Source organism: Podarcis cretensis (assembly GCF_951804945.1).
Source record: "Podarcis cretensis genome assembly, chromosome: Z".
Taxonomy (NCBI): domain Eukaryota; kingdom Metazoa; phylum Chordata; class Lepidosauria; order Squamata; family Lacertidae; genus Podarcis; species Podarcis cretensis.
Genome location: NC_137184.1, coordinates 19,770,018 through 19,913,209, shown reverse-complemented (window position 1 = coordinate 19,913,209; position 143,192 = coordinate 19,770,018). Strand labels below are relative to the sequence as shown.

The following is a 143,192-nucleotide window of genomic DNA, read 5'->3' as shown; positions in this document are numbered from 1 at the left end:
CAGCCTGTCCTTCCCTCCGCTCCCGTTGACATGAAGATGTGTTCAGTAAGCTCAATGTCTTACTCTGCATTCTGTGACTCACAAATTCTTAATTAATACCTTGTTGTTGTTGTTTAGTCGTTTAGTCGTGTCCGACTCTTCGTGACCCCATGGACCAGAGAACGCCAGGCACTCCTGTCCTCCACTGCCCCCCGCAGCTTGGTCAGACTCATGCTGGTAACCTCGAAAACACTATCCAACCATCTCATCCTCTGTCGTCCCCTTCTCCTTGTGCCCTCCATCTTTCCCAACATTAGGGTCTTTTCCAGGGAGTCTTCTCTTCTCATGAGGTGGCCAAAGTATTGGAGACTCAGTTTCAGGATCTGTCCTTCCAGTGAGCACTCAGGGCTAATTTCCTTCAGAATGGAGAGGTTGGATCTTCTTGCAGTCCATGGGACTCTCAAGAGTCTCCTCCAGCACCATAATTCAAAAGCATCAATTCTTCCACGACCAGCCTTCTTTATGGTCCAGCTCTCACTTGCATACATCACTACGGGGAAAACCACAGCTTTAACTATACAGACCTTTGTCAGCAAGGTGATGGCTCTGCTTTTTAAGATGCTGTCTAGGTTTCTCCCAAGAAGCAGGCATCTTTTAATTTTGTGACAGCTGTCACTATCTGCAGTGATCAGGGAGCCCAAAAAAGTAAAATCTCTCACTGCCTCCATTTCTTCCCCTTCTATTTGCCAGGTGGTGATGGGACCAGTGGCCATGATCTTAGTTTTTTTGATGTTGAGCTTCAGATCATATTTTGCGCTCTCCTCTTTCACCCTCATTAAGAGGTTCTTTAATTCCTCCTCACTTTCTTCCATCAAAGTCGTGTCAGTTAATACCTTAGCTTCCTTCTTTTCACAATATTCTTGCTCGCAGTCTGTTTTAAACCACTTAGAAGGTGACCTCCTCCTCCTCTTTTTTTAGCTTCTGAATTGTTAGCCAAGCGCTGCACGTACCTTCTTTGAAGTTCTTTTTGTTTTGCTGTTTGACTGTCTTATTGTTTTAGTCTCAAATTGTGGAAAAAACTGTCACTTGGCTGTTCAGGGCTCAAGGCATCTCATAGAAAGGGAAGGCTCTGCTTTTTGCGCTGAGATTCTGCCTCTCTCTCCATCACCTTACAAAGTGTAGGAGCAGCCAGGAAACCCTTTTCTGCACCACTTGGTTCAGTCAAAGCTCAGAACCTCTTCCTGAACCGTTTTAGGGGGTTGTGTCACCTTTGCTCCCTCCTTATACCCTTTTCTATGATCGAGTCATCCTGCTGAGCGCACTGGACGAACTCACAACCTGATCGCAGCCATGACAAACCAGATGCCTGAGAAAAGTTACTTACTTACTTAGTTCATAAAACTTATACCTCGCTTGGTTGTTAAAAATAACCCCCCCATACAAAGCAGTTTATAAAATATAAAGTGACATTATAAAAAAAAAATATAAGAAAGGAAAGGCTGATGGACTATCAGCTTCTTATTACAGTGGTACCTCAGGTTAAGTACTTAATTCATTCCAGAGGTCCGTACTTAACCTGAAACTGTTCTTAACCTGAAGCACCACTTTAGCTAATGGGGCCTCCCATTGCTGCCGCGCCGCCGGAACACGATTTCTGTTCTCATCCTGAAACAAAGTTCTTAACCTGAAGCACTATTTCTGGGTTAGCAGAGTCTGTAACCTGAAGCGTCTGTAACCTGAAGCATATGTAACCCGGGGTACCACTGTGTAAGTCTTTTGAAGATGAACTTTTACAGCTCTTGCAACTGACAATGAATATTTTACAGACACCAGCTAGTTGGAGAAAGGCCAACATTAGATATATACCTAAAGAGGCTCCAAAAATTGACTTTAGAAAAAAAAATTATTGACCTTTTTTAAAAAATTGAATAATGGCTGTAAGTTATTTACAGAGTTTGAAAAGGATTCTACAGGATTTTATTTATCATTATCAAGGTAGATTCTTGCTTAAAAGACAGTTAAGAGATAATGTCAGAAATGTGATAGATATTTTGGAATATCTGAATTACCATAATGAGAAACAAGCTCCGTTGATTATTTTGCATGCAGAAAACGCATTTGACAATGTGAATTGGGTATTTCTGTTTGAAGTCTTGAAATAAATGAATTTTGGAGATAATTTTTATTGAATGGGTAAAATCAATTTATACAACACAGGCAGCCCAAATAATTGTTAATGGATAATTGACAAAAGGAGGATACAGAAGGAGACAAGGCATTGTCATTGTCCTTGCTCCTTTTTATTTTGGTCTTGGAAGTTTTGCTTAGAGACATTAGAAAAGATGAAATAATTCTGGGGGTAAAGAATAAAAAAGAAACTTAAAAGTTTTGGGCCTTGTCTGGTGATTTGATGATGGTTTTGGAAAATCTACTACAGGGAACATAGACTTATGGATAAATTAAATGAGTTTGATACAGTAGCAGGTTTTAATGTCAATCAATAGAAAATGAAAATGTTAACAAATGTTATGACATTAGCAGATCAAAAGCTTTGAAGACATGCTTTCAAATTGGAAAAAAAATTTTTTTTTTGAATGATCATGACAAATGTGAACTATATATTGTTTCAGAACATCTTAAGGCATAACGTGGAAGGACTTATTATTACCTAATATGGAAGAATGGTTGTTGAAATTAATGGATTTAGCTGAGATAGCAACGTTGATGTGTTTAATTAGAGAGAAATCATTGTTGATATTTATTAATGATTGGAAATTGCTTATGGACTTTATGTACAAAAAAGGAAAATGAGCTTGTGGTATTTGGGTTTGAAGACTGAAAATAGATTGGTTTGTGGAAAGTACAGTAGAAGAGTTGGATGCTATCAGTGGCAGAGCTTCATGCTCTGGCACTGGGGGACGGAGAGCAGGCGGGGTGGGGCTGGCGCACATCCTGGGGGCATGGTGCGCCGCCTGCAGGGGTGGGATGCCCAGCATGGGTGGGGGGGGGGCAGCCACGATGGCACCATGCTGGCATCATGCTGCTGGGGGCAGTGCGCTCCCCCCGCACTCCTCTTCCTCCGCCAGTGGATGCTATTATGGAGCAAGGATTTGCATGTCTCTAAAACTGATACATGGAAATTGGAAGTCTTTTCTTTTTTTCCCTTTTCTTTTAGTTGTTATCTTTAAAAAAAGTTTGGTATCTGATGTTAACTTTTGTATGTTGCTTTTTCTTTCTTTGTTTTGTTAAGCTTTAATAAAAATAGGTATCTAAAAAACAAAACCACACACACAAATTAACCTTGCCCAAGAAGAGGAGATTGGCAACTGGTTAGATTTTTTGAATCAAGAGAGGGTTTCTGGAGTGTGTGTGTGTGTGTGTGTGTGTGTTTGTTTGTGTTGTGTTCTATTGATTTTCAGTTACGAACAAATTGGATATAGAAAATGAGAGAAAAGATAATAACATCAGCAATAAAAACAAGTTAGAGTACAGACCCATCACAAAAAGGGGAGAAAATATAAAAGAAGCAATCCCAGTTGTGGTTCATTGAACATACAGTAGCCAGATGAAAGTGTCATTCCACAATGTTCTGTGTGTTGAGGGTGGAAGGAAACCATGCTCAACAGAGTGTGCATATTTAATAAAAATATACCATGTTGCATAAAGATTTGCACTTTTCTTTCCAGTATGATTATCTCATTGTAAGACCAGTAATTTGTCCATAAGTATGTCAAAGAATAATTTTAATAAAAAGGTAATATTAGGTCTGGCTAGCTTTCTGTAGAATTGAGCAACAAAGCCATCTGGGCCAGGTGCTTTGTGAATGACCGCTCTCCACATCAAACGGAGGGCGCCCTTTGCATGCCCACATGCAGCACCCCTGATCCTATGTGACTCCCGGCAGAGCACTCCTGGACCACCTCCCCAAGTCGTGAACCTTGAGGTTCTCGCCAAACCTCAGTTCAAATATCCAATCGCAACTGGGGAGGCGGGGCCAGGGGAGCGGACCAGGTTAGGGTAGGACTCTTTAAGCATAAAAGGGGGTGGAGCCTACCTAGGAGCTCTCAGTCGGCTGCGGGCTTACAATGGTTGCTGTTAAAGGACTGGGAAGGAATTTCCCCTGCATTGGCAGGTTTCGCCTTTCCCATCACAAAACGTCACAACTTTGGCAGTTTTAGGCCTTGGGTGGAATCCTTTAGTCTATCTTCCCTAAATGGGGAGGGGGGAGGTGTGAAGTGGCAAAACACGTGCCCCCTGCAGCGGTGATTCCAGGGTTCCCTGTTAAAGGGGTTGTGTTGAGAGGAGTCACTGGCCATATGCTGAAAGGTTGACAGTGCACTCCGCTGTGTTGCGGTGAAATGGGGGATGGATGGGTGGGTGGGCTCTCTGCTTAAATATATGTCTTCCAGACCCAGCCCAATCCCCAGACAGATGGGTTAACCCTGATGTACTCCAGATCCCTGGCTGGGGACTGGGAGGGATAAATGCCCAATGCCTAAGCCAAGGTCTTGCTACATCTGAAAGTTTAATAAAGTTGTGGCCAATTTTAATCCCATAACTCATTGTCAGGAGTCATTATTCCACCCGGGTGTCACCTGGGGTCTTGGGGTCTCCGCCTGGGCATGCAAATTTCATACATTTGATCCCAGCTTCTATTTCTTCTAAAGTGAAAGGCCAGTCTAGATATTCTTTATGACTTGGATTAAGTCTTTGGTATTTAAATATTTTAAAACTCTTTATTTTTTTATTTTTTATAAAATATTTATTAAAATTTTCAAAGAGTTATCTAAAATAGAAAAAACAAGAAAGAAGAGGGAAAAAAATACAAAACACATACAATAACAAGTATAATTTCAATCCCTTATATTCATAAAACTTACTTTCCCGACCTCCTCATACCTCCCCTTCCTGTATTCCAGTCTCTAATTGATTCAATTCAGCAAATCCTTCCCCTAATTTCTGTTTAATTTTTAATCTTTCTTTTCTTAATACCTAATTATTACAGCTGAAAACCCCTTAATTTCTAAATCAACATCGTTCTACCATTCAATGATTTTACAATATTTCTTAAGATAATCCTTAAATTTCTTCCAATCTTCTTACGCCATCTCTTTTCCCTGGTCTCGGATTCTGCCAGTCCCATATAGTCTATAACTTTCATCTGCCATTCTTCAACGGTGGGTAGATCTTCTGTCTTCCAATACTTTGCAATGAGTATTCTTGCTGCTGTTGTAGCGTACATAAAGAATGTTCTATCCTTCTTTGGCACCAATTGGCCGACCATGCCCAGGAGAAAGGCCTCTGGTTTCTTCAGGAAGGTATACTTAAATACCTTTTTCATTTCATTATAGATCATCTCCCAGAAAGCCTTAATCCTTGGGCACGTCCACCAAAGGTGAAAGAATGTACCTTCAGTTTCTTTACATTTCCAACATTTATTATCAGGCAAGTGGTAAATTTTTGCAAGCTTGACTGGGGTCATGTACCACCTAAAAATCATTTTCATAATATTCTCTCTTAGGGCATTACATACCGTAAATTTCATGCTGGTGGTCCACAACTGTTTCCAGTCAGCAAACATAATGTTGTGACCAATATCTTGAGCCCACTTGATCATAGCTGATTTAACCATTTCATCCTGCGTATTCCATTTCAACAGCAAGTTATACATTCTTGATAATATTTTAGCATTGGGTTCTAACAGTTCTGTTTCCAATTTTGATTTTTCCACCTGGAAACCAATTTTCCTGTCTAACTTATAAGCCTCCATTATTTGATAATAATGAAACCAGTCTCGCACTTTATCTTTCAGTTTCTCATAACTCTGCAATTTCAATTTATCCCCTTCTTGTTCCAGAATCTCCCCATATTTCGGCCATTTGGATTCCATATTAAGTTTTTTTACAGCCTTTGCCTCCTTTGGGGACAGCCACCTTGGAGTTTTATTTTCCAGCAAATCTTTGTACTTGACCCAAACATTATACAATGCTTTCCTGACAACATGGTTTTTAAAAGCTTTATGAGCTTTCACCTTGTCATACCACAAATATGCATGCCACCCAAAAGCATTATTAAAACCTTCTAAATCCAAAATGTCTGTATTCTCCAGAAGTAGCCAGTCTTTCAACCAGCAGAAAGCTGCTGCTTCATAATATAATTTAAAGTCTGGCAGGGCAAATTCCCCCCCCCCTCCTTTGCATCTATTAAAATCTTAAATTTTATTCTGGGCTTTTTGCCCTGCCAGACAAATTTAGAAATATCTTTCTGCCACTTCCTGAAACAGTCCATCTTGTCAACTATTTGCAATGTTTGGAATAAAAATAACATTCTAGGCAATACATTCATCTTTATAGCTGCAATTCGCCCCAACAAGGAAAGCTTCAAATTTGACCAAATTTCCAAATCTTTTTTCACTTCTGTCCAACATTTCTCATAATTATCTTTAAACAAATTCGCATTTTTAGCTGTCATGTTAATCCCCAAATATTTAACTTTCTTAACCACAGTTAAACCTGTCTCATTCTGAAACCTCTCCCTTTCAATAGGTGTTAAATTTTTCTCCAATACCTTAGTTTTAAACTTATTCAGTTTAAATCCTGCTACTTGACCAAATTCTTGAATTAATTCTAAAACCCTTTTAGTACTAGATTCTGGCTCTTGTAATGTAAGAACAAGATCATCTGCAAATGCTCTCAATTTGTACTGTTTGGCTCCGACCTGTATACCTTTAAACCAACTGGTCTCTTCTAATCATATTCAGCAAAACCTCCAGGACTGATATAAAGAGTAGTGGGGAGATTGGGCACCCCAATATTTTAAAACTCTTTAAGTCCTTTTTTCTAGATCTGGTGACTTTGCTTTATATAGTCTGGAATTAAAAAAAAACTGAAATTCACTGAGGATCTCAGGGTGTTTAAAGATCTTTTTATCCTTTTGCGTTTTAAGAGGTTTTATTGTTCTCTCCGGTTGTTTTTTATGCAATTGTCAAGCCAACAGAGACAAGTTCTTATTATTGAATTCAAAGAAATATTGTTGTACCTTGTGGAGAAATTGGAGGGATTTCTAAGGATTTTAATTCTGCTCTTTTCCTCAATAGTTTCTTATAGGTCATTTTATTTGTGTTTGTTTATGTTGCACCTCTAATTCCTGAATTTCTTGGAGCAAGGCGATATTTGTACTATACAGTGGTACCTCGGGTTAGGAACTTAATTCATTCTGGAGGTCCTTTCTTAAGCTGAAACTGTTTTTAACCTGAGGTACCACTTTAGCTAATGGGGCCTCCCGCTGCTGCCACGCCACCACTGCCCAATTTCTGTTCTTATCCTGAAGCAAAGTTCTTAACCCGGGGTACTACTAAGGTACTACTAAGTTAGCGGAGTCTGTAACCTGAAGCATCTGTAACCTGAAGCATCTGTAACCCAAGGTACCACTGTACTTCTCTTTTTAAATCCTACATCTTTCGCTTATAAAAAATACCTTGCATCATGGCTTTAAAACTGTCCAAAACCACAGAAATATCTTGCTCTCCTATGTCATTAAATTCAAAGAACTCTGGGCAAAAGATTTCTGCATTGTAGGGGGTTGGACTAGATTACCCTTATCGTTCCTTCCAACTCTACACTTCTATGCTTCTATGATTTCTTTAGAAAGTTTCTTTTTTTGTGAAAATATTTCTTAGAACCCATCTAGTTTCCAATAATACAGCTTAATGTATTGTTGCCGTCAGTGTAGTTTTGCCAGAACAGGGGCATGATCAAAGACATTTAGTTTTGTTCTCCTCTCCCTGTTTTCTTTATTTGGTGCCATCCTACCTCTTCAAAATCACTGTTTTTTTCTGCTGTCTCCTGCTCTTTTTTGGGTTTAGAACCCACTAAGCAATACCTCAACCCACGAGTCATTTCAGCGTCCTCATCTTTTGTAGCTGGAGTAAATTAGGGTCCTGTATAAAGGTTTTTAGCCACTCTGCTCTTGGTGGGGGGCCCTAAAAAAAATCCCCACAGGGGCTCAAACCTGCTCTCAGATGCCCAACTCTCCATATGCTCCTGAACTCTCTCCTTTTGCCTTTTGCCATATGTCCCATATGAGGAATGCTTTATCTCAGTGTTCTCCTGTCAGTTTCCCCCAGGTATTACCCATTACGCTAGAAACATGATGGCCACAACTGAAGACAGCATTCCAGCTGAATAACTGAGCCAACCTGCCTATTTCCACAAAGAGTCACTTGCGTCGATCCTGGAATGCTCCCATCTGCCATGCAGCTTCTTTGCAAGCAAACCAAAATTAGTTCTCGGAATCATTCTGTCTGTTGCCTTCTAAAGATAATCATATTAAATACCTGCCATATTGCACCATATGAATAAGAATTTGCCAGCCACTTCCTTGAAGAGGATGGAAAAAAAATAGAGAAGCACATTTAGGACTGCAGCCATAGGTGCATAAGAAGAGTCTGCTGGATCAGGCCAGTGGCCCACCTAATCCCGATTCCTCTTCTCACGGTGGGAAACTTGCAAGCAGGATCCAAGCACAAGAGCACTCTCCTGTGGTTCTCAGCACGAAGTATTCAGAAGCATTGTTGGTTCTGAGTGTGGGGGCAGAGCAATCAGTACGATAATCTATATTGTCATTGTCCCATACAGAACAACGAAATTAAAAAATCTACACCAGACATTCAAAAACCAAGAAGCCTGCTATCCCAGCCTGGTTAGCCCCCTAAAAACTCTGATACCCCATAATTAAATACAATATACTCCCATAGAGACTACCTTACACTGCGTTTAAAACCAAAATCGCATTTGAATAGAAACTGTTTCTCAGGCGGCTAGTCCTAGTCTTTATAACCCTGTACCTTCTTCCAGAAGGCAGAAGCTGAAAGAGATCGTTTCGAGGGTGCGTACTATCCTGCACTATCTCTGCAGCTTTCTTATGGCACCTGGAAGCATGGATTTGATCCAAGGTGGGAAGAGTGCACCCAATTATTCTCTCCGCAGTCTTTACATCGCTGAACAGCATTTCCCCCCCCCCCTCACCATGCTGCTCCCAAACCACACACACAGACCATAAGTTAATACACTCTCCACAGTACAATAGCTAATATCAGCTGATAGCCCTCTCCTCTTCTATGAATTGTTCAATCTTCTTTTAGAGCAGTCTAGGTCAGTGGCCATCACTGCCTCTTGTGGGAATGAGTTCCGTGGTCTAACTCTGTGCTGTGTGAAGGAGGATTCTCTTTTAGCTGTCCTGAATCTTCATTGGATGTCCATGAGTTATGAGAGAGGGAGAAAAACTTTTCCCTATCCACTTTCCTCATGCCACATATAATCTTATAAATTTCTATCATGTCACTACTCGCTAACCTTTGTTCTAAGGAATTGGGATGATATTACCATATGTGGTGGCACAAGATTTCTGGGCAAAAGGCCTTTTAAACTCTCTTCCATAGTGCAACAAATTATCCCTCCAGACCAGGGTCCAGAACTGCTTTTCCTCTTTCAAGAAATCATGCAGAGCCAAACTATCCACTTAGCAACAGTGGCTAGGTTGGAACTGGCCCAGAACTGGAGATCTTATTTCTACTTCACCTTAAAGGATGGTGAAATAGTATGTGACAGTTGGCTGTTGTAAAAAATAAAATAATAAAATTACAGAGCATAATAGACAAATTAGGGCTTATCCACAATTACATTTCATCTGCTCATTGCAGGCACAGTCCACCATTTCATAGAACTGTAGAGGTGTAAGGGACCCCGAGGGTCATCTAGTCCAACACCTTGCAATGTGGGAATCTGAACTAAAGCATCTTTGATAGATGGCTGTCCAACCTAGGCTTAGAAACCTCAAATGAAGGCAAGTCCACCACCTCTTGAGGGAATCTATTCCACTGTCTAACAGCTCTTACAGGCAGAAAGTTCTTACTGATGTTTAATCAAAATTTCCTTTCTTGTAATTTGGATCCATTGGTTTGAATCCTACCCTCTGGAGCAGGAGGAAACAAGCTTGCTCCATCTTCAATGTGACAGCCCTTTAGATAATTGAAGGTGGCTATCATATTTCCTCTCAGTCTCCTCTTTTCCAGGCTAAACATACCCGGCTCCCTCAACCATTCCTCATAAGGCTTGGTTTCCAGACACTGGATCATCTTAGCTGCCTTCCTCTGCACATTTTCCAGCTTGTCAGTATTCTTCTTAAATTGTGGTGCCCAGAATTGGACACAGCATTCCAGGTGTGGTCTAACCAAGGCAGGAAAAAGTGATACTATTACCTCCCTTGATCGGGACACTATACGTCTGTTGATGCAACCTAGAATAGCATTAGCCTTTTTTGCTGCTGCATTACACTGTTGACTCATTGTAAGCCTGTGGTCTACTAAGACCCCTAGATCCTTTACTAGATTTTCCTCATCTTCCATTTGTGCAGCTATTTTTTCCTGCCTAAGTGTAGAACCTTACATCTGTCCCTGCTGAATTTTATTCTTTTAGTGCCAAACTAAGTCCACAGTTAAGTTATGACACATGTGTCTTGCATGTAATATTTTTAACTTGAAAAATTAATGATGATGATGGTGATCATCTATTTTCTTCAACCAGCTTCACAGCCAGTGGTGGTTTTCTTTTTTTTTAAGACCTGCCTTAAAAGGACTACTTGGTTTGTCCCGGTAAGTTGCGTCCCGGTTCCTCTGAAGGGCAGAGAGGACTTGCAGTGGCTCATCAGAGGCCTTGGTCTCCCATGAACAACCTGAGCAAACTCTCTGACCCTGATGAAAGTTGTGTGCTTTGATCCTCTATTATGAGGCTTGTGCTTGCTCACTTGTGAAAAGAACAAAGGAGTCATTCTGTTTGCCTTTTCTTTTCTTTTCTTTCTTTTCTGCTCCAACAGAAGCATAACCTGGAATATACATGGCAGTTGAAATTAATTTCATACAGAAGCAAAAACAAACACTAAACTCAGCTTATTAAAGGTGAAGTTAACTGAGTTATGGGGTAGGGTGAAAACCTGCCTCTTGATGTCAGGCAGGCGCCTTTGCTGGATCAGGAAGTTTATATAGAGTTTTAATCTGTTTTTTGTTTATAGGAATTTCAACTTTTCAAACATGTTAAATTATTGTTGTTGGGGTTTTTTTGCTGACAGTATTACCTTTTTTGTAAATTGCTTTCTGGGTGTGTGAGTTGGTTTTCTTTTATCACTCTAGTAAATTTTATGAAGTAAATTAAATAAATATTCAACTGCTTGGCTCAGAATAAGGCAAACCCATTTGCTTCATTTTGCAAGTGAATAGAATTGCCCAGCCCAGATTCCTCCACCCAAGAAGTATGGAAAACACCACCTGCATCCATCTTCCCATTCATCTTCCTTGCAAATATTCCCAGTTTTCTTACCTGTCCTTTGAAAAAGGGATCCATCTCACCTTGCCCAGCATAACCTGGAATATACATGGCAGTTGAAATTAATTTCATACAGCATACCCAGGCAACATAATTTTATAGTGTGTGTGTGTGTGTGTGTGTGTGTGTGTGCACGCGCGCTGCAGTTGGGGACCTGCCCAGCCAGAGTTCAGTCCTGATTAATTACAGTAAGAAACTTGCCCATTCCTGTTCATTTGTTTAAGTTTTCTTTATTTTTTACTGGAACGAACAGGGACCACTCCAGAAAGAGCTCAGATTAGTTTGGCCAAGTTTGCCTTCAGAGATCCAAGATATTCAGCTTTTGACATTTGAAGCATCCAACTTCAGAAATTCTTCTTTTTCCAGACTATTGGGATACAAAAGAACAGGATATTGGAGAGGGCCAATTGTATCTTATTTATTTATTTATTTATTACATCTCTGGCCCAACATTTTTCTCCAAGGAGCTCAAGGTGGTATAATACATGGTTCTCCCCTTCCCCATTTAATCCCCACAACTACCCTGTGAGGTAGGCTAGGTTGAGAGTGAGTGACTGACCCAAGGTCACCCAGTGAGCTTCATGCCCATGTGGGATTTGAAACCTGGTCTCTCCCAGGTCCTAGTTCAACAATCTCACCACAACACTACACTGGCACTCAAGCAATTAAGAAAGGGCAATAGCATGGGTGGGTGGAGGTCACATCATGTGGATCTGGCCCACATACAGACATTTGGCCATAGCTCAGGAAATCTGTTCACCCTTGAACTATGCTTGGGCTTACAGATACTCTTGGCCAGCAGGGGTGTATGTGCAAGGAGGTGGGGGGAGAAGCAGCTTTTGCCAAGGAAATGCATCTTCCCTGCCCAAAATAAATCAAATAAATTAAGAGCGTTTGGACAGATATCCTTTTTTCTTTTTAAGTCTTTCCATTTTCAGATTGAAATGTTGACTTCTTCCCCTTCTCAGACTTCTTAGAATAACCAGGATTCCTTCTTTACTCCCCCACAAAAACAACAAACACAGATGTGGAGAGTCTTATTAAGTGGTCGTGGTGGGGAAGTCCAGAGCATCAGCTTCAAGGTGTGCACTGGTCATGTCAAGGGAAGGAACAGTCCCGCTTCTTCTGCCTTGACACACCACACCCAGAGTAGTGTTTCCAGTTCTGGGTGCCACAATTTAAGAAGGCTTAGAAGACGCCCCTTATTGTTCAAAATGAGAGATTCTTCACAAGCCTGGATAAGAAATATGCAAGAGAAAGATGAAGAGCAATTTAGCCTGGAAAAGAGGAAACTGAGAGGAGATATGATAGCCATCTTCAAATATCTAAAGGGCTGTCACATGGAAGAGGAAACTTGCTTGTTTTCTCCTGCTCTGGAAAGTAGGACTCGAACCAATGGCTTCAAGTTACAAGAAAGGAGGTTCTGACTAAGCATCAGGAATACCTTTCTGACAGTAATAGCTGTTCGGCAGTGGAACGGACTCCCACAAGAGGTGGTAGACTCCCCTTCTGTGGAGGTTTTTAAGCAGAGGTTGGATGGCCATCTGTCATGGATTCCTGCATTGCAGGGGGTGGTCTAGAAGACCCTTGGGTAGGGTTGCCATATTTCAAAAAGTAAAAAACAGGAGACCCTGAAAGTTGCCGAGCTTTTTAAAGTAAAATCTAGGCACTTTTGGCATTATTTAACCTCTGTTGCCGGTTTTCCAGCACATTTCCCAAAAAATAATCCAGGATGCCATTTTCAGAGGCGAATACCAGGACATGTCTAGGAAAATCAGGACATACGGCAGCCCTACCTTGGGTCTCTCTATGATTCTATGAATTTGGGATTTTTGAAAGAGTTGTGTCAGAAGTTCCAAGCTGTGCATTTAGTGACCATCTGTACTTTCTGCCACTAGAGGGGAAGAGGAGGAGGAGGAGTTTGGACTTGATATTCCACCTTTCACTCCCCTTAAGGAGTCTCAAAGCGGCTAACAATCTTCTTCCCCTTCATCCCCCACAACAAACTGTGAGGTGAGTGAGGCTGAGAGACTTCAGAGAAGCGTGACTAGCCCAAGGTCACCCAGCAGCTGCATGTGGAGGAGCAGGGAAATGAACCTGGTTCACCAGATTACGAGTCCACTGCTCTTAACCACAAGTTGCTGCTCTGAAGCCAACAATGGCCTAAAAACAAGTTGCAGGCATTTCATCCCTGTTCAGTTAAGTGGGCAGACACCATTCCTTGAACAGAGGCAGATTCTTACAAGGTTGATTGGCTCACTGTTCAGTAGTGTGCTTGAGTTTGAGGGTGTGCTTATGGTCCAAGCAGCTGTCGTCCTTTGCCCTCATCAGGCAGTACTGCAGGCAGTTGATTTGGGCAGAGGAAGCAAAACCCATGGAGTGGAGAGAGAGGAAAAAGAATCATACAATTGTGGGGATGGAAGGGACCCCCAATAGTCATCTAGTCCAGCCCTCTGCACTTCAGAAATCCCAGCTAAAGAATCCCAGACAGGTGGTGGAGGTGATTCTGGAGGAGTGGAATGAAGCCATGGAGAGATGGAGAGACATCTTAATTTGGGAGCATTAGAGCTGAGAGAGAAAGGGCTCTGTGTACAACTCAGAGTAAATTCAGAGGGAAAAGCTATCAAATCCCTGGCACTTTTTGTGGGGGAAAATGGAAGAAGCATAAATGGAAGCAGTAATTTTTAAAGACAAGGACAAAGGAAAAGCACAAGAGGAAATGGGAACAGAAGATATAGCACTGGATGCAAATTAATGGATACATAACAAGAAAAGAGCTATGGAATAATATCTCAATATATGATCACAGAGGAGAGACTCTTATATAGACAAAGTCAGAAAGACTTACTGTTGTTTAATATGGTGAGATGGTTGTTCAAGTTATTGGAGGCAAAGGTATTTGTTTGATTAAAAAAACACCATTGCTGACATTTATTCAGTACTATTTTTCTAGAAAATGAGGTGCCAGAACTCATCACGAATACCTCCCTCATTCTCTTAGAATGGCAATGGCTCCCACCTGATAGGTGCCAGAACCCACTTGAGAGGTGCTGGAACTGAGTTCCTGTGAGTTCCCCCTGAAAAAGCCCTGCATTTATTAATAACAATAATTAGAGAACCCTTTTGGACTTTTTGTGTGAAAAGGAAAATGAATGAATTTGAGACATTTGGCTTTGAAGATTGAGAAAATATCGCTTAAGAGAAAATTGAACAGTTGGATTCCATCCTAGAGTGAATGTTTTGTATGATTTCTTTTATGTAACTTACAGACAGAAAATCTAAATTCTTTCTTTCTTTCTTTCTTTCTTTCTTTTTTTCTTCTTTTCTTTCTTTTCTTTCTTTTCTTTCTTTTCTTTCTTTTCTTTCTTTTCCTTCTTGTTAGCTTCTTTTTCACCCCCTTTTCTTTTGTTTTCTGTTGTTGTTGTTGTTTTCTTTTAGTATCCTCTGCTTTGGGCCATTATTGGGGTTAAGGATTACACAGACATGAAGGTGGTTTGATGGTTGGTAGAAAGGCCCTGAATGAGAGGCAGGGAAAGGAAGGCTTCCCAAAGTGTGAGACCAGGAGAAGAAAGGGAAGCTCCCAGGTGAGTGCTGGGAGGTTTCACCACTTTCTGTGTGAGAAAAAGGTGAAAAGCTACCTTTGACAGAGGGCTGTGCATTTCCTTTTCTCCTATTCTCTCTACTTTTGTTTTTATTTAGATTAGTTTATTTTATTGCATTGTATTATGAAAAAGTTTTAATAAATCTTATTTTAGAAAAAGGAAGAGCGTTCTTAGAGTGAGAGGGCTTGAAAGGTGGTAAAAAGGTAAAGGTAAAGGTACCCCTGCCCGTATGAGCCAGTCTTGACAGACTCTGGGGTTGTGCGCCCATCTCACTTAAGAGGCCAGGGGCCAGCGCTGTCCGGAGACACTTCCGGGTCACGTGGCCAGCGTGACATCGCTGCTCTGGCGAGCCAGAGCCGCACACGGAAACGCCGTTTACCTTCCCGCTGGTATGCGGTCCCTATTTATCTACTTACACCCGGAGGTGCTTTCGAACTGCTAGGTTGGCAGGCGCTGGGACCGAGCAGCGGGAGCGCACCCCGCCGCAGGGATTCGAACCGCCGACCTTTCGATCGGCAAGCCCTAGGCGCTGAGGCTTTAATCCACAGCGCCACCTGCGTCCCGCTGAAAGGTGGTAGACTCTCCTTTTTTGGAGACTTTTATAGAGGGTGGATCTCTTACGGATTCTTTAGCTGTGATTCCTGCATTTCAAGGCATTGGACCAGATGATCCTTTGGGTTACCTTCCAACTCTACAGTTCTATGATTCTATATTTTAGGGTAAGTGGCTGCTTGGTATAGACAATAGGCAATTGACATTCATTCATTCCCCCCCAAATTCAAGGAGTTCAAGGCAGTATGCATGGTTCTCCTCCATCCCCATTATCTTCACTACACGCCTGTGAGATAGGATAGGCTGAGTACCTCGCAGGCAGCGACTGGTCCAAGGTCACCCAGTTAACTTGGTGACCGTGGGGATTTGAACCCTGGTCTCTCTGAGCTTCTAAGTCCCATGCTCTAGCCACCTTGCCACACTGGATTAGGAGTCAGCCTTGCTGTGGGGAAGGTAACTGGGGAGCTGCCCTGCCCCCTGTAAGGAAGGGTGATACAAGGGCTCCACTAGCAAAGTGCAGATTCACCTGCCAACAGGTAAATGACCAGTCCCCTTTGGCAGTTTCACATCAAGCAGGAATTAGCTCTAGAAGGTGGAATGCAAGGGATCTTAAGAACAAAAGAGAAGAGCCCTGCTGGATCCAATGGCCCATCCAGTCCAGCATCCTGTTCTTCCAATGGCCAACCACATGGCCAAGATGGGAAACCCTCAAGCAGGATCTGAGCATAAGAGTGCTCTCCCTTCCTGCAGTTCCCAGCATTGCTGCCTTCACTCTCAATGCAGAACATAGCCATCATGGCTAGTAGCCATCAATAACCCTACACTTGCTGAATTTGTCCCGTCCTCTTTTTAAATCATCCATATTGGTGGCCATCACTGCTTCCTGTGTGAGCAAATGCCACTCTACACATGTATTAGTCCTTTTAAAAAAACTAGCCCAAATTCCAATGTTCATCTTCATTGGATGCCCATGAGTTCTGAAGTTATGAGAGAGGGGGAGAAAACTTTTCTCTATCTGCTTTTCTCCATGCTGGGCATTATTTTATAATCATCTATCATTCCACCTCTTACTTACATTTTCTCTAAGCTTAAAAGTCACCTTTCCTCATGGGGGGGTCATTCCATCACTTTGATGATTTGCCCTTTTTCTGAACCTTTTCCAACTCTACAATATCCTATGCTACCTTCTTATCTCTACAGCTGCAAGATGACAAGCTATACTTGCTGAGAACTAAATCCACTCCTGCTTTGGATGTGGCTGACCCACTAGCAGCTTGAACAGGCAGAGACAATGTGCAAGGGGTGCAGGGCTGGTGGTGGTGGGGAAAGCTGCTCTGGGTCAGCCAACCTCCATAGTCCTTTTAGATCACAGAGATGAAAACAGATGTTAGCTCCAACTGGCTATTTTCTGGCTTTGGAACAAAATTCTGCATAATAGTTTTCTACTTGAAACAAGCCACTGCCTTCACTGCGTAGGGGTAAGGCTTTCAAAGTGAGCTGCCACCCTCTGCTGGCTTCATCCTCTTTCCTTCTTTCCTTCATCCAGGGGGAATTGGCATGGATCCTACAAATATTCCTGTTCTCCTTACTCCCTTGTGGGCCAAGAAAACAAAGAGAAGCACCCCTGCATCCAGAATGCTGCATTTCAGATTAAGTCTGAAGCCTTATTCACACCAGCTTCTTTGTGGTTCAGATCCTGCTTCCTTTTAAATGTTTATCCCAGCTGTAAAGCAAAGAGGGAGATTAACTTGCCTGCCTATTCAATGCCTCACAGCTCAGTCTCTGAGCTGCCAGAGACTCCAAGTGTTCCAGGTACTTATCCAGGTTCCGTTTTCTTGGAATGAAGGTTAGCAGAGGCTGTGGTGTCTTTAGGATATGTGGTTTTATTTGCACACATATACAACCTGAGCAGAGGTTCTCCACTAGTCACAGCTTTGGATCCAGCACAGAGCAAGCAGGTCTCTGTGTCTTCAGCTTCCAGCCTGCTTCCAGCTTGGCTCACACACACCACACTGGCTTGTGTTTTCTGACCTAGGAGCTAGGTGAGGGGGGTGGAGGAAAGACCCACCCATCAGCATAGAGGGCTCCATCTCATGCATCTCTTGCAGCCCAGATAATTCTTTTGGGATACTACGAGGACACGTCATTTTCTTACAAAGTTCTGACTAGTTCAGCAACCTTCTCTATTAGAGTCTAGCCCCCACTGGGTATAGGCCCCCAAGAAATGGAAGTGCCTCAGCACATCATCCAGACTGACACCCCCCCCCCACAAAACCTACGGCAGTATATTTCACCGAGCAATGTAAGATATTGTGGAAGGACATGTGGATCCAGAATTGGCCTCCACAGTCACTTACAGACTCCTTGTTAAAACTGTGTTTATGGAAGACAAACTTGCTCGGCTATGAGTGATCGAAGAAGAAGAAGAAGAAGAAGAAGAAGAAGAAGAAGAGTCTTCACAGAATGGGCTGTACACTGTTGCTGAACGGCTGCATAAAGAGATATAATTATTCTATTATAGTCTTGGCAGGCCTCTTCAATGCATAAGTGGGAAGAGATGATAAGTGGATAGTTGGCACCTTAGGGGTAGAGGAGGATGAATTGCTCTCCTATTGAGGGGCTGATAAATCAATCCAGCTGCAACACAGCTGTTCAAGGCTCCTTTTAATTCTGTTCCAAATCATAACCTGGCAAGGCGCCTGAAGACAGTGATGGTGGTTTCCCCCCTCTATTCTCTGGCCCCCCAATTCAAATCACTGCCACAGATTGTCACTTATCTGCCTGTTTTGGGTTGTCACTTATCCGCCTGTTTTGGGTTGGCAGGTTTTTTGAACTTTGATTGAAAAATGGCAAAACTTCAAAGGAGATCTTCAGACCTTTCAGCATCATTGCAACAAATACTTTTAACATTTTAAAATCTAAAGCTTGGGAAGTTAGGTTGAAAAGTTTACAATAGGACATTAGAAGAGTTCTGTTGAATTAGGCCAATGGCCCCACCTAGTCCAGCGTCCTGTTTTCACAGGAGCCAACCAGATGCCCCAATGGAAACCCACAAACAGGACCTGAGCACAGGAGCCCTCTCACCTTCTGTGGCTTCCAGCAACTGCTATTCAGAACTGTGGAGGATGGAGCATAACCATTGTGGCTAATAGCCATTGATATCCCTCTCCTCCATGAATTTCTCTATTATTATTATTTTTTAAAGCTATCTAGGTTGGTGACCATCACTGCCTACTGTGGGAGTGAGTTCCAGAGTTTAACTATGTGCTGCATGAAGAAAAACTTTATTTTACCTGATGGGTTTTGATTTGATCAGGTCATCCTTGAAGGACAAAAGGGACAGCAATAATACTGAATTAATAATTTAGTAATATGAATTAAGGGAGAGAGAGAGAAAGAGAGAGAGAGAGAGAGAGAGAGAGAGAGAGAGAGAGAGAGGGAGAGGGAGGGAGAGATACCCCATTAAAAACATCTGCGGTCCTTCTTTTTGGTCCCGCTAGAGTATACTGTTGCATCAAATGATACAACAATTCTCTGGGAGCTATCAAGTATATTCCAGCCCTTATTTGCAAACATTTCAGATTATGCTTGGCAGAAGTATTTCTATACCATTTTCTAGTTTTGACTCCAAATCCCAGAGTCTAACCAACAATTTCTTGCATCTTGGCCAAGAAGTGAAAGTTTACTCTCTTGTTTCAAAGTTCAGAGTTAGTGGCCAGATCATAAGAGCATAAGAACAGCCCTGCTGGATCAGACCAATGCTCAATCAAATTCAGCATCCTGTTCTCCAGCCGTGGCCACCTGGGTGGTGGGCATATGTGCAGGTTCAGATGAACACCCTGTAACAACTCTACTCACAAGGGCACAGGTGCTTAGTCTAGCCCTGAGAGATAGAGATGAGCTGCATTCATGGCGTGAGCCAGGCTGGGCTTGATCACAGGCATGGCTGTGAAGGAATAATGCAGCAAGTCCTTCATTGTAGGGGGTTGGAGTAGATGACTCCCAGGGTCCCTTCCAACTCTATAATTCTCTGATTCTCCAATAATAATGGTGATGATGCAGGTTGAGCTGTCTGTCCCCCCACAAACTCTCTCACATACACTCAAGCTAAGAGGTTGGATGGTCATTGATCACAGATTCTTTAGCTGTGATGATATGACCCTTGGGAGTCCCATCCAACCCTACAGTTTTATGATTCTAAGCCAGCTCACTGAATCACCACAGGGGGCCTTGACCTGGTTTTAAGAATCCTCAGCACAGATGCCTGGTGTCACTGGAGCAGCTTGTAAAGTCAAGCAGCTCGTGAGGCATGTCACGAGAGATTGGTCCTGTGGCAAGTATCTGTGCTTAGGACTGTGACATTTCTCCAGACAAACTTTCCACTTGATTTATCTCTCTGTTGAAGCCCAAGTGCAAACAATAGTCAATGCCAAATGTAAAAAGAAAATTTAGAGCAATCTTTAGTCACCCTCTGCTGGCAAAAGGGATGAAATGCATCTTGCCTGGAAAACAAGTTTGTTTAGATGGACTCATTTCCTTCAATTCTTCTCTCTCTCTCTCTCTCTCTCTCTCTCTCTCTCTCTTTTCTTCGTAAATATTTTATTAATTTTCAAGAAAACAATACAGAGTTGAAACGGAACATTATTGTTCATAAAACAACATCATTATGTAGTGTTGGTATGGTACAATATAAAGTTGAAACGTTCTCACTCTTTCCAAAAGCGTTCCAATTTTTCCAGAACAATCCAGTTAAATTTAAGCCATTTTCTTTTATGCAAAAAGCATATTTCATGCCATAGGAAGCAGAGTGTATAGATCATGATTTACAAGAACAAACGCATATATCTATGTTATGCATTAAATCTATGCAAATGAAGAAAAGAAGGCAAAAAGGTAAAAATTGCCTTAGTGATCTATGCTGTTTGCATAACTTATCTATGCTGTTTGCCCCCTTATTTCAGGCATTATGAAGGCACAGTACGACAAGAAAACAATGTGATGTTATACCACAATGAATTACAGATTTGTACATGGTGTAAGGGTGGATGTTGTCTCTGTTGCTAATTTATAAATGAATCCCAGACTGTACTAAATTTGTTCGTTTCAGAAATGCCATGTAGCACCCTCAGTTTCTGTGTTAGTTTTTTTATAAAAACTATAAACCATTCATTATTATAACAGTAAGCCACAGTTCCACTATTCAGAGCCTTACACTGTTTAGCAGCCATCGGTAGGTATCCTATTATTTGCTTATCTTTAAGATCTGTGTTCAAGTCAGCAAAGGTATTGAGAAGTGCCAGTTGATTGCCTGTGATGTTATATTCCTGATATCCCCAAAAACCAAGGTCTAAAACTATTGCACATGGGGGCAAGCCCACAATAGATGGTATTAAGTTCTTGAGTGGTAAGCAAACTGGTGTGAAGTACCAGCTCAAGCATGCATATTCGTTGGAGATGGTGGCCATGGGTGGTTTATGTCCACAGACAGCTTTCCGGGTCATGTGGTCAGCATGACTAAACTGCTTCTGGCGCAACGGAACACCGTGACAGAAATCAGAGCGAATGGAAATGCCATTCACATTCCCACTGCAGTGGTACCTATTTATCTACTTGCACTTTGTGCTTTTGAACTGCTAGGTTGGCAGGAGCTGGGACAAAGCAATGGGAGCTCACCCCGTTGTGCAGATTCGAACCACCGACCTTCTGATCGGGAAGCCCAAGAGGCTCAGTGGTTTAGACCACAGCACCACCCGCATACCTTTTACAAGTATATGATACTGAGTCCTCAGACACCAAATAAAGACACATACCCCTCTCAAACGTTCCTGAGAAGGCTTGTTTCCAGACCTTTGAACATCTTGGTTGCCTTCCTCTGCACACATTCCAGCTTGTCAATATCCTTCTTAAATTGTGGCACCCAGAAGTGGACATAGGACTCCAGCTGTGGTCTGACCAAGGCGGTACTATGACTTCCCTTGAACTGGACACTAGACTTCTGTTGATGCAGCCTAGAATAGCATTAGGGTTTTTTTTTTTTTTTTTTTTGCTGCTGCATCAGATTTTGGCTAATGTTCAGCTTGTGGTCTACCAAAGCACCTAGATCCTTTCCACATGTCCTACTGACAAGCCACGTGTCCCCTGTCCTATGTTTGTGCAGCTGGTTCTTCCTGCCTAAGTGCAGAATCATAGAATTATGCCTACTGAAATTGTTAATGATTTTCTAGTTTCCATCTGGGCTGAAATTACTTAAAAGCATCCTTCTTCTCTAGCTTACTTTAACATTTTATTCAGCTATGCAGCTTTAATTTAACAAAGAGATCAGTCTCAGGGTGTACCTGAGTAGACAATTCAGAAATGAAATATGACTGTTAATTTGCTTTGATAAACCCCCATATCTTAAATTACCCCTTTGGGAATTTTATTTTCAAGAGGATCTGTTTCTATGTGACGGCTAGCAGTTCAGCTTGTGCATTTATTTAAAACTGAACACCGAGTGCTTCATTTAAAAATGAATCCATGAAATTAATATTGATCCAACCAAAGCAAACACAAGCACTGTGTGACAAGTTCAAGAATCTGAGCTTCTGAGTTAATTTGCTTCAATAAAGATTGACTTGAAGGGATTCTCTCTTCCATTCAAGTCAATTAGGGTGACGAAATTAGTTTTAGTTGAATCTCTGGGGCCAGAAACTTCAAAAGTTTCAAAAGAAATAAAAGCACGGATTTCCTAATGAAGCCTTGTTGGAGCCTGCTGTAATTTCAAGGAGCAGGGCCTGATAGAATCATAGAATTGTAGAGTCAGAAGCGACACTCCAGGGTCATCTAATCCAATCCCCAGCCATGCTGGGGTATCCTTGGGTTATGTACCTAGTTGAATAGGATCCAAAATGCAGCAGTCTGATTGGTCCTAGAATCATAGAATCATAGAATCATAGAGTTGGAAGAGACCACAAGGGCCATCGAGTCCAACCCCCTGCCAAGCAGGAAATAGCATCAGAGCACTCCTGACATATGGTTGTCAAGCCTCTGCTTAAAGACCTCCAAAGAAGGAGACTCCACCACACTCCTTGGCAGCAAATTCCACTGTCAAACAGCTCTTACTGTCAGGAAGTTCTTCCTAATGTTTAGGTGGAATCTTTTTTCTTGTAGTTTGGAACCATTGCTCCGTGTCCGCTTCTCTGGAGCAGCAGAAAACAACCTTTCTCCCTCCTCTATGTGACATCCTTTTATATATTTGAACATGGCTATCATATCACCCCTTAACCTCCTCTTCTCCAGGCTAAACATGGCCAGCTCCCTTAGCCGTTCCTCATAAGGCATCGTTTCCAGGCCTAGAACAATAGGATCCAAAATGCAGCAGTCTGATTGGTCCTAGAACAATAGGATTCAGAATGCAGCAGTCTGATTGGTCCTAGAACAATGCAGCAGTATGATTGGTCTGCAGGAGCTACCCTATCCAGCTCCAGATGGAAGTGAATCCACAACCTGATTGGCCTACAGGAGAATTCCGGAATTAGCCAATCACGTGCAGCCCATTGTGTAAATAATGTATATATAGCAGATACTTTGGGGAAACTTTCATTCCTCCTCACCACTATGAGCTGAATAAAAAGCATAAAATCCACTCCTTGACAGGTGGTCATCCAGCCTCCATTTAAAAACCTCCAAGGAAGAAAAGCCCACCACTTTCTGAGGTTATCAGTTCCACTATCAAATGGCTCAGTCTGCCTTTAAAGAATCAATTGCTCTTCACAGAGAACCCTGGGAATTGTAAGCTCTGGGAGGGAAACAGGGCATCTCCTAACAATTCTCAATACCCTTACCAAATTCCAGCTCCTAGGATTCTTTGGGGGAAGCTGTGGCTGTTTAAAGTGGTGTCATAGTGCTTTAAATGTATGGTGCAGCTGCTGTATACCATGGGCCAGTTGTGTGTCACTTGAGAACAATGCTGTTGAAAACAGCCACGTAAGCTTCTGTTCTGTGCTGGTTTGCTCACTTACAGAGCCAACAGTGTCATGTGGTGGTTAAAGAGTGTTCAGCTAAGAGCTGGGAGAGTAGGGTTCAAATCCCCCTACTCAACCATGAAGCTCACTGGGTGTGACATTGGTCCAGTCACTGCCTCTCAGCCTAACCTCCCTTGCAGGGTTATTCTGGGGATTAAATGAGGAGGTGGAGAAACATGCATGCCACCTGGAGCTCCTTGGAGGAAAAATGCAAGGTAGAAGTGCAGTAGATAAAATAAATCCAATCAGCTCTTCATTTTGGGGTTTGTGTGGAATGAAAAATTATTGGAGAACATATTTTAAATCCACGCACTACAAACTGTGACCTGTTAGACAGGCATGGAAGAGGCTTCCAGCATTCCGGCATTTGCACCAGGATGCAGTGGGTATTTACTTTGTCCTATGGGGGAAAAAATCTTTTGAATCCAGAAACCCTGTCCTCGTTCCTTCTCAACCATAGCAGCTGGAGCAAAATCTGTTTCAAGATTTATAAATCTATAAAAAGCAGTACATTTTTTTTAAAATATACTCCTTGCAATGCAGGAATCACAGCTGGAGAATCCCTGACAGATGGTGATCTGACCTCTGCTTAAAAATCCCCAGGGAAGGAGAGGAAAGGGAAAGTGAACAAGAATCTGTCAGATCTTAACTTGCAAAAAATGTATAAAACAAAAAATAAGGAATGTTGGAAATGTCAAGAAAAGGAGGGGAATTTCTATCATATGTGGTGGACTTGCAGTAAAGTGAAAGCTTACTGGGAAATGATATATAATGAGTTAAAGAAATTGTACAAGAGCACATTTGTTAAAAACCTAGAAGCGTTCCTATTGGGTATAGTAGGTGAAGAAATCCCAAAGAGAGATAAAAAACTGTTTATGTATGCAACTAGGGCAGCAAGGACTCTTTTAGCCCAAACATTGAAACAAGAATTACCAACGAATTACCAGAGTGGCAGACGAGGATGATGGAATATGCAGAATTGGCAAAGCTGACCAGGAAAATTTGAAACCAGCGTGATCAAGCTTTCTGAAAGGACTTGGGTAAATTTGTACAATATTTGAAGGACAATTGCAAACAATTAACAACACTAGCAGGACTGATCTAAAAGACTTGTCACTGGTCAACAACAAATTTGTTGTCTGCGTTTTTTCAGTTGATTTAGGACTAATCTGATGCGCTGAATCCAAAAATCACATTGGTTTTGCTCAATCAGGTCAAGTTTTTGAGCTATGGCCACATGTCATTTTTTTACATTTTTGTTCACATGTACGCTTGTGTGGAGCATTTTAGAAGAAGTTGGTGGGGGTAAAATGCCATGTTGAATAATTGTTTTGGTTGGAAATGATTATTTTAATGACAAGAAGTATTCAGGTCCTATAGTTCTGGGTGATTATGTCGAAAAGGGATCAGTTTGAAGTCATAAAACCTCGAAATCTTCCATAAATTGGTGCAGCAAAGCATAAAATTGGGGGATCAAAACTAAGTTAAGTATCCTGATCTTCAATCAGCATGTCGTCCTGTAGCTCATTGTGATGAAATTCCAGTGCCTATCTTCGGAGAACTTCCTGACATTCGTGATGAAGATGCCTCCAGTGTTGAAAGACATGAAGAAGAAGAAGTGGTTCTTGAAGATGATGCTCCACATCCATTTTCCCAAAAGGAGTTGAATGATCTAGTTCGCGATCTCAGCTTGTCAAAGGACTCTGCCGAACTGTTGGCATCCAGATTGAAGGGAAAAAACCTCCTCTCTGACAGTGCTCGCATCAGCTTCTTCCACAACAGGCATCAACAGTACCTCCATTTTTTATCGGAAGAGAAGGACTTGGTGTACTGTGCAGATATTGCGCAGCTTCTGCTCAAGCTTGGAGTGCCACAGTATGAACCCAAAGATTGGAGACTGTTCATTGATAGCAGCAAGTGATCACTGAAATGTGTTCTGCTACACAACGGCAACCAGTTTGCCTCCATACCCCTGGCTCACTCGAGTACACTGAAGGAGAACTATGAAGCGGTGAAGTATGTGCTGGAGAAAATTGGTTATGATCAGCATAAGTGGTTTATTTGTGTTGACCTGAAGATGGTGAACTTTTTGTTGGGACAACAGTCTAGCTTCACCAAGTACCCATGTTTTCTGTGCATGTGGGATAGTAGGGACCATGCTCAGCATTACATGAAAGACTGGCCTGTGCGGGAGGAATTGGTGCCTTGCAAAGAAAGGAACATCATCAACGACCCTCTGGTGGACAGAGACAGAATACTCTTCCCACTGCTGCACATCAAGCTCGGCTTAATCAAAAAGTTCACCAAGGCTCTGGACAAGGATGGTGACTGCTTCACTTACTTGTGCCAGGCTTTTCCTGGATTGACCATGGAGAAGTTGAAAGCTGGCATCTTTGACGGTCCTCAGATCCATCAGCTCATCAGAGATCCAGAGTTCAGAAACTCAATGAATGAAGTGGAACTGGAAGCGTGGAAGGCATTTGTTCTGGTAGTGAAGAACTTTGGCAACAATAAGGCCAGAAACTACACAGAACTTGTCAACAACATGCTGACTGCTTTCAGAAACCTGGGCTGCAACATGAGCGTCAAGATGCACTACCTATTTTCACATATGGACTGGTTTCCTGAGAACTGGGGTTTAATGAGTGACGAGCAGGGGGAGAGATTCCATCAGGACATGAAAGAGATGGAGACCAGGTATCAGGGTCACTGGGATGCAGTCATGATGGCTGACTACTGTTGGACTCTGAAGAGAGACCTCCCTGCCGCTGAGCATTCCTGGAGTTCCAAGAAACGGAAGTTCAAGCCTGAAGTGGTACCTCAGATTATATACGCTTCAGGTTACATATGCTTCAGGTTACAGACTCTGCTAACCCAGAAACAGTGTTTCAGGTTAAGAACTTTGCTTCAGGATGAGAACAGAAATTGTGCTCCGGCGGTGTGGCAGCAGCAGGAGGCCCCATTAGCTAAAGTGGTGCTTCAGGTTAAGAACAGTTTAAGGTTAAGTACGGACCTCCGGAACAAATTAAGTACTTAACCCGAGGTACCACTGTACTCTACACACCGAAATATTTTGCAAATCCCTTAAAAGAAGTGCCACAGAATTGCATATACGCAGCTGAATTTATATAAGAAAATGGCAACTGCAAAGTTACTCTGAAACTACGGTCTTTGATCTTGCCAACAGCTGCCAAGAATCTACTTTGTACCTAAGGTGCCAAGAAACAAAAATGTAATGCCTTGCCAATGGAGATCTGGTTGAGCCAAAGCTGCTGTTCAGTTTTAACCAGTGCTCCCCCACCCACCCCGGGGGAACGCATACCCCTAAACATTTTGTGAGTCTAAGCTTGGCCTCATTGAGGGGCAGTATTTCAATATGAGTAGGAAAATGAGAGTACCCCTAAATACTTTCTTTAGGAAAGAAGCACTGGTTTTAACCAAGTGACACGTCACCTCAGTGGCTGCAGAGGAGCATCCTTTTGAGAGCACCTGATCAGTAATTTAAAGACCAAATGGAAGTCCCAATGAGCTTTGCATCCCTGAGAGGAGGGCATCAAACAGTAGCAGCACAATTTGGGTGGGGAGAGAAAAGCAGTCAAGGGCAGACCCCTACCCCACCCTACCCCAGTGTCTATGCTACAATTTGCAGGCAGCCCAGGTGGTGAGGTAGAAACCCCAGTTCTGCCCAAGGAGGCAGATGTCCTTGAGCCCAGGCAAGGGTGAGGTGCAGCCAGCAGGCAAGAGGCAGCACCAAGGAGTCTGGGAGGTCTAGTGGAGAGAAGGACAGATGGAAGATAGGGAGAGACCATCTGCACCATTCTCCTCACACACAAGCACAAGCATCCAAGCCCCTTTCCTTACTGAAGAATTGCTAAAACAAAAAACAATTTTATTTATTTTTATTATTTAATTAAACTTGAATACTGGCCTTCATTTGAAGATCCCAGAGTAGTTCGCAGCATAAAATTACAAGAAAAATATCTTGTAAATAATCTTAAAAATTATATGCCACTTGATTGTTAAAAAGCCTCAAAGTGGTTTACAAAATAAATAACATTCAAAAATATTGGCAGAATAAAACATCCAAAAATGCTAAAACCAGCAATAAACTACAAACACATCAACATTCTAAATTTCCCAACAGGCTTTCCTAAACGTTTTTAGCTGGCACCAAAAAGAGTAGGCAAGGAATTCTCAAGATGCTGCCACACTAAAATACTTTTTGAAGGGAGGGTGGAAATAAGGGGAAGTGCTCCCCTGCTCAGAAAAGCACCCCAAGGTGGTTTGAGCATGTTCGATGGCCACAGATTGTTGACTGACTGTATTTGGGGGAGAGGAACAAAAACTGAAGGGTGGGGAAGTGGTTGGAGCCCTGAATAGAAGTATTACACACTGCAACGTTTTGCTGCAGGTGTTCCTTATTGGAGATTTAATCATTTATTATCATCCCACCTTTCCTCCAGGGAGCTCAGTGTACATGGTTCTCCCCCTCCTCATTTAATCATCACAACTACCGTGTGAGGCAGCTTAGGCTCAGAGTGTGTGACAGGTACCCAAGGCCACCCAGTGAACTGTCGCGCAGCGGTAAATTAATCAACGCAGAGTCTTCTTCATAAACAGAATTAAACTTTACTGAAGAAAATTAACTTGTTCATAAACAACATAGTTAAAGAGCATACACAGAGTGCTCATAGTAGCTATCTGACTCTTCACAGAGGCGTAGTCTTAACTACTGATTAACTAGAGTCCTGGAGCCACTCTTGTCTGCCTTAGATTTACATTCACAGTAACACATTACAACAACAGCACAGATACTACACTGGGCCTGCCTGCAAACAGGCTACAAATTTATAGAGAGAATGAGTGATCCTGTAGATAAATTACAATGATTCAGCAGTTTGCTTTTAACAATTATCAGTTTTCAGGCTTGAATGATTGTGTAGGCCTTTCGTTACTTATTCTGCTCTCAAGAACCTTTGTCTCATGACATGAGCCTCATGTCCAAGCGGAGAATTCAGCCCTGGTCTTTCCTAGGTCCTAGTATGAAATACTGACTCTGATGTCACATTGGAGCACAACTGGACTACTGCTTCAGCTGGCAAATGGTGCACACTTCTTCACCTTGTGTGGCATCGTCAGTCTTGACTCCGAGGTTCCAAACATCACTCTCCTGATAAGGGGAAAAATAAACAAGTCAGCTAGTAGGAAATACTTGCAGGGCAATCTTGTCAACATCACTCTGTCAGCACTAGGGGTGGGCAAATCTTTCTTTTTTGGTTTCATTCTGTTTCCTCTTTTTTCCAAGTTCAGTTCTCAACACTTTGAATGTTTGTGTATATACACACACACGTCCCTCAGGAAAACTCAAGTGTTTTAGTGCAACTTCTTCCCATTATTCCCATTTGCATATGACTAACACACGTGATTGCAGAACAGTTTCCTCTTAGTACAATGCATTTTTGCACCTGACTTTCACCAATACACACAATTTTATTCATGATTTATGCTGGTATGTGCTTTTTTGCACACATCACTTGGCTAGAGAAGTCCAGGTTTTGGAGGATGGCTGTTTCGGTTTTGAAACCTGTGGACGAGGCAGGTTTAAATCAAGTTTCTCCTCTGTCCCTAGTCAGCATCCATTCTTACAGAGGCAGAGTGGGTGCCATGTGGCACCTGTAGGAGTGGGAAATCAGGAGCAGGCTTGCCTCCCAAAACACTTCTGTATGTGCCTAACCCAACTGACATTCATAGCGTTAACAGGTCTAATGACTGAAATGCTCACAGAAGTGTAGAGTCATCTAGCCCAACCTCCTGCAAAGTTGCTTATATGCTGTTAAGCTTTGGACCATTATTTGCTTTGAGCACAACTTTAGAAAAGTTGCAAAGAAGCATTTAAGTACTATATGAAGGCCATACCAGCTAAGGACTAATGTATGTGCACGATCACCTTACACCATGTACACCCGCTGAACCCAGTTAACAGTCAAGCATTCTAAAACTAAAATGGTGATTTTGGGGAAGAAAAGAAAATCTCACAGATGGAGTTCAGACAATAATCCCATTGAACAACAATGCTATTATAAATACCTGGGCTTGGGTTTTAATTCAAAACTGTCCTGGAAGCCACACCTCCTCGCAGCTAAACTGAAATCCTCTCACTTGATTCATTCTTTATTACGGTTTGCAGAGGTCAGGGGCGGGAATTTAGTTGCCCCCACAGTTGAGGTATTTCAAAAGAAGATTGTGTCACAATTATTGCATGGTGCAGAGATTTGGGGATATAGATATAGTAATGTCCTCCCATTAGAAGTGGTGCAGAACTCTTTGCTGAAATCACTGTTGATTGTTCCCAAAGGTATACCTGCCCCCTTTTTAAGAGCTGAAGCAGGGCTAATTTCCTTACAAACCAGTGTGCATGTAGCACTAGCCCTATTCTGGCTGAAGTTGGCTAGCATGAGTAATACTAGGCTCCCTAAAAAATGCTTCCTAGAGCAATTGCAATCTATGCCCCGAAGCTCTTGAGCAAACTGCGTCAGTAAGAGTCTCCATTATTATGGGTTTAATGTGGATTCCCTATTAAATTTTACCTCTAACAGAGTCAACCAACTCATCAAAGAAAAATTTTATTTAGTCTCTAAATGGAGAGACCTTCATTCACTGTCCCAGATGTCATATTCATCCTGGTATCCAATATATAAAACATCTTTTGGGCTGGAGCAATACTTTATTAATTTCATGCTGGCACTACTTAGAAAAGCATTTACAGCTTTGTGTTTTCAGTGTATGCCCTCCGCATATCTAAAGGGAAGATTTAATAACACCCCTGTGTACCAAAGACTCTGCATCTGTGAGTTGGGAGATGCGGGGGATATTCAACAGTATTTGTTATGATGCTCTTTATATACATCCCCTAGAAAAAAAATCTTTGATTACATTCTTTGTTCTCTCTCCAACCGACCTCCCCTTGAGCAAATATCTATTTTGCTGGCTGGCAATAACATATTTATTACTGCACAGGTTGCAAAATTTGCCTTGGCTGCAAGTAAGCTGTGAGCTTAGCACCAATACAAGTATCATAAGGGGAAGTGAGAAGTAGAGTGCTTAACATATGTAAATGTGATTTTTGTATTGTATGTTTGCTTTGCTGTTGTTGCTGTTCAGTTTTAAATTAATTATTTGTATCCTACACATTGTGACCAATTGAAACGGCTTATAGCTTTTAGCAATAAAGATTTCATTCATTCACCCACGCAGCCATTGCCATTTGCAGAACCAGAACTGTTACAGGTGCCACAAAATACTTCTCTGCATTTGCCAGAAATCTATCCTTTTGTGTGCCAACATCTACACTTCGGAACTCCCTGCCTATTTACATCAAGCAGGTACTACTAGAAACATTTTTGTTTACACAAGCCTACCCTGATGTGCAGAATGCCGAGATGAGCTTTAATCTGGATTTCATTTTATCACTGATTATTTTCCATATTATTTTTAAACTGTAAGGTAAAGATAAAGGGACCCTTGACCATTAGGTTCAGTCGTGACCGACTCTGGGGTTGCGGCGCTCATCTCGCTTTATTGGCCGAGGGAGCCGGCATACAGCTTCCGGGTCATGTGGCCAGCATGACTAAGCCGCTTCTGGCGAACCAGAGCAGCGCACGGAAACACCGTTTACCTTCCCTCCGGAGTGGTACCTATTTATCTACTTGCACTTTGACATGCTTTCGAACTGCTAGGTTGGCAGGAGCAGGGACCGAGCAACGGGAGCTCACCCCGTCACGGGGATTCAACCGCCGACCTTCTGATCAGCAAGTCCTAGGCTCTGTGGTTTAACCCAGAGCGCCACCCATGTCCCTTTTTTAAACTGTATTTACCAGTAATCTCTCTTTTATTCTTTTCGTAAACAATTTTGGTTTTTTTACAGTCAAGTGGCCTATAGAAATCTGCACATCAAAACAGCCAGAATAATAATAATAATAAAGGGCAGCCCCTTATTTTCCCTTCTATAGTTTTTTGCTCAAGAGCAGAGAAAGTTGGGTGACTAACCGGCTGCTCCCTGCTTTCAACTGTAAGGTTTTGGAAGGATGAAAAAGATTGAGGAGAGAGCCAAGCCTCTGTTTCTTGGCAGGCGGGACATTCAGGAGTTGTGGGGTTCAGCTCCAGCCCACTGCTGCTCCCTGCCTCAGCAGCCCCTTCCCCACGGTGATTCTCTTCTCTTATGGTGGCCAGGATGTCAGCCTGGGTGGAGAGGTTCTGCAGGTCCAGCTCCGTACACTCCACGGGGGCATGAGGCCAGTGTTGTAGCCTCTCCGTGGCACATGAGGAGACAGGGGCCACTGGAGGGCCACTGGGGGCTGCACCACAGTCCTGTCTAAGGTCTGTCAAGGAATAGTCGCTGTAGCCAGAGTCCCTGAAAAAGTGCTGGTGCTCCGCAACACTCCTGCCCAGAGGAGCTTGGTTGCTGGCAGGAATCACCTGAGCAAAGTCCCGGTCGGGCTCCTGGAAGGGCCAGTGAACCCCAGGAACTCTTGAGACAAAGTGGACAGCTTCAGCCAGACCTTAAAAAATCAAGGGGAGGGGAAAAGAGACAATTTAAGAACATGGAGCAAGATGTTGTTTAGAATTATAGAACTGTAAGGTTGGGACCCCGAAGGCTCATGTAGTCCCATTTTTTCCTGCAATGCAGGAATCACAGCTAAAGATTCCCTGACAGAGGGCCACCCAACTTCCACTTAAAAACATCCAAGGAAGGACAGTCCACCACCTTCCAAGGGAGTCCATTCCATTGTCAAATGGCTCTTGCCCTCAGAAAATTCTTCCTGGTGTTTAGTCAAAATCTCCTTTCTTGTAATTTGAATCCATTGGTTTGCATGCTCTCCTCCAGAGCAAGAGGAAATAAGCTTGCTCCCTCTTCCATGCGGCAGCTCTTCAGGTATTTGAATACAGTGGTGCCTCGCAAGACGAAAATAATCCGTTCCGCGAGTCTCTTCGTCTAGCGGTTTTTTCGTCTTGCGAAGCATCCCTATTAGCGGCTTAGCGGATTAGTGCTATTAGCGGCTTAGCGGCTTAGAAAAAGGGGGGGAGGGGAAAAACTCGCAAGACTCGCAAGATGTTTTCGTCTTGCGAAGCAAGCCCATAGGGAAATTCGTCTTGCGAAGCGCCTCGAAAAACGGAAAACCCTTTCGTCTAGCGGGTTTTTCGTCTTGCGAGGCATTTGTCTTGTGGGGCACCACTGTATGGCTTTCATAAATGCTGTTGAAATTAGGACCCCCCCACCCCCCTCTGCAAATCTCTCAATTTAAAGGCACTGGTTTCCTACAGCCACCTCTCCCTGGTCTCCCAGGAAAGGGAAGAGGAGAAGGCAAATCACCTCATGGATCTCTATGTAGCTAATTCCTCCTCCCAACACCAATGGATTTTCCCTCTGCCTTCCCAAATTGGCAACAGTCTCATCTGTACCTTTGCAAATGAAAAAAAAAAAGCTATTCAAAGCAATGGGTCTTCCTGATCATGCTTCCCTTTCCTTGAGCTTCTTCTAATCCAGGGGTAGACAAACTGCAACCCCCCGGCAAGATTTTTCTGGACTACAACTTCCATCAACCCCAGCCAGCATAGCATGTGGTCAGGGATGATAGGAGGTGTAGTCCAACAACATCTGGAGGGCCACAGGTTGTACACCCCTGTTCTAAACTAAGAAGGCCAAATTACTGTTGGCTTCTCTCACAGGCTGTCATTTGCATCTCACCCTCATGATCCTGCCGATCTTTTGGTCATAAGAGCCCTGCTGGATCAAGCCAATGGCCCATCTAGTCCAGTGTCCTGTCCTCACAGTGGATGCCGCAAAGAGAAACTCACAAGCAGTCCCTGAGCACTGGAATTCAGAAGCACTGCTGCCTGCAACTGTAGCAGCAGAGCACAGCCATCATGGCTAGTAGCCATTGATAGCCTTCTCCTCCTCCATGAATTTGCCCAATCCTTTTTTTAAAACCATCCAAGTTGGTGACCACCATTGCCTTCTGTGGCAGGGAGTTCCAAAGTTCAACTGTGTAGCATGAAGAAGCCCCTTTTCTTTTATCTGTCCTGAATCTTCAAACATTCAGCTACATTGGATGTCTGAAAGTTCTATTGTTAAGCATGCTAGATTCCTGTGTTTGAATAAGATCCTAAGTATTTGGATACATGAACCATATTGCTTAAAGAAGCGGAGACGGAGAGACAGAGACAGAGAGAGAGATGGAGAAACCACAATTCCTTCACTGCCCACCCCCTCTGTGCCTCAGAGCATCACCCTTAGAGTATTACCTTCCTGTGGCCTTTGCCAAGGACTCAAACGCTTGATGGCTACAGAGAAGGAGTTGGACAGGAACGTGCGGCAAGGGATGCCAGCAGACATGGCAGAATCTTGAAATGTCCCCTCCTGGTCAGATAAATCCTGACTACTCCCGAACGCTTGAAAGATAAAAAAGATACAGAGGAAAAACACTGTCAACACACACACCTAGTCATCAGCGATGTAAGGAATAAAAAAAACAGGAATATCAGCCTTGCAAGTAAGTCTTCATACACTGAGAAACTGATACTACATAGCCAGGGACATGGATGGTGCTGTGGTCTAAACCACTGAGCCTCTTGGGCTTGCCGATCAGAAGGTTGGCAGTTCGAATCCGCACAACGGAGTGAGCTCCCATTGCTCTGTCCCAGCTCCTGCCCACCTAGCAGTTCGAAAGCACACCAATGCAAGTAGCTAAATAGGTACTGCTGTGGCAGGAAGGTAAATGGCATTTCCGTGTGCTCTGGTTTCTGTCACGGTGTTCTGTTGCACCAGAAGCAGTTTAGTCACGCTGGCCACATGACCCAGAAAGCTGCCTGGACAAATGCCGGCTCCCTCGGCCTGAAGCAAGGTGAGCACCACACCTCAGTCACCTTTGGCTGGACTTAACCGTCCAGGAGTCCCTTACCTTTTTACCTTGACTACATAGCCATGATGCGAGTCAGTGTAGTGTGGTGGATACAGCACTGGGCTAGGACTTTTGGGGACTTTTGAATCCCCACTCGGCCATGTGAAGGCCACTGGGTGAGACTTTTTGGTCCAATTGCTGTTTCTCTGTGTCTAACCTACCTCACAGGGTTGTTGGATTAAGTGAGGAGGAAGGAGAACTGCATGTGCCACCTTAAGCTCCATGGAGAAAAGGGTGGGATATAAATTCAGTAAATAAAACAAATGTGTGTTTTATTAATCCCACCTGACCACATTCTGACTATCCACAGAGCTTGTCAAAAAAGGAAAAGAACCAGTCCAGTTATTATTGTGATTGGTAATTAATTACCTATTATAAAGTAAGGACATATGTAACTTAAGACAACCTAGCACCTTTCTTTTATTACAACTCAGTTATTATTACATAATAAGAAAAGCACTGCTCAAACTATAGAAAGCACTTCACAATTAGCATTTTCATTTTTACAACAGCCCAACGAGATATGCACCTATCATGCCCATTTTTGCAAATGTGGAAACTGAGGACAAAAAGCAGTAACTTGCACCAAGCATCCAGAGGGGATGTGCAAAGAATAGGTCCTCTGGGTCCCACTAGCCTGCTAGCTACTCTCCATTCTACCTGAAGTATCTGAAGAAGTGTGCATGCACACAAAAGCTCATACAAGAACTAACTTAGTTGGTCTTTAAGGTGCTACTGGAAGGAATTTTTTTTATTTTGTTTTGTCCATTCTACCTGCTCACACTTAGGAAGTTTAAAGAGCCCTGGGGTAAGAGACACAATTATGGGGCTGTCTAGGATGGTGCAGAAAAGTGGGGAAGGGTGTAGTCAACAGCAAGAAATGCCAAAGGAAGTGGAGAAAGCAATAGAACATATTCTGTAGAAGTGAAAAAAACTCTTGAGAGATGAGACCTCTCAGCAGGACCAGTGAACCACATCAGTGGCCCATCTCACCCAGCATCCTGTTCTCACAGTGGCCAATGAGATGCCCCTAAAAGGAAGCCCACAAGCAGGACCTGAGCACAAGGGGACCCTCTCCACCCTCCTGCTATTCAGAAACATGACTGCCTCTGACTGTGGAGGCAGAGCTACCATGGCTAGCAGCCACTGGAAAGGAAAGGGGTAAGAGTTTCTGCACAGGACTGACTCACCATGCTGGCAGTGGTTCTTCCAGATCCGTTTGCAGTAGAGGATGGTGACGGTCACCAGTGCCAACCCAGTGATGATAAACGTGGTGAGGGTCAGCACCACAAAGAGCAGGTCCTGAGTAGCAGGTATGGGATACTTCACCGGCACTACGCTCTCTCCGGAGTCGCCTGCAGACACATCAGTGAGGAATGAACAGCCACAGATGCTTCAGTTTGCTCATTAGTAAGGTCACAGATCCCAGTTGCCCTTCAGTAAGCATATTGGCTGCGCAGGAAATGCAAAAAAAAAGGGGGGGGGCTGCATCTTTCCAGACTGCAAAACTGAAATTCGTTGCAGCCCTCCATCTCAGAAGGTTTGCAGAAAACAAAACATTGAAGGAATTGGCAGGGCCACCCAGCAGGAGATGAGCTTCTTTACTTGAGGGTGCATTAATCTGCAGGCATGAGGAGGCGGCGGCAAAAAACCCTTTCAGTGAGGACATGTGTTGCTTCTATGAGTCAACAGCTGCTAAAAGCTCCAAGTTCCATCTATGGAACTCCCTGCACTGAAGGGGACAAGGGAGAGTTAGGGCCCAATAAAGTGCAACGTACTGTGTGGCGTAGTGGTTAGAGTGTCAGACTAGGACCTGGGAAAAGACTAGGTTTCATATCCCACACTTGGCCATGAAACACACTGCGTGAGACGTTGGGGGTCAGTCACTGCTTCTCAGACTAAACTACCTCACAGGGCTGTGGTGGGGATTTCATAAGAAAACTGTCTATACGCCACCTTGAGCTCTTTGGAGAAAAAGATGGGATATAGAAATACAACAAGTAACCTGAAAATAGATAGGGCTTCTAAAGCAACGCTGTTATAATTTTACACAAGTAGAAACTGTGGTCTTGGATACAGCAAAAATAGCTTGCGAGAGGGTAATGGTCTGAGTCGGGTTTCCAGGGGCATGATTTATAGTCTCAGTGAAACTTCAGTGATTTCTTCGCTTGACCAGCAGAATAAGTTATGCAAAATGTGAAATTTGAAATACGTGCATAAATTGATACAGATTGTAGAATCTTGCGTTCCCTGCCCCCACCCCCTTGGTATGGAACTTCTTTCTTTTAAAGCATTTTTTCCCTCGCTGCTGCAGTTGAAACAGTTCTAGAATGAAGTGGCATGATGAAATTGCAATCTGAATTGGCAAAAGACCTAGCAGGTACTTACAGTCTAGCTCAGAGGAGGGGGTCCGCCTTGTGCAAGGAATGCATTCCTGATCCCTGAGCCCTCCAATTTGAGTTTTCCTGTAGAAACTGTCAAGAGGAAGAAAAATGGAGCAGACAAGTTATGAGAGCCATATGTACCAAAAGAACCTGAGTGACGGAGGATGCTCTGTGCAGTGGTCATTAGCTCAAAGCCCCCATTGCTGCTGTTTAAGTATTTTTCCAACACTGGCTCTCTGTGTCCCTCAACACTGCAGTGCTAAGGACCAATCCATGCACTCAAATTGTTCCCAATGCACAATTACTACATCCAATGCTGGGTGAATCAATTGGACGAATGCTTCACCATGCACCCAGTTCATGTTCAGTTGCACCAAAACACAAACCGGTGGACAGAGCTACTCTGATGAGAATTTTTTATTTATTTCATAAAGTTTATACACTGCTTGACTGGAAAAACAACCACCTCAAAGCAGTTCAGAAAGAGAACAATATAATTATCTTCAAAAAACCAACTCTTTCAAACATTTAGAAGATAAAAATAAGCAATTAACAAAAAAAAAAAAAACCACCAATGGTTTAAAACAGACATCAACTTTTTAAGCATCTGGACATGTTGCTCTTGGAGTTCACCTTGTACTTACCCGGGAAAACACTCTCCACAGGCTGCATTCAAGATGGAGGAGCAGTTGTGTCTCTGGATCCGGTTGAGGAGACTGCATGAGACGCAGGGCTTGCAGCCAAGGTGGCTCAAGTTGTTCTTGAACCTCCTGGGTGGGCATGGAACACAATGGGCACTTCCCCCTTCACCATAACCACAATCCTGTCGAAACACAGGAACAAAGCCATTGACTGTAGCTGCAGCCTGAGACCGTGTCCCCCCCACCAAAAAAGAGCCAGATGGAATGCCATAGGCAGAAGGTTTGGCATCCTTTTCTAAGTTGTTTCCCCCCCTTCTTCTTAACTATCAGTTTCTAAAATACATATAACAAGCAATCCCCATGTACCTACTGCTACCCAATAAAAATTCAATAATTATACAATGTAAATGACACGGTTAAACACAGTTTGTAAATAGATCCGAATTCATTGCATCCGTTAGGGGTCTTCTACCTGAACCAGTATGGTATACTGGTTAGAGTGCTAGACTAGGACCTGGGACACCAGGGATCAAATGCTACCTCAGCCTGGAAGCTCACGGAATGGCCTTGGGAGCTAGTCACTGCCTCCCAGACTATGCCACCTCAAAACATTGTTATGGGGATTAAATGGGGAGAAGTAGTACGTAAACCGCCTTGGGCTCCTTGGAGGAAAGGTGGGATACAAATGTAAATACAGTGGTGCCTCGCAAGACGAAATTAATCCGTTCCGTGAGGCTCTTTGTCTAGCGGTTTTTTCGTCTTGCGAAGCAAGCCCATTGACAGCTTAGTGGATTAGCGCTATTAGCGGTTTAGCGGCTTTTAGCGATCAGCTGTTAAGCGGCTTATCAGCGGATCAGCTGATAAGCGGCTTAGGGTTTAGGAAAAGGGGGAAAAAAGGAAAAAAAACCCCGCAGGAACTCGCAAGACATTTTCGTCTTGCGAAGTAAGCCCATAGGGAAATTCGTTTTGCGAAGCGCCTCCAAAACGGAAAACCCTTTCGTCTAGCGGGTTTTCCGTCTTGCGAGGCGTTCGTCTTGCAGGGCACTACTGTAAATAAATAAAAATAGTAATAGTAACAACAACAACAACAACAACGCTTCCATTTAACAGATCACACCAGTAATAGAAAGTAGAAACTTTGTTCTTCCTGCTGAATGCAGCTTTAATAATCCAGACCTGCATTTCCTCTAAGGACATGATTTAATTTCTACCCATTTGCAAAGCTAAGGTGAGGGTGAAGGAATGGGTTTCTGTGTAGCAAGTTTAAAACTGACTCAAACCCCCCCTTTTGTTCTTTCAAAAGAGAGCATTTTAAAATGCGTAAAACTTGAGCTGTTGAGCAAAAGCAAAATAAGGACACAATTGCATAAACAAGCTCTCTCCTTTATCAGTCACAGCAAGGGATGACCCTGACTCTTTCGGGGAACAAAGAAAACACGTCAATACTTTATCTTATGTGCTCACCACAAAATACGTAGGGACCCATGTCCGGGAAAAGAAACCCATTCCTTCAAGGGAATGCCTCTGTATAAGCCAGTGTGATTTATAGATCTGTGGACTCCACTTATGTGGGTTCCCAGCAGCTGTTCCTATTCCAATCAAATAAGAGCTGTCTCCAATATCGTAATTGGAGTGATCAATTGAAAAAAAATCTTCTACACCAGGAATCTCTAACCGGCATCCCACAGCCAGTGGTGTAATGTGTGTGTGGTGGTGGGGGGCATGGTCCCAGACACAAAATTCTGAGGGGGTGCAACCAGGCACTCCCACAGGGATATCTGCCCCACCCTGGTGGGTGGCAGAGCAACTCAGGCCCATGGGGAGCTGGGCTCCATCTTTTGTGGGTAGGTGGTGCAGCACAGCCTCACTTGGCTCCAGTGGGATGGAGCACTCTGGCACCGACTTGCCCGTCCCAGGTGCTGGCAACCCACACTATGCTGCTGCCCAGAGCGGAGGGGGCCAAGCCCAGAAGGTATTATTGACAGCCCTGAACAGCTTCAGATTACCTTGGAAGGCTCCATTCCAGGACCACATTTCAGACAAGGGCTGCATCTCCCCTGATCGTCCAGGTACTCATCCTGTTGGCATTTGAGTGGGTTGGCAGGCAACTGTGGTACCTGTCAGAAGGAAAAGAGCCTCTAAAGGTCTGCATTAACTTGCATCTGTCCTTAGCTTAAGGTTGTGATCTTTCCCAGGGACCTGAATGATTGTACAGCAAACGGAGCAAACAAAAACCAGCACAACAATCCTTTTTTCTTAGGGCTTAACTTCCTAAACTCCCAAAGTGCCTCTGCTTGAACCTGTTGCACACAGAAACTTCCAAATCACTGCAAGAGACACCTCTTGGTGCATAATGATGGAAACCCCACAACCATGGTACTGCTGAATATCAGTTATTTGGAGACCTGCAAAAGGGGCACTTTATACACATCCTGCCCTCAAGAACACCCAGCTCATTAAGTGCATAAGAAGACCCCTGCTGGATCAGGCCATGACTCATCTAGTCCAGCATCTGGTCCTCAGTGGCCAACCAGATGCCCAAATGGGAAGCCCACAAGCAGGAAACGAGCATGAGCCCTTTCTCCTCCCGTGGTTTCCATTAACTGGTATTCAGAAGCATTGCTGCCTCCAGCTGTGGTAGCAGAGCAGAGCCATCATGGCTATTAACCACCGATAGTCTTCTCCCTCCAGAAGCTTGACTAATCCTCTTTTAAAACCATCCAAGTTTGTGGCCATCACCGGCTCCTAGGGGACTGAGTTCCGTAGTTTCACTATGCGCTGAATGAAAAGAAGCCCCGAATAAAATTTAAAATACTAACTGATGCTAAAGAAAGAGGTGGATTTGCCCTGCCAGACCTTAAGCTTTATTATGAGTCAGCCGCATTTTGTTGGCTGAAGGAATGGCTACTTCTTGAAAACATTGAAGTATTGGATTTGGAAGGGTTTAATAATGTATTTGGTTGGCATGCATACTTGTGGTATGAAAAGGCCAAAGCACACAAAGCGTTTAAAAACCATATTGTCAGAAAAGCACTGTTTAATGTCTGGATAAGATATAAGGATTTGCTTGAAAACAAAACTCCAAGGTGGTTGTCACCAATGGAAGCAAAGGCTCTGAAAAAGCTCAATATGGAGGCCAATTGGCCAAAATATTGGGAAATATTGGAACAAGAAGGAGACAGATTAAAGCTGCAGAGTTTTGAAAAACTAAAAAACAAAGTACGAGATTGGCTTCATTATTATCAAATAATGGAGGCTTATAATTTGGATAAGAAAATTGGTTTTCAGGTGGAGAAATCAAAATTGGAAACAGAATTGTTAGATCCTAAAACTAAGAACTTGTCAAGAATGTATAACTTGCTGTTGAAATGGAATACTCAGGATGAAATGGTGAAATCTGCTATGATAAAATGGGCACAAGATGTTGGACATAACATTATGATAGCTGACTGGGAACAGTTATGGACCACAGGTATCAAGTTCACGGCATGTAATGCCTTAAGAGAGAATATAATGAAAATGATATACAGGTGGTACATAACACCAGTCAAGCTTGCAAAAATCTATCATTTGCCCAATAATAAATGTTGGAAATGTAAAGAGACTGAAGGTACATTCTTTCACCTTTGGTGGATGTGCCCAAGGATTAAGACCTTCTGAGAGATGATCTATAATGAAATGAAAAAGGTATTTAAATATACCTTTCTGAAGAAACCAGAGGCCTTTCTCCTGGGCATGGTCGGCCAATTGGTGCTAAAGAAGGATAGAACTTTCTTCATGTATGCAACAACAGCAGCAAGAATACTCATCGCAAAGTATTGGAAGACACAAGATTTACCCACCCGGGAAGAATGGCAGGTGAAAGTGATGGATTATATGGCGGAAATGACTGGCAGAATCCGAGACCAAGGTGAAGGGTTGGTGGAAGAAGATTGGAAAAAATTTAAAGTTTATTTACAGAAACATTGCAAAATTAAGGAATGTTAGAAGGATGTTGGAATGAAGTAATGTGGATTTTCATTTGAAAGAGTCTCAAAGCTAATTTCACTGATTGGGCCTGATTCTTAGCATATAGAGATCTAATCTGTATGGCTGCTTTAGATGCATTAGAACTAGAATACATTAGAACTAGAATACAAAAAAGGGAGGTGTGAGGAGGTCAAGGAAATAAGCAAAGGAAAGAAAGTTATGTAAAAGTTTGAGCTGTTTTTTTATCTCTTTTTTTCTTTTTTCGAATTGTTTGTATCTTTGTATTGTATTTTTTGTATTTTTGTATTTTCCTTTTTTGTTTTTTCTAATCTTCTCTTTGTAATCTTTAAAATTTGAATAAATATTATTTTTTAAAAAAGAAAAGAAAAGAGACTTCCGTTTATCTGTCCTGAATCTTCCAACATTCAGTTGCATTGGATGCTCATGAATTCTAGAGTTATGAGAGAGAGAGAACTTTTCTCCATGCCATGTACCATTTTATAAACTTCAATCATGTCCCCTCTTACAGTCATACCTCGGGTTGAAGTAGCTTCAGGTTAAGCATTTTTGGATTGTGCTCCGCGGCGACAGAGAAGTAATGGAGCGCGTTACTTCCGGGTTTTGCCGCTCGTGCATGCGCAGATACTCAAAATGACACCACATGCATGCGTGGAAGCGGCAAATCATGACCCGCAGACACATGGAAGCGGGTTGCGTTTGCTTCAGGATGTGAACGGGGCTCCGGAACGGATCCTGTTTGCATCCAGAGGTAATAATAATAATAATAATAATAATTTTATTATTTATACTCCGCCCATCTGGCTGGGCCTCCTCAGCCACTCTGGGCGGCTTCCAAAAAATATTAAAATACTATAATACATCAAGCATTAAAAGCTTCCCTAAACAGGGCTGCCTTCAGATGTCTTCTAAAAGTCTGGCAGTTGTTGTTCTCTTTGACATCTGGTGGGAGGGCATTCCACAGGGAGGGCGCCACTACCGAGAATGCCCTCTGCCTGGTTCCCTGTAACTTGGCTTCTCGCAGTGAGGGAACTGCCAGAAGGCCCCTGGAGCTGGACTTCAGTGTCCAGGTAGAACGATGGGGGTGGAGACGTTCCTTCAGATATACCACTATACTTGCCTTTTCTCCAAACTGAAAGGTCCCCAACACAGCAACCTTTCCTCCCAGGGGAGTCGCTCCACCCCCTTGATCATTTTGGTTGCCCTTTTTTTGAACCATCTCTACCACATCCTTTTTAGGTGAGGCAACTGGCACTGTACAGAGCATTTCAAATGTGATCCCACAGTATATTTGTATAAGATTTGTGATACTGGAAGTTTTCTTTTTTTCATGGCCTTTTGTAATGATGTTTCCCTTTTCCATGGCTGCCACACCCTGGGTTGACACTGCCTCTGAGCCTAACCTACATTGCAGGGCTGTTGTGAGGATATGAAATTTATATACTGCCCTCCATTAGAGGATCACAGAGTGGTTTAATGTTTAAAGACACGAAAATACATGGCATGATAACAAACCAAAGGCTTGGGATAAGAGGAATAAATGAGGGAACAGGGAGTATCATGTACTCCTCCTTGAGCTCCTTAGGAGGAAAATATGGGATATAAAAGTACTCATCCCCATCGTCCTCCTAGTAAATTTTTAATACATTTGCAGTGCAATCCAATGCATGTCCATTCAGAAGTAAGTTCCACTGTGTTTAAATGGGACTTATTTCCAGGGTTGTTGGTTTTTTTTGTGGGGGGGGGGGAGATTATAGCACCACAACCTTATTTTGGCTTTTCAGGAGCTTATCACCTCTGAAACGATATTCTAGCCCACTGATAGCTTTAGGTAAAGGTAAAGGTACCCCTGCCCGTACGGGCCAGTCTTGACAGACTCTGGGGTTGTGCGCCCATCTCACTTAAGAGGCCAGGGGCCAGCGCTGTCCGGAGACACTTCCGGGTCACGTGGCCAGCGGGACATCGCTGCTCTGGCGAGCCAGAGCCGCACACGGAAACGCCGTTTACCTTCCCGCTGGTAAGTGGTCCCTATTTATCTACTTGCACCCGGAGGTGCTTTCAAACTGCTAGGTTGGCAGGCGCTGGGACCGAGCAGCGGGAGCGCACCCCGCCGCAGGGATTCGAACCGCCGACCTTTCGATCGGCAAGTCCTAGGCGCTGAGGCTTTAACCCACAGCGCCACCTGTGTCCCGCTTTAGCTTTAGCTCTTATGAATTTCTCCAATCATTAGAGGCTGTGCTCTGTAACTCCCATAATGAAGATTTAGATATAATCCCCCAACACTTGCCCTCCCCTCAGCTTGACAGCGCAAGAGAGTTTTATGCAACAGAGCAGATAACAATGGAGAAGATTCTTACATTGGTAACAAACACCACCACAAGCATCAGCCACGCTTCCTTCATCATCTCAAACTCAGCAGTTCCTCAGGCAGAAATGCAGCTGGCCAGGCACCCTTGTGACCTTCGTTCCTTAGGATCTAAACTATGAAAGAAAAAAAGGGGGAAAGAGTGGGGGGAGAATTAAGAATTAAGGTTTTTCCCACACAGGGTGATTCCCCCCCCAAAAAAAAAGTCTCTTGCACCCTGAGATACAAAGCAACTTTGTTGTGACAAACAACTTTCAGCATCACAAATAGCTGTGCCATTCTTAATCCCTGCTCAAATTTTAGTTAGCAAGTCTCAACAAATGAAACTGATCTGTAGAAAATGTAACTTGGAAAGAGACGTTGCACATACTTTTGTAAACCAAGAACTCTTTAATAGAAATACATTTTTAAAAAATTTGTTAGCAAGCCAGGAAGGAGCAAAGCATGCATTGGTTGTATTTTTTAAATTTAGGTGAAGGTCACAGTTTAAATAAAACCACGCGTATTACTGCAGATAAGGAGAAATTGTTTAGTTCTCAGTCACTACCAATCTAGCTATCAATCTACAGTGCATGATACAGTATTACAATCATGGCCTTGAGGATTTATCTCATATTTTTCCTGTGACATGTTGTTACGAATTTATTATCCAGCCTTCACCCTAGGTCCCTGGGTAGGTCACAACAGGAAAATGCAGTATTCATTTGGAATATTGGTACTCAAAGTGTTTGGCAGACAGCCTAATTTGGAGGGGTGAGGATTCCATAAACTTTAAGTTTCCAAAGGGTCTAGTAAAAAAACCTTGATGCTACATCATGCTTTTTCTGGTATAATCTCCCTGTTTTCCTTTTCTAATAATTTTAAAACGTCAATAAAAGTTACGTTTAAAAAAATATTTAAAACGGTTTTTAAAAACTTGCAATCATGAAAATTGACCGATTCTAAAAATAATAGTGGCTCTGCTTCCGTGGCTTCCAAATTCGTGATGTGCGCTTTTGTTGTCAACTAAACCCCACCACCTGTCATTCCAGGATCCGACCTGTCGGGTTCAAAGAGCCACAAAGCCAATAAGTTCCCTGGAATGAAAGATTAAGCCCCTCTCCTCCACCGACTCAACGCTGCAAGCCCGGGCTTGCCCAGCAGCCCAGCCTCTAGGAGTCCACGTGGACCCGCTTCATCTCCCCTTCGCCTGGCTGCCCTCCAAGCCTGTAGCTCAGGGCTCGATTCCCGAAGAAGCCTGGCCGGGCTCCCAGCTTTAGGAGGCGGGGGCGGGATACATTTCTTAAAAAGTGAGGGAGGTCGAGAAGGCTCCTTTCTCCGTCCCTTTTTTATTTCCTGCATTGCACGGGGTTGTCTATTTGGTCTTTGGGTCCCTTCGAACTGTTCATTTCTATGATTCTATGAAAGCAGTTCCTGCCTGCCCGCAACTCCGCTCCCTCCCCATACTTCTTCGGCTTGTTTTCCCCGTCTAGAAACCGGGAAAGCCAAAAACTCCCGTCTCTCCTTCCCACGCGAAGACAGGCAGGCAGGCAGGCAGGCAGGCAGGCAGGCTGTGGCGATATGCCTAGACGCGCCTCAGCCAGAGCACCGTGCACACGTTCTGTAAACCCGCGGGCGTCCTCCGGACCCGATTACCTGGGGACACGCAGGACGAGCGAGTCAGCCCTCGGAGTCAAACCGAACCAACCCCAAAGCAGAGACTGAAGGTGGTGCGGCGCAGTTCCCCAGGCGCACACCTGTCAGACTGAACGTTTACCTGAACAGCAGCGAAGGATATATCTCTGGACTGCTGCATCCCGCGGCGGAGACAAATAGAGAGAGACTGCTCTCCCATTGGCTGACGGCTGAGCCGCTATACAGACTGCGCTTCCCGAGGGGTGGGGCTTACCGACCAATCAATGGAAGGCGAAGAGGCGAGATAAGAGAAGCCGCTCTGCCATTGGCTGTTGCCCAAGCCGCTATGCTGATTGAGCTTCCCGAGGGGCGTGGTTTACCGTGCACACACTGGAAGGATAAGCTCGCTTGGTTCTTTATTATTTTATTATTATTATTAAATTTTTATTGAATACAAAAAACATAAAAAAATCATCAAATAAGAAAAGAAATAAAGAAACAAATTTCATACATATACACATGAGTAGAATTATTTATACATCTATAAAGCAATATTCAAAACGAAGAGGAAGAAAGGAAAAAAAGAAAAGAAGTAAAAAATAGAAATTTAGAAAATAGAAAAATGTTCACCATAAACAACAATTTCAGATCTATAAAGGTAAAGGGACCCCTGACCATTAGGTCCAGTGGTGGCCGACTCTGGGGTTGCGGCACTCATCTCGCTTTATTGGCTGAGGGAGCCGGCGTACAGCTTCCAGGTCTTGTGGCCACCATGACTAAGCCGCTTCTGGCGAACCAGAGCAGCGCACGGAAACGCCATTTATCTTCCCACTGGAGTGGTACCTATTTATCTACTTGCACTTTGATGTGCTTTCGAACTGCTAGGTGTGCAGGAGCAGGGACCGAGCAATGGGAGCTCACCCCATCACGGGGATTTGAACCGCGACCTCCAAGAGGCTCAGTGGTTTAGACCACAGCGCCACCCGCTTCCCTTTTTTAAACTGTATTTACCTGTAATCTCTCTTTTACTCTTTTCGTAAACAACTTTGCTTTTTTACAGTGAAGTGGCCTATAGAAATCTGCACATCAAAACAGCCAGAATAATATTAATAATAAAAAAGGGCAGACCCTTATTTTCCCTTCTATAGTTTTTTGCTCAAGAGCAGAGAAAGTTGGGTGACTAACCGGCTGCTCCCTGCTTTCAACTGTAAGGTTTTGGAAGGATGAAAAAGATTGAGGAGAGAGCCAAGCCTCTGTTTCTTGGCAGGCAGGACATTCAGAAGTTGTGGGGTTCAGCTCCAGCCCATTGCTGCTCCCTGCCTGAGCAGCCCCATCCTCACGGTGATTCTCTTCTCTTATGGTGGCCAAGATGTCAGCCTGGGTGGAGAGGTTCTGAAGGTCCAGCTCTGTACACTCCACGGGGGCATGAGACCAGTGGTGTTGCCTCTCCATGGCACATGAGGAGACAGGGGCCACTGGGGGCTGCACCACAGTCCTTACCTGCTAGCTATTGATATATGCAATGGACAGGCACGGCTTCCACACAGGAAGATTCCTCTAGCAGTACACTTTTATGAGTGCCACATAATATTCAATATGCACTTGTAAAAAAGTGATAGTTTTGCGCAGCAGCACCTACAACTTTTGAACTCCCTGCCTATTGTCATCAGGCAGACACCTCCACTGTCCTCTTTCCATTTCTGTTTAGGCAAACCTGCCCAGATCTGTAGAATGCTGACAAGTGTTATGATCCAATTTTTAGCTTATCATTTATTTTAATTATTTTCTGAATGTTTTAAATAGTTGCTTTTAACTATTTTTACTGATAATTTTGTTGTTTTATTCTTTTTGTAATCTGCTTTGAAGGTTTTTTTGGTGTGTTTTTTTTGCAATGGAGTGGTGTATGAATTTTACAAAATAAATCCCTAGCAGAAAATAACCAAGCTAGGAAAGCAGACAGTGTGTCAAGACAGTGAATCTCTATGCTACCAGTATACGTGTACCTTAGAGCAACAAAGGCAGTTTTGCTAATACTGTGTATAGGTGGGTGAGCAAATAAGTTGAAAAAGAACATAAAAGCTCCATATGATTCCCCCCCACCCTTCCCCAGGGCTGGACATCCTGGCACATGTCAGGGATCCATGACACAACTGCCCCTGAGAAGAGGGTGACTTGACCTTTCAAAGTCCAGATGCTGATGCAACTGTCCTTCTGTATCCTTGGGATGTCCCTGGCATTGCAACAGCTGAATGACATTTTGCATCCCGTTGTCTGACAAATGCCAGAATTTTGTTTAAACGGTAAAATTGTCCCAGGACAAAATTTGAAAGGACAAAGGAGAAAACATAGAGGCAAGATATTTGTGAGCAAAACTGGAAGTCATTTATTGATGGCTGTGGAGTTCCATTAGTTCCACAAAGAAGAGGAGGGTGAGGGGGTTGAATTACTCCAATAAAATATAAGAATATTTACAATAGAAGAACCTTAACCTATAAATCTTAAGCAGAAAACTTGTTCCTCTAGCAGTGCCCCCCGCCCCCCGTGTGTGTGTAATAAAGAGAGAGCTCAAACCAACTTTGGAAAGCAACCAAGGAATACTTAGAAGTTGGGGGTTGAGCAATCCCTAACTGGAGCATGATCTGATTCAGTTATTTTCCAGATTATGGACTCCATAATTAAGATGCTGCGTGACTTGCATATAATCGATACAACAATATGCATTAATGCATCTCAGTAAAACAAGTAAACACAGACACTTTGCTTGCATGATCTCCAAAGGTCAATTAAGCCTCACTAGCTCGGCCAGCAGGAGTTGCCGGAATATGGCTTAGTGGCACCTTCCCCACCATTTCCACTCCACTTTGGTACGTGGCACTTCATATCACAGGGCATAATAACCTCCCCCTTCCTTATGTCTACTTTTTCTAGTTTGTTTTTCAGAAACCCTTGTTGTTGGCTGTTAGGGAGGAGATGGAACATAGTAAGGAGAGATTACACTTTGTCACTAAGGACCAGCACCTCAGATAGACAGTCTTGGGCCAAAATAACCACCTCCTATCTAAATGTTGGGGATTCTGACCTGTCCGCTGCACCCCAAACCCTGGATGTTTCAGTGTCCTATCTACTGATTTGTTTATTTATTGCAATGCACTTTCAGAAGCAAAAGGGGAGCTGGCTTTCATCACCTGAGGGCTGCCTTGACCCTTGTTTGTTTAGGAACTGTTTGTGAGTTCATTTAGACCTAGGGAGGTTTACTGTAAGGCATCAGCTGCTGTAAACAGAAGTGTGATTCCAACAGTTTTGTTAATGATTGATGGCACTTTTCCTTCCACTTCCTACCTGCAAAATTCCAGCAGATGACTGTAAAGAAGACCATCAACACAACTTTGTCCCTTGCATAGGATCAGGAATGATACCCCTAACAATGAGTACCTAACAATGAGTACCCCTGTTGGACCCCAGGGAGTGGGGCACCTATTCTGTTCCAGACAAGTGCAGAGCAATGGTGAAAGAACAACAGGAATGAGAAGAGGTTGCTAGGATGAGACATTCTGCAAAAGAAATCACTGGTTTCTTGCCACCTTAACTGTGCTTTCTTACACTTGTAAATTAGTCTCTCGTACAGTAATTGGAGAACAATGGCAGCCTCATGGGTAGCTAGCCTTATAAGATGTCAGTCATGATGCAGCATTGGCTGAAAGGGATAGGCCACAAATTGGGAAACTTTCAGGTTGGTGGATCTTTTATGTCTTCTTCCCCTTTGGAGTGAGATGGTCAGATCTTGGGAACTGCTGCTGCAGCAGCTGCTACTACCCCCTCCTCCCCAAGACTTTTTTGAGGTTTTTCTCCCTGAGGATGTTAATTTGCAACATCCCTTACCTCGTCCATCCATCCAACATTAATGGAAGTCTCTTTTAATCTGTTCATGTGCGCGTTGGGTCCAAAGATTTGGATAACATTCAGTTCCTGTCCACTTCTTAGTTGTTGTCCAAGGATATGATAGATCACCAAAGCATTTCTAAGAGTTCTCAGGATAGCACATGTTAAAACTGGGAACAATAATTTTGCATATGTCTAAAAGATCATCTTCCTCCTCTTTTCCCATAGCCAAAAGTCCTTCCCTGAGGCTGGAGTTTCCCTCAGCTTTTCTCTCCCTCACCTCCTCAGCACATTGCTGCTCTTCCATTACTGGTAGTGACTCTTCTGGGCTTCCTGGGGTCCTCCTCTGTGTGATAAGCTTTGGATCTTCCTGTGGTGGAGACACAGATTGCCCAGGTAGCACAGGCTTCACTAGCTTCATTGCAAGTGGGTAGACATTGCAGAGCCACCAAGGGTTTTCAGCTGGGGTGGCTAGCTGGATTGGGGGATCAGGTCCTTCTGCGGGGACACTGGACTGCACTACCCACTCCCTAGCTTGGCAAACCCCAGGAGATGATGGCTCTCCTTCAGAGGAAGTGGATGTCCCCAGCCGATTCCACACAGAGGTTGGAGGTTTTGCAGGTGACAAATCTGCCTGCTGCCTTGTCAGTGGGGTGGGTGCTGGAGATGACTTTGACAGGGGCAAGGGTGCTGGTGGTGACTCTGGCAATGGAGTGGCTGCCAGCTTTGGCAGGGGCTTTGGCAAGGCGGTGGACACTAGCCTTAGCGGAGCCAGGGGGGCCAGCCTGAGCTTATGTGATATCTTCATCATAGGTCTTTCCAATGTGGCCTCTGTCTTTGCAAAACTGCTGTTGGCAGAATTTAGTGGAGAGATCTTTTTAGCAGGCATGGAGATTATGTGCTTCTTCTTGCCCAGGGGATGGAAGACTTGCACAGACTTTTTAGCAGGCATGGAGATTATGTGCTTCTTCTTGCCCAGGGGATGGAAGACTTGCACAGACTCTATCATCTGCAAAGCCAGGTTGGTTCTGGGGACCGCCTTTGAGGGCACCTCATTCTTTTCTCCCTTTACCCCAGCCAGGTTCCCTTTAGCTTGGGCCTTCTCTCTACTCTTAGTTCCTCCAAGATTTCCCCCCGGCTTGGAATCATTGTTCGCTGTCTTGGATTTGCTGCTGTTCAGCATGTCCTCACCCATTCTTAAAGCTTCCTGCTGGAGCCCAATGGTTTTTGCCTTCCCCTTTCTCAGAAAGTCTTGGCAAGGCATCTTTCTCTCCTCCTTACATTTCTCTTCCTGGCTTTTCTGGCTGGGATGGCTTCCTCGAGAGCACTTGGCGCTCAGCCCTTCTTGAAGATGCTGGGAAGAGCCGCACGCCTCCAACTCTAGACTTGTTCTGGGGAAATTTCCCACCAGTTTGTCTTCAGTCAAAATGGCCTTCCTCTTCCCCTTTATGTTAGAAAATGTAGAGTCTGGCGCCTTTGACACCACAGACTTTGGATCAGTGTTCCGGCTCTTTCCAAATCCCTCTTTCCTCAGTTCTGGCTCTGCAGAGATCCTGAGGAAATGACTTGAGGGCTGTCCTGCCAATGTATCCACACACATTCCCTTGGCTCCTGTAACACTAGGAACCTTGCTATCATCTTTGATTTGCCCCTCACTCTGCTGTTGGTTTTTACTGGCGGTGTCACATTTAGGTCTTGCCTCCTGCCTTACAGTTGCTGTGGCTAACACCTGGTCACTTCCTGGGGCTTCCCTGGATGTCCCCTCACTTGCCTCGTTGGAACCCAGAGGTGTGGAAAGACATTCTGGAAAGAGCGGCTCAAAGGATGCAACCAGGTTATTGATCTCAGGGCAGTCACTGAAGAGATCGTCTGGCAGATGGAACAAACCCCCAAGGTGGCTTCCTTCAGCTGCCAACTGAGGATTATGTGATTGGTCCCCCTCATGTGTCTGAGTGGCTACCACTGAAAGAAAGACAAAAGGAAGAAACATTAGAAGATATAAATTGCCATCTCCTCTTCTGACTTTGTCTAATCCTCTTTTTCCATTTTTTTTTTAAAAAAATTATTATGCAATAGAGTCATAGCAAAGAAAATAACATAGCACCAAGCCCATGGTGTCATCTTACATGGTCTAAATAAATAAATAAATAAATAAATAAATAAATAAATAAATTTTATTTATACCCCACCCATCTGGCTGGGTTTCCCCAGTCACTCTGGGCAGCTTCCAACAAATAACAAAATACAATAAGTCACCAATACAAACTACATAACCAAACGGAACAATTTCCACATAAAAATAAGGATACAAAAATTAATACAGTGGTACCTCGGGTTACATACACTTCAGGTTACATACGCTTCAGGTTACAGACTCCGCTAACCCAGAAATAGTACCTCAGGTTAAGAACTTTGCTTCAGGATGAGAACAGAAATCGTGCTCCGGCGGCGCGGCAGCAGCAGGAGGCCCCATTAGCTAAAGTGGTGCTTCAGGTTAAGAACAGTTTCAGGTTAAGAACAGACCTCCGGAACGAATTAAGTACTTAACCCGAGGTACCACTGTATAAGTAATATCAGTTAATATCAGTAACAACAGCAAAAACTCCCAACAAAACTTCTCTGAAAATACCCCAGTCCTTGCTGGGCAGCAGCCACGGCAGCAGTCCTTATGTGGCCTGTCAGGTGCTGCCCTGGGCCAGCTGGAGAGTGGCAGGACCGGGGCCCTCAGGTACTCAGCATTGGCAGTCCATATAGCTCCTCCACAGACAGGTTTGTGAGGCTGCTGAAAGAGCTTTCCTTTCTTTTCCCCTTATGTATGAAAAAAGGGAGACCAGGTTTCATCAAAGGTATTTTCCTTTATAACCCCATCTAATCCTCTTTTAAAGCCATCCAAGTTGGTGGCCATCACTGCCTCCTGTGGGAGCAAGTTCTACAGCTTTAACAATCCACTGCATGAATAAACCCTTTCTTTTATCTGTACTGAATCTTCCCACATTCATCGGATGTCCACGAGTGTTATGAAAGAGTGAGGAAAACTTCTCTGTGTTCACCTTCTCCATGCCATGCATCATTTCAGAAACTTTGATCATGTCACCTTTTCCTTATCTTTTCTCTAAACTAAAAAGTCCCAAATGCAGCAACTTTGCCTCATGGGGGAGTCGCTCCACCCCCTCAATCATTTCCAAACCTTTTCCAACTCTTTTCTGAGCTGAGGTGACCAGAGCAGTTGCACAGTATTCCAAATGGGGTCACACACAACAGATTTGTATAGTGGCATTATGTGCCCTGTACTTACTAAGTTTTGGAAGAAAGTGCTGGACTGTATAACTATGTGTGCAGAAAAAGTTAAAACTTTCAGCGGATAATATTCTTTTGAACCATATTGTACAGAAATGAACAATGGGACAAAGGAAATGGATTCTACGCACCCTGTGGTGGCCAACAGACTGATATTGATTAATTTGTGGTCAGGGGCTACATATCTTCCAGACCCTTGATCATCTTGGTTGCCTTCCTCTTCCAGCTTGTCAATATCCTTCTTAAATTGTGGCGCCCAGAACTACACACAATTTAGGAGGGTTCTCACCAAAGCAGAATAGAGTGGTACCATGACTTCCCTTGATCTGGACACTATATTTCTCTTGATGCAGCCTAGAATAGCCTTAGCATTTATTTATTTTATTTTATTTTGCTACTGCATCACACTGTTGACTCATATTAAACTTGTGGCCTACTAAAGACCCCTAGATCCTTTTCACATGGGTAAGCCAGGTGTCCCCCATGTTGTATATTTGTGCACCTGGTTATCCCTGCCTAATTGTAGAACCTTACATTTGTCCCTCTTGGAATCATTCTGTTAGTTTCGGTCCAGTTTTTCAATCTGTTAACGTCATCTTGAATTCCCAATTCTGCCTTCTGTGGCATTAGTTTGGCGATGACACCCAGTCTGGTGTCATCTACAAATTAGATGAGCATCCCCTCAATTCCTTCATCCAAGTCATTTATAAAGACCTTGAACAACAGTTTGTTGCTGCATCTTTTTTTTTTTTAAGATTCCCAAAGCAGCTTCATAATCTTACCACTTTTACTTTCAACCACTTGTTACTGTATACAAATAATGGCTGATAACTTTGCTAGAATATAGGCTACTAAAAAGAATGGCAACCTCATCTATAGATGTAACAGCCACCCCAGTTTTAGATCCCTTCTACACAGGCTACTAGTAGAGAGATATATGGAAACCTTTAAGATTCTGTACGTCCTCTCTGGAAATAATGAATACATGTCTATTCTTCTAAAGAAGTAGCAAAACAGGTGATCTGGTCTTCAGAGCAGTTATGCATCTCTCTCCCTCTCCTTCCGACTCCCCTACACCCCATCATTCATATATACATCTATATCACTATAAACACTATGTTACACAAAGGGAGAAGTATATATACACAGAGACACTGCATTTGGGTTTAAATGAATCTATTGCTTTTTGCAGTCTGATTGTATGCATGTTTACTCAGAAGCAAGCCCTACAGAAGCAAGTCTACAGTTGCAAGCACAGCCGAGTTCAGTGGCACTTTCTCCCAGGTAAGCATAATAGGGGTGCAGCATCCTTAATTTATAAGCTTATTTTTGCTACATGTGAAGAAGATTGGTTATAAAAAGAACTGCAGCAGCAAACTTCCTTTTTGCAGCGTTTGCAAAATGTGTTCATCTCCCACCACCACCCTGCTGGAAAAGTACCAATCCCACTTTGCTAAAGGGTCAGGCTAACCCTGCGCTATTCCCTATACCTTTAGCTGTTTACCTAAAAAAGTGGGGAGATGCCTCTCCGTTCCTTTGCTCATCATGGTGTCTGCTCATTATGGTTCGAGGCAGGAAATGAAAAAAGAGGTTGGGAAGAGCATCACATGCAAACTGGCAATTGTTTATGTGCCATTTCTCTCCCCTTGCAACTTTATCAAGAGAAAGGCGGGACTGAGAGAAATGGGAGGCAGATCAGACAAAAAAAGGGAGGCAGCTCAGCTTAAAATGAAACTATTCTCTCCAAGTAGCAGCAGATTAAAGCCTGCAATCTCCTCCTTTCTCTAGAGCAGAAGCATTTGTTCCTCATCCATTGCTTTGTGCGGCCTGATCCTATGGATGTTTACTCAGAAGTAAGCCTGCTGAATTAAGAGGGTCTTACTTCCAATCAAGAGTGGCTAAGTTAAAACCTGATCACTTAAGGCCAGTTCTACAGCTTGGTTTTGCTACACATGAAGATGATTGGTTATAATAAGAATTGCAGCAGCAAACTCCCTTTTGGTAGCGTTTTTGCTGGTTCAAGATCAGCTTCATGGCTCAGCAAGGATTTGAACCCTGGTCTCTCCCAGGTCCTAGCCCACTCTTCTAACCACTACAATCCCACTGGCTCTAGGTGCATTCCAAAGTGTAGGTACTGCAACACTAAAAGATGAAGCTCCTACGAAGACAGAATGGCGATTATGTGGCACTCATAAGAATGTCAGTTCCAAAGATTGAAGTGGCTGAGTGGGCACAGATGGTCCAAGTTGAGCTGGGAGGCAAACTGGTCCCAAGAAATGTACACTGAGGGCTCAAATCAAGTCAGCAACCGAAAGAGGGGCACCCATGGAAACTGCGGTTGTATGAACTGGTTTGCCGCCATCACAGTATAACCCCCAAGATTCTACGCCGCCAGAGAATGTTATGATGCAAAAGAGGATGCAAAGCAATGGGCAGTTGGGCTATTGGATCAGTGAGTGCCAAAGTAGCTGGTAGTGGCCCCTGAGAGTGGTGGGAACCTGTATCAAACTCCTCTTCTTCTTTTTGCCTGTTCTACAAATGCACATTGGCTGTTGTGCAAAATGAAATAAACCCACACGTTTGAAAGTACTTATGACCTAGTGGGAACATCTATTGCTCACCAAAATCCATGGAATAGGCCTTAGGGATGGCTAACTTCAGCACTGTTGGCTGTCCCTAGGACTTAGTAAAGGTAAAGGGACCCCTGACCATTAGGTCCAGTCATGACCTAATGCAGTGCTCATCTCGCTTTATTGGCCGAGGGAGCCAGCGTTTGTCCGCAGACAGCTTCCGGGTCATGTGGCCAGTATGACAAAGCTGCTGCTGGCAAACCAGAGCAGCACACGGAAACGCTGTTTACCTTCCCACCTGAGCGGTATCTATTTATCTACTTTAGATAAATTTATTGTCATTGTCCGTATATACACAGTATACACAACAACGAAAATCAAACACCCAAGACCGGATTCACATACACATTTGCACGTATCTCCAACACTCTCATCCTATTCAGACATAATCTATTAAAACATACATAATCCAGAATATAACACAACCTATTAGAAACATAGCATAACCTAAAACCTATCTCATTCCTTACTACTCACTGCTTGCTATTTCTTACAACTGGCCCTGAGATCATTGTTTAGTGCAATCAGAGCTCTTGGATAGAAACTATTCAGAAGGCGTGTGGTTCGTGTTTTCATTGTCCTATATCTTCTGCCCGAAGGCAGTTTGACGTGCTTTCAAACTGCTAGGTTGGCAGGAGCAGGGACCAAGCAATGGGAGCTCACCCCATCACAGGGAATTCGAACCACCGACCTTCTGATCGGCAAGTACTAGGCTCTGTGGTTTAATCCACAGCGCCACCCGCGTCCCTACCCTAGGACTTAGCTGTGACTAATTTGGGTAGATTGTGCCCTTCAGCTTTTGAACCAAAACCTCTCTTCTCTTGTCTATCCCAGTTTCCATGTATGCAGGTATAAGTTGCCCAAAGACTTCACCTGTTCCCTAGATGCAAACCCTCAATCTCACTGCTTGCTTCTCAGATTCTCTCTAGCCCCCTGGGACAATGGAGAGTCCCTTCTAAGCACCTAGATAACACTATTTCCTACCTGCCATGATGACAAGAGGACGTTCCCTTTATACAGGGGTGAAACTAGATTGTGGGTCATTAGGCTTGTCTCACCAGTGCTTACCAAGGAAGCATCTGGTAAGGAGTAGACAACGGAATTATGATGATGCAAAAAAAAAAAAAAAAGTTTGTTGCCATCTCTATGGCAACCCTGCAGATGCTGAGTAAGGGCCAGGAGAATCTTAGAATCAGAATTGGATGATGGAAGATGATGTCATTCAGAAGGCTGAAGAGTGGGCCGGAGCTTAGGGTGGGGGGAGTGTGATTGGACTACCCTACACACTAGGCCATTCTTCTTTGCAGGCTCCTTGGGAAGTCCTTTGTCTTCAGCCTGATTTAAGACGGCATTGGGGAATGGGACTGAAAATTTGTACGCACAGTTGTGTGAATTCTCCTTTGGGTTTTGTCTGAAGGGAAGACCAGCATGTGGCATATATTAAGTGCCAACTCCACGTCAGGTCCAGGCGCTAGCTACAGTCGGATCCAGCTTTATGTAGCTGTGTAGTTATTCCAGGTTATCTTTTGGTTTCTGTGTTGCAAGGAGAGGATTCCCATTACAAGAATCCAGCTGTGCTGTGAATTGCAAGGTCTCGAGTTCAAATGTCCCAACACAGATTCACTAGATAGCCTCTGAAAAGGCTTTTTTCAGGCTGTACTTTTTTCAGTCTGCTGCATGGGCTGGGGCAAGATTAGAAGATAATCTTTGCTCAAATGTGGGGAGCACCCTGGAGAGCCCTCCTGGCTCTCCATTTTCCAAAGAGGACATCCTCTTTGGGATCGGGGTGGGTCTCCTCAGTGTTGTTTTGTTGAGGCTGCTCAGCTGCTGACATGCAGGGAAGCTTTCTTGAGCAGCCTCAACAAGCCTCTGGCTCATGGCCCACTTTCTGTCAGTTTTTTCTTTTTTCCCCACAGGATTTCACTCATGATCAACGTGAATGCCTGCCTAAAAGACAGTTAATTGAATCTTGGTGGACATGTGAAAAAGCTAAAAATTATTGAATACAAATATCTACACTGATACGGAGGGTTTTGAAGGCCAATTTTCATGCTGGGACTTAGATAAACAATTAGAAAGAGACTATGGATCTTTATTTCAATACACGATCACAGTGGTAAGTCATATGCACAAAGATGGAAAGATTCATCATTACCTACAGTGGAGGAATGGTTGTTGAAATTACTGGACTTAGCTAAGATGGTGGAATTCATTGTTTGCACAGAGAAAAATAATTGTCTACACTTACTAGACTGGAAACTTCTTTTAGACTTTGTGTAAAAAAGAAAATGAACTTACATGGGTTTGATAATTGAAGAAAATATTGGTTTATAGAAAGTGGAATTTGGGGTGTTATCTTGGAGTGGATGCTTCAACAATTTTTTATATATAGCTGACAGACGAAGAATCAAAAGCTCTCTCATCTTTCTTTTTTGAGTTTTTATTTGAATTAGTTTTTTATATTTGATTCAAAAATATATTGCATATTCTTTTGTGTATTCTTTTTGAAATTTCAGTAAGAAAATAAAAATTCTTAGCATACAGAACTTGCATGTTCATTTAAAACTTCCTTGACTCAAACCATTAAAGTAGGCTTTTTTCTTCTGCCATCCCTTCCTTTCTTCTTGAAGGCAGAAAGCAGTTCAAGCATCAAATGTAAATTTCCACCAGCAGTTCCCTATCTTTTTGTTATAAATCATAAGGCTCAGAAATAATTAAGGGAGACTTTTGTAGATCCCATGCCCATTAGGCCTCTTACACGGCTTTGGGACCAAGGTGCTGATTCCTCAGCTCGCAAATCACTTAACCCCCATCAGAATTCCCAAGAGCTGACAGCTTTTCAGCCTCTTGAAACAGAAAATGGCTTTTTCAGAGCCTCCCATTCACTCTTTTTTCCAGAGTAAATTCAATCACTGTCTGGCTGTCATCATTCACCATGTAATGATCTCCACTGGCAGCCCACCAACAAAAGACATTCAATTCACCATGTTCCTCCTCCAACATGCCCCACAACTGAAATATCTTCATTCTGTCTGAAAAACACTTTGTACATGTTATGTACTGAGTTGACTAGGATCCAAAATGCAGCAGTCTGATTGGTCCTAGAACAACAGGATCCAAAATGCAGCAGTCTGATTGGTCCTATAACAATGCAGCGGTATGACTGGTCCACAGGAGCCACCCAATCCAGCTCCAGGTAGAAGTGAATCCATAACCTGATTGGCCTACAAGAGAATCCTGGAATTAGCCAATCACGTGCAGCCCATTGTGTAAATAATGTACCGGTATATAAAGCAGATATCATGGGGGAACTTCCATTCCTCCTCACCACTATGAGCTGAATAAAGAGCATGAAATCCACTCTCGACTCTGAGTATATTTCAGTACACCTCAGCCATGTTGCTTGTTCTAGGAATCATGGTCCTTAAAAGACAGAACCTTACCCCTGATTTGGGAGTGTTGGTACAAAGTTGAAACAGACAAGTTTGGATGTTGCTAAGGATCTACATTTGAAAATGAAAGCAGTTTTTGTTTTGTTTTTACTCGGCAAACTTTGGGACACAGAATAGATTCCAAACACCTCTTTCAGCATTTTTATTTATAAAAGTTTGCAATTAAAACAATTTACACCTTTTGCTCCCCAACTGAAGCGTGCACACACACACACGCCAGCAGTGAGCTATACACAAGACTGGAGTTACAATTAAGAGTAGAGATTTCTTTTCCTGCCTCCAGCAAATGGCAAGACAGCAAGCAGAGGAAAACATGGATCATATATTAAAATTTAGTGTTTTTGGATAACATTTCTCAGGTTTATTAAGGCAAATGACAAAAAATAAAATAAAAACTGCTCTAAATGGAGATGGGATGTGGGAACTGCTTGCCCCACATCCCTACTTCTCAACCAAGGGGAAAGGCAAAGAAGAAGAAGAAGAAGAAGAAGAAGAAGAAGAAGAAGAAGAAGAAGAAGAAACAACCAGTCTCCCACAGGCTGTGTTCTGAATGCTGAAGTCTGACATATTAAAAGGTATTTAACACCACTTGGGTCACAAGACTGGGCAGCTTTCCCCTGTCAATTTCTGACTTGTTAGCCGTCACCACACACACACACACGCACACACACACACACAGAGAGAGAGAGAGAGAGAGAGAGAGAGAGGGAAAAGCATACTGATATTATTTGCTTATTTTTTCTGTCCCTTGTCCACAAGATTGGTAACAGTTAACCTGAGTTCTGCTGGAAGGTCAATAGTAGGTTTTCTTTTGCAGTTAGAAAAAGTATAATCTGCCCAATAAATTGCAAGTAACACATGGTACTCCCAACACAATGTAACCTCTAGACAGCATAACTCAAGCATTCTTTTCAGAAGTCACTTCAAAATATATTTGCATTTCAAGAGAGAGATAATTCCCTGTACGGAAGGAACCACTAGGCTTGCATCACACCTCCACAAAGAATTAGGGGCGGCAGGGGCAAATCTATCATGGATGTGCTAAGACCACACAAACAAGCCTTTGCTAAACTAACATCCTCCAGATGTAGCTGGACTACAATATCCATCAGTCCTGGTGAGCATGCCTGTGCTGGTAGGGGATGATGGGAGGTGTAGTCCTATAGTCTCTGGAGGTAACAAGGTGTGCCATGGTTGGCATAAACTATTGCATCACTTTGCATAACTTCAATGGAACATTCTCCTAGTATTCTCCCATCAACAGATAACAAGCATTTGAAAATGTCCTGATGTACAGAAGACAAAGCGCCACGTGTTCTGATAAGCTGGTTAAGGATGGGTATCTTTTGCTATCTGCCTTCATCAACAGCTTTGATGGATTGAGACAGGATTTCTACTTTCTTATGCATCAGCAGCATTCTTCAAAAAGGGCAACAATGCCCTTTCGTGGGTATTTACAAGAGGAGGAGTAAGCAGACAGACATCAGTTGCCTTCCCAGAAGAATCAGAAACACAAAAGGGACCTTCAGCACACTCTTGGGGACCAGTCCTGCCTTTGTCCAACACACTGCATAAATACACGTAGATAAATTAGAAGGCAATGTTGGGGAAAGCCAGCAACTGAGAGGCTTAACAGAGACAGAAGCCACCTTCATTCAGCTTTGGGGTCTCCACTGATTTTGTGTCACTATGGGGCAAAGGTGAGGATCATCCAGCTGATGACGAAATAGAAGAGGAAGATGGGGTAGACTGCCAGGGCTTTGCGATTTGGGGGCTGGCTGTCTGCCAGGAAAGCGGTGGATGCTGAAAAGAAAGAGAAGGAATATTTAGAATACACACAAACAGTTGAAAAAGCAGAAAATTGCGGTTGTATCCAAAGCAGCCCCAGCAGCACCTACATTTATTCTGTGTCCCACATGCACCCCAAAATCTTCCCAGGAGGACACATCTCTCCCTCCAGAGCTTATGTGAAGGTGTGCAATGGGGAGCAGAGGGAACAGGAAAGTTCTGTTCCACTGTCACATGTCCCTTGCATTAATGGAACGGGAACACTGGACACCAACCTAAAAATTTAGATTGCATCTTAAAAACGTAAGAGTCTGCTGGATCAGGCCAGGGTCTCATCTAGTTCAGCATCTGTTTGCAGAGTGGCCATCCAGATGCCTGTGGAGACCCTCAAGCAGTATCTGAGTACAAGAGCAACTCTCCCCTCCTGTGGTTTCCAGCAACTGGTGTTCAGAAGCGTTGCTGCCTCTGACTGTGGAGGTAAAGCATAGCCATCATGGCTAGTAACCATGACTAGTCAATAGCCTTCTCCTCATCCATGAATTTGTCAAATCCTCTTATAAAGGTATCTAGGTTGGTGGCCATCACTGCCTCTTGTGGGAGTGAGTTCCATAGTTTAACTCTGAAGTCTGTGATGGAAGGACTTCCTTTTCTCTGTCTTGAATCCCCCAACATTCAGCTTCACTGGATGTCCATGAGTGTTACGAGGGAGAAAAACTTTTCTCTATTTGCTTTCTCCATGTGTTAGACCATAGAACGCCAGAGTCAAACATGATACCAGATGATTGAAATGCTAACTCTGAACGAAATGCTAATCATTGCCACACAGACGAGCTCCGCTTCTTCCGTAATGTTTTTAAGCAGCTTTCTCCTAGCTACTTACTGACAGTGCTGGACAAATCAAAGATGTGAATTGGAGGACGCAACCCTGCTGAGCTCATGGGGGCTTTTGCAGACAGGACTGAAAAGGTTCCAGACTGCACTTCCTTCTCAAACATACCTAGCGTCGACCAGGCAAACATGGCCACCACGACTAAGAGACGCACAATGAAGCCAGGAGTATCAGAGCTTGCTAGCAGGACAAGCCTGCAGACCAGGAGAGCCACCGTCAAGGGGAGGATGCAGTAACCCAGGACACAGAGGCTCTGAAAAAAAGATCTTGGGAAGAAAGAAACAGCATTAAATTCTGGGTGGGTGGGGGGAAGAGAAAGTGCAGGTGTATTGCACTCACTTCTGGAGCACAGATGGTCAGCTTCTGGATTCTGGTCTCCAGACAGCAGTCCAGAAGCATATTGGGGAGCATAAATTACCCCTCATGAACAGCCAGAGGCTTCACAACAAAGCTTATGCCATCTCACCTTAAGGGCTTTGTGGTTATGCGGTTAGAGAAGCACATATGACTAAGTGGCAGGGCAGCAGCTCTACTTTGGAATTCCCTGCCTATTGATGTCAAGCTCATGCCTTCCCTGCTCTTTTCAGCACCTGCTAGAAATATGTGTGTTTAGACAAGCCTACTCAGGCATTTAGAATATTGATGTATGTATGTTTTAATCTGTTTTTAGTTTATTGATTTTTTAAAAAAATGTTTTAAATACAGTCTACTCCCATTGTGCACACATTGAAAGAACACGTGACTGTGCACACACGTATCACCACAAACCCAGAAGTGGCAGGAAAAGCGGGCGTAATGGGGTGGGTTTAGGCACGCTCTGCCAATGTATGTGATAACCTGCAACGTAATCTTTGCCTGTAATCTTTTAAACTGTTTTTACCCGAAAATTTGATTGTTTTAGTCTCTTTGTAACCTGCTTTGAGGTTTGTTTTTACAATCAAGCAGTGTATAAATTTTACGAAATAAGCATTTGCATACAAATATGGACACTGACATTTGAGTCCATGGGACACTGAAGCATAGTTCTGCCTCTTACAGCTGAAAAATATTTCCTTTTCTCCAGAACGTGCAAATATCCAGCAGAAAGGGAGACTCAGCAGAGTCTGTTGTCAAATGAGAATGCACATGGTGCAGCCTAAGATGGCAGTCTGCATCTTTGGCAGAGGCCTCAATGGATTTTATTTTTTTACAATATTAAAAAAGGTTTATTAAATAATCAACATATTTAACAACAAAAGAAAACAAGGAGTCAGTTAGTGGCATACTATTAAGAGAGCCATTGTACATGGTTGGATAGAACACCGGAACGTGAAGAGGTTCAGTTATTTTATTTTTATCTCATAAAATTTATACACCGCTGCATTGCTAAAGAAAAACCTCAAAGCAGTTTGCAATCTAAGGTCAGACTATAAAAGGTTATTGTTCTAGCATGAACAGAGAGCACTAGTAATAGTGGGCATTAGTATGTAATCAGTACCAAATAAAGTAAAATTTGGTGGGGACCAAATATAACTTTATTTGGCTAGGTAGTGCCTCTTGAAATATGTATCATGCACAAACTTTTCTAAAATTGGGATGCATAGGGCCTTCTGAAACCAAATGGGAATGAGAAAGTCCGTAATTTCGAGGACTTCCGGTCGGCGCCAGCGCTTAATGGCGGTCCGAGCCTCGAGCTCCGAGGCAGGACTGCTCCGTTAGTTCGGGTCTTACCCGCTACGGCAAGCGGGGGACCCCTAAAATCACAGGCGCGGAGCCTGTGAACAAAGGAGATTCGGTGGGCACCCTTTGCGCCCCCCGGTACTGTGAGGGAGCCTTTTTAAAGGCTTCTGAGCGGCATCGGGGTAAGCGCGGTGCTGAGAGTCGTCACCCAGCTAGCGGAGTGAAGCCGCGTCGCCATGAGCGGAGAGCGCCGATTCCTTCCTGCAATTGGAATTTGACCACAACACCCGTGAGTAAGATTGGAAAAGTAACGGGACTTTAAAAAAAAAAGAAAATTGGCTGAAAACGGGAAAGGCAAAAATTAAGGAAGTCTGCCTCCCCGGAACTGCAGAAGGAATAAAGCAACGAAAATCAAGCTGCACTTAAAGGGAACCTTTCTAATTTTTTTTAAGCTGTCAAACTGACATCGGACTTAAAACCTCCCCCCAGATTGGCAGGAGAAGGGGGGAAGAGATTGGAACGTTGTTAATCTGCTGGAAAATTAATGGAAAATTAAGACCTTCCATTGCCAAATCCCCTGGGGTCGGGCTGCCCAAACAAGACACCGGGACGCGGACTGTCAAACTTTGAGAAGTGGGGACTTGTTTGCAAAAAAGTTATCGGACCTTAGATGTACTTTGCTGCATTTTGGCCACATAGAAAAATAGAGACATTACAATTTGGACATTGGAAACTTTTGGCTACTGTTATACTCCCTTGCTTCTTTGTTTTCTTCTATCTCTGCCATTTGGATACAATTGAATGCTCCCTCTAGAGGGCTCTATCTGAAACTGTTGCACTTGAAAAAGTAACAGTGGGATTTTCCACTTGGGAATCAACTCTGTGAAAACGACCTTGAGGATATGAGTGCCCCTACAGAAGAGATAGTAACAAGGCAGAAAGCAAAACAATCTCACAAGAAAAGGGCCTCTATATCAGGAACTGCAGCTGTGCAGGAAAAAACACCAGCTTCTATGGATCCTATGACTCAGGCTCTACTTAAAATAAATCAATCCCTGGAAGCATTGACAAAACTTTCGACAGAGAATTCTAAAAAATTAACAGAGTTGACAACAAGGTTGGATGTGAATACGGCTAGTGTTGCATCGAACACAGATTCTATAAATAGATTAATTCAGGAAAGTTCAGAAACACGAAAGATTGCAGAAAGTGCAAAAATAACGGCTGAAGAGACAAGGGAAAAATTTGGGCCTATTATTAAAAAAGTGAATGAGCATGATGCAGCCCTCTCCTTACTGGAACTTCAACGTAAAGAGAAGAATTTAAAATTTAGATTGGTGCCTGAAGGGGAAGGGGACAACCTTGTGAAATTTCTCACAGAGAACATCATAACTTTTTGGCAGGAGGAATGGGAGGAAGATGAGGAACTTGAGATAATATCAGCCTTTCGACTGGGTAGAAGGCAGGACAAAAAACCAAGGGACTGCCTAATTACATTGAGATCAAAAGAAGAAAGAGATAGAATATTGAATTTGCATTATCAAAAGGCATTGGTGATCCAAAATTGTCAGATACAGATTTTTAAGGACATTCCTAAATACATTTTAGAGGTGAGAACATATTACAAGAGTTTAGTAGACCTGCTGAAGAAAAACACTATACCATTCAGATGGGAATTTCCACAAGGATTGTCCTTTAACTTCAATGGAAGGAAGATTAAAATAAAAACAATTCAGGACAAAGAACTATTTCTAGAGAAGTATCTGGAGGATCTGCAGAAAGGAACCGTGGAGGAGAGGGAACCACCCGATATAGCAAATTTGTCATTTGGACTTTCACTACCACCATCGGAGGAAGAGCAGAAGCTTGGAGCAGTTGGAGGAACAGCTACCTAAATACAAAATGTCTCTGCAACTCCTTAGTTGGAACTGTAATGGTTTGAACCTTCCTCGGAAAAGAAGACAGGTTTTTCACATTTTGAAGAAAGAACAATTAGACATAATATGTTTGCAAGAAACCCATATTGCCAGGATACACAGGAAATTATTAATAAATAAGAGACTCGGTCAAGAATTCATCTCATCAGACAAAGTAAAGAAAAGAGGTGTGGTGATCTATGCAAAGGAAAAGTTGGCTCCAAAATTAATATTTAAAGATGAACAAGGAAGATACCTGGCAATTGAAATACAAATTCAAGGAGAAAAGATATTAATTGTGGGAGTTTATGCCCCAAATGAAGGGAAGGCTGAATTTTTTAGGAAGTTGCATGAGACATTAGTTGACTTTTTAGATTATAAAATCCTAATGATGGGAGATATGAATGGAGTTGTCTCAACAAACATGGACAAAGCACAGAGACAAGTGATCTCGAAAGAAGGGAGACTACCAAGGATCTTTTTTGAAATGACTGAAACAATGGACTTGATTGACATTTGGAGAACAAAGAATCCTTTAGAGAGAGAGGGAACTTTCTTCTCAGAAGCAAAAATGACATGGACAAGAATAGACCAAATTTGGATTTCTAGTAGTCTGGCGTCAAGAACAAAAAAAGTAGAAATCTGCCCAAAAACGTGCTCCGACCATAATGCGGTCAAGATGGAGATGAAACTAACAACAACTGGTTCCTTTAGATGGAGAATGAATGACACCCTATTCAAGGACGAAGAGATCCATAAGAAGGCCCTTAAAACATTAAAAGATTACTTTGAGATCAACAGGAAAACAGATGTGGAAAAAAGAATAATTTGGGACGCAAGCAAAGCCGTGATGCGAGGTTTCCTAATTCAACAAAATTCTATTAAGAGGAAGCAACAAAATGAAAAGAAGGAAAAAATTTTAGAAAAAATAAAAGAAGGAGAGAAGAAGTTGAGGTCCAAACCAAAGTCTCATGAGATTTTGAGAGAAATAAAGTTTCATCAGATGCAATACATGGAACTCATGAACCAACAAATAGAATGGAAGATAAAGCAAATGAGACAAAAAACTTTTGAATCAGCGGATAAATGTGGGAAACTTCTGTCATGGCAATTGAAAAAAAGGCAGAAAATGAATACGGTAACAAGTTTAGAAATGGATGGAAAGATTATCCACAAACCCAACGAGATCAACAATTGTTTTCAAAGCTTTTTTAAGAAATTGTATGCACAAGGGCCAACCAACGAGCAAGAAATAGAAGAATTCATCAGAAAATACGGTTTACCAAAAATCTCAGAACAAAGTAAAAGGATCTTAAACGAGGAAATAACAGAACAAGAAATAGAGGGTGCCATTCAAAATATGAAATTGGGAAAATCACCAGGACCAGATGGCCTGACGGCCAAATACTACAAAATGCTGAAAGAATGGCTGATACAACCATTGAAGGAAGTTTGCAATGAAATTTTGAAGGGGAAAAAGGCACCTGAATCGTGGAAAGAGGCTTTCATCTCACTTATACCGAAAACAGAGACTGAGAAGAACCAAGTTAAAAACTACCGCCCTATATCTTTACTCAATGTGGATTACAAAATTTTTGCAGACATTTTGGCAAAAAGATTGAAAAGAGTGTTGGCAGAAGAGATTCATAAGGACCAAACAGGCTTTCTCCCAGGTAGACATATGTCAGACAATGTGAGGAACATTATAGACATTTTGGAGTTGCTGGACGTTGACATTAATAGGAAAGCAGTTTTGATTTTTGTGGACGCGGAGAAAGCCTTTGACAACATTTGTTGGACTTTTATGAAAAAGAATCTCCAAGGGATGGGGGTAGGACAAGGTTTTGAAAACGGTATAGGTGCAATATACTCTCAACAAAAGGCTAAATTAATTGTAAATAACGTGGTAACAGAAGAAATACCTATAGAAAAAGGTACACGACAGGGCTGCCCAATATCCCCTTTGCTTTTTATATCGGTCCTGGAGGTTTTGTTAAACATGATTAGAAAGGACCAGTTGGTTAAAGGAGTTCAGGTCGGAGTTAGACATTATAAATTAAGAGCATTTGCAGATGACCTAGTATTGACTTTGCAACAGCCAGACACTAGTACTAAAAGAGTATTAGAACTAATTGAAACATTTGGTCGAGTAGCAGGTTTTAAATTGAATAGACAAAAAACGAAAGTGTTGGAAAAAAATTTAACAATGGAAGAAAGAGAGAGTTTTCAGAATGAAACAGGTTTGGAAATTACAAAAAGGGTAAAATACCTGGGGGTAAACTTAACATCCAAGAATGTGAACTTATTTAAGGATAATTATGAAAAATGTTGGTCAGAAGTTAAAAAGGATCTGGAAATATGGTCAAGGCTGAAACTTTCCTTGTTAGGCCGAATCGCTACTATTAAGATGAATGTATTGCCTAGAATGCTGTTTTTATTCCAGACGTTGCAGATTGTGGACAAGATGGACTGTTTCAAGAAGTGGCAGAAAGACATATCAAAATTTGTCTGGCAGGGCAAAAAGCCCAGAATTAAATTTAAGATTTTAACTGATGCAAAGGATAGAGGGGGGTTTGCCCTGCCGGACTTAAGACTTTATTATGAATCAGCAGCTTTCTGCTGGTTGAAACACTGGCTACTTCTTGAGAATACTGACATTTTGGATCTGGAAGGGTATGACAACAGTTTTGGTTGGCATGCATATTTATGGTATGACAAGGTAAAGGTGTATAAAAGTTTTAAAAACCATATTGTAAGGAAAGCATTGTACAACGTTTGGATTAGATACAAAGATTTGTTGGAAAGTAAAACCCCTAGGTGGGTGTCACCAATGGAAGCTAGGGAAGTAAAAAAGCTTAATATGGATTCTAAATGGCCAAAATATCATGAGATCATAGAATACGATGGTGAAAGGGTGAAACTTCAGAGTTATGAGAAACTAAAACCTAAGGTTCGAGATTGGTTGCATTACTATCAGATAAATGAGATGTTTAAACAGGACAGGAAAATAGGATTTCAGAAAGAGAAGTCAAAATTAGAAACAGAATTGTTGGAACCCAATACTAAGAATTTATCAAGAATGTATAACTTGCTGTTAAAATGGAATACACAGGATGAAACGGTGAAATCAGCTATGATCAAATGGGCACAAGATATAGGTCATGATATCATGTTTGCTGACTGGGAACAATTATGGACCACCGGTATTAAATTTACTGCATGTAATGCTTTAAAAGAAAATATTATGAAAATGATCTACCGGTGGTACATGACCCCAGTCAAGCTAGCAAAGATTTATCATTTGCCTAATAATAAGTGTTGGAAATGTAATGAGACTGAAGGCACTTTCTACCACCTTTGGTGGACCTGCCCAAAGGTTAAAGCTTTCTGGGAAATGATCTATAATGAAATTAAGAAGGTCCTTAAGTGGACTTTTCCTAAGAAACCAGAGGCTTTCCTTTTGGGTATGGTGGGCCAAGTGGTGTTAAGAAAGGATAGGACTTTCTTTATGTATGCCACTACAGCAGCAAGAATTCTACTGGCAAAGTATTGGAAGACGCAAGAATTACCTACTCTGGAAGAATGGCAAACAAAGGTGATTGATTTTATGGGACTGGCCGAGATGACGGGCAGAATCCGGGACCAGGGGAAAGAGACAGTGGAAGAGGACTGGAAGAATTTCAAAATATATCTTAAAAATAATTGTAAAATTGAGGAATGTTAAGATGTCAGGGGGTAAGAAGTAAAGAATTGCAGCAGTAAACAAAAAAAAAACTTAAGAAATATTTACGAAAAGGAATTAAGACAATGGACTTAAGGGTTGCTAAAGAATTATTAAACAAGGATGCAGGGATGGGGAGGTATGGGGAAGTCAAAGAAAAAAAGGTTATGAACCGATGAGTATGAAGTTATATTGTGTTATATTGCTGTTTATTATCTGTGTGGAAAATTAATAAAAATTATTATAAAAAAAAAAAAAAAGAGAAAGTCCGTAATTTCTGCATCCCTGCGTGATAGTCAATTTAGCTGCAGAGAACAAATATATAATAAAGAGTTTTACAAACTAGTTCTGCATTGCCCTCTTCGGATATTGGAAATGAATGTGGCTTGGCATCAGGGTTGACTGGGTTGCCTACAATCTCAGGGATTTCTTGTTTTTCAAAGGGACTCTTCGTCATTACTCAAGCAAACAAGGAAGATGTGGGGAACAGCTTTGCAAGGAGGGCTGCCTCTCTCCCATCTCCCCAGACCCTTGCCACCAGAGAACATGGTTTCAGCACCCACCCACCACACACTCACATGGTCCCTCCAAGCAGCTTGGAATTCAGTGTGATGACAACGGCTCCAAACCAAATGATGACGAAGACCTCTGCAAACTGGGGACCTCTGTCTTCCGTGCTATTTGCTGCTCCTCCCTGAAGCATTCTGGGAAAGCGGGAGAAACAAGGGAATTAGATCAGCAGCAAACAGTGGGCAAATCTGGAGAACTGGTGCGTTGGTTTAGGAGTGTCAGACTAGGGACTGGGAGAGACCAGGGTTCAAATCCCTACTCACCCATGAAGCTCACCAAGCCAGTCACTCAGCCTGACCTACCACAAAGGGTCATTGCTGGGATTAAATAAGGAGGGGAAGAATCATGTATGCTACCACAAACTCCTTGGAGAAAAGGGAAATATGCTGTAATTAAGTTAAATAAGAAGTCTGGATTGCATGCAGTTACTTCTTCACTGCCCTCTATATCAAAAGAATTCACTACCACATTGGTGCCGAGTCGAGGGATGTGGCAGTTGAGCCAATGTAGCATAATGGTTTCAGTGTCTAGCTAGGACCTAGGAGAGACCATGGTTCAAATCTTCCCATTTGGCCATGTAGCTCACTGGGTGTGACTTTGCACTCTCAGCCTAACAGGATTGTTGTGAGGACAAAAGGGCAGGGAGGACCAGAACCTTGTACACCATCTTGAGCTCCCTGGGAGGAAAATTAGGATATAAATGTAATAATTAAAAAATAAAGTTTACCCTCTGCCAAAAAGAAGCCCTTGTGCAGCTCATAGCCTGTTGCAGCAACTGCCAAAGCCAGATTAGGCCCTATATGAGGATCCTGAGAATCATAATCTTTAAAAATGCTGGCTTAAAAAAATATTAGTGTGGCATTGTTTTATTCATATTCTACATTGCTTTGGTTTATTATTGTAGCTTCAGCACTGCATTTGGCTGTTTCCCCCAACAAATCCCAGAGCAACGAAGGGGAAGGGAGGAATGTTGGTACTTACAGGGCAAGTAAAACACACAGGACTAGAGGACCCCATAAATCCCCTAGAAGAAAAGAAAGAGAAAGAAAACTAATGAAGGGGTGGGGAGCTAAGGGAAAGCATGACTTCCTTTTCCTCCAGCCACTCTCTGCCTCCCGAGTCACTATTGATCGTAGGGCATCAAATTGTTTATTTATTCCCCATGCTTTGTCCTAAGGCCCTAGGGCATGTTACAACATTTAAAAAGAATATTAAGAAGAGTTTAAACGACTTGCAACCACAGAAATAAAATGGGTCTGTATCCTCTGAAGGCTACACATTGAGCCCCCTCAGCACCCAAAGGTCTGTAGGGAAGAAGGTGGCCTTTGGGTCCTGAGTCGTTTAGGCAGAAATGTCAGGTCAAATCCCTGTTTCAAATGGAGAATTTAACCCACCAAATATTTCACCTAAAACTTCTCTTCCCTCCCCACCACACCTCTGAATTCCTCGTGTTACTCCCTTGCTTGAAAAAAATGCTGATTTTTAGACAGGTTAGTAAGAGAAAAAGGTGAATTTATTTCCACAGTTTTCAAAGCTTTGAAATGAATCTGGCACATACAGTCTCTCAGGAGGGCACTGCTCTTTTTGGGATACATGACATGGACGAATTTCTTCCCAACTGCTTTCAGGTCCCGCATCTGAAAAGTTTGAGGAATGGGCTGTATTACTGGGCTGTACAAATTTTCGGGCAAAGGACGCTATTAGAGCAATGCTAACCCCCTCCCCCGCCCCACAAACTGACAGGCTGGATGGGGTCAGAACATGGCCCAGGTCCCTCTCTTCCGGTTTCTATCAACAGAGTGCTTCCACTGAGCTGAATGCATGGTGAGCAGAAGCTATCATCAGTGGTTGCTGGTGCAGACCCACAAAACAGGGCATTTGGGTGCTAAAGCTGGGCTGACCAAGGATTCACTGGCTCCTGAGGCACTCCAGCTACCAGCAATGGGCCTGATCCAGGCCTCCCTGCTATGTCAATGTAGAACAGCAAAAATGACAGGTATACTGTGACACGCAAACCACTCCCACCCCCTCAGCCTGGAACAAGCAGCAAGACTCCTAGATGCCTTCATAGGAATGTAGGGGGCTGCCTTATACTGAGTCAGACTCAGTATTATCTACACTGACTGGCAGCAACAGCTCTCCAGGGCTCCAGGCAGGGACCTATCCTGGCCCTATCTGGACATGCCATTGGGGGGTTGAACCCGGGACCATCTGCACACAAGGTTCTACCACTGAGTTATAGCCCACCCCTTGACAGATGGCATGCCATGTTAACATTAAGATATTGTGTTACAGACAATAAGATTGAACTGTGATGCATGTTTTTTATTTTCATGACTTCTGACAGGGTCCCTGCAACAGGGTCAAACTAAGCTTAGGGTTGTGCCCTATGGCACAATCTAATTATTACACACCCATCAAGTGAGCAGTGTACCAGAGCAACTTAAATATCCACATTATTAATTACTGTAAAACACATCTTTGGTTGAAGAGGTGATACGGTTTTGCCAATCCCCAAAATTAACCTGCATAAATTGCAACCACTTTGGAAACTAAGAGAACACCATTTTAAGATATTCTTTTAAATGTCTACCCCTCAGCCTCTACAAGACACTTACAATTGTGTCCTTAACCGGCTCATCCAGGGTGGAGTTGTCTTCGTCTGGGGAACGAGATCCCACAGGAACTGTGATTTCTCCTTCTACTGGAATATCTTCCGATATTGACACATCTGCAAGGCCTGCAAACTGCATATTTTCAACACACTTTTAATTATTGTTATTATTAGCTTTTATGAACCACCTTTCTGCAAGGCACCCAAGCCAGTTTACAGTTTTAAATGGCTGAAACAAATGATATAACACTTGAAATTTAAGCATGCAAAAGCGGGGAGGGGTAGCATTCTTGGGGGAAACAAAACATACAATGTATGGTTATGATTGCTTTTTTAGGTCAGACTAAAGCTCTACATTGAATAACCGAGCTGTAGAGCTGGAAAAGGACCCTTAAGGTCATCGAGTCCAACACCCTGCACATCTGCTTGACAGGTGGCCATCAAACCTCTGCTTAAAAACCTCCAATGAATCACAGAATTTTAGAATTCTAGGTACCCCCAAGGACTATCTAGTCCAACTTCCTGCAATGCACCAACAGGCTGGACACCTGCAGAATATGGTGCTGTTAGGATTCCAGCATTTGCCTACCAGATATATGCATCTTCTAATTAGAAGCATCCTATTTTACACTATTGCAGCTCTCATAGAAATTTAATAAATAATAAAATAACTGTGGGGGAGGTTATTGTTTTTCTTTGTTACTATGTTATGTATTTTTGTGTTTTTATATTGTAAAGAGCCCAGTGAACCTTCGATGGGCAGTATAGAAAGTTAATAAATAATAACAACAATAATATTCACTGACAAATATAGATTCAACAAAATTTGGGGGCCTGTTTCTTAAAGTTGTTTCAAACTATTTTTAAGATTGCGTTTCAATATTAAGCTCATTTCAATTTTTGTGACCCACATATGACTGAAAGGCTGGTAATGATTTGCTGCAAGAATAATAGCAAGAATAATGCTGATGGCAATGCAGATTGCAACCACAGAGGGAGGGAGGCTGCAGTTATCAGCCCCCACTCGCCTCTTTTAAATTTAAACGCAAGAACACAACAGCCTTATTGGGTCAGCTCGAAGGTCCCAGCCTCCTAGGGAACCAACGAAGGAGGAGGGTGGAGGCACGAAGAAGCCTGGAGCTGCCCTTTCCGAGTATTTGGCTGGTGCTCAGAGGTAGATTGCCTGGGACATGGAGGTTCGGCTGCCCTTGGTCTTTTCCCTCCCTCCGAGAGCGCTATCAGGGGAGGGGAGTGGGGTCACAAGCATTTTAGTCGGGCAGGAAGTCTTGGGGTCTAGGAGCGCCCTGCTTCTGACGTCATCCCATCTTGTGGCAGGGTGTTCCGTCGGTCAGCCCTGCTCCTGAGGGGGTCTCACGCCCTCCCCGCGGCCTTCTTCAGCCGGTTCCCCTCCCCTCCCCTCCCTTCAGCCTATCCTCCCGACCCACCAGCGGCTTTGTGCCTCCATCAGCCCGCATCGCTGCCGCTTCCTCGGCTGCCGCCATCTTGGACCCAGCTACTATGGAGCGACGACGTGGCCAGCAACCACGCCCCCTACCGCGTGTGCGTCATCATACCGCGCCATCGTTCAGGAGCTTCTGTTGTCATAGCAACTAAGGAGGCCTTGGTCTGAAGCCAGAGGCGGGGTGCAGGGCGCGGGGCCGCTGGTGGGGAAAGAAAGAGCCGAATTTTTACTCCCCCACGACTCTGAGTCACACGCACACTATGTTCCCCCAAGTTTTGAAATATGACAGTGAGAGACAGCGTCCCTTCCCCAACCTGGGAATTTGGACTATAACTCCCATTGGCTAGCACGGCCGGCGGGCTGATTGGGCGGCGCTGGACTGGTGGGGGCGGTGGTAGCGCTGGCGGGGCCTGATGGGAGTTGTAGGCTGAGAAAGGTAGATGGACGTTAGGCGCTGTTATTGTTAACATTACACCACCTTTCAGGATATTAATCCCACGAAGGTGGCTCCCAGGTATTATACTGTTATTGTTGTTGCTATTCTACCATCTCCACTAATACAGATCCATAGTATTATAGGATTGCAGAGGTGCAAGGCTACGGAGGGTAATCTAGTCCAACCTCCTGCAATGCAGGAATCTCTGCCATCGCAGGAATTGCCGAATGGGGGTCCACCTCTATTTGATCGGCGAGTCAGAAAATATAAAATCCCACATGAAACTGCTGAATCAGCAAGAAAGTGAACGTGACTTTTCCTGAATCCTGATTAATTTTTTGTCGGTCAAAACCACAGGAGCTACAATTTATGCTTCAGATCCATAATCATGGCTTTCAAGAGTGTATCTCCAATAATAAAACCACACTTCTACAAAGTGGAAAACGAAGGGTACAAATTTATTTATTTCAATATTGATTACATTTCTATCCCAACTTTTCCTTCAGGGAGCTCAAGGCAGCATACATTATTCTCACCATTCTCTCTCTTTTTTAAAAAATGCTTTTTTATTAAGTTTTCATTTCAAATACACCAACACCAACAAAATACACAGATATTTCAAATCTTTTTACATCTGTCTTATTTTATACTCCGTGGAGCAGTTGACTTCCCTCCTTCCCTTCTGCAGGTTTTCTTATTCCAATCTAATCCACAGTTCCTTAGTAGTAACTAAGCCATGACATAAGTTTTATTTCAGTACTGCTAACGTCTTCAAATTTCTACAGTTCTCACTTATATAGACCATAAATTTACTCCATTCTTTTTGGTACCTTGTTTCCTCCTGACTAAAAATCCTATGGGTCAGTTTTGCTAATTCCGCCTATTCAACCATCTTTGTCTGCCACTCCTTCATAGTTGGTAATTCCGGTGTTTTCCATTTCTGGGCTATCAGAACTCTGGCATATTCTCACCATTCTCATTTTGCCCTCACAACAACACTGTGTGGGGTAGGTTAGGTTGAGAGGCAGTGACTGACTCCCAAGGTGGTGCTCAGTAAACATGGGCAAGTAGCAGGATTTGAAACTTGGTCTCTCCCAGGTCCTAGCCCAACACTCTGACTGTCACACTGGCACTGGGTTAAGTCACATTTTTTCAGTAAAAAAAGAATAGCATCAAAGTTCTGTATCTTAAACTAGCATCAGTGTCAGGATGCATATTTATTTCTTTTACTATTTGCCTGAATTTTGCTCCATTTATGCAACATTTTAAAAATTCCTTTCCTGTTTTTAAACCAATAGTCAGACTAGTCTATTGGTTTAAAACCAATATTGGTTTTTAAACCAATAGTCAGGGGGCACTGTTATACAGTGGTTCCGCTCCTTCCTCCTGGGCCGTGTTCAGAAAGTGGTGGTGGGGGATGAGTGTTCAGACCCCCAGGCTCTCACTTGTAGGGTGTCCTCTCCCCCTTGCTTTTCAACATCTATATGAAGCCGCTGGGAGAGATCATCAGGGGGTTTGGGCTGGGTGTTCATCAGTATGCAGATGGTACCCAGCTCTACATCTCTTTCAGCTCAAAACCAGTGAAGGTGGTGAAGGTCCTGTGTGTCTGGAGGTGGTTGGAGGATGGATGGCAGCTAATGGATTGAGGTTGTATCCTGACAAGACAGAAGTATTGTTTTTGGGGAACCGGAGGCAGGCAGGTGTGGAGGACTCCCTGGTCCTCAGTGGGGTAACTGTGCCCCTGAAGGACCAGGTGCGCAGCCTGGGAGTCATTTTGGACTCAGCTATCTATGGAGGTGCAGGTCAGTTCTGTGTCCAAGGCAGCTGTTTATCAGCTCCATCTGGTACGCAGGCTGAGACCCTACCTGCCCGCAGACTGTCTCGCCAGAGTGGTGCATGCTCTAGTTATCTCTCGCTTGGACTACTACAATGCGCTGTATGTGGGGCTACCTTTGAAAGTGACCTGGAAACTACTGTTAATCCAGAATGCGGCAGCTAGACTGGTGACTGGGAGTGGCCGCTGAGACCACATAACTAATCCAGAATGCGGCAGCTAGACTGGTGACTGGGAGTGGCCGCCGAGACCACATAACATCAGTCTTGAAAGACCTACATTGGCTCCCAGTACGTTTCTGAGCACAATTCAAAGTGTTGGTGCAGACCTTTAAAGCCCTAAACGGCCTCGGTCCAGTATATCTGAAGGAACGTCTTCACCCCCATCTTTCTACCCAGACACTGAGGTCCAGTGCCGAGGGCCTTCTGGCGGTTCCCTCGCTGCGAAAAGCCAAGTTACAGGGAACCAGGCAGAGGGCCTTTTCGGTAGTGGCACCCGCCCGGTGGAACGCCCTCCCACCAGATGTCAAAGAGAAAAAACAACTACCAGACTTTAAAAGACATCTGGAGGCAGCCCTGTTAAGGGAAGCTTTTAATGTTTAATAGACTATTGTATTTTAATATTTTGTTGGAAGCCACCCAGAGTGGCTGGAGAAACCCAGCCAGATGGGCGGGGTATAAAAATATATTTGTTGTTGTTGTTGTTATCAGAGGCTCTGGCCTTGACCCACCGAAAGCCCCCAGAGCCTCCTTTTGTGCATATTTTTATGAATTTGTGGGGTGCCCGGAGTCTCCTAAGTTCTGATTGCTGGACACTGTGTTTAGCAGTGTAAAATACAGGCCAAACAAATCTTCCTGCGTCCAGGCCAGCCTGAGTCATTAAGCAAACAAAGACAGTGTGATGACAATCAACAAGGCAAAAACTCTCTGCTGGAGGCAGAAGGGTGGAGCCTGCCCCTGGATTGAGAGATAGTAAGAGACAAAAAAGGCAGAGTTTCAGGAGGGAGGGGCGGAATTGGAGTGTGCGGTGATGTAAGCTGAAAGAAAGTTAGTTAACATTTGGAAAGCAGTCTGTCATCTAGAGAAAGCGGGGTCAGAGCACAATTGTGGGCTTGCAATTTTGGACCCAACATTGCAGCCGACAAGAGAGTGAGAACCCGTTTTGAGTGTAATGCTTTTAACCCCTCCGTAGTATGCTCAGGTTGCATATACAGTGGTACCTCTGGTAACATATGCTTCAGGTTAAATACACTTCAGGTTACAGACTCTGCTAACCCAGAAATAGTACCTCGGGATAAGAACTTTGGTTCAGGATGAGAACAGAAATTGTGCTCCGGCGGCGCGGCAGCAGCAGGAGGCCCCATTAGCTAAAGTGGTGCTTCAGGTTAAGAACAGTTTCAGGTTAAGAACGGACCTCTGGAACGAATTAAGTATGTAACCAGAGGTACCGCTGTATATGTAAGTAAACTATAAACATGAAATCTCCTATTTTGTGTGCTTTCACAGTACGTGTACATGCATGCATAGACCAGTTTTGGATCCAGAAGAGAGCACAGCAGATCAGGGTGGGCTTATGTGCGCTCTGCCAACATACATGATGACCCAGAAAATAGTCCCCCAAGCAAAATGGGGATTGCTTACATAATAAAGACACCACTGTCTCTGCTGTGCCTCATTTCAAAGGACACGTGAGCCTGGGATAAATGCCTGTAACCCCTGGAATCTTGCACAGCCGTGGAGATTGGGGTGGTGTGTAACAATATTATGGGAATGATCTGTCAAATCTCTGTTATATTGTAAGAAGAGAGATATGTTTAATACTGCTAAACAGAAAGCTTTGATTCCAGTTAAGAGGCATAGATTGTTTTCCACACATTTGTCTAATCCTTGTTAAAGCCCATCAATCCTAGTCATTTATCTCCACTAATGCAGAACCATAGAATAGTAGAGGTGGAAGAGACCCCAAGGATCATTTAGTCCCTCCAGTCCAGGAATCATAGCTCAACAATCTTACAGATGGCCATCTAACCTCTGCTTAAAAACCCACAAGCAATTAATTAATTGGGGGCTGAATGGCTTTCTGCCCTAAGATTTGTCAGGAGAGATGGGTGTTTGTTTTTTCCTTTCCTCTCTCTTGCATTTCAGCCAAAACATGGAATTTGGTTTGAGGAGAAGAATTCAACAATGGGATGAAATTGGCTGCCTTTTAAAAATTTAACTATGTTTACTGCATTGCAGGGGGTTGGACTAGATGACCCTTGGCATCAATCCCAACTCTACATTTCTATTATTCTAAACCTCCTCCACGGAGATCCCAGGGACTACATTTTACACCCGAATCTTCTGCTAAATCCTTCATGTAACTCTTAAGGAATTAAAACACTTTCACTGGGTCCTTTACAAAAAGAGTCATCTTTGATTTACCCGTTTTACATCCTGTGTTCTCTGAACCTCTGTGTTTCCCTGTCCTACCTCACCTATTTATTTTTTTTCAAAGAGGAAGCAGGATCAGGATTTGTTCACTGCCTCACCCCTCCTCCTAGTTTAGCTGTCCTGGAGCCTGAATGTGGTCAAAAGCTTAACTCCAGAGTTCATTGCTTTGCAAACCCCGCCAGACCGAAGTCTGAGAAAGGTTGCAAAAGGGTGTCCGGGTGTCTGAGATCGCCATGAAGACTCTCATTGCTGCATATTTCCAAAACCAGAGTGGTAAGGAAAAAGCCAGCATAAGATTTAAAGCTATAGCAAATATGTCTACCAAAAAGTTCCCTTTAAAAAAAATCATTGGGTGATGTGTGTTTTCATGGTAATTGTGCAACAGCTGGCTGTTTCCTGAGCAACACATTTTGATTTGGGGGCACAAAATGAGTCTCAAGGGTTTTAGGAATGTCTGTGGATGGAATCTGGTGATCTGGGATTGATCCCAGGGAAGATTGAAGTGTATTTCTAACCAGTTTAACAAAAATACAATTGCATTAAAAAAAGAAATCAGATGGCAACCTTTACAGATTGTAGAGATGCTATGGATGTTATTTATCTTGATTCAGGAAACCACCTATTCTGTCTTGCAAGCAGATGGCTTCCTGATGAGCATTTGTCCATTCAGTGCCACAGCACCTTGCAGATGAATGAAAGGGACTAGTGTAAGGGTCTGCACTTAGGCAGGAATAATCAGATGCACAGCCATAGGATGGGGACACCAGACTTGAAAGTGCAAAAATGATTTTGTAGACCACAAGCTGAACAAAAACAAACTGGTGCTATTCTAGGCTGTATCAACAAAAGTCTAGTGTCCAGATCAAGGGAAGTCATAATACTTCTTTTTTCTGCCTTGGTCAGACCCCACCTGGAGCACTGTGTCCAGTTCTGGGTGCCACCATTTAAGAGAAATATTGACAAGGTGGAACGTGTGCAGAGGAGGGTGTCCAAAATGATAAAAAGTCTGGAAACCCAACCTTGTGAGGAATGAGTGAAGGAGTTGGGCATGTTTAGCTTGGAGAAGAGGAGACTAAGAAGTGATATGTGAGTCAACCTCAGATATTGAAAGGGTTGCCCCACAGAAGATGGAGCAAGCTTGTTTTCTTCTGCCCTGGGGGGTTGGACCTGAAATGATGGATTCAAATGACAAGAAAGGAGATTCCAAATAAACATCGAGAAGAACTTTCTGACGGTAAGAGCTGTTTGATCATGGAATGAACTTCGTCGGGAGGTGGTGGACTCTCCTTCCTAGGAGGTTTTAAAGCAGATGTTGGTTTTATGTATGGATGCTTTACTTGAGATTCCTGCAATGCAGGGGATTGGACTAGAATACCCTCGGTATCTCTTCCAACCCTACAATTCCAGGATTCTGTGATTCCTCCCTCCCTCCCTGTTTAGCTCCTGAGTTTTTAAGTTAAGTACTTTTCTCTAAGAGGGGATTGGTTGGCAACCTCCTTCATTATTTTAGTCCATATTGGGCTGTGACATCTGTGGCAGTGGTTAATGTTTCACCATATTTTAGCCATGAGGAAATAAAATGCCGATGTGGGAGTCTCGAGGCCAAGAGGCGGGAAAGACCTTGACCAAAGACTTTCCTTATCAGTCACAGTAGGACAGGATGGGCTCTGAGAGACCAGATGGGCTAAAATTCTGCAAACTTCCCTCTCCTGCAGGTAGGATGTGGGGAAGTGGGGATGGGACCTTCAGCCAGCCACAACTTGGCCATGCTTGTGAGATGGAATAATAATTTTTTTTTTTAGAGTTGGAAGGGACCATCAAGAGTTATCTAGTCCACCCCCTGCAATGCAGGAATCTTGGCTAAAGCATCTGTGACAGATGGCCATCCAATCTCTGCTGAAAAATCTCCAATAAAGGAGAGTCCACCACTTTCCAAGGGAGTCCAACAGCTCTTACTGTCAGAAAGTTATTCTTGATGTTTAGTTGGAATTTCCTTTCTTGTAACTTGAATCCATTGGTTCGGGTCCTGCCTTTCAGAGTAGGAGAAAACAAGTTTGCTCCATCCTCCATGTGACAGCCCTTTAGATATTTGATATTTGAAGATGGCTATCATATCTCCTCTCTGTCTCCTCTTCTTCAGGCTAAACATGCCAACTCCATTAACTGTTCTTCATAAGGCTTGGTTTCCAGACCCTTGATCATATTGGCTGTCTACCTATGCACATGTTTCAGCTTGTCAATATCCTTCTTAACTTGTGGTGTCCAGAATTGGACACAGTATTCCAGGTGTGGTCTGACCAAGGCAGAATAGAGCAAGACTATTACCATATTGGGACGCAGGTGGCGCTGTGGGTTAAAGCCTCAGCGCCTAGGGCTTGCCGATCGAAAGGTCGGCGGTTCGAATCCCTGCGGCGGGGTGCGCTCCCGCTGCTCGGTCCCAGCGCCTGCCAACCTAGCAGTTCGAAAGCACCTCCGGGTGCAAGTAGATAAATAGGGACCACTTACCAGCGGGAAGGTAAACGGCGTTTCCGTGTGCGGCTCTGGCTCTGGCTCTGGCTCTGGCTCTGGCCAGAGCCGCTTCGTCACGCTGGCCACGTGACCCGGAAGTGTCTCCGGACAGCGCTGGCCCCTGGCCTCTTAAGTGAGATGGGCGCACAACCCCAGAGTCTGTCAAGACTGGCCCGTACGGGCAGGGGTACCTTTACCTTTGTTGTTGTTGTTGTTTAGTTGTTTAGTCGTGTCCGACTCTTCGTGACCCCATGGACCAGAGCACGCCAGGCACTCCTGTCTTCCACTGCCTCCCGCAGTTTGGTCAGACTCATGTTTGTAGCTTCGAGAACACTGTCCAACCATCTTGTCCTCTGTCGTCCCCTTCTCCTTGTGCCCTCCATCTTTCCCAACATCAGGGTCTTTTCCAGGGAGTCTTCTCTTCTCATGAGGTGGCCAAAGTATTGAAGCCTCAGCTTCACGATCTGTCCTTCCAGTGAGCACTCAGGGCTGATTTCCTTAAGAATGGATACGTTTGATCTTCTTGCAGTCCATGGGACTCTCAAGAGTCTCCTCCAGCACCATAATTCAAAAGCATCAATTCTTTGGCGATCAGCCTTCTTGATGGTCCAGCTCTCACTTCCATACATCACTACTGGGAAAACCATGGCTTTAACTATACGGACCTTTGTTGGCAAGGTGATGTCTCTGCTTTTTACCTTTACCTTTACCTATTACCATATTGGCCCGAATATAAGCCATACCCGAATATAAGCAGGACCTTGAAAATTGGAGAAGAAAAAAGAAAAAAACACACAAATATAAGCAGCTCCCTTCCTTGCTCCTTCTTGAGAGGATGGGGCACTACGCGTGGGGCAGGCACTGCTTCGCCATGCTCCTGGCGCTGTTTGCCTTGCGCTCCTTGCTGCATACCGTAATGTTGCAAATATAAGCCGCACTTTAACTTTTCACGTTTGGAATTTGGGGGAAAAGTGAGCCTTATATTCAGGCTAATGCAGTACTTCCCTTGATCTGGACTCTAGTCTTCCATTAATGCAGGCTAGTATGGCATTAGCTTTCTTCGCTGCTGGATCACACTGTTTCCTCATGTTAAGCTTTTGAGGGAGTCCATTCCACTGTCAAATGGCTTTTACTGCCAGAGCTGGACTCTTCTTCTTTACAGCTGGAATCCATCAGTTTGGGTCCTATCCTCTGGAGCAGTAGAAAACAAGCACGCTCCATTCAACCTTCCAGTAACCCACTTCATAGTGTTACCAGAAATCAAAGCTTAAATGACCAGAGCTTTTAACACCTTTTGAAAACAGGCATTAAAATCCCTTACTGATGAGAGAGACCCCATCTGAAAATTTTCAGATCTTATTGCAAGAAATCTCAGGGGTGCATTGGACGCCCGAGGGTCTTAACAGGTTGAAGAACACCCCACAATATCTGGGACTCAGAACCATACCAGTCAGTGATGTTCAGATCCTCTTGGCAAAATTGATGATGCCACATGAGGCCTCCCAGTCTCTGGGCTCCCAGACTCCTTGGCGCTGCCTCTCACCTTCTGACTGGACCCCCCTTGCCTGGGCTCAAGAACTTCTACTACTTGGGGGCAGAACTGGGCTTCTGTCTCATCACCTGAGCCAGCTGCCTAGGTTAAGTTTCTCGGAACCTCCCTTGCTCATTCTGGGTACCCCCTTTCTGTCCTCACCCTGGCTCAAGCCTAGCAGAAGCTCCAGTGCTTTGATGCTTTGCTCCTGCTCTATGACCACTTAGATGGGATAAGATCCTGGACCCAGCCCCAACCTGTGGCCAACCTTGTTCACCTGCATCTCTGAGTCGGAGTACTTGGCTCAGTGGAGTCAAGGTGGGGATGCTCAAATGATATTTTGTTTCTGCAGCCATATAGCCTTTGCATCGGTCCTGGGCTATGCAGGGAGTACATATTTATTGAGCGGGCCAGGGAGAGTTTGGACATCTTGGATCCGCTTCCCATATGCTCTGTGAAATTTTGGAACATTCTTTGGGGAGGGTGTGAAGGTCCTCTTCTCTCCGAAGCTGGAGGCTTATGGTCTCCCAGAGCCTGGGAGCTGCTCCCAAGTCCTTGTCTCCTGTGGACTTTTCATTAGTGCTCTTTTTTTCAAGGAATCAACCCCCTGGCTGCCTCCAGTGCATTAGCCATTGAGGGGCATCCTTGAACCAAATTTCAGTCTCCAAAACCCCAGGAGAGTAAGAGCTGTTCAACAGCAGAACTGACTCTCTCAGATGGTGGTGGACTCTCTTCCACTGGAGCTTTTAAAACAGAGGTTGGCTTGCCATCTGTTAGTGACTCTGTGATGTCTGCGTTGCAGGGGGTGGACTAGATGACAATTTTGAGCACTTCCAACCCTATAATTCTGTGATATGAGGCTATCAAAATATCCATGTGAATATCTCTCTTTATATATATATAATTTTTTATTAGTTTTTTTAACAAATCATTTTCAACAGTAATTAAACATACTTTTACATCTTATTCAAATTTTTGACTTCCATCAATCCTGTCTGAAAATTTTCCAATCTAATCTCTCTGTATGCATTTCTTATCTTCCCTATTACGTTTCAAACTCATAACCAATATCTCCATCTTTTTCTACTTTGTAACACTTTGTATATTTCTCCTTACAAAACTTCTTGTAGTCCTACTAGCGTAATTTGTTGATTACAGTTGCTCTTCAAATAATTCATATATTTCTTCCAATTTTCTATAAATCTCTGGTCCCGCAGGTTTCGAATCCTTCCTGTCATTTTGTCCAGTTCTGTGTAGTCCATTAATTTCATCTGCCATTCTTCTTTCATCGGAATTTCTTCTTGTTTCCATTTCTGGGCTAACAATACTCTTGCCGCAGTTGTTGCATATAAAAACAATTTAAAATCTTGCCTATTAATGTCCTGACCTATAATACCAAGTAAAAATGTTTCTGGTTTTTTAAAAAATGTATATTTCAAGATCTTTTTCATCTCATTATATATATTTTTTTTATAAATAATATTTATTCAACTTTTAAAGATTACAAAGGGAAAAAAGAAAAAAGAGAAAAACAAGAAAAGACAGAAAAAATGCAAGCAATTAAAAAACAACAACACAGATCAAACCTTTACATAACTTTCTTTCCTTTGCTTATTTCCTTGACCTCCTCACACCTCCCTTTTTTGTATTCTAGTTCAATTAGATATTTCAGCAAATCCTTTCCAGCTTTGTTTTTATCCTATTAATTTATCTTAATATACTGTAATTTTACATTCTCGTCTTTCACCAATTAACAAATGCATTTTTACCTAATCCTTTATATCATTTCTGCTAAAAGCACATTGCTTCATTCCAACATCCTTCTAACATTCCTTAATTTTGCAATGTTTCTGTAGATAAACTTTAATTTTTTTCCAATCTTCTTCCACCGACTCTTCACCTTGGTCTCGGATTCTGCCAGTCATTTCTGCCAGTTCCATATAGTCCATCACTTTCATCTGCCATTCTTCCCAGGTGGGTAAATCTTGTGTCTTCCAATACTTCGCGATGAGTATTCTTGCTGCTGCTGTTGCATACTCATTATATATCATTTCCCAGAAGTTCTTTACTTTTTTACATTCCCACCACATATGATAAAATGTTCCTTCTTTTTCTTTACATTTCCAACATTTATTATTTGTCTTATACATTTTAGCTAATGTCACTTGTGTAATATACCATATAAACATCATTTTCATCATGTTCTCTTTCAAAGCATTATAGGCTGTAAATTTTATCCTTTCATTCCACAACCTTTCCCATTCTTCAAGCTGTATATTATATCCAAAGTCTTTTGCCCAATGCATCATTACCAATTTCACTTCCTCATCTTTCAAATGCCATTCCAGCAGTATTTTATACATTTTAGACATTGCTTTACATTCATTGTTTAATATTTCTATTTCAAATTTTGATTTTTTATCATCAAATCCTTTTTTCCTTTAAATCCTCTTTATATATTTCATTGACTTGGCAATAGTGCAACCAATCATTTACATATTCTTTAACTTCTTCATATGGTTTCATTTTCCATTTATTTCCTTTCCCCCACAACAAATTCTCATAGGTAATCCAATTTTTACTCATATTTATCTTTTTCATAATCATAGCTTCTAATGGAGATAACCACCACGGTGTTTTATGTTCTAATAAGTTTTTATGCCAGTCCCATACTTCATATAAAGATCTTCGAAATATGTGATTACCAAATCCTTTATGGATTTTTGTTTTATTATACCATAGATATGCATGCCAACCAAATCTATTGTCATAACCTTCTAAATCCAGCAAATCTATATTTCTTAACAGCATCCATTCCTTTAACCAACCGCTTCATAGTACAACTTCAAGTCTGGCAGGGCGAAGCCCCCTCTTTCTTTAACATCTGTTAACAACTTACCGGTATATTGTATTCTTGGTTTCTTCCCCTGCCAGACATATCTTGAAATTGCTTTTTGCCATTCTTTAAAAATTGCTGCCCCCTTGATTATAGGAATTGATTGAAACAAAAACAACATCTTTGGTAGCACATTCATTTTTATAGTTGAAATCCTTCCCCCAAATGATAATTTCATTCTTCCCCATATTTCCATGTCTCTCTTAATTCCATTCCACACCGGTGTATAGTTATTTTGAAATAAATCTATGTTCATTGTGGTTAACCATATTCCTAAATACTTAACTTTTTAAACTACTTCTATACCAATTCCTTGCTGCAACATAGCAACCAAGTCTTGTTTCATATTTTTAACTAATATTTTAGTCTTGCTTTTGTTTAATTTAAAACCTGCTACTTGTCCAAATTGTTCTATTTCTTTAATAACTTCTTTGGCATTATTTAATGGTTCTTCTATAGTTAGTACTAAGTCATCTGCAAAGGCTTTCACTTTATGTTCTTTCTGGCCAACTGAAATTCCTTTTATTTATCCATGTGAATATCTCAAAGGGGAGTTCATCACTGTCATGTTTGAGGGTGTCCTTTTTACTCCTGGCATTTTGTATGGATCTGAGGTATTATTTTCTGTGCCTTGGTTGATCTGAGCCCTTAGGTCATCAACAGGGAAAAGATATTGAATTGTGCCACTTTCACCAGTATAACTGCTCAAAAACTATGGCATCATTTAGTTTTCCTCTGCTTAGGACAGAAGCTTAGTCAGTGCAATTCTCCTTCCGTTTGTGTGTGTGTGTGTGTGTGAAAATAGCACCTGGTACCATTTTCTGATGGAGGTATGGTTAATTGGATATGCATAAGAACATTCATTTTTGGAGGTAGGAGGTGTCATTTCCTTTCTTTTGTTGTTGGTATATCTTTTCTCATGCTTTGCAGTCTAGAAGTTTCCACTTTCCACTTTCCTCACCTCGCAGATAACCAGCCTAAACAGTTATGGCTTCCCCCCAGATACCCTCTCACCAGAGGATCCTGGGAGCTGTAGTTTGTCCAGAGTTCTAAGTGTTGCTATAGGAGGCCTTTATCCCCGTCCCAAAGTTATAATTCCCTGGAATGAGGAATTGTCTGTTAAATCACTCTGGGAATGGTGCAGCCCTTCTCTGCAGCCCTTCTCTGCAGTTGCCATTTTCTTATATAAATCAAGATGGATATGTGCAATTCTGCGGCACTGTTTTTTTTTTTTTTTTTAAGGCATTTGCAAAATATCTTGGTGTGAAGACTCACATCCGAAGCATTTACAGTTCACCCAATTCATTCCAATGTTTGTACAGAAAAGATCTGCACCTTTGTTTTACTGGTCGGTTTATTCACTGGGATTCTGCAAACAATGATACCCCCTCCCCCAAATCACCAAAGGACAAAGATAAATCCTCTACTTGTTTTAATTGGCTCCCCTAATTGTTGTATTGGTTGAGATAGATGAAAACTATACTTGGCCTTAGAACCAGAAATGCAATCTTATGGTAACATTAGTATATTATAATACACGATCAATGTTGTTCATTTTTAGGAAGCATTAGAGCTTTAATATCATCATCCTTCCATGGGATGATACATATAATATCTTCAACCCATGATCCTCAGAGTCTTTCAACTTTATCCCCTTGCATTTCTCCTTAGGCTTAAAACTGTAGGATAAAGCACAATATCAGAACTGGGTCCCTGATGCCATGCAAGCTTAACAGCAGTTCCCTGCTTAATCTACAATTCTACAATTGTATGGTTCATTCAATTCATAGATGGCACCTGGCTTTTAGTAGGAAATTCAAGTACCTATAGCCCCCTGTGCTGGAGAGGTCCCTTTCAGCTCTACAACTCTAATTTTTTAAAGCAATTTCTGCATTACAGGGGGTTAAACTAGGTGACCCCCTGAGAGTCCCTTCCAACTTTACAGTTTTGTAATTCTATGATCCTTTATGCAAAGCAATGCCTGTTTGCATCTCTATCATCTGCCCTGACCTTCCTTACTCTCACCTTTATCCTCCTGCCAACTGTCTGAACAAATATCAGTTCATATCATGCCACTATTTCTGGCTGCCAGAGTTGGACACCACCCTCCCACCCACCATCCCAAGGGCAGGTGGCGGGCCAGGGTGAACTTATTCTTGGGTCGCCAACCCTTTTCTTCATCATTGTTTTCACACTGCTGGGATGTGGCAATACAAGAATCTAGGAAAAGAGTCAACACTTAGGCAGGAATAAGGAGATGCACAATTATGGGATGTGGGAACATCTGGCTTGAAAAGAATTTGAGAGTCTAGGTAGACTTCAGGCTTAACATGAAGCAACAGTGTGACATAGCAGCAAATCCCCCATGTGAATCTAGGTGGCATCAACAGAAGATGTGTGTCTAAATTAAAGGAACTCTATTCTGCAATGGTCAGCCCTCACTGGCAGTCCTGTGTACAGTTCTAGGCACCACAATTTAAGAAGGATATTGACAAGCTAGAAAGTATGCAAAGGAGGGCAACCAAGAAAATAAAGGGTCTGGAAACCAAGCATTAGGAATAACGGTTGAGGGAGTTTAGGTTATTTAGCCTAGAAAAGAGGAGACTGAGAGGATATATGAGAGCCAGGGATTTTTTTCAGATGGAACTCAGTTCCAGCCACTCTCAGGTGGGCACCAAATGTTGCTATTCTAAGAGTACAAGAGAGGTGTTCATGGTGAATTCCGGCACCTCTTTTTCTAGTAAGATAGCACTGATGATAGCCATCTTCAAATACCTTAAGTGATACACAGAGGAAGATGGAGCAAACTTGTTTTCTGGTGCTTCAGAAGGTAGGACCCAAACCAATGAAGGAGACCCGAACAACAAGAAAGATTCCATTGGGTATGATTTTCTGATGGTAAGATCCATTTGACAGAGGAACAGATGACTGTGGAAGGTGGTGGACTCCGTTAGATTTTTTAAAACCAGAGTCTGAATGCTCGTTTATCAGAGATTCCTTAGCTGTGATTCCTGCATTGCAGACATTGGACTAGATAACCCTTGGGGACACCTTCCAACTCTACAGTTATATGATTCTTCGGGGCAGACTCTATTAGAGTGTATGCTTAGTTCTGTAGATGGGCAATCCTTGTACGACTATTCCTTCCCTTGAGCTGGGCACAAGAACTCCATCGTTGCAGCTGAGATTTGCATGAGCTATTTTTGCTGCTGCAACTCACTTTAAGCTTGTGGTCTACTAAGACCCCTGAGATCCTTTTCGCATTGAATGCTGATGCACACAGAAATGCCACGTGTCTCTGTTTGCTGAAATGCCATGCTTAAGCAGCATACGTGTCGCTGGCTGGCTGGCGGGCTGCTGATGCACACAGAAATGCCAGGTGTCTCTGTTTGCTGAAATGCCATGCTTAAGCAGCATACGTGTTACTGGCTGGCTGGCTGGCTGGCTGGCTGGCTGCCTTCCTAGGTAAAGAGGGGTGATTCTGCCCATGACCTTTCCTGCCCTTTGTCCTGCATGCTCCTGTTGTCTGTATGACACTGGATGGCGCAACCTGCTTTTCTCAAGGGTGGAATCCACCAGATGTTTCTGGGGATTGGTTCAGTCACTGAGGGCGTCTCCCAATGGTGGGAGGGTGGAGAAAAGCTGAGCAAACAGGTCAGTGCAACCTGGTCTGGGTGTCCTTTTCCTTTCCAGGGATCCATGCCAGCATCCAGGCTGCTCTCCGCATGCTGCTGGCTGTGCCATGGCCTTCAAAACAAGATTTCTTGGCTGGCCTCCAGCTCCTGTCAGTCCTCCAGTGGATTTTCAGCTTCTTGATGCTGGGTGAGTAGAATGTGACTCTTTTTCTGACTGATGGCCACCTTGAGAAAATGGACAGTGTCATGTGGTGGTTAGAGTTTCGGTCTAGGACCTGGGAGACCAAGGTTTGAATCCCTACTCGGCTACAAAATGCACTGGGTGTGATCATGGGGACCAGTCACTGCCCATCACCTTAACGTACCTCACAGGGCAGTTGTGAGGATTAAATAAGACTAGGACCTGCGCGATCAGACTTCAAATCCCCCCTCAGCCATGAAGTCAATTGGGGAAGTTTGGGGGCCAGCCAGCCACTGCTTTTTGGCCTAACCCACCTCACAGGTGGCCCTGTCACAGATGCTTTAGTTGAGATTTAGTTGGACTTCACTAAACAACCCTCAGGGTCCCTTCCAACTGTACAAATCTGTTAATCAAGACCTGAGAGCCTTGAAGGAGTAAAGCAGGAGTGGAGAATACTGAGGAGACAGTGAAGAAACCGGTTTCCTTTGCATTGGTGACATAGTGATTGTTGGGCACTTTCCTTTCCAATCCTTCCTAGAAAGATATATAAAACAAAAGTTTTCTCTACCTGTGAGTTCTATCATAATTCAGAACAGAGGTTTAAAATACACATTTGCCAGGATAACACAATGGGAAAAGACCTCCAAAGGGATGGCTGATTTGACACATGTGCTTTGGTCAAGCTATCTCTCTGGCCAAACAGTTGCCCTGAGACCCCAGAGCCAAAGATCAGCTCATATTATCCTCACAGCAACCCTGTAAATTAGGCTGGGCAGAGAGATGGTGACTTACCCAAGGTCACATTCAGAGAGCTTTGTGGCTGAGCAGGGGACTAGAGCCTGGCTCTCTGGGTCTTAGCCCAGCTCTCTAACCATTATACCAGTTTGGCTCTCAAAGGAGCCCTGAGCCATATAGAGTTCGAAGTAAGTATACAAATGAATGAATGATTGAATGGAAAAAATGAATGAATGAATGAGTAAATGAGTAAATGTATGCATGTATGTATTGTTACAAGCCTCTCTGAGCAAAGCAAAATTCCAGGTGTTCCAAGCACTTACCTAGGGTTCAGTTTCCTTGGAATGAGGGACAGCAGAGACTGTGGTGTCATTTGGCTTTATAGTTTATTTACACATATATACAACCTGGCCACAAGCATTAATACCTCAGAAAGTCTTGCCTTTTCCTTACTCACAGCCCTGGATTCTAGCAGAAATCAAACATGTCTCTGTGTCTCAGCTGCTGCTTGCAGCCTTCTTTTAGCTAAGGTCTCACATAACACATGGGATATAAATGCAATAAATAAATTAATAAAGTGGCTTTAACTGAGCTAAATAAGCTATTTTTTTCTTCCTCTCCCTCAGGGATGGTTTCCCTGATTCTCCTTATCTATCTGGCTTTCACCAGTTTCTGGCCCATTTCTGCTCTCTACCTGGCTTGGCTTATCTATGATTGGAATACACCTGAGAATGGTGAGTGAAGAAGCATCCTGGCTGTTTAGAGGGATTTTGTTTGAAGGTACAGCTCTTTTTTGTGTGTGTGCATTTGTCTTTAGGCATTTTGTTCTCCTTGAACATTAACTGAGGGTGGTTGCCACAGTAGTACCCTTTGGACCCTGCTTTCACAGGTCCATGAAATCATATAATTATGTAGAGTTGGAAGGAACCTCTAGGATCATGTAGTGACCAGCTGCCTGCAATGTAGGAATCACAGCTGAAGAATCCCTGACAGATGGCCGTCTGACCAGCTGCTTAAAGGACTTCAAGGAAGGAGAGTCCATGGGAGCCCGTTCCACTGTTGAATGATTCTTACCCTCAGAAAATTATTCCTAATGCTTCCATGATGGAGACTTGCCTCAGCTAATGTTTTTTGTACACTGTGGGTGAAAAATGGGATTCTACAATTCTGTGATTCTGTGATGAACGACTCGAGAATCACCTTTGTATCTGAGATGTTGGAATGACCATTCCGACTGATAGGAAAAAGGGAAACCAGGTTAGCAGGAGGTTTGTTTCAGCCACATGACTGCAAACACTCTGTGCATTCCTTGACAGTACTCCCAGCCTAGCCCATAATGTTTGCCCAGCTTTGTCACAAACCCAAAGTCCATCCAACGTCACTCCTCAGAGGTCTAAGTATCACACCTGACAACAAAGAGAGGAATCCCACAAGAGCAGCTCTCTCTTGTGTGGCAGGCTACAGAACGTGACATTTCTGCAAGAGACGGGCCAAAGCAAACTTTTGTTCCTGCATCACAGGTGTTTGGACTAGATGACCCTTTCAGATCTCTTCCATCTCTGTGTGATTCTGTGACCCTGTGAACAGGTCCAGGGTCAGGCAGTGTTTGGTTTCCTTTGGATGACACTCATAAGAACACAAGAAGAGCTTGCTGCATCATGGCAATGACCCTTGCATTCCAGCATTCTTTTCCCACAGTGGCCAACCAGATGCCCCCAAAATGAATATCTGTTTTCACAGAATCATGGAAAGTTGCAAAGGGCCTCCAGAGGGTCATCTAGTCCAGCCCCCTGCGATACATCACTGGGCTACTTGGAAAGGCAGGCACATAGCTATGGTGGACTTTACCTTCATTGACACAACAGTGATTATATATTTACAAATTGGTGGTGGTGGTATGAAGTATGACCTGGTTTAGAAAGGTTTAGAAACTCAGGACCAGTTTACCTGAGAGATCGTTTTACCCCATATGAGCCCTCTTGACTGCTTTGATGCACAGAACTGACACCATTACAGGTGCCACATAATCCCAGTCCCACATTTTTAAGAAATCAGTCTATTAGTGTGGTAGCACCTACACTTCGGAACTCCCTGCCTATTGACATCAGACAGGTACCTTCCCTGTACCTTTTTCAGTGCCTGTTAAAAACATTTTTGTTTAGGTAAGCCTACCCAGACATGTAGAACATTAATGTATGTTTTAATCTGGTTTTAGCTTATTTCTGATTTTTTTATTGTTAGAATGTTTTAAATACTTGCTTTCAGCTGTTTTAACCAATGGTCTTATTATTTGGTTCTCTCTGTAAACCGCTTTGAGGATGGCTTGTTTTGTTTTAACAATCAAATGGTGCAAATTTTAATGAAATAAATAAAGGCCATAAACCATTTGCGTTTTAGGAAGTCCCTCCCAGACCAAATTTGAGGCACCTGCAGCAGACCCAGATGGAGGGGTCAGTGGCAGCAATTGCTGGACAGCAGACTTGTGTTTCCATGTATAATGGTTCCTGTCCCCCCCCCCTTTTAATTTTTCCTTCTTTTCCTAGAGTCATTATCACGTTCTATAACTCAGAGGCACTCAGAGGCACTCAGAGGCTAGAATAAATCTGTCTTCCCATTTCTGCAGGTGGGAGAAGTTCTATTTGGGTCCGGAACTGGTCCATCTGGAATTACTTCCGAGATTATTTTCCGATTCAGGTAAGCACCAGTATGTGGTACAAGGGTGCTTCTGGGTCTTCCCAGCCGTGGTGAGGCTGCAAGCCATAAAATCATAGAACCGTAGACTTGGAAGGGCCCCATGACTCATATAGTCCAACTGCCTGCAACACAGGCATCACAGGTCAAGAATCCCTGACAGGTGGCCTTCCAACCTCTGCTTAAAAACTTCCAGTAAAGAAGAGCCCATCAGCTTCTGAGCGAGTCTGTTCCATTGCAAATGGCTCTTACCTTCAGAAAATTCTTTAGTCTGAGTTATTGTTTATTGCCCTTTGAATCCATCAGGATCCTCCCCTCCAGAGCAGCAGCACAGAAGCTGCCTTTGTCTTCCATACAACAGTCCTTCAGATATTTGAAGATGGCTCTCATGTTCCCTCTAATTCTCATTTTCTCTAGGCTGAATATACCCAATTCCCTCAACCATTCCTAATAAGGCTTGGTTTCCAGGCCATCTTGGTTGCCCTCCTCTGCACACCTCCCACCTTCTTCATATCCTCCTTAAACTGAGATGCTCAGAACTGGACACAGGACTCCAGGTGTGGTCTGACCAAGGCAGAATAAAGTGGTCGCATGACTTCCCTTGATCTGAGCACTAGACTTCTGTTGAAGTAGCCTAGAACTGCATTAGCAATTTTTGCTGCTGAAGCACACTGTTGACACATGTTAAGCTTTTGGTGTACTAAGAGCACTTGGTCGAGTTTGTCAATATCATTCTTTAATATCATTCAGCTGGTGAAGACTCATGACCTGCTCCCCAGCCACAACTACATCATCGGGATCCACCCGCATGGGATCCTCTGTGTTGGAGCTTTCGGCAACCTTGTCACTCGAGCCACCGGATTCCATGAAAAGTTTCCTGGGATCAAACCCTTCCTGGCCACACTGGCTGGCAACTTCCGATTGCCTGTCTTCAGGGAATACCTAATGAGTGGGGGTGAGTGTCTTCTTCTGTGCTGTCTCCATTGAGATCCTGGAAAAAGGTGACAAGTCGGGTGCTGCAGGATTCTGTTCTGGGCCCTCTTGTTCAACATATTTGTAAAAATGTCTTGGATTAAGGAATTGAGGGGATATTCATCCAATTTGCAGATGTCACCAAACTGGGAGGGGTAGCAAATACTGCAGAAGACAGGATTGGGATTCAGGATGACCTTAACAGATCTGAGGACTTTGCCCAAACTAACAAATTGAATTTCAATAGGGACAAAAGTAAGGATCTAAAGCAGAACTTTCCAAAATTTTCGTGTTGGTGACACACTTTTTAGACATGCATCATTTCTCAACACAGTTACAGTATTCAGTTTTACTAGCAAATTGGAGATTAAACTAACCCCTTTCCAGCCCCGGGAAAAGTATAGGAAGCATTCGCGTGACACACCTAAACACTGCAGCTGACACACAAATGTGTCATGACACACAGTTTGGAAAGCTCTGGTCTACACTTAGGCAGGAAGAAGCAGCTGCACAAATAAAATATGGGGGACACCTGGCTTGCCAGTAGTACATGAGAAAAGGATCTAGGGATCTTTGTAGACCACAAGCTGAAAATGATTCAATAGCGTGATGCAGTAGCAAAAAAGCTAATGCTATTCTAGGCTGCATCAACAGAAATCTAGTGTCAAGGTCAAGGAAAGGAATAATACCACTGTATTCTTCCTTGGGCAGACCACAACTGGAATACTGTGTCCAGTTCAGGGCAGAATGATATTGACAAGCTGGAATGCATACAGAGAGAGGTAACCAAGATGATAAAAGGTCTGGAAACCAAGCCTTGTCAGGAACAGGTGAGGGAGTTGGGGATGCTTAGCTTGGAGAAGAGGAGACCTAGAGGTGACATGAGAGTCATCTTCAAATATCTAAAGGGTTGCCCAATTGAAGACGGAGCAAGCTTGTTTTCTGCTGCTTCAGAGTGTGGGATGAACCTATGGATTCAGGTTACATGAAAGGAGATATCAGGAATAATTTTCTGACAGTAAGAGCTGTTCAACAGTGGAATGGACTCCCCTGAAAAGTGATGGACTCTCTTTCCTTGGAGGTTTTTATCAGAGGTTGGAGGGACATCTGTCATGGATGCTTTAGTTGTGATTCTTGCATTGCAGGGGGTTGGACTACATGACTCTTGATGGTCCCGTCCAACCCTGCAATTCTATGATTTGATTCCCTGTGCAGATGTCTCTTTATTATATCATCAGCCCTTTAGGTCTAAAAAGCTGAAGAAATGATTTGGGCATGCAACAGCCCTGCAAGTTGGTGGGGATGATGATGACTTCTAACTCTCTTCTGATTCTCTGGCCCTTTAGGTCTCTTCCCTGTGACCCGTAAGGCAATAGAATACCTCATATCCCGGAATGGGACTGGGAATGCTGTAGCAATTGTAGTTGGTGGTGCAGCAGAGGCCCTCTCCTGTCGGCCAGGAGTGACAACGCTGATCCTGAGTGAGCGCAAGGGGTTTGTTCGGATGGCGCTCCGACATGGGTGTGTACCACCAGTTGAACATTACATTCCTTTCTTAGCTGACAGGTGGCAGAGAGACCTCAGGATGGCCAGAGACTTAAGATGCTAGTGGCATTTGAAGAGTCCTTCAGATGAATCAGAAGAAAGGTACCACACTGGCCAACCAGTGGCCCCTGGTTTAGACTAGGCAACCCGTTACGTTCCTTCCAACTCTATAATTCTATGTTTCTATGAAACTCTGGCAGCAATATTCAGCAGCATGTGTATTTTGATTCTGGAGGGTCAAGGAAGCTACTATAATGGTTGTTGTAGTTGTGGGTAGCTCCTGCACAGAATCATAGGAGGGTCTCCTAAGGGACATCTAGCCCAACTCCTTGAAATGCAGGAGTCACAGCTGCAAGAATTCCTGGCAGACAGTCAGGGCTGGATTTAGGTTTGATGAGGCCCTAAGCTACTGAAAGTAATGGGGCTCTTTATATGTCCAGCTGTCCTTTGTCAACAACAAATTGTCCCTGTTGTTTTTTGTTGTTGAATATATTCTATACAGTAATTTATGGACCTAATAGGTCCATACACAACACAAACACTGTTGCTGTATGTAGGTTTTATTTTATTTGTTTTTAAACTTATATTTTGAAAATGTACATCCAGGTTTTTTCCCCCCTTTTAAGTTTTTTGGGGGCCCTCGATTGCAGACAGCAATCCAACCTCTGTATAAAAGGTTCTAAGGAAGGAGAGTCCACCACCTTCCAAGGGAGTCCATCCCACTGTTGAACGACTTTCACCACCAGAAAGTTCTTCCCAATGTTGAGTCGGAATCTTCTTTCTTGTCATTTGAACCCATTGGTTCAGGTCCTCCCCTCTAGAGCCGCTGAAAACAAACTTGCAACCCTTTCGATATTTGAAGATGGCTATCACGGCACCTCTTTATCATCTCCAGGCTAAACATCCCCAACTCCCTCCATCATCCCTCACAAGGCTTGGTTTCCAGACCCTTGCTGCAAATAACAGGGACCTGGTCGGTCACTGCGAGAAGAGGATGCTGGACATAGATGGATCACTGGCCTGATCCAGCAGAGCTTTTCTGGAACCTTCAGGCCCAGAGGCAATCTATCTTGATTCCTTATGGCATTTGGCCACTGTGGCCATTCTGTTCTCAAAGTGGCATTTGGTCACTGTGAAAACAGGATGCTGGACTTAGATGGGCCCCATTTGGCCTGATCTAGCAGCCACACTCTTTTCATATTCTTGTGTGTTAGATTTCTGAGGGGAGTTCTTTATTCCTGGGGCAGGGGGCTCTTGAGCATAGAATTGTAGAGTTGGAAGGGAGCTTAAGAGTCAACTAGTTTACCCCCCCCCCTTGCTGTTTAAGAATCACAATCTCATGTTTTCTCATGATTTATTGTTGTTGTTTTTTTAAAAGTATTTTTATTAAAGATTTTCTTAATTTACAAAAGTATGTGCAATGTCTCTCTCTCTCTTTCCCCCCTACAAGTAACATTTTTACAGTTTCATTTGTTGAGACATTCAGAAAAAGAAGGGGAAAGGGGGTGAGGGTGGGGTCCGGTGGCGATGTTTCTATTACAGTGGTACCTCAGGTTACATACGCTTCAGGTTACATAGGCTTCAGGTTACAGACTCCGCTAACCCAGAAATAGTGCTTCAGGTTATGAACTTTGCTTCAGCATGAGAACAGAAATCGTGCTCTGGCGGAGCAGTGGCAGTGGGAGGCCCCATTTGCTAAAGTGGTGCTTCAGGTTAAGAACAGTTTCAGGTTAAGTACGGACCTCCGGAATGAATTACCGTATTTTTCGCCCTATAGGGTGCACTGGCCCATAGGACGCACCTCGTTTTTTGGGGGGGAAATGAATAAAAAAAAATTATTTCAGCGAAAGCCTGCATTCGCCCCATAGGACGCACACACATTTCCCCTTCATTTTTGGAGTTGAAAAAGTGCGACCTATAGGGCGAAAAATACGGTAAGTACTTAACCCGAGCTACCACTGTATACTTAATATATGTGGGGTTTTGTGTCAGCGTTGCTTGTGCAGGTTCTTTGCTGTTCACTTGTGTTCCTTTGGTGGTGAGAGAGGTTGGGGTTGGCCTAAGGTATGGTTGTTCATTTGTGATTGGCTGTGGTGATCTTCATTTTCATGTGTGAGTGAGGTGGGTGGGTGTTTTGGATCAGGTTAGCCATATTGAATTGTATGCTGTTGGTGGATTTTTGTCATTGTCTTGTTGGGCTGTGTATGTGATTGTTTTCAGGTGGTTTCTGTCTTAACATCCCTCCATGCTTTCTTTCTTCAAGGGCCCATCTGGTTCCTGCTTTCTCCTTTGGGGAGAATGACCTTTTCCAGCAGGTTCTCTTCAAGGAAGGGAGCTGGATGCGGAGAATCCAGGACAGATTCAGAAAGATCCTGGGCTTCTCCCCCTGCTTTTTTTATGGAAGGGGATTTTCCTCTGTTCGTTCCTGGGGACTCCTTCCTTTCCCCAGACCAGTCACCACTGTCAGTGAGTATTTCTTGACCCCAGAGGCGTAGCGGGGTGTGTGTGTGTGTGTGTGTGTGTGTGTGTGAATGGGAACATGGGGGCCCCAGGGGCAATTTTGAGAGGGGGCGCAAACAGGAGCCCCCACAGCAGGCTTCTTCATAATAGCCTAGCTCCACACCAGAAGGAACACCGCCTTGGCTGCAGCAACTGTGCCTGGTGCAGTTCTGCTCCCCCCCCCCCCCGGTCAGGCTTGATCTGGGGGAGGAGAACAGACAAGTGGGTGGCAGCGCTGCCGCCCACCCTCCCCGGCCATGGCACACCTCACACCCAACAGCAGCAGCTCTGCCGCTGGGTCACTACTGACCTGGCAGTGGAGAGCATCCCACCTTGGCGGTGGCGAGGTGCGCTCGGCCGCAATAGCTCCACATTCATTGCCGGGTCAGGCCTGACCCAGTGGCAGAGAGTAGGGGAGAGTTGGCAGCCGCTTCCCCACCCCTCTCAACCCTGAACTGTGGCTCATGGAGGGTGTCCGCCACGCTACCCTCGGGGGGTGCTCCACCCGCCTGCCCCAGGCAGCGCGGGCATATGCTCCACCGCTGCTTGACCCACCCACACTCTCAAATGGAATAGCTGTAGCTCACTGCATTATGGCTCACAGTAGTCTGTAGTCTCTCACTAAATCATGGGTTTTGTAATCTGAAATCTCTCATTGCATCATGGGGTTCATAGTTTGTATATCATTGGGGAAAGGCTGTAACTCAGTGGCAGAGCATCTGCTCTGCATGCAGAAGGTCCCGGGTTCAATCTCTGCCAGCATGTCTGGATAAGACTGGGAAACAGTCCCCTTGCCTGAAACCATGCAGAGATTCTGCCAGTCAGTGTAGGCAATACTGGGCTTAATGGACCAAGGGTCTGACTTGGTCTAAGGTGGTTTCCTATGTAGTATTATTATTAACCATTTTATTTCTATACAGTTTTATATTTATAAAGAAAAAAATTCTAAAAGCGGTTCACAACACATTAAAACATAAAATAAAACAATGCAGAATAAAACATTACTTAAGGAAGTCATATATTAAATTATACATTCAAAACAATATAATTAGTAGGAAATGAAAATATAATCTTAAACATTACAAAGGTGTCAGCTACAGAATGCACATTTAACTCATCACAGTTAAGAGAAAAAATTCAAAAGAAAACATTACTAAAGGAAGTCAAATATAAAATGCACATTTAAAATAGCATAATTAAAGAGAGAGTAACATATGTACCCTGAGGGGTCCACATCATCTCACCTTGGTCTTGCAGGTGAGTTGAACTAGATTACCTTGGGTGGATCTCCCCAGCCCTACACTTCTCCTATTCTATGAGGTCCTCCTCCTTTTTTGTTCTTCTGCACATGTTCAGCCTCTTCTTTCTTCTTCCCTCCTTAGTTGGAGAGCCCCTGGTGGTGCCCAGGATGGAGAACCCAACCTGTGAGATGGTGGATCGCTACCATGCCATGTACATCCGTTCTCTCCGCAAGCTCTTTGACGACCACAAAGCCATGTATGGGTTGTCAGAGACGGCCGAGCTTCGGATCCTATGACTGAGATTGGCAAAAGGGGGGTGGAGGGAGGAGACAAAGGTGCCAACAGGTTCCTGCCCCTCAGCAAGGGCTCCCTCACCTCTTATACCAGGCCCATGCTTGCCATGCAGAAGTTCCAGGTCCCCCAGCAACATAGCCTTAAAAAGGATTGCCTGTTTTGCCCATGGACTCCCTGATTTTCCTATTTGGCCACAGTAAAGAAACTGCTAACAGAGGGCAGGAAATTGAGGCAACACCTCTTACCTGCTGCCAGAAATAATTATTTGACAAAAATGGGGGGGGGGGGGGAATTGAACACCATCCATGAGAGAATCATATAACCATAACATTGTAGAGTTGGAAAGTACCCTGTTGGGTCATCTAGTCCAACCCTCTGCAATGCAGGAATCACAACTAAATAATCCCTGACAGGTGGATAATGGATAACTAAAATATGGGACATAGTATGCATGATTTAACTTACACAATTGATGAGAACTAGAGAGGGAAGGCAACAAGATAGTGTCTAAAAATGGAGTATTTTTATAATGTTCTGGAGTAATAAGATAAACCCACATGTGTTAGTTGTCACCTTGTGATATTAATTTATTACATTTGATTTTGGAAATCTGTTCCTATATGCTTAGCTCTGGCTATCCCCTATGTATTTGGCATCTGCCATTATACTTTGTTCCGTTTTATTATAAATAAATGTATGTTTTGTTAAAAAATGGATTGACCAGTCGACGACAAGGAAAAAAACTACTGCCAGCCTGAGTAGATAATACTGAGCCACATGGATCAATGGATTTCTTTACGCAGCATGTAGATATACTTATTACTCTAACCTAGACATCATCAAAAGAAGGTTTGACAAATTCATGAAGGAGGGAAGGCTGTACTCTGCCTACATCATCGGAGGCAGTGAAGCTTTTGAATATCAGTTGCTGGAAACCACAGGAGGGGAGAGTGCTCTTGCACTCATATCCTCCTCATAGGTACCCCATGGTGGCCACTGTGAAAACAGGACACTTTGGCCTGAAACAGTTGTTGCAGGTCTGAGCTTAGTTTCTTATGATTCCCAAGTGGAATCTCCATGAATGGAGCCAATCTAACATTGAATGGGGGGGAACAGTCTTCCAGTTTGGAGGTAGTGCTGTGAAACATGTCTTTCATTTCTCTCCTGACCAACAAGCTTTCAAACTACTGAATTATCAGGCTGCTTGGACAAAGACTCTGGTTATCAGTAAAAAAACCCTCCTATAATATATTATTTCCTTCTGACAAGGTATAGCCATGAAGAGCTAGAGCTAATGAGGGGTAGCTTCTTCAACTGTGTCACTATTGGTTGAGTCAAAGAAAGTGGTGGAGGAGGACTCGAATACTGATTTAGTGAAAGCGATCCTGTCTCAAATACAAGTTCTGAAGCCAATCCGAAAAGTCTTGGCAGAGCTTAAGAATGATCAGAAGCAGATGCAAGATAGATGGTTCACTATGAAGATCGTTTGAATATCCATGAGACTGTTACTCAAGCTAGCCATAATATTATGGATAAACGAATTACCTGTTTGGAGTCATAGTTACACTGGAAAAGTCAGTGTATAATTGGCATTGAAAATCCTCCAACTCAAGCAAAGTATATGGTGCAGAGCATACATACCCTGCAACATTTCTCTGATGAAAACAGGGACGTCCCATTCCATTTTTACTATTTATACCCTACCCATCTTACTCAGTTGCCCCAGCCACTCTGGGCGGCTTCCAACATATATAGAAACATAATAAAACATTAAACATTTAAAAAAACTTCCCTATACAGGTTTGCCTTCAGACAGTTTGGGGGTTGGATAACTCCATACCCTCCGGCATTTTTCCAATGAAAATAGGGACATCCCACATACCCTCTAACATTTCTCCAATGAAAATAGGGTCACCCTAAGGAAAAGTGGGACAATCCGGGATCAAATCAGGGATGTCCCTGGAAAATAGGGACACTTGGGGCCTGGACTATATGGTGGATTTTTTCAAAAAGCTTCTCTCTCTGGGAGGGTACTTCCCAATTGAGATAGAACACGTTATCTTAATTCCTGTAACAAGCCAGAGGACTGCAACTCTTTCCAATATTATGATTGTGCAATTTCTGCATGTCACTGCAAGAGACAAGATTCTACATACATTTTGCCAACAATCAGTAAAATCTCTGCTGAAATGGAATCAAAATTAGATAGCAATTTATCCTGACTTTAGTAAAGAAATGTCTGAAAAGCACAGACTTTCCACAAAAGCACCAACTTTTGCAAGGTCAGAACAACAATATTTCATGTGCTTTCCAGCTACATTCTGCATTAACCATGAAGATCAAATTCACAAATTTGTCAGTCCCTCGAATGCAGAGGTCTTTATCTTAATCAAATTTGCAGATGATCAGACATGATGATTTAAGGAAGAAATGTAAATCTCTGAAGATGTCCTGGAGAGGTTTCATTTTGAACGGCTCTGTGTTTTCACTTTCTTTTTTCTTTCTCCTCTCATTTGTTTTCTCATACTGACCCATTCTGATAAAAAGCCTGGGCATACTGTCAATAAAAGAAATCAGCATTTTGCCAACTTGTATATCAATTTATTCTGATCCTATTTCTTTTCATATAACCACATTTTCTATTTTAAAAAACGGTGTATCAATATTGTCCGGAAAATATATGCAGTAGAATTGAATTTAAATGCTAAGCTAAGTGCCTATGGATGTTCTGCACCTATGAGTGATATTAGAAAATCTGATATATGCTCAAAGATGGAAAAAAGATATTACTAAATGTTTGTTAAATGGTCCAAGTCATAAAATAAAGTGGTATTTGGAAAACCTTGATAAAGGGGGGGGGGGACAAAATAAAATTATTGGATGAAGTTAGTTCATTTTAATGTAAAAGGGTTGTGAGAATCTAAGAAGCAAAATGTAAGTTTAGCATATTTAAAATTGTTAAGGGCAGATGTTGCTTATTTACAGGAGATTAATCTAATGGAACGGGATAAATTATTATTAATGAAACATTGGGTGGGATAAGTTTATCTTACAAGTACTGTGGCAAATCCTAAATGTGGCCATTTTGGTCTGAAAAGGATTTTCAGCCAGGTTATTACTGATGCAAATTGGTGTTATTAAATTTTATGCGCAAAAATAGAAGAGATGGTAATAGCTTTGGTTAATGTTTATGGACCTAATTTGGATTCTCCTGAAATGTTTTGGACACTTGAATGAGTGTACTTACGATAAATTGAAAATAGAAGATTTTAATTAAGTATTAGAGGTACTACTCCTCCCCAAACACCTCAGTTCTTCAGTTGTTGATAGATGGAAAGGCGAATGATCTGAAAATGAATATTATCCCCAGATTAATCTCTATTTTGAGAGGAATTCCGCTTCATATATTTGGAAAATATTTTCAGAAAACAAATCCTTTCTTTAGAAAATGTCTATGGGGTTCTTCACCTCTGAGAATATCTTTACAGAAAATTCAGCTACAAATTAATGAAGGAAGATTTGGTGTTCCAAATATGGAGCTGTGCTACATTGCTTCCTTAATGGCAAGTATTAAATACTGGAAACCCACCAATTGGTGTTAAATTTCCAATCTGGACAATTTTAGAATATATTGTACATTTATAGCACCTTTGCTTGGAAGGACAGTATTAGGAATAAAATATTTTAGAACTCGGGAATCTCTGGAAACAATTATGTCAGTTAGAAAGATATGGAATATTATGTCTGATAAAAAGTAGGTTTGACTCATGTTCTCATGCTAACTTGACTTTGTGGGAAAACCCAACTTTAAAAATTGGGGGGAAAGATGGCAATTGGAAAATTTGGATGGAAGCAAGCCTATTGCCTTTGGATCAACTGACTTCTTAACATACACTGTTCCATGAGATAGATACCATCTATTGGATATAAACCCACAGGCACTACTTGCAGCTCTTAATAGTGATATAGTGATATACCTTTTCTTTTGTTTGTTTTTTCCACTTTCATTTTAAGTTGTTCAATTAAACTGTTCTTTTTTTAAAAAAAGAAAAAAAACAGAATGCCGGAGAGTGGGAGAAGGCTACTGTTTTCAAATCCAGCTTGCAGGCTCCCCATTGGGGCATATGGGTGGCCACTGTGAGAACAGGAGGCTGGACTAGTTGGGCTATTGGCTATTCTCCTCCCTCCTTACTGAATCCCCCCAACAACCCTGTAAGGTGGACTAGGCTGAGAGGCAGCAACTGGCCTAGAGATCACCCAGGTGAGCTTCATAGCCAAGTAGGGATTTGAATCCTGGTCTCTGCCAGGTCCTAAAAAAGGTAAAGGGACCCCTGACCATTAGGTCCAGTCATGACTGACTCTGGGGTTGTGGTGCTCATCTCGCTTTATTGGCCGAGGGAGCCGGCGTACAGCTTCCGGGTCATGTGGCCAGCATGATTAAGCCGCTTCTGGCGAACCAGAGCAGCACACGGAAACGCCGTTTACCTTCTCGCCGGAGCGGTACCTATTTATCTACTTGCACTTTGATGTGCTTTCGAACTGCTAGGTGGACAGGAGCAGGGACCGAGCAACGGGACCTCACCCCGTCGTGGGATTTCAAATCGCCGACCTTCTGATCAGCAAGTCCTAGGCTCTGTGGTTTAACCCACAGCACCACCCGTGTCCCCTGCCAGGTCCTATTCCACATCTAATCCCCACAACAACCCTGTGAGGTAGGCTAAACGGAGAGGCAGAGACAGGCCTCCAAGCTCACCCAGCAAGTTTCACAGCTTTCCCTGCTTTCCCTGTGGAGCGCAATGATTTGAAGGGATCAGCAATAAGGAGGAGAGTTTAAAGGAGCAAGCCCTCCTATTTTTCAGGGACATCCCTGATTTAGAGAAACCACCCCAGTTTCTGATTTCATCCCAGAATGTCATTTTTCCTTAGGAGAATGCAGGAACCACAGCTTCCTTTTCATCAGAGAAACGTTGGGGGTATGTAGTTACCCGACCCCCGAACCATCTGAAGACAATTCTGTATAGTGAAGGTTTTTTTTAATGTTTAATGTTTTATTACATTTTTACATATGTTGGAAGCTGCCCATAGTGGCTGGGGCAAACCAGTCAGATGTGGGAGGTATAAAAAGTAAACTTATCATTATGGAATGGATGCCCCTATTTTCATCGGAGAAATGTTGGAAGGTATGGGATTCAATAGGGCCTTAACAGACTGGAGAACTGGGCCAAAAGAATATCAGCAGGAACGACTTAGGTAGGAATAACCAGGTGCACAGATATAGGGTTGGGGGATACCTATTTTGATAGCAGTCCATGTGAAAAGGATCCAGAGGTCTCAGTAGACTACAAGCTCAACCTGAGCTAATGCTATTCTAGTCTGCATCAACAGAAGTCCAGTGTACAGATGAAGGGAAAAAAAAGCACTGCTCTATTCTGCCTTGGTCAGGCCACACCTGGAGTCCTGTGCCTAGTTCTGGGTACCAATATTGACAAAGCTGGAAACTAGGCAGGGGAGGGTTACCAGGATGATAAAGGGCCTTGCAGCCAAGCCCTGTGAGGAACAGTTGATAGAGTCTTTATATCAATAGAAATGGTCTCCCTGAAAGTTGCATAAAGTTGGAAGGACAGGAGAGGGCAAGCATCCATCAAAGCCAAATGTTGTCTAGTGCTGGAATACTGCATGGAACACAATCAGAAGCCCTTCAAAACTGACTTCCAGAAAGATCTGGAAACAGCTAACTATTAAATTAACAGACATGGTTAAAGAAGGAGAGAGGTTTAGATAAGTCAGTATAACTCTGTGTTGGAAGACTTATAAAAGCATAGATTTGTAGAGTTGGAAGGCACCCCAAAGGGTTTTCCAGTCCAACCCCTTGCAATGCAGGAATTCCCGCTCGAGATTCCCTTACAGGCAGCCATTCAAACTCTGTTTAAAAACCTTCAGAATGATGAAATGGAGCACATCCCACAGTTAGATTTCACCCACAAGCTGGGAAATGGGGGCCAGAGTCAGTGCGTGCCTGGTTCTGGGCCTTTTGAACAACCTCTGGTGCAGCTTTCCCCTATAGAGGTTCCCAGCCAGGAAGTAGAGGACGGGATCAATGCAGCTATTGGCACTGGCCAAGGGCCTGGTGATTTTGTAGGCCACATTCACAGCGTTGAGTGTGCGACAGTCGGCCTTGAGCAGCCGAGAGGTGTAGTAGGCGGTCCGCGTGATGTGGAAAGGGAGGAAGCAGATGACGAAGACCACCACGACCACCACGATCATTTTGACAGAGCGTGCCTTGTAGGCAGGGACCTCCTGGCCAGAGTGAGGCCTCCACAGCTTCTGGGCCATCTGGCAGTAGCAGATGAGGACAACCAGGAACGGAAGGCCAAAGAGGAGGGCCATCACTGAGGAGCTGTAGCGTACGTAGTGGCCAAATTCGGCTGGCTTTGTGGTGTCGTGGCAGAGGGTATCGTTTCCCCGGGCACTGATGGTGACGAAGACCAGGTTGGGGATGAGGCAGGTGGCAACCACCACCCACACTCCCCCACAAATCAGGTGGGCGTGCCTCGTTTTGACCCACCTGAGGGCCTGGATGGGATGGCAGACTGCCACGTAGCGGTGGATGCTGATGCAGGTGAGGAAGAGGATGCTGCTGTAGAGGTTGGCATAGAAGAGGAAGCGCACCACCTTGCACATCCCCTCCCCGAAGGGCCAGTTGTTGCGGTTGGCATAGTAGTAGACCAGCGTGGGGAGAGAGAGGACGTAGAGGGTGTCGGACAGGGCCAGGTGGAACATGTACGTGGTGGTGGCATTCCAGGGCCGCATCCTGGAGATGAGTGCCCACAGGGAGTAGGAGTTGAGGATGAGGCCCACCACACAGACAGTGGCATAGGAGACAGGCAGGAGGATGAACTTGAACTCCTCATTGAAGATGCAGTTCTCCTTCTCCTCTCTAGTGCTGGTACCACCAGTGGCATTCCCAGCCCTGGGTGTGGTGGTGAAAGCTGCCATAGGAAGTGGCACCATCAGGCTGCCCATCTCCTGAAAATCAGGGAGAAAAAAATGCTTCACAAAGGCTGGTGGCCATAAGCTTCTCGGGTGGAGACGCAGAATGAGCACCTGACCAGAAATTATTTAGCTGTGATTCTTGCATTGACCCTTGAGGGTCCCTTCCAACTATACAATTCTATAATTCTAAGACGATGATGATATTATTAGAACATAAGAAGATCCTGCTAGATCAGACCTCCTGGACTAGATGCCCTTTATGGGAAACCTGCAAGCAGGATTCAAGCAAAAGAGCCCTCTCTCCTCCTGTGGTCTCCAGCAGCTGGCATTCAAGATCGTTGTTTCCTCCAATTGTGGTGGCAGAGCATGACCATCCTGGCTAGTAGCTATCACTAGCCCTGTCATCCTCCAAGACTGTGTCTAATCCACTTTTAATCCATCCAGGTTAGTGCCCATCACTGCCTCCTGGGGGAGGGAGTTCCATAGTTTAACAATGTGATGCATGAAGAAGGACTTCCTATTACCTGTCCTGAATCTTCAAACATTCAGCTTCATTGGATACCCACAAGTCCCAGTGTTATGAGAGAGGGAGGAAAGCTTTTCTCTGCCCACTTTCTCCAGGTCATACATAATTCTATAAACTATCATGTGATCTAGTACTCTCATCATCACCATCACCATCATTTCATTTATAGGCCACCTTTCCTCCAAGGAGCTCTTGGTGGTATACATGTTGTTCCCTCTCCCAGTTTTATCTTCACAACAACTCTGCAAGGTAGGTCAGGCTGAGAGGTGGCAGCTTACTCCAAAGGTCACCCACTGAGCTTCAGGGACAAATGGGAATTCTGATCCTCATCTCTCTCAGGTCCCCGTCTGTCCCTCTAACCACTGGCATCACATGGGGCTGGCCTGCCCCACCCTTCCATTCCGGTGTGAGGATTATTAGAAAAATGATTGAGATTCTGGATGCCAGGCCCATGAAGCTAAAGAAACCCCTGTTTTCACTGCTGTCAGTGAGGACATTGTGGTATAATGGTCAGAGTGTCAGAATAGAAACTGGGGGGTTGAAATCCCTTATCAACCAACCACATGCAGTGGCGGAGGAAGCCGCTCGGGCATTTGAAGCAGCACGCCCAGGGATGGGGCGAGCCGCCCATAGAGGCAGGGCGCACTGTGGGGCCTCCAGAGTCTGCCTGCCTCCTCCCACTCAGCTGCCCTACAGCTGGGAGGGGGGGGGGGAGGAGGCAGCAGGCGACCTGTTTGGGCAGTGCGGAGCCTGCGTGCACCCAAGCCACTGTGTCTCTCCCAGGAGAGATGCGTGGCTTGGGGCGTTCTGCAGGCCCCGCGGTGAGTGCCTCCCAGAATTCTGTCACCCTCCTCAGCGGTGACACCCAGGGCAGACTGCACCTACCACACACCCCTTCCTCCACCCCTGAACACATGAAGCTCGCTGAGTGATCTCGGGCCAGCTACTGTCTCTTTAAAGCAAGCCAGGTTTTCTTTTTGCGCTCAGAAAGCGGCTGTGAGAGAAGTTCCTTCAAAACAACCACCCCATCACGTGCCCAGAGCGTGGAGGGAGATGGAAAACTCCTCTCCTGCTGCACGTGTTCAGATATATAGGGTTGTGGGTGCTGTCCTACACACACTAACCTGGATGTAAGTCCCAATGAGCTCAATAGGACTTGCTTCTGAGTAGACATGCATAGGATTGCACTGAGCTGTGATTCCTGCACTGCGGGGAAGTGGGCTAGATGAGGTCCCTTCCAACTCTACTGGAAGGAGGTAGAGCTCTCCTTAATTGCAAGTTTTTAAGCAGAGGTTGGGTGGTCATCTGTCAGAGATTCTTTAGCTGTGATTCCTGCTTGGGTGGGTGGGATGGTGGTCAGACCAGAGGACTCTTGGGGCCCTTTCCAGCTCTACAATTCTATGATTCTATTATTCTAGACATGCATAAAAGGTAAAGGTACCCCTGCCCGTACGGGCCAGTCTTGACAGACTCTGGGGTTGTGCGCCCATCTCACTTAAGAGGCCAGGGGCCAGCGCTGTCCAGAGACACTTCCGGGTCACGTGGCCAGCGTGACATCGCTGCTCTGGCGAGCCAGAGCCGCACACGGAAACGCCATTTACCTTCCCGCTGGTAAGCGGTCCCTATTTATCTACTTGCACCTGGAGGTGCTTTCAAACTGCTAGGTTGGCAGGCGCTGGGACCGAGCAGCGGGAGCGCACCCCGCCGCAGGGATTCGAACCGCCGACCTTTCGATCGGCAAGTCCTAGGCGCTGAGGCTTTAACCCACAGCGCCACATGCATAGGATTGCCCTAAAGGTGGAGGAGGCTACAGCTAAGGGAATGTGGGATTCCCTTATCCCCCTACTCACCTTCCGTCTTGAGGATTCGAGCAGAGTGAGAAAACAGGAACAACTTCCTGGGGAAACCTGCCCTGAATGTCCCCCGCCCTCTAATTCAAGCTGCTCAAATAATCCCGCAGAGCAGAGCTAACAAAAGAGCCTTTGTGAAAATGGTTGGCCCCTCTAGAAAAAGGATTCCTAATTGGTGTCGCCCAAATGCAGGGTCACCCAGGGAAAAATAATGTCTCAAAGGGATCTTTGTGCTGCCGCAAAATCTTGTGGAACTGCCAAAGGCAACTGTAGAATGCTGGTATTTCCCATCTGGTCCACGAGAGTGCAGCCGCTTTGCCCCTTCCCCTATTGATTGAGAGGCAATGTTGTTTAGTGGTTAGAGTGTCGGGCTAGGACCTGGGAGATGCAAGGGTTTAAAACCCCCACTTGGCCATGAAGCTCAATGTGTGTGACCATGGAGGCCACTAATTGCATCTTTCAGCCTGACCTACCTCACAAGGTTGTTGTGGGGATGAATTGAGCAGTGGGGGAACCATGTAAGACATCTAGTGATCCTGGGAGAGAAAAGATATATCTCCTTAAATATGGGGAACCAATCTAGTATTCACCCATGGTTGGGGACTACAAATCCCATCTTTCCCCTGACCATTGGTCATGTTGGCTAGGGCTGATGGGAGTTGTATCCCACAACCACTGAAAGACACCATATCAGCTAACTGTACTATTCAGGATGACCAGCCTTGGTTTGCGAGATGACCACTGACCATCCACACAGGACAGTAACCTAATAGCAGCCTGGTTTTACAACCCTCAAGCCAGCCTCGTCTGTGCAGGAAGCACCTCCCCCTTCCCCTTGTATAACTAATTGCATTTGATGAAGCTAACTACGCTGATGATGCCTGGTTCCCCGCTCCCCTGAATGTGAACACGCTGACCTGTCTGAACTCTTAATTTACAGGCTGATTCAGTTTATCAAGGCAGCCCCAGCTAATCTTGGGTAGATAATAACCAGAGCCCTTGTCGGGTAAATCGATTAAGCATATCTCATTTGCAAGATAAGCTCCAATTGCCCTCACAGCAATTAAGATGCAGCTTGGTCTCGTTGTACCCTAGCAAAAGAGCCCGCTGGGGCTGACCGCTCAGGGTGAGGAGAATTCAATGGGCTTCGTTTTGTTCCGGAGAAACCAGAGACACGGCTGTGACTTTCAATCTGGCATGTTCAGCTCATTGAATATGTTTTGGGCTCTCATAAAATGCTCCCTCCTGCTATGGGAAGTTTCCTTATTATGGCCAATTTTTGAAGTCTGAAATAAAATGTGTTGTATTCTCTGTTTTTTGAGTGGTGTAGATTCCCCCACTCCCCTGATTTTATTTATTTTTGTTACATTGAGTACACTGTTTAGCCCTGATAGTTAATGGAGTAAAAATACATTAGGGGTTGGACTAAATGACCCTTGGCATCCCTTCCAACTACAATTCTATGATTCTGTGATTCATTGGGGGTTTTAAAGCAGAGGTTGCCTCTCCATCTGTCAGGGGTATTTTTTAGTTGAGATTCCTGCATCAAAGCGGGTTGGACTAGATGACCCTTGGAGTCCTTTCCAACTCTACAATTCTGATTCTATGATTCATTGGAGGATTTAGGAGTTGGGGATTTGGATCAAGTGAGTTAGGGGAGGAATTAGCAGCCAGCAGCAGTTCTAATGAGCTGATTCTAATGAGCTCCTCTGGGAGCTCGTGACCTGGACTTGCAAATGGGCATTTGTGAGGGCATTTTGAAGGGGAGGCCCAGAGAACCAAGAGACATAGGGAGCGAGGGAGCTGCTGCAGTGACCTGCAACACCTCTGCCATGTTTGTCTTCCTGCCTGAGCATGTGCAAAGCTACACCTGCAACAAGTGCAAGCTGGTTGCCTTCCTGGAGGAGAAGGTCCAGCATCTGAGGCCCACCTAGAAACACTTTGAGCTACTGGGCAAGATGAGGAATTTCTCAGTGGAGCAGAGAGTGGACTGTCCTGGAACAGTGATGTGTGTGCAAGGTGGAGGAAGATCACCCATTGCAAGAGATGGTCTCCTGGAGGTACGTGATGCACAGAAGCAAGTCTGTCAGGAGTCATGCAGTGTCTCTCGAACTGCAAAATCAATTCCATGCCTCATCTCAAATTCTGGGCCAGAGGAGCAAGGACATTAGTCACAGAGGTGGCTGTGGAAGGTGCAGTGCACAGAATGATTTCTGCCACTCCCCAGAGGAGGAAGACACATGAGGTGGTGGTACGTGACTCCCTACTGAGGGGCACAGAGGCAGCAGTGTGCGGAGGGAACAGGATGTCCCAGGAGGTGTGCTGTCTTTCAGGTGGAAAGATTAATGATGTGACAGAGAAGTTGGCAAGTCTTATAAAGCCCACTGACTACAGCCCCTTCCTTCTGATCCATGCGGGTGCAAATGACACAGCCTTTGACATATAGTAAGAGACTATGACATGAGTCTGGGCAGGATGGGACTCTGGGGGTAATCTAGTTAAACCCCTATGAAGAAGGAGAAAACAACCTTGCTCTGTCTTTCACACAGGAGTCCTACAGGTATTTGAAGATGGCGTTTAGAAGACATCTGAAGGCAGCCCTGTTTAGGGAAGTGTTTAATGTTTTATAGACTATTGTATTTTAATCTGTTGAAAGCCGCCCAGAGTGGCTGGGGAAACCCAGCCAGATGGGTGGGGTATAAATAATAAATTATTATAATATTATTATTATTCTTCACCAACAGAATTTGGACTAGTCTGAGATTATCCTCCTAACCATTTCCAGAGCAGGTACAGAGGATTATTGATCATGTGGATCACATCTCCTCTTTCAGCTGGTAACTTTAACTTTAATCCTGCATTGCAGGTGTTAGGCTACGTGGTCCTTGTGAACCTTATAACTCTACAGTTCTATGATTCTAATGAAGACATCATGTCAAAGGCATTACGTTACAGGATCCTTAGTGGTGAAGTAAGACACCTGGCAAGGGTTGTAAAAGCAACCGTGCGGTGACTTTGTTTCCATTCTTTGTCCTGAACTTCTGTCCTTGGACTGTCTCGATATTTTGGCTAATGCTGATTCTTCTCAGGAATTGAAATACAATTTAAGATTCTGTCTCCAGTTTTCTTAGGGGAAGCTCATTGAAATTTCTATGCACAGATGCTATCATACTCCTTTGCAAATGGAAAAACTGTTCCATATCACCTAATTATTGAAAGGCTTGCAATAAACTTGGCATGCATTATCATTTAGGGTGGGAAAGGAAGTTGGTGCAAGATTTTTGGAATTTAATTTTGACGGAAATGACCAATATTATGAAAGAAACTCTTGTTTGTTGTCCAAAATTAATGTGATTGACATACCAATGGACATACCAATGTAGATGTATTATCCAAAGAATTGGTCTTGTATATGATCTTGGCAGCTTAAATAGTCATTGCAACTCAGTGGAACTCAGCCCTAAATCTTACACTGGACGCTTGGTATCACTCACTCCGGAATAGAGCTAGCATGGAGAAAATTATGCCTAGTTCCACAAGGACTAGAACCTCCAGACACTTTTTATATGATTTGGCATTCCTTTATTAAATATGCAGTGGAACAATCATGTTCAATACAAGCCTTCTCACAAGCCTGGCAAATCTGGAATGAGACTTGATCCTCAGATTACACTGATATTCTTTACTTGGACTTTGTAATTTTACCCCAGGTGCAGCTTTGCACAGTCTATATGCCTATTTTATACTTTTGTTTTTCATCTTTTAATTTTCAGCTGCTGCTATGACTGTTCTCTCCGTTTTGCATACATTATAAAATGATTTTTAAAAAAAACAAAACAAAAACCCAATACTCTATCCAAAGGAAATGAACAGATAGCCCAATTTGAACAACAGATGGCAGTAGCGGACTGTGTTAAATGGTAGCTATAATAATTCTTGAAAGCCTAGTCAAGGGTTTTTCCTGTGGGTTTTTTTTTTTTTTTTAACAGTATCTACAGAAATAAACATCTCTTGCAATTCAGCAGAAGAGGCCTGTGCATGTGAGGGAGGGAGAAACAGCCAGAGACCTGGTCCTGTTTCCCCTCTCCCCTTCCTCCTCAGGGGCATTTTGGGGATCGTGAGAGAAAAACAACCTCATTTCCAGAACAAATTGGGGAAACAAGTTGATAGAAACAAAAGATGAGGTTCAAAAAGAGCCAGGTTGGCATCTAGTTGGGTCCAAGGTCACCGTCCTCTGGACTGTTTTAACACCAACGACATGGAGTGTCCATGCCAGTTTGAGCCACACAAAACCATTACAGCTGGATGGGTGGCCCTTCCGACATCCTGGAACTTTTGAGGGCTGGTACTACATGTGGTTCAGAAGTGCTTCAGTGCTCCAGTGCCATTCCTCTCTGGGGTGAATTCCCTGTGTCTTCTCAGCCCCATCAAGGGTCTTGCACCACCAGGGGACAAGACATGGTCCAAGTGAAATGTCACTCAAAACTGATATTGGGGCTGGAAGTGTGCAACAGCCCTCTGCAGGCACTGGATTACCAAAATGTCTGTGTTATCAGCTAGAGGTCCCTTCCAACTCCACAGCTCTATGAATCTATAATTCTATTTTTCTTGAGCCGTGATTCCTGCATTGCAGGGGGGTTGGACTAGATGACCCTTGGGGTCCCTTCCAACCCCAGTTCTACAATTCTGCTATTCAGTTTATTCTCCTGTTCTCCCCACCCCCACATCACGAAAGACACAGTCCCAGGCTCAGGAAGCAAGCAAACACCTTCAAATCCTGCTGAGTCATTTGCTTTAATATTTAAGTTCTTTCTCTTATCCTTAAAGGGCTGCCAGCCACGATAGCTATGCTCTGCAGCCAGAGGCAGTAATGATTCCAAATACCAGTTTCTGGAAGCAACTGGGTCCTGCTTATGGGTTTCCCACAATGGGCATCTGGTTGGCAACTGTGAGAATGGGATGCTTGACTACATGAGCCACTGGGCTGGTGATCCAGCAGGGCTTTTCCTAGGTTCTTAAGTTTTGCTAGCATGCCTAATAATTTCTGGCCTGTTCAAGTGATTTTGCTCTCCAGTCCTGTTAGGAAATCAATCTAAACTGCCTCTAAATGTCTTTGTGAGCACAGATGTGATTCCCCTAGGGTGGGGTCGTTGGCTTTGACGAAGCCAGCAGCACTCAAAGGTGTTCATTAACAGATGAGAGAGCCAGTATGGTGTAGTGCTTAGAGTGCTGGGCTAGGACCTGGGAGAGACCAGGGTTCAAAACCCCACTTGGTCACAAAGCTCACTAGGTGGCTTTGGACCAATTCCTGGCTCTGGGCCTAACCTGCCTCACAGGGTTGTTGTGGGGATTGAATGAGGGGGGAGAAAAATTATATAGGCTGCCCCAGCTAGATGGCCTCTCCCGGCATCTCTTTCTCTGCTCTTCTCATCAGCTTCATCCCAGGCACACAAAGATGTGAAATCTATATTTATGCCTTTCATAATAATTATTCTTTCACCAATGCTTTCTTCAACGGACAAAGCCTTCTGGAGACCAAGGGGGGGAAGCAGCCGAAACTGAAAAGTAACAGTTCCCCCAGGACAAATAAAAAGAAAAAGAAAACCAACTTCAAACCAGCAGATGCTGCTTGAAAGCCCCCATGCAGGAAATATCTGCAGAATGAATTGGGGGGTTTATGAAACTTGGTTTTTCGCAAGTTTTTACAAGAGATTTCCTCAAGGAGCAAAGGGGAGGAAGGGAGGGAGGGAGGTGAGAGATGGATTGGATTCTAAAGGGTCTCCCAGGCAGGGCTTTACATTTTCATAAATGAGGTGGGGGAGGACCATGCAGGCCACCATGAGCTTTTTGGAGGGAAAGGTGGGATATAAAGGCAATAAACAAACAAATAACTACCCAGGTGTGCCTGCTTATAGGATGTGCACCTGTCACTGAGTGGGTTCATTTGTGCATAGAAATATACATATACATAGAGTGCTATAGATAGATAGATGATAGATAGATAGATGGTAGATAGATAGATAGATGGTAGATAGATAGAGCTAGAGATATTCATACATTTGTTGTGAAAGCAAGAAAGAACCTCCATTAAGAATTATCCCAACACTTGGACTTTGCACAATTCCAAGGCTTCTGGAATTTGTCCAGCGGTAAACCTGTGGAATTTCAACCCAAGGAATAAATGCATTTTTTCCACAATAAGATCTCAGCTCTTCTCTGCTTCCTTTCCAAGTACTAAGAAGCTTGTGGGGAACCAGGCAGCCTTGCCCTTGCAGCAAGCCCACGGAGTTGGCTGGATTGCATTCTCCAGATTATTTATGGTCTGGCATCTGCTCTGATAAGAAATGCAGACAGTTCCTCAAATGCCAGGTCACTTCCAGAGGGCCAGAGCAAATGCCACAGCCTCTGTGAAACCCTGGAAAAAATGCTCACCAGCTCAGTCGCATGTGGGATGCTCCAGGGAGTCGGGTATGTTTAGCCTGGAAAAGAGGAGATGGAGAGGAGATATGATAGCTGTCTTCAAATAGCTGAAGGCAGAGCTGGCCCATTGATGAGGTGGTGGAAGCACAAGAGTGGATGTCCTGTCTTACCCACTTCTGGCCAAATGGAGGCGTTCTGGAATATGATGGTGCCACTTGTCTTCTGTGTCCCTGGAGTGGACAAGATGAGCAGCATTGCCTTGAGGAGTGCCCTGGTTCTCGCAGAGTTTGGTGGTGGCGATTGTGTTATTCTGGCAACTGTGCAGGGGGCAGGGAGTGGCACATTTTGCCTCTGGTGGTGAAATGGGTTGGGTCACCCTTGTCACATGCAAGACGGAGCAAGCCTGTTTTCTGTTGCTCCAGAGGATGGGAGCTGAACAAAGTGTTTCAAATGACAAGAAAGGAGATTCTGACTAAACCTTAGGAAGAACTTTCTGATGGTGAAAGCTCTTTCCAAGAGGAATGGATGAACTCAGAAGGTGGTGAACTCCTTCCTTCTAGGTTTTTAAGCAGAGGTTGGATGGCCACTTGTTGGGGATTCTTGAGCTGTGATTCCTGTATTGCAGGGGGTTGGACTAGATGACTCTCAGGTCCCTTCCAACTCTTCAGTTCTATGAGTTTTCTAGCAGTGTGTCAGTGGATATGATAACTTCCCCCCTTGCTCCCTCATTCCCTTCCTTTCTCCCTCCTTTTTGTAAACAGCATACATGTTCTGGTATCTCGACCACACGCGGATTGAAAAGCTACCCAATCAAGTCACCCTCCCCACTCCCTTCCCTTGGCCAGCTGAGGATTTACAAAACCGCATGACCCAACAGAGAGTCACAGGCATGTGAGAACAGTTTGGAACAAAGATACTCCAACATGTGGTGCTGAGGTTTGGCCTGCGCCTTTAGAGTTCTTGGTGTGGTTTCATTTTATTTTTTTTAATAGTGTGCTATAAAATAATGTTCTATATTTTTATGGCAGGCGAGAGAGCAACAGAGGGAGGCTTGCATGGGAAGGGGAGCCAGAATGAAGGAGGGTTTTGGAGTGACTTCAAGGTCATTTGAGACAGCTCTGGAAGATGTGGGATAATAACATAATAACAGCCTGCTGGATCAAGCCCATCCAGTCAAGCATCTTCCTCTCAAAGTGACCAAATGCCCTTAAGAACCTAGGAATCTAGATAAACTGCCTATAGGTCTGGAGGCTCCACAAAAGCATCAGAAGAGTCCTCCTGGATCAGCCCAGTGGCCCATCTAGTCTAGCATCCTGTTCTCACAGTGGCAAAACAGGAAACCAGCAGGACACAAGCACAAAGGCTTCCTAGATGTGAATGAAAAACAGGTGTTTTTCTTCTTTTTGTTCTCTGAGAAAGTGACCTGTCCAGGTGAACCATCCTCTTTTTATGTGGACATCCCATCACAGAATCATAGACTTGTAGAAATGGGAGGGACCCCAAGGGCAATCTAATCCAACCCCCTAATGCAGCTGAATGTCGGAAGATTCAGGACAGAGAAAACAAAGTCACAGTGCACTGTGGAACTCACTCCCAAAGGAGGCAGTGATGGCCACTAACTTGGATTGCTTTAAAAGAGGATGAGTCAAATTCATGGAGGAGGAGAGGGCTATCAATGGCTACCAGCCAGCATGGCTGTGCTTTGTCCTCCGCAGTTGGAGGCAGAAATGCTTCTGAATACCAGTTGTTGGAAGCCACAGGAAGGGAGAGTGGGCTTGTCTTCCTTTCAGGTTTCCCTTTGGGGCATCTGTTTGGCCAATGTGAGAAAAGGATGATGGACTAGCTTACAGTGGCCTGATCCATCAGGATCTTATGTTCCTATGAATTCAAGAGGGAAAAAAGCATTGAACATGGAAAGGGCTCCTCTGTTGTGTCAGCTCCTTCATTTGTGTGTGGCTCCCCACGCCTGGATCAAGAAAGAATCACTGCATGTTGAGCCCTGTAGTCCCTGTGGAGGTAATTAAAAGATGGAGGTGACCAGTTCCAAGAAATGTGTTCTAGGCATGCTCTTGCAGGTACTCTTTGCTCTGGCAGCATTCCTGTTTTAACTGCCTCTGTGCCCCCTGCAGCACCTCTGCTTCTTCAATCCTGGAGGTGTGTCAGCCGCATCCCATAGGTTGATATAAATAGATGCCAGGATCAAAAGGTTGGTAGGAGGTTCCAGGGCTGCCTGAAGGAAATGCAATGTGCCTTTACAAAGAGATGCTCTGCTGCCAACGGAGCCACCTCTTTGGTTGGAGGAGGCAGGAGCACCCCACAGAACAAAGCATGAAGGATGGTTGTTAGAAGCAGAGGGGAGAACAAGGGTGTTGAGTTCAGGAGGTTGCAACTACAGCCTTTTCTAGAGAGGGACCAACATTTGGAACCCTGCAGCTGACAAACTTCTAATAAAAACGAGTCAGGACATCCCAGAGCAAAGGTGATCCCGCCAACACCACTCCCACTTAGGAAGTTGCCTTATATGGAATCAGCCTATTGGTCCAGCTATCTCAGTATTGTCTACACTGACCAGCATTGGCTCTCCAGAATTTGAAGCAGAGGTCTCCCTCCCAGCCCTACCTGGGGATGTCATCAGGGACTGAACTTGGGGTGTATTATTTAGCTATGGTTCTTGCATTGCAGGGGGTTGGACTAGATCAGGGGTCAGCAAACGTTTTCAGCAGGGGGCCGGTCCACTGTCCCTCGGACCTTGTGGGGGGCTGGACTATATTTTGGGGGGGAAAGATGAATTCCTATGCCCCACAAATAACCCAAAGATGCATTTTAAATAAAAGGACACCTTCTACTCATGTAAAAACATGCTGATTCCCAGACCATCCGCGGGCCGGATTGAGAAGGTGATTGGGCCGGATCTGGCCCCTGGGCCTTAGTTTGCCTACCCATGGACTTAGTTTGCCTACCCATGGACTACCCATGATCACCCTTGAGGAATCTCCCAACTCTACTGTGATTCTAGGGCCTTACCCACACTTAACCCCTCTCTCTTTTTCTATTCTTTTCTTCCTTTTATATTTTTCTTTCTCTCTCTTTTTATTTTTTTATTTTTGTTTTCCTGGGTGTCCTCTTCTCTGGGCCATAACTGGGGCTGTACCACATGAAGGTTATGGATGGTTGGTAAAGGACCCTGAGTGAGAGGCAGGGAAAGGAAGGCCTCCCAAGGGGAGAGACCGGGATGAGAAAGGAAAGCTCTCAGGTGAGAGCTGGGAAGGTCCATCACTTTCTATGTGAGACAAGGATTAAGAGCTTCCTTTGAGAGAGGACTCTGCATTTTCTCTTTCCCTGTTTTTGTTTTTATTTAGATTAGTTTCTTTTATAGTATGGGGGGGGGGAACCTTAATAAAATATCATGAAAAAAGACCCATTATTTTTCAATGTTAGGGTGTGCCTGGGCATCCCTGGCACATACCCTGTGTACACATATGCACCCTATCCAAAATCACAGCTGCCCAGTGTCTGTGCCTGCTCCAAGAGGGCCTCTATCTACTCTTTCCAGGTCTAGGAGTGCAGGATTAAGAATTTAAGAAGACAGCAGGAGAGGGCTATTGATGGCTACTGGCCACAGTGACCTTGCTTTGCCTCCCACAGTCAGAGGCAGCAATATTTCTGAATACCAGTTGCTGGAGACCATGGGAGGGGAGAGGCTGCCCTTGGGCTCAAATCCTGCTTGCTGGTTTCCCACAGGCACAGTGGGAATAGGAACATCGACTAGATGGGTCCCTGGCCTGATCCAGCAGGCTCTTCTTACTTTCCTCTGCATATCAGATGCTTAAACTACAATGTATTAGTGGTAACCAGTGTATCTCCGGCTCTCCTGCAGATCAGCTCTGAAGAGGAATTGCAAGTGCAAAGGCTCCCAATTTGCCAGCAGACAGCAAGGTCCGAAGGCTGTGGTTGCCCCTCAATTGGCAGCCTCTTTAAATCTTCAAAAAGATGGACCAAGCAAAATGCATTCTGGTCCTTTTAAACATGCTGCGTCTCTTCCTCTAGCGCAATATATAGGCAATGGATAATGCTTAATAGTCCTCTGGCACGGTGCCCAACCCGCAAAGGGCATTGAGTCCTGGTGCTTAATAACTTATTTATCTTCCCTGATTGCAGGAATGATGACAGTTTTCATTATGAAGCCGCGGGGATAATTTGCTAGCCTTTGGTAGGAGCTGAATAAACACCAGCCAGCTCTGGGAGGACAATTTGATTCAATTACCTGGGCCTGGCAGAGGTGGGACGAAGGAAGTTCTCAGCCCTTGGTTGCTCTGCAACATTCAAAACCCATAGTGATGAATGGGTCTTTCTTGTGTTTTCCGAGAATGGGCAGGAGCAGGAAACCCATTAGAGGCCGGAGGCTGTGAAATGGATGTCCTAGCAGCGGAAAGGACAAGTGTGTGTGTGTGTGTGTGTGTGTGTAAGAAGCCTGGGGAAATTTTAAGCCTCCGTTCATCAATAACCCAGTGGGCAATTCCTTACTTGTGCTTTCTGACAACTGTACCATTGTCTGCTTTGTTTTGGGAAGGGCAAATTTATTCCCTCTAAGTTGCCAGGAGTTTTCCCTTGCCCCATAAGATCTGAGCAAAAGGACATGGTAAGAACATGAGAAGAGCATGCTGAATCAGGCCAATGACCTATCAAGTCTATCACCCTCTTCTCACAGTGGCCAGGCAGGTGCCCCAGTGGGGAACGCACAAGTTGCACAATAACCCCCTCCCCTCCTGTGGTTTACAGAAACTGGTATTCAAAATCATTGCTGCCTCCAACTGTAGTGGCAGAAAAATAGCTGTGATTCCTGCATTGAAGCGGGTTGGTCTAGATTATCCTTGGGTATACTATGCTTCTATGATTCTATGGACCCCTGCCTTGGCTGTCAGAAATGCTTTGTTATGGCCCCACTCCCTCCAAATCCTATTTCACTACCACCCACCCAGCCTCCTTGCGGCGACTTTGTAAGTCTTGTCATTCTTGAATCAAAGGCCTCCAAGCTCTTGGGTGGTATCTCGTCTGCTGCCCCTCATCAACTTCTTAGAAGAAAGTTGCTAGAAAAAGAGGAATAAAAATAAAAACTGGTTTCTATTTACGACTCGTTTCCCTTTGTTTCGAGCAAATTTATGCCACGCTCAAATTATCCACCAATTCTTCTTCTTTTTTTTAATGGATGCATGACTTCATTAAAATTATTCTAAAAGGTTGGGGGGGGGGAGAGAATAAGTGTCTATTTCCACCTTTCCCCATCTGATTAGAAACCATCTGCATTTCAAAACAAACCATCATTATTCAGACCAAATGTTGGCTGGGCACTTGTTTCAAGTCAGGGTAACTGAACATTTGGCTAGGCGGGAGAACAGCTCCTAGCTTTTGCTAGGATGAGTCAAGATTAGGTTTTTCTCCTGGGCTGAACTGCTGACAAGGGGGATCCAAAACCTGGCCTATATAGCATCTCAAGCGTTCCCCTCCTAGGGGTGCAGCAATAAAACTGCTAGCACATTTGCAAAGCTAAACAGGGTCCTGTGTGATTTCAAATTCAATGAGGGATGGTATTTAGAGATTGCTGCATGGCAAGGGGTTGGACTTGATGGCCCTTGGGGTCCCAGCTCTACAATGCTATGATTCTGAGAGGCAGCGTAGTATAGTGGTTAGGGTGTTGGACTAGGACCTAGGGGAGGCTAGAGTTCGAATCTCCACTCGGCCATGAAGCTCCTTGGGTATGACGGGGGGGGGGGCACTCACTGCCTCTCTGTCTAATCTACCTCACAGGATTGTTGTGCGGATTAGAATGTCAGGCTACTGCCCTACTGAGCTTTGACCATAACATCCAATCTCAATTAAAAACTTTGTGACCACTTTTTTGTTTGTTTGTTTGTGAAGTGAAGTTTTAAAACATAATAGCATTTAAAAGCAAAAAGCATTTTAAAGCAGTTTTTTTAAATAAATGCAAGCGGCAATTTTTGTTTGGATATACTGAAATTTCTTCATTGGAGGATTTTAAACAGAAGTCAGGTGGCCACCTGCAAGGGATTATTTAGCTGTGATTCCTGCATTGTAGGCAGCTGAGGTAGATAGAAAACCCTTGTGCCCCCCTCTGTCCCTACAATTCCATGACAGAAAGAATCCTTTAATGAATCATTCCATTGTAATACACTACAGTGGTATCTCGGGTCAATAACTTAATTCATTCTGGAGGTCCATTCTTAACCTGAAACTGTTCTTAACCTGAGGTACCACTTTAGCTAATGGGGCCTCCCGCTGCTGCTGCGCTGCCACTGCATGATTTCTGTTCTCATCCTGAAGCAAAGTTCTTAACCTGAGGTACTATTTCTGGGTTAGCAGAGTCTGTAACCTGAAGCGTCTGTAACCCGAGGTACCACTGTATCCCCTTCCAGTCAGGTTTTTCTTTTAAAGTTGTTGGACTCTTCTTCCCATTTCAAAAGGGGACTCTGCTCTTTTCCTCAGGAGATGGGTTTTCTAGTGGGGTGAAAATAAATGCCTCTTTCACTTGCCTTCCCTGCTGCAGGCCACTGTCTGGAATGAACCCCCTTTTGCTAACCAATTAAAATCTGCTTTGCTCTGACACCCCACTCACAGAGCATGGAAATGTTTGGAACTGGAGTAAAAAGCAAGCAATTAATTAATGGTAAATGTACACCTAATGTACTCTGCCTCCCTATTCTAAACAACTCATCAAAATGATTTCATACAAATTTCCCTTATGTGGGTGACTGATTGCAGATGGTCCATTCCGATACATTTTTCCTTTCCCTGCTGGAGCCCAAAAGCTGATGTTTTATTATTTCTGTTTGGTGGTTATGCGGGAGCAGAGAGGAAGGCAAGTCAGGGGGAAATACAGGCAACTTCCCTCTTGCTGAAAAAATAATTATAGAATTGGAAGGGACCCCAAGGGTCATCTTGTCTAACACCCCCTGCAAAGCAGCACTCACATCTAAAAGACCCCTATCCAATGGATCAAAGAATTATCCAGTTGGAAGGGTCCACCAAGGATCCTCTAGTCCAACCTCCCACAGTGCAGGAATCACTGAAAGGAGTGGTCCTAGTCCTTGCCTTGATCTGACACTTGGCTTCTGTTGATGCAGCCTAGAATTGCATTAGCTATTCCCCATCCCCCCCACCCCCTGCAATTGAAGGTTTTTAAACAGAGGTTGAATGGCCATCAGTCAGGGAATCTTGAGCTGTGATTCCTGCATGGCAAGTGAGAGGACTTTTGGGGGCCTCTTCCAACTGTGCAGTTCTAGGATTCTGGAATTCTGCCACTCTCTCTGGCATGCAGCTCTAGTGCTGCTAATGTAAGCAAGGGGCGGGGGCAGAGATTACGCCTACAATGGTAGCAAATATTCAAGGTGTTATGTACTGAAGTTCTCACCCTGGGCCAGCAGGGGGATACTGTAGATAGTTATGCAAATAAGGGATCGAAAGTGACATTCACTGATTGGATAGTTTTAGAAAATTGTTACAGTTACATTGTACTGGAGCTCTATATAAGCAGGCTGACTGAACCCTTCAGTTCAGTTCTGTCCTGGCCTGTGAATAAATAAGAGTTGTTTGAAGAATCACTGCGTCGTCTGATATGTTCACCCACAACTTAACACAAGGCATATTATATTATTTTCTACAGTATAAAGAAGTCTCTAGATTTTTGCAGCATAAAGTGAAATGGACCCGGACCCAGAATTCAGTGGTTCCCATCCTGGAGCAAATCAGCTGAGGCAAGTGTGAAAAATGAAGGCTTGCCCAAAGATTGCTGATTAAGTCTCTGAAAGGGTTCCTGAGTACTTATTTACTACATCCAACACATAGGATTAATAAAAGTACACACACACACACACAAACATACACACACACACACACACACACACACACACACACACAAACGTGTAGAGGAAGTGGATTTCAAACAACCCCTGCTGATTACTTTCAAAGAAATGTGGGTGCTGCCATGTCCTCCATTAGGCAGGTGTGATCAGAGCTTAGGGCATATGTAGATCTTGTGTGCAACAGCTGTGAAAAAGGCAGATTCCATGCTAGGGATCATTGGAAAGCAACCAAAAATAAAACCGCCAATGTCATAAGGCCCTTATACAAATCTAAGATGTGACCACATTTGGAGTACTGCGTACAGCTCTTTTTATCTCACCTGGAAAAGCAGATTGTAGAGATGGAAAAGGTTCAGAAAAAGGCAACCCAACCCAAATGGTCAAGGGGATGGAGCAACTCTCCTATGAAAAAGGGTTGCAGTGCAGGGGCGAAACTAAGCTTTATTGCACCAAGCTCAAAGACCCGTTGTGGCACACACACAAAAACCTCACGCACATTTGTGTGTGTGTGTGTGTGTGTGTGCGCGCACACACACACACACACACACACACAGGCTGGGAGCCTCAATGGCGCCCCTCTGGAGGCTTCATCCAGGGCAAAAAAAATACCTGGCTAGCCCCCCCATAGCTATGGCTCTGTGAGCACTGGGGATTTTTTAGTTTGGATGGAAAGGCAAATAAGAGGCAACATGATGGAAGTTTATAAAATTCTGCATGGCTTGTAGAAAGCATCCATGACTGATGGTCATCCAACTTCTGCTTAAGAACCTCCAATGACAGTCCAACACCTTCTGAAGGAATCCGTTCCACTGGGGATGTGACTGGTACTCCAAGAATTCTCAAAGATTATAGAAAGAGGCCCTGAGATCACATCTACAAGCTCCTTTAGTACCCTTGGGTGCAGATCATCAGACCTTGGAGATTTGTCAGGGGTTCATTCAGATGAGCCTTGGGTGTCCCTTCCAACTCTACAATTCTATGACCCTAGACTGTTTCCCCACAGCCTGGCTATGACTCAGCAGGACTTAGAGTGAAAATGTCCTTCATTGAGACCAGGGGCTCCAGCCCTATTGGACTCCCCAAGTATTTTTCGGGTAGGGGCCAGGTCCCCCCAGTGTCCAAAAAGTACAAAGGTGAAGCGTGGAGTCAAGCATTCCACAGCGTGGCTCCAATGGCTGGCTTCTTTTCTGCTTCTTCCTGCTGCAGAGGAGAAAGAGGGTTGAAGCAGGTCGGAGCGAAACAATATAAACTTAAAGCTTTTGCAGATGACCTAGTTTTGACCTTGCAGGAGCCAGAATCTAGTACGAAAAGAGTATTACAATTGATTCAAGACTTTGGTCGGGTGGCGGGATTTAAATTAAACAAACAGAAAACCAAGGTATTGGGAAAAAATTTGACAGATACAGAGTCAGAACGGTTTCAGAGAGAGACAGAATTAAATGTGGTTAAAAAAGTAAAGTACCTAGGGGTAAACATAACAGCAAAAAATCTGAATCTATTTAAGGACAATTATGAAAAATGTTGGTCAGAAATTAAGAGAGACTTAGACAGTTGGACAAAATTGAAACTTTCTTTGTTAGGCCGAATTGCTGCTATCAAGATGAATGTATTGCCAAAAATGTTGTTTTTGTTCCAAACACTACAGATTGTGGACAAGACGGAGTGCTTCCGGAAGTGGCAGAGAGATATATCTAAGTTTGTCTGGCAGGGCAAAAAGCCCAGAATTAAGTTTAAGATACTAACTGATGCGAAAGAAAGGGGGGGCTTTGCCCTGCCAGACCTAAAGTTGTACTATGAGGCCGCAGCTTTCTGCTGGCTAAAAGACTGGCTACTTCTCGAAGACACTGATGTACTGGATCTGGAAGGTTTCAACAATGCTTTTGGTTGGCATGCATACTTATGGTATGACAAGATTAAGATCAATAAGGCCTTTAAGAACCATATTGTCAGAAAAGCAGTGTTTAATGTCTGGACAAAATATAAAGACTTATTGGAAAATAAAACTCCAAGGTGGCTATCACCTCTGGAAGCTAAGGCCCGAAAAAGACCCAATATGGAGGCCAAATGGCCAAAATATGGGGAAATACTAGAAAAAGATGGAGACAATTGGAAATTGCAGAGTTTGGAGAAAATGAAGGATAAAGTGCGAGACTGGTTACACTACGCTCAGATTAAAGAAGTCTTTAAAAATGACAAAAAGTTAGGGTTCCAGGTGGAGAAATCGAAATTGGAAACAGAACTGTTAGAACCTAAGACCAAGGTACTTTCAAGAATGTATAACTTGCTGTTAAAATGGAACACACAAGATGAAATGGTTAAATCGGCTATGATAAAGTGGGCACAGGATATTGGGTATAACATTATGTTTGAGGACTGGGAAAGGTTGTGGACCACTGGGTTGAACTTCACTGCATGTAATGCTTTGAAGGAAAATGTAATGAAAATGATATATAGATGGTACATGACCCCAGTTAAACTTGCCAAAATATACCATTTGTCTGATAACAAATGCTGGAAATGTAAAGGAAATGAAGGAACATTCTTTCACCTCTGGTGGACGTGCCCTAGAGTGAAGGCCTTCTGGGAAATGATATATAATGAGTTGAAAAAGGTATTTAAGTATACTTTCCCCAAGAAACCAGAGGCCTTCCTCCTGGGTATTGTCGGCCAGAGGGTGATAAAGAAGGACAGAACTTTTTTCCTGTATGCAACAACGGCAGCAAGGATACTCATCGCTAAGCATTGGAAAACCCAAGATCTACCCACACTGGAAGAATGGCAGATGCAACTGATAGACTATATGGAATTGGCTGAGATGACCGGCAGAATCCGAGACCTGGGAGAGGAGAGAGCTGAAGAAGATTGGAAGAAATTTAAGATTTATTTACAAAAATATTGTAATTTGGTTGAATGTTAAGGAGGATCCTAGATCATAAATAATTGAGCACCACCAAATTAGGCGGAATTAGGACGATTGAGGAAAATATAAACCTTTTGAAGAATTATTAGATTATATTCAAATGAATGGGACGCAGGTGGCGCTGTGGGTTAAAGCCTCAGCGCCTAGGGCTTGCCGATCGAAAGGTCGGCAGTTTGAATCCCTGCGGCGGGGTGCGCTCCCGCTGCTCGGTCCCAGCGCCTGCCAACCTAGCAGTTCGAAAGCACCTCCGGGTGCAAGTAGATAAATAGGGACCGCTTACCAGCGGGAAGGTAAACGGCGTTTCCGTGTGCGGCTCTGGCTCTGGCTCTGGCCAGAGCAGCGATGTCACGCTGGCCACGTGACCCGGAAGTGTCTCCGGACAGCGCTGGCCCCTGGCCTCTTAAGTGAGATGGGTGCACAACCCCAGAGTCTGTCAAGACTGGCCCGTACGGGCAGGGGTACCTTTACCTTTACCTTTAGGACGATAAGTGAGATTGAGGAAAATATAAACCTTTTGAAGAATTATTAGATTATATTCAAATGAATGGGATACAAGAATCTAAACAAGATGATAAATTGCTGGCAAAATTTACAATGATGTAAGTGGGAGCGGGAGACGCGAGGGAGTCCAAAGAAGTTATGAAACTATGTTATGATATATGTTATTAAGGTAAAGGTAAAGGTACCCCTGCCCGTATCTACTTGCACCCGGAGGTGCTTTCGAACTGCTAGGTTGGCAGGCGCTGGGACCGAGCAGCGGGAGCGCACCCCGCCGCAGGGATTCGAACCGCCGACCTTTCGATTGGCAAGCCCTAGGCGCTGAGGCTTTATACTGTTTATTATTTCTGTATTTGTATTTAAAAATCTTAATAAATATATATATATATAAAAGAAAAGAAAGAGGGTTGAAGCAGCCTCCTGCACCGGGAGGAAACGAAGGAGGAGCCACCATTTGGCTCCTCCCCATATCATGCATGATGTCACACACATGATGTTGCCCCCCCCCATTGCCCTCACATTGCTGGCACCTCTGGTTGAGACAATTCCTACCCCTACTGTCCGCACCTGCCAGCAACTCCAAGTTTGCAAAGTGAAATAAATATTAAGATGGAGTTAAGCAGTAATAATAAAAAGGGTCTCTGATGGGCAAACAGAATCCAGCTGTGAGGGGAGCTCCATCCTGATGTGTTGCAGCTTTCCCCATCCATCCATGAAGAAACCCAATGGATTTTATTGAAACCAGACCAGCTGCCTCATCGCATGAGGATTTCTTCAGACAATCCGTCATGTCTACAAGCCCTTGGGGGGTTGTCGAGCATTAGGAGCGGAGAGAAGAAGTTGATGGAAAAGATACAGACTGGCTGACTTCTCCAATAAACCCTTGTTACATGGACACACACACACACACACACACACACGTATCACTGAATCTTAGAATTGTTAAGAAAAGATTCCAAGGGTCTTCTACTCCAACCCCCTGCATTGTATGGCTCAAGAATCCCGGTCAGATGGATTTCCAACTTCAGTTTGAAAACACCCCAAATGTCACCTAGTCCAACCTACTGCATTATAGGAAGCAAAGCTAAATAATCCCTGGGATATTGAAAACTTTTTTTTTTTTAAGTGGCAAGAGTCTAATTATCCTGCAGAGTGGTTCCCCAACCCAAACCCCACGGATAATATTTCATATTTTCTATAGCATTGAGTCCTCTGAATAAACTGCTTATTAAATAACATTTAGCTTCAACTCAGCTTTCACATTCGTCTCTACAGTCCCCACCGCAGCAATGCATATATGAAAAGGACAGTAGGGTCTTCGTAGATCACAAGCTGAACATGCAGAAGCAAAGAAAGCTCATGCAATTCTAGGCGGCATCAACAGAAGTATAGTTTCCAGATCAAGGAAAGTAATAATACCACTCAAATCTGCTACAGTCAGACCACACATGAAGTTCCTGTGTCCAGTTTGGGCGGTCTAAGAAGGATATTGACAAGCTGGAAGGTTTGCAGAGGGTGACCAGGATAATCAAGGGTCTGGAAGCCAAACCTGATGAGGAATGGTTGAGGGGGTTGGGTATGTTTAGCTTGGAGAAGAGGAGATTGAGAGGAGATATATGGTAATATCCATCTTCAAATATCATTTTAAATGGCTGTCACATGGAAGATGGAGTAAGGTTGTTTTCTACTGTAGGACCAAAACCAATGGATTCCAAGGACAAGAAAGGAAATTCCTACTGAACATTGGGAAGAACTTTGAGATGGTGAGAACCTTTCAACAGTGGAATTCAGTCCCTCAGAAGGAGGTGGACTCTCCTTCACTGTAGGTTTTAAACAGAAGTTGGCTGGACATCTATCATGGATTCATTTGTTGTGATTCCTGTATTGCAGGGGCTTGGACAAGGTGACCCTTGGGAGTCCATTCCAACCATGCAATTCTGTGATTTTATGATTCCAGCTTGTGCAGATAGATATGTAAGGGTCATGGTGACAAAAATACGTTGAATTAATTAATTCATTCTATTGGGGAAATGTAATGCTTATTAGTGTTGCAAAGGAAGAAGAGCTAGCACCCAAGCTCCTAAAAGAATGTGAGCCCCAAGACAGATATCTGAAAATTGATAGGGCCTTCCAATGGCACCCTCTCACACTCTCCTGCCCCCCACTTCATTTTTTCCTTCTCTCCATACACCCCCACTCAAAACTGCATATTGCAAATCCACCATACTTTTAAAGGAAGCCCTCCACTTGGGGGTGGGGAGGACGGGATGGTTAAGAACATAAGAAGAGTCCTGCTGGATCAGGCCAATGGCCCAAGTAGTCCAGCATCTTCTTCTCACAGCAGCAACTCAGATACCTATTGTGGGAAACCCTCAAGCAAGATCTAAACACAACTGAGCCTTTCCCTCCTGTGGTTTGCAGCAACTGGTATCCAGAAGCATTTCTGCCTTCACCTGTGGAGGTAGAGCACAGCCATTGTTAAAACCCATCAATAGCCCTCTCCTCCTCCATGAATTTGTCCAGTCCTCTTTTAAAGCCATCCAAGCTGGTGGTCATCACTGCCTCCTGCAGGAGAGAGTTCCTGTCGACATCCTTCGGGGGTCGAGATGCCTGCTGGCTAGCCGCCAGCAGAATCATGCCCTTCCAGCTGTGGCAACCCCCCCCCCCCGATCTCTGGTGCGGCGTAAATCAGCGACTCAGACTTCAAAAGCCTGAGCATGCTATATTAGCAGAGCATACACACAACAGAAGTTCCCAGCAAGCTGTGCTGGTATGTAAACAGACATGTGACATGTAACAATCCCATGTCTGCTCCTTCAGGTGGAATAGAATTTTCCAACAGTTCCATATTTCAATGATGCACTGCATGAAAAAGTTATTTTTATGTGTCCCGAATCCTCTGCATTCAGCTTCACTGGATACCCCTAACTACTAGTGCTATGACAATAGGCATAGGGTATTCAGAACAGGAAGGCATATTTAGGGTGGGGCAGGAGAGTAATCAAATGCATTTATAGCCAACCTTTTATTGCATTTATATCCAACCTTTTCTTTCCTCCAAGAAGCTCAAGATGGTGTACATGGTTCTCTTCCCCCACCTCATTTAATCTCCACAACAATCCTGTGAGGTTGGTTAGGCTGAGAGAAGGCAGTGACTATCCCTAAGGTCACAAAGTGAGCTTCATGGCTGAGTAGGGATTCGAACCATGGCCTCTCCCAGGTTGTAGTTTGATGCAGTAACCCCTGCACCACACTGATTCTCCTTGAAAGAAGAACATATAAACAGACAAGCCACTTACTCACCCATAATGATTTTTTAAAGAATTATTATTAAAACACCTAACAGCATTGTGGGTGTATAATCATGCCCTTGTATGCTATCTGGGAACATTTCCAGAATACCAGGCCCTAAAGCCAGCTTGCAAGCTGCCGTTTCCCTCCCATTTCTCTGGTTCCTGCTCTCTCAAGCTGCTATAAGCTGAGGAAGGATGGCTATCTGTCAGGGATCCTTTAGCCCCTGCATTGCTTGGGGCTGAATTAGATGATCATTGGGATCACATCCAATGCAATGATTCTACCTGCTTCTAAATCCTAAACTTTTGTCCAGCTGCTGATCCAAAATCCACTGTCTGGCTCCAAAGGCAAACCAAAGGCAAGCTTTCAACATCAGCTGCACACCTGGATGATGCAGTTATAATTCATAAAGCTTGGGTGGGGGCAGGCAGTGGTGAGTTGATGGGCAGGGGAGGGCGCCTCCTCTTCCTCTCCACTTCTGTGTCTCCAGCTGCTGCAGGATAAATCAGACTTGAGTGTAAACCCATCTGTAGTTAAATGGCAGCAACTTTCCCTAAGTGCATTTTTCCTTCCCCGTGTATTTTTAATAAAGGTCGCTCTGTGCTTACTGGCAAAGGGAATCAATACCAGTTCATTACTTATAAAAGATCATGCTGGTCCATAATGACTCGGAGTCTGAATATATAAACACATGACTTGTACCTTAGACAGCCTCCCCCTTCCCACAGTAGAAACATAGAACTGTAGAGTTGGAAAGGACCCCCAAGAGTCATCTAGTCCAACCCCTTGCAGTACAGGAATAGCTAAAGAACCCCTGACAGCTGACCCTCCAACTTCTACTTAAAGGAGAGTGCACCACCTTATGAGGGAGTCCAGGGGGGTCAGTGGCACATACCTGTAAACTGTCTGGAGCATGCTGTTTTGGGGGCTGTGCTGGTGCATGAAAGCATGGTGCCCAAAAATGTGCAAGATCATGGCCGGTGAAATTGCGGTGCCCCAAAATGCACAATTTTAGGTGCCATACTCTCACATGGGTCACGTGACTCGCACAGAGTGCAGCCCGAAAGACGTGCATCTGGTTTTCTGCTGAGACATTTTGAAGGGTATGGTGGCACCATTCACATAACAAAAACTACCACAGAGATATCAACATTTTCAAAAGTAGGTTGTCCATGGCTTGGCTTTTGAAAAACAGGGGGTCTGCAGTACTTTGCTAATTGGGAACCACTGCCTTAATCCATTTAATTTCAGTGTATGCCGACTGTTTATGTTAACCTGGTTTTGCATTACAGACGGAGAGGGGAAGTGGGTTTATTTTTAGATTTCAATGCTACCCAAAGTGGGGGGGGGGGGAAGAGGAAGGCAGTTTGAAGCATATCGGGCCATGAAGTATTCAGAGGGGCATGCAGTGGTTAGAGCAGATGCAGAGATAGGGGTCAGTTCTGTGCTTCTTCCTGATCAATTTGCTCATTAAGTCCAGCAGCAGGAACGGATGGAGACGTTGTGGTTGGACCATGTTTTGCAAAGCCTCCGTTCAGTCAATTGGCTAATGGATAATTAAAGCCACTTTGCTCATCTATGGTCTATGCTTCCTCCCCTACTGCCCCACCCCCCGGATTGTGAAAATTGCTAGTTTCACCAGAGTCCTGAGCTCTTCTTGAGATTGAACTGATATTTCAGGCAAGTAGGAAGCCCTTGCTCCAGGGTAGCACATTTCCCTTGGAGAATATATCCATGTAGAATCTGCATCCGGTGGGTACCAGAAGCAGACACCATGGTGGGATAGTGGGGTTAGTAGAACCTTTGAATTAAAAGATTTGTCTGTCCACACAAGGCTGCTGCTTCATGGAGGTTTGCAGTAGGACAAAGCAAAGGGATGATATCCTTCCCAAAGAATCTGCAATAAGAAGATTTGCCTAGCCCTGCAAGACTGCTGGCTATGATAACTGTGACCCAGAACCAGCACACAGGCTATCCTCATTATCAGGAGCTGGACATGCCCTGAGCATCCAGAAGGGTTGGCAGCACCAACCTAAGGTAAAGGTAAAGGGACCCCTGACCATTAGGTCCAGTCGTGACCGACTCTGGGGTTGCAGCGCTCATCTCGCTTTATTGGCCAAGGTAGCCGGCGTACAGCTTCCGGGTCATGTGGCCAGCATGACTAAGCCGCTTCTGGAGAACCAGAGCAGCCCATGGGAATGCCGTTTACCTTCCCACTGGAGTGGTACCTATTTATCTACTTGCACTTTTTGGCGTGCTTTTGAACTGCTAGGTTGGCAGGAGCAGGGAACAAGCAACGGGAGCTCACTCCATCGTGGGGATTCGAATCACCGACCTTCTGATCAGCAAGTCCTAGGCTCTGTGGTTTAACCCACAGCACCACCTGCGTCTCAGCACCAACCTAACCCTGATCTATTTGCGAAGGGTTAGCATGTACATGGACCCCTATGTGAATCCTAGTGAGGTCAGTACGCAGTGTCACAGATATGGGTGAACTAGGCGGGTTTTTTACCCTGGGTGAAGTCTCCAGACAGGTGCCATTGAGGCTCCCAGTCTCTCTCTCTCTCTCTCTCTGTGTGTGTGTGTGTGCGCACGCACACGCAAATGCACTGGGAGGGCCTGCCGAACTGGGTTTCGCCCCTGCAGAATGGCTTACCCAAGTCACTCTGCTTTCACCAACATTGGATCAACACCTTCTCTACAACTTTAATTTTCCATGGAGTGGAACGTCTGTTTCATATGTTCACAACTAAAAGCAAATGGATGTCAATTGCAAATAAATTTAGCATTGCAGCAGGTTGCACTAGATGACCCTTGGGACCCTACAATTCTATGATTCATTGGAGGTTTTCAAGCAGAGGTCGGATGGCCATCTCTCAGGGATTCTTTAGCAGTGACTCCTGCACTGAAGAGGGTTGGGCTAGATGACTCTGGGGGCTACTTTCCAGCTCTACAATGATTCTATGATTCTAAGGGGAGTCTAATGAGGAGCTGACAGAGACTCTCCTGCAGTTTCAGAGTCTCCAGCCTTTGCAATCCCACCAAGGGCAGTCTAGTGCTGAACCCTCCTTGCACACAAGGCAAATACACTTTTGTTGACTCTGGCTTTTTTGCAGTTTGGAGGCTGATGTTAACTGAATGGAGGCCGCAGCGGGGAGAGGTGAGTTTGATCTCCGTCAGCGGCTGGAAACAGCACTCTGTTTTTAATTCTTTCATGACATGCTAATTTTGTGAGATGACAGACACATCGCTTTAACAACCCCAATGGCAAACCTGGGGGATTTTTTAACTTAACACAGAAAAGGGGATGTATATCAGCATACCAGGCCTGAGATGAAGTACTGACTGAAAGAGAAATTGCCACTCGAAATTCTTTAGATGCTGCTTCCCACTGAGGCAACAAGAAAAGAAGCTTCATCCGTCTTCCATATGGATAGGGACAAATTGAATGTGCTACACATAGTTGGGAATAACCATATGCACAAAAATAGGATGGGTGTCATCTGGTTTGACACCAGCACATGAGAAAAGGATCTAGGGTCTTAGGAGGCCACAAGCTGAACGTGAGCCAACAGCGAGATGCAGCCCTGCAAAGGGCTAATGCTATTCTAGACTAGTGGAGTCTAGTGTCAAGATCAAGAGAGGAAATAATACCACTCTGCCTTGGTTGGTCCTGTCTGGGTGTCCAGTTCTGGGTGCCTCAGTTTAAAGAGGATATTGACAAGCTGGAATGTGTGCAGAGGGTGACTAAGTTGATCAAGGGTCTGGACACCCAGCCTTATGAGGAACGGTTGAAGGAGCTGAGTATGTTTTGCCTGGAAAAGAGGAAAGTAAGAGGAGACAGGATAGCCATCTTCAAATATCTCAAGGGCTGTCACATGGAAGATGGAGCAGGTTTGTTTTCTCCTGCTCTGCAGCGTAGGACTCGAAGCAATAGCTTCAACTTACAAGAAAAGAGATTCTGACTGAACATCAGAAATAACTTTCTGAAAGTTAGAGCTGTTCAACAGTGGAACAGATTCCCTCAGGAGGTTGTGGACTCTCCTTTATTGCAGATTTGTAAGCAGAGGTTGGATGGCCATCTGTCATGGATGCTTTAGCGGAGATTCCTGCATTGCAGAGGTTTGTACTAGATGACTCTCAGGGTCTCTTCCAACTCTATGATTCTATGATACTATGATTCCATAAAAGGGTAACCAAACCAATCAAGGGGGTGGAGCAACTCCTTTGTGGGGAAAGGTTGTAGTGTTTCAGGGGGCAGATTAGTTTAGAGAAAAGGTGAGGAACAGGTGAAATGATAGAAGTTTATAAATACAGTGGTGCCTCGCAAGATGAAAAGAATCCGTTCCGCGATTCTCTTCGTCTAGCGGTTTTTTCGTCTTGCGAAGTAAGCCCATTGACGGCTTAGCGGATTAGCGCTATTAGCGGCTTAGCGGCTTTTAGTGGCTTTTAGCGGCTTATTGGCTTAGCGGATAAGCAGATAAGCGGCTTAGCGGCTTAGAAAAAAGGGGGTGAGGAAAAAAAAGTCAGAAAAACTTGCAAGACATTTTCGTCTTGCGAAGCAAGACCATAGGAAATTCGTTTTGTGAAGCACCTCTAAAATGGTAAACCCTTTCGTCTAGCAGGTTTTTCGTCTTGCGAGGCATTCGTCTTGCGGGGCACCACTGTACAAGTGACCAGAGACATTTTTTTCTCCCTCACTCCTAACTCCACGACTTGTGGACATCTAATGAAGCTGATTGTTGGAAGATTCAGGATAAGTAACAGAAAGGATTTCTTCATGGAGCTGAAAGGTGGAATTTGCTCCCACAGGAGGCAGTGATGGCCACCAACTTGAATGGCTTTAAGCAGTGCTTTTTTCAATTAGAAATGTTTAGGGGTACTCTCATTTTCCTACTCATATTGAAATACTGCCCCTCAATGAGGCCAAACTTAGATTCACAAAATGTTTAGGGCTATGTGTACCCCTGCGTCCCCCCCAGAAAAAATTGCACTGGCTTTAAGAGAGGATTGAATTGATTCACAGAGGGGAAAGCTGTTGATGGCTACTAGTTATGATGGCTGTACTCTGCTCTCCACATTTGGAGGCAGCAATGCTTATGGATACCAGTTTCTGGGAGCCACAAGAGGGGAGAGAGCTCTTGTGTTCATGTCCTCCTTGTGACCTTCTGGTTGGTGACTGTCAGGGCAGGATGCTGGACTGTATGGGCCTTTAGCCTCATCCAACAGGCTCTCCTTATATTCTTATGAAAAGTGTGGGAGGGGAGAAAGTGCTCTTGTGCTCAGGTCCTGCTTGCAAGTTTCCCACAGGCCTCTGGTTGATCAGTTTGAGAATAGGATGCTGGACTAGATGGGCCCCCTTCAGCCTGATTCTGCAGCCTCTTCTTGTGTCCTAATGTTCAGATGATCGGGATGTCACTGCCAAACTTTGTATATCAACAATCTTTTTCATTGTAGACTGTAAATGTACACCACATCCATAAGAACATAAGAATAACTGTCATCTAGCATGGATGTGTTACAGAAATTGTAGCAGGAGTTCACAGACATGGCCACCAGGACTTGTCAGTCATGATACTTTCCCCCTGGTTGTTGATTATTTTTACTTCCTCTTACCGATAGCAGACATTGCGGGGTCTCTGGTCCCTTGAGAGGGAGTTGAGCTGTAAAAAGCAAAAACTGTTAGTTTTTAGTGTTCTTGTTTTTTTAAACAAACAAACACAGATTTACTTGAGATTCCTGCATTGCAGGGGTTGGACCAGATGACCTTTGGCGATCCATCCCAACTCTACAATGCTATGATTCCGTGGTTCTATGACACTCAGCATGCCAGTCATCATTTAATATTCAAATAGCATTCTGAATCATTTTCCCTCTCCTGTCTTAGAAGCATCACTTCCATCTGTTCTTTGTAGCCAGCAGTGAGATAGATGACTTTTTCTCTAGGGCTCAAACTCAACAGAGTCTCCTAGAATTCCTCTTGGTTTTGCAGATGAAGACCGTGTCTCAGTGGAATGACAGTGTTCCTGCAAAAGCAGCGTTTTAATATATTCTGCTCAGTTCACAACTGCCGATTATTTAAAATAAAAAAGCAATAACACTTAAAAAAAACCCAAAACCAAATCAGTGTGCCTTTATTTGGATCTGTGATATATTTTTAAGCTTCAGGCTCTCCTTCTTCCTGGACGAATGTCTCATACTGGTAGGATCCAAAAGTACCTTTCTATCTTTTCTTTGGTCTCCCAATATCTTTCCTGGAAACTCCTTTCTGAAGCTCAATATCTCTGTGTGGCCTTGTTAGTGAGGGAGGCCTATTTCGCAAACAAAATGCATTAACAAGCCAGCAACAGCCCTCATGCATATTTCATGCTTAACATGCCCTCATTTCCTTCTCTTTAATGGATGCTCTCCTTATTAGGTCTCTGCTTGTTTGAGCAGGATACCTTTTCCACAGGACATAAACGCAGATCCCCTGTGAGGCCGGGAGGCAGGTACTTAGGCAGGTGATTCAATAGCCCCAGACACAGGCAGTGTTCAGCAGCCAGAGTGGGAAGGCTCTGTGCATTGAATTTCCGTTAAGAGCTCTTTGTCTGGCTGCGGCTGTCTGGCCCTCCTCTAGCACTGAACACTGGGGATGATTTTCCTGTTAGTGCCTAGCTCAGCTCAGGTGCAGAAACTGGGGTGGAGCATTCCTTGTGGGTCTCAGTGTAACACAGGAATGTATGGAAGATACATGGTAGAGTTAAAAAAAAAATCGACCACAAACTGATGTGGACAGGAAGTCCATTATTATGTCCTGAGAAATGAAATTGACCAATTCATCCATCGGTAGCAAATAGAAGGACCTGGCAAGTTTAAAAAAAACAACTATGAAAGATCTCGCTGCCTGAAAGTGGGCTACCTGCTACAATGAGTGAAGAAGAAGCCCCTTCCCAGAGAGAATGAGTCATCTGACAGAGGGCTGGTGCCAGGGTTGGCCCAGGGTGTTTTGCTGCTTGAGTCAAAACAGGAAATAACACCTCCCTTGGTGCCACCTCCTCCTCCTCTTCCACCCACTGCTGCCACCTCAGGCAACTGGAGGTGGCCTAAGGAAACCCCTGTATGCTGAAGGCAACAGGGGAGGAAAAAATAAGGCCATAGGGGAGCAAGCAGCAAAAGGCGAGGAGTGTTGCAGAGGCAGCAGTAGGTGACAAGCACAGGAGGTGATTGGAGACATACTCCTTGGAACTTCCTCACCAGCCTCACGGGTAGGGCAACCCTGGTTGGTGCTCAGCAGCCCCTTCTGATGTTTTGAATCATTATGATTTTACCAAACTTCATGCACTGTTTTGATGAGCTTGGTACTGTCTGCGTTATCTACCGTATATGTTATTGTGCTCAATATCTTAGTGTTTACAATCTCAACAGGGATGAAAGTGAGGTTCTGCACTTAGGCAGGAAGATCCAGCTGCACAAATGCAAGATGGGGGACACTTGGCTTGCCAGTAGGGCATGTGAAAGGGATCTCGGGGTCTTAGCAGATCACAAGCTTCACATGAGTCAGCAGTGTGATGCAGTAGCAAAAAAAGGCTAATGCTGTTCTAGGGTGCATCCAGAGATCAAGTAAAGTTACAGTCCCACTGTATTCTGCCTTGGTCAGACCCCACCTGGAATACTGTGTCCAGTTCTGGGCACCACAGTTTAAGAAGTTTATTGACAAGCTGAAATGTGTGCAGAGGAGGGTGACCAAGATGATAAAGACTGAGGAATGGTGGTGGGAGTTGGGTGTATTTAGCCGTAGAAGAGAAGGAGAGGTGATACAACAACCACCTTCAAATATCTAAAGGGCTGTCATATGGAAGACTGATCAAGCCTGTTTCTTGCTGCTCCAGAAGATAGGACTCAAATCAAGGGATTCAGGAGATTCTGATTAAACATTAGGAAGACATTTTCTATGGTAGGAGCTGTTTGAACAGACTCCCTCAGAAGTAGGTGGGCTCTCCTTCACTGGAGGTTTCTAAGCAGTGGTCTGATGGCCATCTGTCAGAAATACTTTAGCTGTGATTCCTACATGGAAAGGGGTTAAAATAGACGACCCTTGAGCTCCCTTCCAATTCTATGATTCTACAATATCTGCATGTGTCCCCCCTCCCATTGCTATTGCGATTATTGTGAGCTTTGAAGTAAACAGCTGCTGTTGGAAAAGTGGAAAACAAATATTAAATCAAATCAAACCAAACCAAATGTCATCTTTCACATGCATCTAGCTCTGGAGTGGAACCCTTCAGTCCACTTCCCAACATGCTGGGGAGATTAGCTTTGCAGAAGATCCTGCGGGCAGCAGTCGTGGTGTGATTATTTTATTTCACAAAGTCTATACACTGCTTGATAACTGAGAAACCTCAAAGCAATAAAACAATAAAATTATCAGTAAAAAAACCCGCTCTATAAAACATTCACATGATAAAAAACCAATATCCAACTAAAAACAGATTAAAACATATGTCAACATGTCTGGGCAGACTTGCCTAAACCAAAAATGGGGGGGGGGGGTTTAGCACATGCCAAAACTAGGACAGCAAAGGTGCCTGCCTGACATAAGACAGCAAGGAGTTCCAGAGTGTAGGTGCCACCACAATAAATGATTAATTTCTTACAAATGCTGAACGAGTGACATGTGGCCCCTCTAATGGTGGCAGTTCCACCAATCAAAGTGGTCAAGGGGGCAAATATGAGGTAAAGTACACTCACAGGTAAACTGGTCCCGAGTTATTCAGCTGCTGCTCTGCCTCCTCCCCCCCCCTTCCAGTGTTTGATGGGCGACAGTGGAATGGACTCCTGCAGAAGGTGATGAGCTCTCCTTCCTTGGAGGCTTTTAAGCAGAGGTTGGATAGCCATCTGCCAGGGATTCTTCAGCTGTGAATCTTGCACTGAAGGCGGTTGGACTAGATGACCTTTGGGGGTACCCTCCAACTCTATATCATATTCTATGATTCTATTATCTAAGCAGGCAAAGGTAGCATGTCTGCAATGTTGTGCCCTTCCCAGGACACTAAGGAGGGCTGGCAGCCCAATCAGCCCCTTTGCTTCATTCTTCAGCCGAATCCTATCTGCGGCTAGCATCTCTCACCACAGGGTAGGCTGGAGAACAATGTGGGTCTGTGCAAGCAGCAGGAGGGGGCAAAAAGCATATGGGGCCCATCTAGGCCTTGTAGCCCATCCAAGCTGGTCTCTGTTGTTATTGGCAGCCCCCAAACTGCTCCCTCCAATGGAGCAGGATGAAGCCCATGGTCCTCAGCACTTGCCGAGGACCATCTGAGGGCAGCCCTTGTTGCTGATCTAATTATACAAACAATTTTCTCCTGCTTCTCCAAATAAACACAGCGAGGGTTATTGCGGGACGCAGCATGATGGGAAATGAGAGGGAGGCGGCGGCTGGTTAATGGGCTCCTTTGCTGCAGGGGTAAACAGATTGTTTGAAAAGGCCCTGGCTGGCCCCCTCCCCGACATCTCTGAGCTCCCCCTTCCTCCTCCATTTCTCTTGCACCACCTCCATTTTCTCTCTCCATTGCACACACACACATTCGTGATGCAATTCAACCAGATTTCTGGGCTGCAAAAGGGGCTTTAAGTGTGGGTTTTTCTGCTTCTCCCCCCATGTTAAGGATTTGCATTCTGAAAATTAGATTATGATTCTGTGTGCAAAAAGGAGAAAGGGTGGATGCTGGGCAGGGGGCAGGTAAGAGAGAGGGTGAAAGTAGTAGTATTAAGAATGTGAAAAAGGCCTGTTGGATCAGCCGAATGGTCCACCTAGGCAGGAATCCTCAGATGAACAAATATAGGATGGGGACACCTGGCTTGACAGCATCATATGTGAAAAGGATCTAGGGGGGTCTTTGTAGACCACAAACTTAACACAGCAGCAAAAAAAGGGCTGGTGGAATTCTAGGCTTCATCAACAGAAGTTGAGTGTCCAGATCAAGGGAAGTCACAGTACAGCAAGCAGTGCCTCCTGTGCGAGGGAGTTCCAGAGTATAACTGTACTGCATGAATAAATACATTTCTCTGTCCTGAACCTTTCAGCATCGTTCGATGTCCATGGATTCTAGTGTTTATTCATGCCTTTCCCAATTTTATAAACATCTTTCATGTCCCTTTTTTTGTAAACAAAAAGTCACAAACTCTGCAGCCTTTCTTCATAGAGGAGTCGCTCCATCTCTTTGATCGCTTTGCCTGCCCTTTTCTGAACCTTCTGAATACTTTAGGGGGTGAGGTGACCAGAACTGTACACAATTTTCCAAATGCACTGAAGTCTTTTCTTGCCCATGTAGATCATAGTATTTGTAGTGTTGGAAGTGACGTCCAATTGTCATCTAGTCCAACCCCCTCCAATGCAGGAATCACAGACCTTATTGAATCCAGATTTCTTACTGGAACTGACCAGGAGTGAACAAATGCTGGGACATTTCTATCCAACTCTAGCTGAAAAGGAATGGTGGGCACCTGGAACTGAGCCCACCATCTTCAAATGGAGTGTGCTTCCACTGTCAGTGTGGTGTACTATAAGACTCTGAGGCCATAGCTTACTTCTTCCTTGCCAGCCCCAAATTGCTCACCCTGAACCCTTCTGTGAGAGCACACAAGCAAAATAAATGGATTCCCATCTTGAAAGAATCGCTCATTCCAACTGTGTTCCCTTGGTAGTGCTTTTGGCAGCGGGACGCTCTTGGCCTGGAGTCTGTTTTCATTATAACTCTGCACAATTTATAATTGTTTCAAAAATAAAGCACTAATTGCGGCCACCGGCTTGCTCCATGCCTCGCTAACCTTCCTAATAACAGGCAGAGGATCATTATCTGGCGGGATTGTGGGACGCCAAAGGTCTGCTTCTCCCATCGTGGGGAACAATGGAATAGTAGAGTTTGAAGGGTCCCTAAGTATCATCTGGTACACCCTCTCCAATATGCAAATCCCAGCTTAAGGATCCCTGGCAGTGGTCACTTCTCCTCTGGTCACTGCTGTAGACACGACCTGACTATCTCCAGGAACTGTGTTTGTCTGCAAGTGATTCCCACACACCATGGTTGATGTTGCCCTCCTTCATGTCACATCTGCAGATATCTTTGTAACACAGAATTGGTCTGTCAATGGGCCTGGTCCATGTAGCCAGCTCCCTGTAGAGGATGTCCTTGGGGATTCTGCCATCTTCCATTCTGTGGACACAACCAAGCCAGTGTAGATGTCACTGAAACAGGAGTGCAAACACACTGGGAATGTGGGCTTTGGGAGAACACATCTTTGTTTGAGATTCTGTCCTGCCATGTGATGTCCAAAATATTCCTAATGCAGCACATGTGGAAGGCTTTGAGACATCACTCCCATATCTCACTAGCAGAAAGCTCAACATGCAAGCCTGGTAGACCTTCATCTAAGTATTGGTCATTAGCATCACATTCTCCGATACTCTTTTGGAGAGGTGAGCCATTGCCAGAGCTGCCTTGCCAACACGCTTGTCCAGCTCAGCATCAGTGGAGAGGCTGCTGGTTATGGTGGAGCCCAGAAGCACAAAATTGTCTATAACCTTAAGCGTTTGGTCACCAGTGCTGATGCATGGAGTGCTGGCAATGTCCTGACCCAGGATGATGGTCTTTCAGGATGATGGTAAGGCTGACCTCCCTGCAGGCTTGGGCAAGATGGTTGATGAGCCTCTGTAGAGCTTCCTTGGAGTGTGCTGTAAAGGCTGCTTCATCTGCAAGCAACATCTCTCAGCTAGAGACCTACCACACTTTATTCTTAGTGTGGAGACATGCAAGGTTCAGCAGACCGCCACTGCTCCTTGAACGGATGTACACACCATCTTCAGTCAAGCTGAAGGCATATGAGAGCAACAGGGAGAAGAATATGCCACAGAGAATTGGGGCGAGAACACAGCCATGTTTCATATCACTTTTTATAGGGAAGGCATCCAAGGATGAACTGCCATAATAGATGGAGCTGCATATGTTCTTGTGGAAGGATGCAATCATCTTGTGGAGCTCAGGTGGACAACTTATTCTGTGGAGCAGTGTGAAGAATTATTTTCCACTGACGGGGTCAAAGGCCTTTATCAGGTCTATGAAGGTGATATGGAAGGGGATTCTTTATTCTCAGCATTTCTCCTGCAGTTAGCGCAGTGTCATGTCAACCATTGACCTCTGGCGTGTTGATAGCTCTAGAGAATCAACTGTTCATTGGTGCTCAGGGAGCTCTGTCTGAAAAATATGGAGTTATCCTCCAAGGCTGCCCATGTATCAAGAAGGAAATGATTTTAGACTCTTCAAAGGCCATCCAAGGTCAACCAGGAAGTTTCTGACTTGGGCTGATTTCTTTTGGTTGGCAAAGAAAGGGTCATTTTAAGTTCTACCACAATGTGCGACATTAACCCAAGAACATAACATAAAAAGAGTCCGCTGGATCAGACCAATGGCATCCAGCATCCTGTTCTCACAGTGGCCACCCTGATGCCACTTTTAGGAAGCCCACAAGCAGGATTTGAACACAAAGGAAACACTCTCCCATCCTGTGGTTTCCAGCAACTGGTATTCAAAAGCATTTCTGCCTCTGACCATGGAGGCAGAGCAGAGCCATCCTGGCTAGAAGCCAATAGCCCTCTCCTCCATGACTTTGTCTAATCTTCCATTAAAGCCATCTATGTAGATGACCCTCACTGCCTCCTATGGGAGCAAGTGTCATAGTTTAACTATTCAATGCATGAAGAAGGACTTTCTTTTATCCATCCAGAATCTTCCTTCAGCCATTCAGGATGTCCATTGATCTGGTCCACAGTTTTCTAAATGAGATTTCTCTGGTTTTAGGCTACACACATTTGGGCTATACAAACATTTTAAAAGCTTATTTGCGCATATAAAGATAATTAAATAAGGTTGCTGGTTTGGATTGATAGCTTTTACATTGCACTCAATGTGATGCACTTGATCCAAAAGCTGCAGCTAGTGCAGAATGCTTCAGCATGATTGCTGACAGGAGTGAGGTCTTGTCAGCATATAGCAAACCTCCTCAGAGATAATAATAATAATAATAATAATAATAATAATAATAATTTATTTATACCCCACCCATCTGGGTGGGTTTCCCAAGCCACTCTGGGTTGCCCATTTGCTACCGAGCCAAACTCAAGGTATTACCGTACTATTAGCATTACAAAACCTTTAACAACGGTTTGCCTGCAATATAGCCTTACCCCCACATGCACCCCCTTGACTGCTTCCATACACAGAACTGGCTCTTTTGCAAGGGCTGCATGATACCAGTTATGCATTGGTCATTTAATGTAGTGGCCCTTACAATTGGAGTTCTCTGCCTCTTTTCAGCAGCTGCTGAAACAATTTTTTATTTATTTATAGATATTTAGAAAGTTAATGCAAGTCTTCATCTGTTTTTAGACCATTGTTATGTTAGCTTTTATGTCTTCAATGATTGTCATTAATTTTTCTGCCTCTTATCCTTTTTCTAAACTGCTTTGAGGTTTCTGGTAATGAAGTGGTTTGTGTGTGTGTGTGTGTGAATGAATGAAATAATAAAATAAAAATTAATGGTCCGATCCTGTCAAGGGTTGGCATTTCAAGTAGAGAGCAGAAACCCAGGCCAATTAACCACACTCCCTTTCCAATTATAGAATTATATCAGCATTGCAAGTGGTTGTGCAAAACCTTAATTTCAAGGTATCCAACTATATCCAAGAAAGTCAGCATGGTATAGTGGTTAGAACAGGGGTAGGCAACCTAAGGTCCGGGGGCCGGATGTGGCCCAATCGCCTTCTCAATCCGGCCTGCGGACGGTCCGGGAATCAGCGTGTTTTTACATGAGTAGAATGTGTCCTTTTATTTAAAATGCATCTCTGGGTTATTTGTGGGGCAGAGGAATTTGTTCATATTTTTTTTCAAAATACTGTCCAGCCCCCCACATGGTCTGAGGGACAGTGGACCGGCCCCCTGCTGAAAAAGGTTGCTGACCCCTGGGTTAGAGTGTTGGATTGTGACGTGGGAGAGACCCCCCCCCCACTTGC

At 44.0% G+C, this 143,192-nt stretch overlaps 5 protein-coding genes and 1 long non-coding RNA gene across 12 annotated transcripts; 2 read left to right on the top strand and 4 right to left on the bottom strand.

Annotated features, from left to right (window-relative positions):
* Positions 1 to 22,834: 22,834 nt before the first annotated feature.
* On the top strand, positions 22,835 to 58,629 carry LOC307207574. Its single transcript, XR_013834735.1, has 2 exons — positions 22,835 to 22,938; positions 58,470 to 58,629. It is a non-coding gene; the product is annotated as an uncharacterized lncRNA (long non-coding RNA).
* Positions 28,121 to 45,709, bottom strand: EDA2R (ectodysplasin A2 receptor). Of its 5 annotated transcripts, none has more exons than XM_079961388.1 (9): positions 45,606 to 45,709; positions 43,842 to 43,965; positions 39,504 to 39,614; positions 37,501 to 37,679; positions 36,861 to 36,946; positions 35,663 to 35,827; positions 33,817 to 33,963; positions 31,561 to 32,072; positions 28,121 to 28,684 (listed from the first exon to the last, which is right to left on the bottom strand). In XM_079961388.1, the coding sequence occupies exons 2-9, from the start codon at positions 43,887 to 43,889 to the stop codon at positions 28,598 to 28,600; spliced, it is 1,335 nt and encodes a 444-aa protein (XP_079817514.1). In that variant the 5' UTR covers positions 43,890 to 43,965; positions 45,606 to 45,709; the 3' UTR covers positions 28,121 to 28,597. The 5 variants fall into 5 exon arrangements, with proteins under 5 accessions (XP_079817514.1, XP_079817516.1, XP_079817513.1 ...); XM_079961390.1 differs by having other exon boundaries at positions 43,842 to 43,960; positions 45,606 to 45,644; XM_079961387.1 differs by having other exon boundaries at positions 45,485 to 45,621.
* Positions 47,821 to 56,378, bottom strand: LOC307207451 (uncharacterized protein). The gene is made up of 2 exons (XM_079961328.1): positions 56,254 to 56,378; positions 47,821 to 51,304 (listed from the first exon to the last, which is right to left on the bottom strand). Exons 1-2 carry the CDS (start codon positions 56,258 to 56,260, stop codon positions 49,482 to 49,484), a joined length of 1,830 nt encoding a protein of 609 aa, XP_079817454.1. The 5' UTR covers positions 56,261 to 56,378; the 3' UTR covers positions 47,821 to 49,481.
* A 219-nt stretch (positions 58,630 to 58,848) lies between the features above and the next one.
* On the bottom strand, positions 58,849 to 73,435 carry YIPF6 (Yip1 domain family member 6). The gene is made up of 7 exons (XM_079961518.1): positions 73,324 to 73,435; positions 71,883 to 72,011; positions 70,823 to 70,901; positions 70,246 to 70,288; positions 69,273 to 69,398; positions 61,507 to 61,664; positions 58,849 to 60,524 (listed from the first exon to the last, which is right to left on the bottom strand). The coding sequence occupies exons 1-7, from the start codon at positions 73,378 to 73,380 to the stop codon at positions 60,409 to 60,411; spliced, it is 708 nt and encodes a 235-aa protein (XP_079817644.1). The 5' UTR covers positions 73,381 to 73,435; the 3' UTR covers positions 58,849 to 60,408.
* Positions 73,436 to 73,559: 124 nt separating this feature from the next.
* Positions 73,560 to 101,358, top strand: LOC307207492 (diacylglycerol O-acyltransferase 2-like). Of its 3 annotated transcripts, none has more exons than XM_079961435.1 (9): positions 73,560 to 73,854; positions 78,107 to 78,315; positions 88,671 to 88,799; positions 90,155 to 90,262; positions 92,152 to 92,222; positions 92,970 to 93,174; positions 94,538 to 94,712; positions 97,000 to 97,202; positions 98,618 to 101,358. In XM_079961435.1, exons 2-9 carry the CDS (start codon positions 78,276 to 78,278, stop codon positions 98,770 to 98,772), a joined length of 1,086 nt encoding a protein of 361 aa, XP_079817561.1. In that variant the 5' UTR covers positions 73,560 to 73,854; positions 78,107 to 78,275; the 3' UTR covers positions 98,773 to 101,358. The 3 variants fall into 3 exon arrangements, with proteins under 3 accessions (XP_079817561.1, XP_079817559.1, XP_079817560.1); XM_079961433.1 differs by having other exon boundaries at positions 77,116 to 78,315; XM_079961434.1 differs by lacking the exon at positions 73,560 to 73,854 and having other exon boundaries at positions 76,246 to 78,315.
* Positions 101,359 to 103,763: 2,405 nt separating this feature from the next.
* On the bottom strand, positions 103,764 to 108,194 carry P2RY4 (pyrimidinergic receptor P2Y4). The gene is made up of 2 exons (XM_079961172.1): positions 108,140 to 108,194; positions 103,764 to 105,796 (listed from the first exon to the last, which is right to left on the bottom strand). The coding sequence occupies exon 2, from the start codon at positions 105,791 to 105,793 to the stop codon at positions 104,738 to 104,740; it is 1,056 nt and encodes a 351-aa protein (XP_079817298.1). The 5' UTR covers positions 105,794 to 105,796; positions 108,140 to 108,194; the 3' UTR covers positions 103,764 to 104,737.
* Between the last annotated feature and the right edge of the window lie 34,998 nt (positions 108,195 to 143,192).

What these genes read in the sequence shown, in the direction of transcription:
- YIPF6 (XM_079961518.1), bottom strand. Translation starts at nt 73,380, where the DNA reads ATGGCGGCAGCCGAGGAAGCGGCAGCGATGCGGGCTGATGGAGGCACA. An exon ending in ATGGAGGCACAAAGCCGCTG is followed by an intron (nt 72,012 to 73,323) that starts GTGGGTCGGGAG and finishes GAAAATATGCAG; the next exon opens with TTTGCAGGCCTTGCAGATGT. An exon ending in AGCCGGTTAAGGACACAATT is followed by an intron (nt 70,902 to 71,882) that starts GTAAGTGTCTTG and finishes CAAACTTTTCAG; the next exon opens with ATGCGGGACCTGAAAGCAGT.
- LOC307207492 (XM_079961435.1), top strand. Translation starts at nt 78,276, where the DNA reads ATGAAGACTCTCATTGCTGCATATTTCCAAAACCAGAGTG. An exon ending in ATATTTCCAAAACCAGAGTG is followed by an intron (nt 78,316 to 88,670) that starts GTAAGGAAAAAG and finishes TTTCCTTTCCAG; the next exon opens with GGATCCATGCCAGCATCCAG. An exon ending in TTTCAGCTTCTTGATGCTGG is followed by an intron (nt 88,800 to 90,154) that starts GTGAGTAGAATG and finishes CCTCTCCCTCAG; the next exon opens with GGATGGTTTCCCTGATTCTC.
- EDA2R (XM_079961388.1), bottom strand. Translation starts at nt 43,889, where the DNA reads ATGATGAAGGAAGCGTGGCTGATGCTTGTGGTGGTGTTTGTTACCAAT. An exon ending in CCCCTCCTCTGAGCTAGACT is followed by an intron (nt 35,828 to 36,860) that starts GTAAGTACCTGC and finishes ATGTGTCTGCAG; the next exon opens with GCGACTCCGGAGAGAGCGTA. An exon ending in TTGGCAAAGGCCACAGGAAG is followed by an intron (nt 32,073 to 33,816) that starts GTAATACTCTAA and finishes TGATTTTTTAAG; the next exon opens with GTCTGGCTGAAGCTGTCCAC.
- P2RY4 (XM_079961172.1), bottom strand. Translation starts at nt 105,793, where the DNA reads ATGGGCAGCCTGATGGTGCCACTTCCTATGGCAGCTTTCACCACCACA.